A 144,179-nucleotide genomic window follows, 5' to 3' on the forward strand; every position below is an offset into this window, starting at 1 on the left:
CCTGTGCGTCGTGGATTGCCAGCCTCTAAACAGACGCTGTCCAGGTGGATTAGGTTGACTATAAGTCAGGCCTATGTCACCTCTTCACGGACTCCTCCTAGTTGCATTACAGCGCATTCAACCAGGTCGGTTGGGTCCTCTTGGGCGGCCGCCCGAGGGGTTTCTCTACAGCAGCTCTGCCGAGCGGCTACCTGGTCTGGCTGCAGAACCTTCGTTAGGTTCTACAGGTTTGATACCTTTGCGGCTCCTGCTTCAGTGTTTGGCCGCAGGGTGTTAAGGGGATCTCAGCGCTCACCCACCCAGGATTGAGGGCTCTGGGATGTCCCCAGTGTAACTCCAGTGACACCTAGTGGATGAAGGAGAAAGAGGGATTTTGTACTTACCGTAAATCCTTTTCTCCGAGTCCACAGGTGTCACTGGACGCCCACCGCAGCGCTGTTCTCTTTAAAGTTACCTCAGGGCTTATGTCCTGCAGGGTCCATTACCTTGGAGTTTCCCTGCTGGGTTACTATGGTTATATATTTTTATACTTATATACTAAGTTAATATGTTACATTGTCTGTTGACTGTGTATGTTTGAACTTGCAGTGTTTTCTCACTGTTCTTTCTTTCATCTTGTATTGAATGATTGTATGTGGTATTAACCTCCTCTTCGGAAGTGTGTTTTATCTTCCTGCTCCCTTCCGGGCACAACCTTTATGACTGACCTGGAGGGGAAGTAGAAGGGGAGGAGTTAGCCACTCTAATCTTTTATTTAAAGTGCCCATGCTCCCTGTGGTCGCCTTCTATTCCCCAGTGTAACTCCAGTGACACCTGTGGACTCGAAGAAAAGGATTTATGGTAAGTACAAAATCCCTCTTTCTGTTAAAATATTCCTTTAGATTTTTTTTTATTGATGCCAACTTTTTCCATCATCCAATCATTGTCATGACTGCTGTAGGGAAACTTATTAAAATTTCTACAGTTTAAATGCAATATTGAACTTTTTACCATTGGAATTTATGTATAGATGGTATTTATGTATATTCCACACAATTTATATTCTTGGTAATTTTGCCATTTCATATTTGTGTGAAAGTTGAACCCTACAGAACAAAGAAAGTAAGACTAACCAGTGTGAATCAGCAGACAGGGTATTTCTTCTTTTAGTAGTTTTCTTATTTGCAGATTTCAGATTTTAATATGGATTAAAATTATTTCAGCTGCTTGCGATGAAGACACATTGGAGGTTACTCCTATGGTTCGGGACCCAGATACAAACCGTGACGCAACTGTTGGTATGTTGCAAAAATATTTTGTTTTGTTTTTGGATTCATAGAAATGTACAATGTAGTAATCAATATAATTAATTTAGAAGTTACTAATGATCATACCAGAGGAGCTATAGTTTGCTCAACGAGCTAGTGTAGTCTATAGACATCCTAGTCAAAGCTTTTCCCTACCCCAGACAAAACTGTGTTCCTAGCTATATATGGGGAAGGCGGACAGCGATGGGGAGGCGGCGGGGACCAACGGGGAGCTCCGTCGGAAGGGGACATGTGTGCATCTTGTGTGCACGCGTCCCCTTCCCATGGGTGCTGGCAGTTGGTGATCCGACCGCTAGACCCCCACTAAAAGAGAGCGCCTCGATCTGTTGGGCACATTTACTAATCTGTCGTATTTACTGATTTGGCCTGTGGCGTAGGCAGGCTTATTCCACCAAATTCTTTTTAAAGCCTGTATATACGACCGCTAAATACAAATATGAGTCGGCAGCCTGCACAGATCAGTTTCAGTGTAAAAAAATAGAAGAAATAAATAAATACATTTTGAAAATGTAAATTTAGAAAAATATATTTATATATATATATATATATATATATATATATATATATATATAGTTTTTTAAAATAAATTGCACTGAATGCTGCACTGATCCATGCAAGCTAATGCCAAATACGCCTGGAAAATGAGGAGTATTTAAAAGCGTATTTTCAAGGCAATTACTGGTCATATCTTGCTTATTACCGGCTGTATATTGCATACGGCTGGTTAGTAAATTAGGAATCCTTATCGTATTCTTTCGATGGCATATGCATTCGTATTCGGAAAAAGGAATGTGCCATGAATACGAATTGATGTATTTTCTGCATATTTGCATACGACTGCTTATGAATAAGGTTAGACAGTTTGTTTTGTTGTTGCTGTATAGGAGTAGGAAGCGGATGGAGGGTCAGGGGAGCAGTGAGTAGAATATGGTCTTTGATCCACAAGAGTTTAGGAGCATACATGGGGCAATTATAGCCCTTTTTCGAAGCGATCTGTTTAGAAATTAAGCACAGAACGCTTCGTTGTACACCCCATAGTAGTGTAGATTCCTGGGAAACGCCAGATCAGATCTTGACTACGTGTAGTCAAGACCTAGTCAAATCGCCAGTGTTCTAACCAGAGAACACTGGTTAGCACAGATCGACCATACACACATCGCTATGTGTTGAATTAGTTTAGAACAGGGTGGGAATGACTATGGTGTATCATTTGGCTGAAGCTGCCAGGCTTTTTCTCCACATGAAAAATCAGCACTTTTCACTGTATTTAGGGTGAAGTAGACCCGTCCTATTCAATCCTCGAACCGATTGTTCACCTGGCCGAGAAATCCAGCCTTAACAAAACTGCATGAATAGTCGAATTTGCCGCAAATTCACGTGGTTATGGCAAAGTTTCAGCCATTTTCGGCCATTTTTGTGGCCGTTTTTCGCTCTTGCCGATTCATGCCGAGCATGACAAATTATACCAGTAGAACTCACATTTGTTTTACATTTCTTTTAAATTCAGTTTTCTGCTAATTTTGTGAAAGCAAAGGAATCAACAGTTAGGGATGATATTTTTATTTTTATTTCTTTCATTAGCAAGTGGGAAAAAGGCAACTTCCAAAAGACGACACATTCAAGCTGCTGATGGTGTTGATGGTGAGTGCTAGAAAAGCAAAAATCAGACCATAGTTTAGCAGGCATATACAATTCTGCAATATTGTCATGTAATAGTTCACATATAACTCTGTCACAATCTCTGGATTCCTTCTGTAAGATGTAGATAAGTTCAAACTGCACAGCGTAGCAGCACTACAGCACAATTCTGAATAATTGCACAAAAAGAATATTGAGACCATATAGCCCAAAGAGAATCATTGGCTGCTCCTATCACTTTCACTGCTATCAGCTAAACTACCACCCCACCAACGTCAGCTCTCAACACTCCCCTCATGGCCATTATTCTGTCAGGTGGTTGTTGACTGAAAATTATTATTATTTTTTTGTGTGAATATTACATTTTGTTCTGCAAATTGTATCTGCTTTCAATTTTTTAAGTAACCAACGAATGTGAGTGAATATATTTTTGTAGACATTTGGGATTATTAAAATATGGGTTTATATAAAAATATTGTTCTGAGTACTGGCATATTATCCTTTCACAAACTGGGTGCTGGCAGTTGGTGATCCGACCGCTAGACCCCCACTAAAAGAGAGCGCCTCGATCTGTTGGGCACATTTACTAATCTGTCGTATTTACTGATTTGGCCTGTGGCGTAGGCAGGCTTATTCCACCAAATTCTTTTTAAAGCCTGTATATACGACCGCTAAATACAAATATGAGTTGGCAGCCTGCACAGATCAGTTTCAGTGTAAAAAAATAGAAGAAATAAATAAATACATTTTGAAAATGTAAATTTTGAAAAATATATTTAAATAAATATATATATATATATATATATATCGTTTTTTAAAATAAATTGCACTGAATGCTGCACTGATCCATGCAAGCTAATGCCAAATACGCCTGGAAAATGAGGAGTATTTAAAAGCGTATTTTCAAGGCAATTACTGGTCATATCTTGCTTATTACCGGCTGTATATTGCATACGGCTGGTTAGTAAATTAGGAATCCTTATCGTATTCTTTCGATGGCATATGCATTCGTATTCGGAAAAAGGAATGTGCCATAAATACGAATTGATGTATTTTCTGCATAATTGCATACAACTGCTTATGAATAAGGTTAGACAGTTTGTTTTGTTGTTGCTGTATAGGAGTAGGAAGCGGATGGAGGGTCAGGGGAGCAGTGAGTAGAATATGGTCTTTGATCCACAAGAGTTTAGGAGCATACATGGGGCAATTATAGCCCTTTTTCGAAGCGATCTGTTTAGAAATTAAGCACAGACCGCTTCGTTGTACACCCCATAGTAGTGTAGATTCCTGGGAAACGCCAGATCAGATCTTGACTATGTGTAGTCAAGAACTAGTCAAATCGCCAGTGTTCTAACCAGAGAACACTGGTTAGCACAGATCGACCATACACACATCGCTATGTGTTGAATTAGTTTAGAACAGGGTGGGAATGACTATGGTGTATCATTTGGCTGAAGCTGCCAGGCTTTTTCTCCACATGAAAAATCAGCACTTTTCACTGTATTTAGGGTGAAGTAGACCCGTCCTATTCAATCCTCGAACCGATTGTTCACCTGGCCGAGAAATCCAGCCATGGCAAAACTGCATGAATAGTCGAATTTGCCGCAAATTCACGTGGTTATGGCAAAGTTTCAGCCATTTTCGGCCATTTTTGTGGCCGTTTTTCGCTCTTGCCGATTCATGCCGAGCATGACAAATTATACCAGTAGAACTCACATTTGTTTTACATTTCTTTTAAATTCAGTTTTCTGCTAATTTTGTGAAAGCAAAGGAATCAACAGTTAGGGATGATATTTTTATTTTTATTTCTTTCATTAGCAAGTGGGAAAAAGGCAACTTCCAAAAGACGACACATTCAAGCTGCTGATGGTGTTGATGGTGAGTGCTAGAAAAGCAAAAATCAGACCATAGTTTAGCAGGCATATACAATTCTGCAATATTGTCATGTAATAGTTCACATATAACTCTGTCACAATCTCTGGATTCCTTCTGTAAGATGTAGATAAGTTCAAACTGCACAGCGTAGCAGCACTACAGCACAATTCTGAATAATTGCACAAAAAGAATATTGGCCCTTATTCTGATCGGTGCGGATATTCCCGAATTCTTTCGGTGCGGGCCGCACGCATCGCTGTGTGGCAGCGTGCGGCCATCGTCCGTAGAAACGCCCACGTGTCCTCCGCATTCGGACGGAGTCACTCTTTAAGAACAGGGCGTGTGTACGGACGACATACAAACCGTGCGTGTGCGGGGGAAACGTACAGATTCTTGCACGGTCTTCCCGCACAAGCACGGTCTTCCCGCACAAGCACGGTCTTACCGCGTCAGAACGTACGGAAAGCTGTCCGTACGCCCCGATGCGGAGTATTGTTTAATAAATGTTATTTTGGCCCCACAAATGTCTGTATTAATTTATACATGCAGAAGTGGCATGTGTATTAGTATTAATATTATTAATTTGTGTGCATTATTTGCAGTGTAAAAGTGTGTGACAAGTGCAGCATGTAATGTTCCCTTTAAGCTGCAATGCTTCCAATTGTAGCAGTGAGAAGCGTGTAATTAACAAGTAATGGGTAAAGTATGTGATTGTATTGGGTTCAGGTGACATTGGTTGAGGTGCGTCCGTCCTGATTAGGCGTTCCGATTGCCTAGCGCATGACCGAGTGGTGTCCGCAAAGCAAGAGTAACCTTTTGGACACCGCACATTTCTTCCCTTTTTGTTCGCGTGCATTCGGCGTGCTGTCCGAATGCACGCCTACCAAAATATGTGTACTCCCCCGTGTCCGCCCATGTTTCCGCCCAGTTAAGCCCACTTTGAAACTACGCCCCTGTGTCATTCCGCATGACGCCCATAACACACCCCTATTGCCCGAATGTATGCGGTGCACATTTCTGTACGGGATTAGTGAGGACAAGTACGGAGACCATGCGTGGCACATGCGCCTAGCGATCGCCACGCATGCGCAGACGGCTAAAAAACGCCATCCGAAAGAATGCGGAAAAGTCCGCACCGATCAGAATAAGGGCCATTGAGACCATATAGCCCAAAGAGAATCATTGGCTGCTCCTATCACTTTCACTGCTATCAGCTAAACTACCACCCCACCAACGTCAGCTCTTAACACTCCCCTCATGGCCATTATTCTGTCAGGTGGTTGTTGACTGAAAATTATTATTATTTTTTTGTGTGAATATTACATTTTGTTCTGCAAATTGTATCTGCTTTCAATTTTTTAAGTAACCAACGAATGTGAGTGAATATATTTTTGTAGACATTTGGGATTATTAAAATATGGGTTTATATAAAAATATTGTTCTGAGTACTGGCATATTATCCTTTCACAAACTGGGTGCTGGCAGTTGGTGATCCGACCGCTAGACCCCCACTAAAAGAGAGCGCCTCGATCTGTTGGGCACATTTACTAATCTGTCGTATTTACTGATTTGGCCTGTGGCGTAGGCAGGCTTATTCCACCAAATTCTTTTTAAAGCCTGTATATACGACCGCTAAATACAAATATGAGTTGGCAGCCTGCACAGATCAGTTTCAGTGTAAAAAAATAGAAGAAATAAATAAATACATTTTGAAAATGTAAATTTTGAAAAATATATTTAAATATATATATATATATATATCGTTTTTTAAAATAAATTGCATTGAATGCTGCACTGATCCATGCAAGCTAATGCCAAATACGCCTGGAAAATGAGGAGTATTTAAAAGCGTATTTTCAAGGCAATTACTGGTCATATCTTGCTTATTACCGGCTGTATATTGCATACGGCTGGTTAGTAAATTAGGAATCCTTATCGTATTCTTTCGATGGCATATGCATTCGTATTCGGAAAAAGGAATGTGCCATAAATACGAATTGATGTATTTTCTGCATAATTGCATACGACTGCTTATGAATAAGGTTAGACAGTTTGTTTTGTTGTTGCTGTATAGGAGTAGGAAGCGGATGGAGGGTCAGGGGAGCAGTGAGTAGAATATGGTCTTTGATCCACAAGAGTTTAGGAGCATACATGGGGCAATTATAGCCCTTTTTCGAAGCGATCTGTTTAGAAATTAAGCACAGACCGCTTCGTTGTACACCCCATAGTAGTGTAGATTCCTGGGAAACGCCTAGTCAAATCGCCAGTGTTCTAACCAGAGAACACTGGTTAGCACAGATCGACCATACACACATCGCTATGTGTTGAATTAGTTTAGAACAGGGTGGGAATGACTATGGTGTATCATTTGGCTGAAGCTGCCAGGCTTTTTCTCCACATGAAAAATCAGCACTTTTCACTGTATTTAGGGTGAAGTAGACCCGTCCTATTCAATCCTCGAACCGATTGTTCACCTGGCCGAGAAATCCAGCCTTGGCAAAACTGCATGAATAGTCGAATTTGCCGCAAATTCACGTGGTTATGGCAAAGTTTCAGCCATTTTCGGCCATTTTTGTGGCCGTTTTTCGCTCTTGCCGATTCATGCCGAGCATGACAAATTATACCAGTAGAACTCACATTTGTTTTACATTTCTTTTAAATTCAGTTTTCTGCTAATTTTGTGAAAGCAAAGGAATCAACAGTTAGGGATGATATTTTTATTTTTATTTCTTTCATTAGCAAGTGGGAAAAAGGCAACTTCCAAAAGACGACACATTCAAGCTGCTGATGGTGTTGATGGTGAGTGCTAGAAAAGCAAAAATCAGACCATAGTTTAGCAGGCATATACAATTCTGCAATATTGTCATGTAATAGTTCACATATAACTCTGTCACAATCTCTGGATTCCTTCTGTAAGATGTAGATAAGTTCAAACTGCACAGCGTAGCAGCACTACAGCACAATTCTGAATAATTGCACAAAAAGAATATTGAGACCATATAGCCCAAAGAGAATCATTGGCTGCTCCTATCACTTTCACTGCTATCAGCTAAACTACCACCCCACCAACGTCAGCTCTCAACACTCCCCTCATGGCCATTATTCTGTCAGGTGGTTGTTGACTGAAAATGATTATTATTTTTTTGTGTGAATATTACATTTTGTTCTGCAAATTGTATCTGCTTTCAATTTTTTAAGTAACCAACGAATGTGAGTGAATATATTTTTGTAGACATTTGGGATTATTAAAATATGGGTTTATATAAAAATATTGTTCTGAGTACTGGCATATTATCCTTTCACAAACTGGGTGCTGGCAGTTGGTGATCCGACCGCTAGACCCCCACTAAAAGAGAGTGCCTCGATCTGTTGGGCACATTTACTAATCTGTCGTATTTACTGATTTGGCCTGTGGTGTAGGCAGGCTTATTCCACCAAATTATTTTTAAAGCCTGTATATACGACCGCTAAATACAAATAGGAGTTGGCAGCCTGCACAGATCAGTTTCAGTGTAAAAAAATAGAAGAAATAAATAAATACATTTTGAAAATGTAAATTTTGAAAAATATATTTAAATATATATATCGTGTTTTTAAATAAATTGCATTGAATGCTGCACTGATCCATGCAAGCTAATGCCAAATACGCCTGGAAAATGAGGAGTATTTAAAAGCGTATTTTCAAGGCAATTACTGGTCATATCTTGCTTATTACCGGCTGTATATTGCATACGGCTGGTTAGTAAATTAGGAATCCTTATCGTATTCTTTCGATGGCATATGCATTCGTATTCGGAAAAAGGAATGTGCCATAAATACGAATTGATGTATTTTCTGCATAATTGCATACGACTGCTTATGAATAAGGTTAGACAGTTTGTTTTGTTGTTGCTGTATAGGAGTAGGAAGCGGATGGAGGGTCAGGGGAGCAGTGAGTAGAATATGGTCTTTGATCCACAAGAGTTTAGGAGCATACATGGGGCAATTATAGCCCTTTTTCGAAGCGATCTGTTTAGAAATTAAGCACAGACCGCTTCGTTGTACACCCCATAGTAGTGTAGATTCCTGGGAAACGCCTAGTCAAATCGCCAGTGTTCTAACCAGAGAACACTGGTTAGCACAGATCGACCATACACACATCGCTATGTGTTGAATTAGTTTAGAACAGGGTGGGAATGACTATGGTGTATCATTTGGCTGAAGCTGCCAGGCTTTTTCTCCACATGAAAAATCAGCACTTTTCACTGTATTTAGGGTGAAGTAGACCCGTCCTATTCAATCCTCGAACCGATTGTTCACCTGGCCGAGAAATCCAGCCTTGGCAAAACTGCATGAATAGTCGAATTTGCCGCAAATTCACGTGGTTATGGCAAAGTTTCAGCCATTTTCGGCCATTTTTGTGGCCGTTTTTCGCTCTTGCCGATTCATGCCGAGCATGACAAATTATACCAGTAGAACTCACATTTGTTTTACATTTCTTTTAAATTCAGTTTTCTGCTAATTTTGTGAAAGCAAAGGAATCAACAGTTAGGGATGATATTTTTATTTTTATTTCTTTCATTAGCAAGTGGGAAAAAGGCAACTTCCAAAAGACGACACATTCAAGCTGCTGATGGTGTTGATGGTGAGTGCTAGAAAAGCAAAAATCAGACCATAGTTTAGCAGGCATATACAATTCTGCAATATTGTCATGTAATAGTTCACATATAACTCTGTCACAATCTCTGGATTCCTTCTGTAAGATGCAGATAAGTTCAAACTGCACAGCGTAGCAGCACTACAGCACAATTCTGAATAATTGCACAAAAAGAATATTGAGACCATATAGCCCAAAGAGAATCATTGGCTGCTCCTATCACTTTCACTGCTATCAGCTAAACTACCACCCCACCAACGTCAGCTCTCAACACTCCCCTCATGGCCATTATTCTGTCAGGTGGTTGTTGACTGAAAATTATTATTATTTTTTTGTGTGAATATTACATTTTGTTCTGCAAATTGTATCTGCTTTCAATTTTTTAAGTAACCAACGAATGTGAGTGAATATATTTTTGTAGACATTTGGGATTATTAAAATATGGGTTTATATAAAAATATTGTTCTGAGTACTGGCATATTATCCTTTCACAAACTGGGTGCTGGCAGTTGGTGATCCGACCGCTTGACCCCCACTAAAAGAGAGCTCCTCGATCTGTTGGGCACATTTACTAATCTGTCGTCTTTACTGATTTGGCCTGTGGCGTAGGCAGGCTTATTCCACCAAATTCTTTTTAAAGCCTGTATATACGACCGCTAAATACAAATATGAGTTGGCAGCCTGCACAGATCAGTTTCAGTGTAAAAAAATAGAAGAAATAAATAAATACATTTTGAAAATGTAAATTTTGAAAAAATATATTTAAATATATATATATATATATATATATCGTTTTTTAAAATAAATTGCACTGAATGCTGCACTGATCCATGCAAGCTAATGCCAAATACGCCTGGAAAATGAGGAGTATTTAAAAGCGTATTTTCAAGGCAATTACTGGTCATATCTTGCTTATTACCGGCTGTATATTGCATACGGCTGGTTAGTAAATTAGGAATCCTTATCGTATTCTTTCGATGGCATATGCATTCGTATTCGGAAAAAGGAATGTGCCATAAATACGAATTGATGTATTTTCTGCATAATTGCATACGACTGCTTATGAATAAGGTTAGACAGTTTGTTTTGTTGTTGCTGTATAGGAGTAGGAAGCGGATGGAGGGTCAGGGGAGCAGTGAGTAGAATATTGTCTTTGATCCACAAGAGTTTAGGAGCATACATGGGGCAATTATAGCCCTTTTTCGAAGCGATCTGTTTAGAAATTAAGCACAGACTGCTTCGTTGTACACCCCATAGTAGTGTAGATTCCGGGGAAACGCCAGATCAGATCTTGACTATGTGTAGTCAAGACCTAGTCAAATCGCCAGTGTTCTAACCAGAGAACACTGGTTAGCACAGATCGACCATACACACATCGCTATGTGTTGAATTAGTTTAGAACAGGGTGGGAATGACTATGGTGTATCATTTGGCTGAAGCTGCCAGGCTTTTTCTCCACATGAAAAATCAGCACTTTTCACTGTATTTAGGGTGAAGAAGACCCGTCCTATTCAATCCTCGAACCGATTGTTCACCTGGCCGAGAAATCCAGCCTTGGCAAAACTGCATGAATAGTCGAATTTGCCGCAAATTCACGTGGTTATGGCAAAGTTTCAGCCATTTTCGGCCATTTTTGTGGCCGTTTTTCGCTCTTGCCGATTCATGCCGAGCATGACAAATTATACCAGTAGAACTCACATTTGTTTTACATTTCTTTTAAATTCAGTTTTCTGCTAATTTTGTGAAAGCAAAGGAATCAACAGTTAGGGATGATATTTTTATTTTTATTTCTTTCATTAGCAAGTGGGAAAAAGGCAACTTCCAAAAGACGACACATTCAAGCTGCTGATGGTGTTGATGGTGAGTGCTAGAAAAGCAAAAATCAGACCATAGTTTAGCAGGCATATACAATTCTGCAATATTGTCATGTAATAGTTCACATATAACTCTGTCACAATCTCTGGATTCCTTCTGTAAGATGTAGATAAGTTCAAACTGCACAGCGTAGCAGCACTACAGCACAATTCTGAATAATTGCACAAAAAGAATATTGAGACCATATAGCCCAAAGAGAATCATTGGCTGCTCCTATCACTTTCACTGCTATCAGCTAAACTACCACCCCACCAACCACAGCTCTCAACACTCCCCTCATGGCCATTATTCTGTCAGGTGGTTGTTGACTGAAAATTATTATTATTTTTTTTTGTGAATATTACATTTTGTTCTGCAAATTGTATCTGCTTTCAATTTTTTAAGTAACCAACGAATGTGAGTGAATATATTTTTGTAGACATTTGGGATTATTAAAATATGGGTTTATATAAAAATATTGTTCTGAGTACTGGCATATTATCCTTTCACAAACTGGGTGCTGGCAGTTGGTGATCCGACCGCTAGACCCCCACTAAAAGAGAGCGCCTCGATCTGTTGGGCACATTTACTAATCTGTCGTATTTACTGATTTGGCCTGTGGCGTAGGCAGGCTTATTCCACCAAATTCTTTTTAAAGCCTGTATATACGACCGCTAAATACAAATATGAGTTGGCAGCCTGCACAGATCAGTTTCAGTGTAAAAAAATAGAAGAAATAAATAAATACATTTTGAAAATGTAAATTTTGAAAAATATATTTAAATATATATATATATATATATATATATATCGTTTTTTAAAATAAATTGCATTGAATGCTGCACTGATCCATGCAAGCTAATGCCAAATACGCCTGGAAAATGAGGAGTATTTAAAAGCGTATTTTCAAGGCAATTACTGGTCATATCTTGCTTATTACCGGCTGTATATTGCATACGGCTGGTTAGTAAATTAGGAATCCTTATCGTATTCTTTCGATGGCATATGCATTCGTATTCGGAAAAAGGAATGTGCCATAAATACGAATTGATGTATTTTCTGCATAATTGCATACGACTGCTTATGAATAAGGTTAGACAGTTTGTTTTGTTGTTGCTGTATAGGAGTAGGAAGCGGATGGAGGGTCAGGGGAGCAGTGAGTAGAATATGGTCTTTGATCCACAAGAGTTTAGGAGCATACATGGGGCAATTATAGCCCTTTTTCGAAGCGATCTGTTTAGAAATTAAGCACAGACCGCTTCGTTGTACACCCCATAGTAGTGTAGATTCCTGGGAAACGCCAGATCAGATCTTGACTACGTGTAGTCAAGACCTAGTCAAATCGCCAGTGTTCTAACCAGAGAACACTGGTTAGCACAGATCGACCATACACACATCGCTATGTGTTGAATTAGTTTAGAACAGGGTGGGAATGACTATGGTGTATCATTTGGCTGAAGCTGCCAGGCTTTTTCTCCACATGAAAAATCAGCACTTTTCACTGTATTTAGGGTGAAGTAGACCCGTCCTATTCAATCCTCGAACCGATTGTTCACCTGGCCGAGAAATCCAGCCTTGGCAAAACTGCATGAATAGTCGAATTTGCTGCAAATTCACGTGGTTATGGCAAAGTTTCAGCCATTTTCGGCCATTTTTGTGGCCGTTTTTCGCTCTTGCCGATTCATGCCGAGCATGACAAATTATACCAGTAGAACTCACATTTGTTTTACATTTCTTTTAAATTCAGTTTTCTGCTAATTTTGTGAAAGCAAAGGAATCAACAGTTAGGGATGATATTTTTATTTTTATTTCTTTCATTAGCAAGTGGGAAAAAGGCAACTTCCAAAAGACGACACATTCAAGCTGCTGATGGTGTTGATGGTGAGTGCTAGAAAAGCAAAAATCAGACCATAGTTTAGCAGGCATATACAATTCTGCAATATTGTCATGTAATAGTTCACATATAACTCTGTCACAATCTCTGGATTCCTTCTGTAAGATGTAGATAAGTTCAAACTGCACAGCGTAGCAGCACTACAGCACAATTCTGAATAATTGCACAAAAAGAATATTGAGACCATATAGCCCAAAGAGAATCATTGGCTGCTCCTATCACTTTCACTGCTATCAGCTAAACTACCACCCCACCAACGTCAGCTCTCAACACTCCCCTCATGGCCATTATTCTGTCAGGTGGTTGCTGACTGAAAATTATTATAATTTTTTTGTGTGAATATTACATTTTGTTCTGCAAATTGTATCTGCTTTCAATTTTTTAAGTAACCAACGAATGTGAGTGAATATATTTTTGTAGACATTTGGGATTATTAAAATATGGGTTTATATAAAAATATTGTTCTGAGTACTGGCATATTATCCTTTCACAAACTGGGTGCTGGCAGTTGGTGATCCGACCGCTAGACCCCCACTAAAAGAGAGTGCCTCGATCTGTTGGGCACATTTACTAATCTGTTGTATTTACTGATTTGGCCTGTGGCGTAGGCAGGCTTATTCCACCAAATTCTTTTTAAAGCCTGTATATACGACCGCTAAAAACAAATATGAGTCGGCAGCCTGCACAGATCAGTTTCAGTGTAAAAAAATAGAAGAAATAAATAAATACATTTTGAAAATGTAAATTTTGAAAAATATATTTAAATATATATATATATATATATATATATAGTTTTTTAAAATAAATTGCACTGAATGCTGCACTGATCCATGCAAGCTAATGCCAAATACGCCTGGAAAATGAGGAGTATTTAAAAGCGTATTTTCAAGGCAATTACTGGTCATATCTTGCTTATTACCGGCGGTATATTGCATACGGCTGGTTAGTAAATTAGGAATCCTTATCGTATTCTTTCGATGGCATATGCATTCGTATTCGGAAAAATGAATGTGCCATGAATACGAATTGATGTATTTTCTGCATATTTGCATACGACTGCTTATGAATAAGGTTAGACAGTTTGTTTTGTTGTTGCTGTATAGGAGTAGGAAGCGGATGGAGGGTCAGGGGAGAAGTGAGTAGAATATGGTCTTTGATCCACAAGAGTTTAGGAGCATACATGGGGCAATTATAGCCCTTTTTCGAAGCGATCTGTTTAGAAATTAAGCACAGACCGCTTCGTTGTACACCCCATAGTAGTGTAGATTCCTGGGAAACGCCAGCTCAGATCTTGACTACGTGTAGTCAAGACCTAGTCAAATCGCCAGTGTTCTAACCAGAGAACACTGGTTAGCACAGATCGACCATACACACATCGCTATGTGTTGAATTAGTTTAGAACAGGGTGGGAATGACTATGGTGTATCATTTGGCTGAAGCTGCCAGGCTTTTTCTCCACATGAAAAATCAGCACTTTTCACTGTATTTAGGGTGAAGTAGACCCGCCCTATTCAATCCTCGAACCGATTGTTCACCTGGCCGAGAAATCCAGCATTGGCAAAACTGCATGAATAGTCGAATTTGCCGCAAATTCACGTGGTTATGGCAAAGTTTCAGCCGTTTTCGGCCATTTTTGTGGCCGTTTTTCGCTCTTGCCGATTCATGCCGAGCATGACAAATTATACCAGTAGAACTCACATTTGCATATGTTTAACATTTCTTTCAAATTCAGTTTTCTGCTAATTTTGTGAAAGCAAAGGAATCAACAGTTAGGGATGATATTTTTATTTCTTTCATTAGCAAGTGGGAAAAAGGCAACTTCCAAAAGACGACACATTCAAGCTGCTGGTGGTGTTGATGGTGAGTGCTAGAAAAGCAAAAATCAGACCATAGTTTAGCAGGCATATACAATTCTGCAATATTGTCATGTAATAGTTCACATATAACTCTGTCACAATCTCTGGATTCCTTCTGTAAGATGTAGATAAGTTCAAACTGCACAGCGTAGCAGCACTACAGCACAATTCTGAATAATTGCACAAAAAGAATATTGAGACCATATAGCCCAAAGAGAATCATTGGCTGCTCCTATCACTTTCACTGCTATCAGCTAAACTACCACCCCACCAACCACAGCTCTCAACACTCCCCTCATGGCCATTATTCTGTCAGGTGGTTGTTGACTGAAAATTATTATTATTTTTTTTTGTGAATATTACATTTTGTTCTGCAAATTGTATCTGCTTTCAATTTTTGGTACTTGTTTCCTAGCACGGCCACAATCGCGGGCATCGGGTGTAATTTTTAGTGGTCTGCGACGCGACCGACGCAATGCCCCCGATTTTCCCATTGAAATGTATTGAAAAAAGTCAAAATCGCGTCGGTCGCGTTGTATGCGGCTAAAAAAGGCTTAAATGGTCCAGACGCGATGCCCCCGATTTCCCATAGGAAACAATGTTAAATGCCTCAAGTTACCCGCGATGCCCCTGATTTCCCATAGGAAACAATGTTAAATGCCTCAATTTCACCAAATCATCATAGGGAACAATGGTAAATGGGCCAGAAACCCCCCAAAACACCCCTGAACAGTGAAATGTCCCCACAAAAGTAGTTTACGCCACCCCACGATCAACGCGAACCCGAAGCGTGGCGAGCGCAGCGAGCCCGCGAGGGGCGGTGGTACGCGTCCTCCGACCTTTTCATACCCCCACTATCCACGTCGGCGTGGAGTTGAGAACAGAATAGTGTGGCGAGCGCAGCGAGCCACCGAGCCCGAAGCGTGGCGAGCGCAGCGAGCCCCGCGAGGGGATGCGGATACCTGTGAAGACCGCGAAGGGACGCGTGTATATATTTGTGAATATTACATTTTGTTCTGCAAATTGTATCTGCTTTCGATTTTTTAAGTAACCAACGAATGTGAGTGAATATATTTTTGTAGACATTTGGGATTATTAAAATATGGGTTTATATAAAAATATTGTTCTGAGTACTGGCATATTATCCTTTCACAAACTTCATAACCCCTTTGCGTATTCACGACATCCCGAGATGGTGATGTAAAATATGTGTCATTGCTGTATTCCTCTATGGCCCCAAGGTCCGAACTTTCTTGTCTAAGGGTGATGTTGTGTAGCATACAGTATACAGATAATTATGTCACCAACTTCCTCTGGGGTACATAGAAGAATTCCACTAATGTATCCAATATCCAGACAGCGGAACCTGCTCTTCAATAGCTGGAGCAGGTTAATGAACCTATGCTCTGGCAGTGTCTATCTGCGAGAGACTACCTTTTATAGGAAGCACAAGGAACTCTACTCTCACATGGGCCTCAATCAGTGAGAGCTGAGCATGTCTCACTCAGGTGCTGTAATCAATCAGCAATTCTCAGGTTAAGGGTCGCAAACACGGAACAATATGATCGCTGGCAATATAGTGCTAGCAATATATTGCGCAGCAATCATATTGCTCAGTGTCCTGTTTTCATCAGCGACCAGAGATGGTTTCTGGTCGCTGATGAAAAAACACACTGACGGTAGAAGAGGCAGGGGAAGTCGCTGGTCAGAGGAGCATGCTCCTCCGACCAGCGACCATTAGGGGGCTGAAAATGGGAACTCGCCCCCAGCGATTTATCGCCGGTGCACACTCCAATCGCTGGTAATATTGCCAGCGACCATATCGCCAGCGATAAATGACCGTGTGTACACAGCTTTACACATAACTGGCTGGCAGTATGGAGCAGAGTTGAACTTATGGGAGAGATCACAAATCTGACAATCAATCTGTAGATGTATGGCCACCTTTAGTATACCTGATCCATCTCCAAATCCTCAGACCATGAGAGAAACCGTGGATCATGTTTTTTTTACGAGCTGAATGTTCTGACTTATAGCTGGAGAGGTTCAGAGCTAACTGATGTATCGTGGTCTGGCTCATATTGAGGAGGTTCGGAGAGCAGTTTAAAAATATCATGGACTTGCTGAAGGCAACTAGGCAGAAACCCAGTTTATGCAGGAGACGGGATAATAAGCACATATTCAGTACAGTTTTTGAGGTGTGGCTTGTTCTGAACAGACTGTTCATTGTTTCAAAATGCTTGAGTGACTTACCACTATGGTAGTAAGAAGCATATCTGTTATATTAACATGTTAAAGGTATATTGCAAAATTGGAATTGATAGTTTCTATTTGATGCTTGCTGATAGATTAACCTGGTAGTGAATCACGACCTAACCAGCTCAGTGGTGGTATAGAGGGTCCATAATAGGAGTAATTGGAGTTGGTGCGGTTTTCCTTGAAAACATAGTTTAGATGGAATCCAGGCTGTACCTCTATGTGATGCACACTATTTTTTCCTCCGTGGATGTGCCACATATACCAGTGTAACAACCACTGGACCCTTCGCAGCTGTCTACAACTGCAGACACATTCACAGCATCAATGCCTATCAGGAAGACATTGAACTCCTGAGTATTAGCCTACAGTCACACAGAATAGTTACCACAACCAATCTGAGTTCTGTGTATGGGCTAGCAGTCAGTTGATAACGCACATCCCCAAAACAGTCACGAAACGACTCTTGTTTTTGCCTGCCACTCCATATTTCCTTGACTAAAGGGTATTGACAGATACTGCAACATTGATCCCAACAGTGGACATTCATCATCTCATTTGCCCTGCAATTTTCTATGGTCGTGTCATTTGTGATGAAGAAGGTACTGGCAATCTTCCACTTACTGATCTTTAGAAATGGCTTTATATAGTACTGGTTGAGGTGTTCAGCGATGCTCAGGTTTGGTTGTGCAATTAACATTACCTCAACTTTTTCCTCTTGTTTTAAGCTTAACAGCTCTTCTAACAGATCCAGGAGGTGGCTGCCTAGTGTAATTTTTGTTGATAGGGGTTTTGCTTGTAGTCATTATCCCCAGTCTTTGTCTGAGCAGCAATCTTTTTTTTAATGTTTTCTTTGGGTGCAATGCCCTTGCCTTTTTTCTGTATCTATAGCTTTCTGAATAAAATTCTTAAGCACTTACGTAGTTAGGCATTCTAAACCTTTTATCAGCAGTCTGTGACATTTGTGTTGAAACCTACTGTAGAAGGCCCAGAACATGCTCCCCAGGTCAAAGCTCTGCCCGGCGTACACCAACGTAACATCGTTCAGAGGTCCTGGTCACTCCAATAGACCATTTGCCATCCTTCTCTGATGTTCTCATCCAAATCCATCCAGCGGAACGCCCTGAATATGCTCCTCATGCCCATGGTGTGCCGCCTGGCATACACCTCTCGGTGGTCGGCTTTTTTCTCTTAAACCCCATTTTCTCTATTTTCTGCAACTTTGCCATCTATCTATCTATCTATCTATATATATATATATATATATATATATATATATATATATAGGTTGTGTTGCGGCTTGGCACTCCAACTCACAGATACAGCTCCCCAGGTGCCCTCCAGATGCAATAGATAACCAGATAGTATAAAAATATACTCAGACAGCGGCACTCAATGGGTGTTTCAAAATAGTGTATTCAAGCGGTCCAACGTTTCTGGGACTAGCCCCTTTGTCAAGGTGCAGGAAAACAAACCAGGTTTGTTTTCCTGCACCTTGACAAAGGGGCTAGTCCCCGAAACGTTGGACCGCTTGAATACACTATTTTGAAACACCCATTGAGTGCTGCTGTCTGAGTATATTTTTATACTATCTGGTTATATATATATATATATATATATATATATATATATATATATATATATATATAGCTGCATGTTCAGCCTGGCACTCCTGTAGATGGACAACTTCCGTGGGTGCCCCTTGGCATGTATGTATAGGGAAAGTTTGCAAAGGCAATCAGCGGCACTCCACAAGTTAAATAGTGATTAATTATAAGGTGTCCAACGTTTCGGGGATTGGATACCCCTTCTTCAAGGTGTACAAAAGAAAACTGTCATACAAAACAGCGTCCCAGCCTTGCTCAGTGCATCTTCCGTTTCGGGCAGGTATCCGTGGGCTGAGACGCACGTCACCGCCGGGACTCCTTCTCATAGTTGACATGTAACCATGGAGACCGTCCGGCTAGATCGCTCCCGGGCTGCTGATGTTTCTGCAAACATAAAGTGCAATTATTGCCATATATATATATATTAAAAACAAATTAACAGTGATAATAAGATGCTATGGATCTTAGTCCTTAAGGTGCCCATACACGTGCCGAATCCAGCATGCATTTTGTGCTAAAATAGCATTGCATCGCATGCGTTGTGCATGCCATGTGCATGCGATGCGATAAAAAGACAGTACAAAAAGTATGTGCATCACATACTTTTTGTACTGTGCAATGAGATACCGCGGGAGCGAGCATCTCAAAGCACACATCGCAATAAAGATGCCATTTATTGAAGAAACTTTCGGCTATATATAGTGAACAGGAAATGCAGTGGGCGACTCTGAAAACATTAAAAATAGTATATTACACATTTATATCGGTCTGTCTAGTATTGACCAAGTTCCATATTAATTTTATATCTGGCAGCATATTGTCATGGGACATTACTATGGAGTAAGCAAAATGGTACCGAAAAGTAAAACAATTACTGAATTCTGCGTGAATAATGCAAAATCATTGCCTTTGCGAACTTTCCATTTTCAGTTGTAAGTTGGCGCCCTTGTTGAACCTTCAGTGATTGGTTCTATAATAGCCTTTACTTGATTCCAAAGTAAATCAGAGTAAATCAAAGTAAAGTCCAAAATTTATAAACATTTATTAAAAAGTCTCTTATTCCACTTCGTATTGGTGGTTTTCCAGATGATAAAAAACTTCAATAGTGTATTTCAAATTAGCAAACAAACGTTCCCAACGCATTTCGTCCTATCAAGGACTTCTTTAGGGGTTTTCTACAAACATAAGAATATAAACTTTAAAATTACATATTCACAATTCATACATTTTTTCATTTTACCAATAATAAAACAATCCAAGGACTTTACAATTATGATTATAACACTGATTGGCTTAGTCATCTGGGTAAATCAACTTTTCAATTGGTAAAAAGTTTGAAATGGGGTGAGTCTCCAACTAGACGTTTAATAACAATAGATCCTTTATAAGCTCTGCTGCACCTGGTGGAGATAATGTACTGTTTTTAGGACATGGCAACTTAATGGACTCAACCTATTGGTCTAAATTTCTTGAGTAGTTAGTTGCTCATTGGGAGTCTAATCTCCCTTCTATTGAGGTACACAATTCTATTGATTCAGGTTTTCCAAATTAGGAACACTTACAGTCTTATTCTAGAAATTTCTGTTAATATCTGTACTGGTGCTAGGGTCTTCTCTTTTCTGCAGATTTTATCTGCATATAATCAAGGGGACAGGTGTGGACATATAGACACATTCGTATTACTATAGACCAATGCATGTAATGGACACCTCTTAAGTAGGCCTTATTTGATCTTACTGATGCGTAATTACCTTTGTGGGCTTGCGAGTTCTATTACAAAACTCCAGAACGATATATATAACTTTTCAGTATTGGAAAGGTGGAGGTATTCCAGTAATTTGACACCTGTCCACACAAGTAAGTATCTGATTTTAGCCGGGAGTACAGCTACCATAATCACATAACATCGATAAAAATTGGTACACCTACCATTAGATGGTTAAATATAGATATGCTCTATACATCATCATGGACTATTCATGGTGTGCCTCTCTCTGTCTGATGTACAGTCTCTTTATATGCCAACCTATTAAATGAGATAATGGTCTCCAACTGAATGTATTTTGGCTTGATGATAGATTATTTAGGTTACAATGTATATGTTACTCTTAACAAGGGTGTTCAAATATTGTAATCATTGGTATGATGTTATAGTGCTTTCAATCATATGGTTTTCCTTATTCAATAGAGTTCATTGACATTGATGCATCTTAAGGGAGTATCTCCCTTAATTATTCCCATCAATTAGGGAGGTCCGAGAGGGCATACATACCGATCTGCACTCAAGAACAGGTATAACTGGTACAAAGTTGAGTTTAGTTCCAAACAGGTTTTCACTGTCTGATGGAAAAATATATATATTCTTAGATTACTTGGTATGAATTATAAAATGCTACCAGCGAATTATCCACAAATATAGGCTCATTGATAGATATAAGTTCCTTACTTTAAACTTTTTATATATATATATATATATTTATATGTCTATATATAAAAATAAACATATCTCCCAATAGAATAAGTCACAAACAAATTACTCCTAAGAGCATTATCTAACAGAAGCAAAGTTTGATGCACCAAAAATGGACAATTTAGCAATGTAGCTGAAAGACTTACCCCTCTTGAGGTGTCTACTGGTATAAGTTTCAGTGGAAGTGAACTAGCCATTACCTGGCTCAGGTATATATAGGGCCATATCATGACATCATTTCCTGTAATGAATTTAATTGGTCTGGGTTAAAGGTAATTCAAATTATTAATGCCAATTCCCTATCTTAGTTCCTAACCAGACTTCTATTTGCTAGTCTTTTAATCTTTTTAAAAATCTTAGTGCTTGAACCATTAGTTTGTTGGGGGCCAGACTACCCAGCCTGCTTTGCGGCTGTCAGTCCGATTACTATGCTGATCCTGGCATTTACAGATGCTCCTGAATGTTGCTACTACGTTGGTGGTGTGTTGGAGGAGTGGGGGATCACTATTTGCTAGCTTGATCCCCCTCCTTAACTCACGGAAGCTGGGAACCTTTTTGTGAGTTCCTACTTCCTTTCTATACTACTACTTATACTTTCTAGTGTGCTATAACTTTCCAATTTAGCTTAGACTACTATTAATAATATCGTGCTCTTATCTATGTGGTAATTAATATTACTAAAGGGGAGGTGCAAATATATTTAATTTGCACCTCCACTTTAGTAATATTAAATACCACATAGATAAGAGCACAATATTATTAATAGTAGTCTAATCTAAATTGGAAAGTTATAGCACACTAGAAAGTATAAGGAGTAGTATAGAAAGGAAGTAGGAACTCAGAAAAAGGTTCCCAGACACTTTTCAGACGTCCATAGTAATTAGAAACACCGGTGTCACGTTTCGTGAAGCACCAGCTGGAGTGTAACGGAGGCTGGGTGCTTTGATGTAGGGCTGTTACATGAACGACAAGGGAGTGAAGCAACCTTTTTTTTTTTAACAATGTAGTTTTTATTGAGACATTTTCTGATTGCAAAACATACAGACAGTACTGGTTAAATGTATAAATATCAATACAGAGATTGTATATGTCTGTTTTCACAACATAAAATACGAACTTGAATGATAGCAACCATTTGAGTAACATAAAAACGGATAGGAGGGAGGGGGAGAAGAGGAGAAAAAATAAAGAAGAGGGGGGGGGGGGAAGCATGATACCATCATAGTAGGATAGTCATTCCAGTTACCAGTTCTAATTGAGGAATAAGAAACAGGGTTACTTGTAATAATCTACTCCAGTTAAGGAGGATGTAGCCTCGTCAGGGAGTCGTAGTGGTCAGACCATGGGAGCCAGTTCGTCATGGGTGAATTTGGAGACATGGAGTATTTAAAACCTACGGTTTCCATTTCATAGCTATGTTGTATGGCTGTTATGATCTTAGATAGTCTGGGAGGGTCTGGTCTCTTCCAATATTGTGCAATAGCCGCCCGGGCAGCTATGAGAATATGTCTCACTACATAGGTGAGATGTCTCGGGAGCTCCAGGGGGAATCTGTGCAAAAATACAATTTCTGGGGATCTTGGTAAGGGGATTTTAGTGACGTGTTTGATTAAGTCAAAGATCTCCGTCCACAATTGTTGGAGGACAGGGCAGGACCAGAAAATGTGTATCAGTGTACCCACCGATCCACATTGTCTCCAGCAGAATTTAGAGGATTCGGGCCAAATCTTGTGGACTCTCTCAGGGGTGAGATAGAGGCCGTGTATCAGTTTAAACATCATTTCAGAGTGATTTATACATTTAGACATTTTGAATATGTTGAGGAAGGTGTTGTTCCACTCCTCATCTGAGATAGAGATGTTTAAATCAGTTTCCCATCTGGTTTGGATTAGGAGTTTAGTGTCTTCTTGAGGGGAGAGGAGAGTAGAGTACCAATAGGTTATACCATGCTTGTGGTCTTTGGTATTTAATTTAGAGAGGATATATGGGGGAGGGGGCGGGGGTATAGATTGTGGGGTATGAGACTGCGCCTGTATCCAGTGTCTAATACGCAAATATTTGTAGAAATCTTTTGTGGGGATATTATACTTGGACTGTAACTGTTGGAAGGAGAGAAAGCCTGAGGAGTCGAATAGTTCACCAATGTGTAAAATTCCTGATTCTATCCAGTTATGTATGGGCAGATCCGGAATTATCTTCGAGACCGCCAAAAGGGACAGTTTAGAGGAGGGAAGAGAGAAATCGCCCAGTGTGTTAATCAGTTTATCCCAGACGCGAAGGGTATGAGCTATAGTGTTTGTAGATCTAGCTGAGTGGGGTCTGTTGGAGGGGTTAGTCCACATGAGATCCGCTAGGGGAAAGGCTGAGCATAATGATTGTTCTATGTCTACCCACGGTTTAATGGGTGCTGGCGACAGCCAATCCCTCAATTGATCCAGTAAGGAAGCGAACTGATATAGTTCAAGGCAGGGGAAGGCGAGCCCCCCTTTAGTTTTGGATCTATATAGTCTGGCTCTGGCTATTCGTGGTTTTTTTCCTTTCCAGATGAAGCGGGATATAACAGAGTAAAACTTGTTCAGTATATTAAGGGGGACTAGGAGTGGGATTGCTCGGAATAGGTATAGAATTTTGGGAAGGAGCATCATTTTGGTTGAAGCTAAGCGGCCCATCCAGGATATAGTATATGTCATCCATTGCTTAGTTAGGGTATGAAATTGGGCTAGTAGGGGGAGGTAATTGAGTGTGATCGCGTCTGAGAGGTTTAATGGGATTTTAACTCCTAAGTATTGGAGAGATGAGGTTTGCCAGGCATATTTGTATTTTAACTTTAAGGACAAGAGAAGGGAGTCTTCTATGTCGAAAGGGAGTGCCTCTGTTTTTGTGGTGTTCAATTTGTAAAATGAGACATTGGAGTATTCTTGGAGAATAGAGTGGACAGCTGGGAGAGAGGAGTTAGGGTTTGTTACAAATAGGAGAACGTCATCAGCAAAGAGGCAGATTTTATGCTGTAGGGCGCCGATATGGATGCCCTCAATGGTGGGGGATAGTCTAATTTTCTCTGCTAGCGGTTCTATTGCTAACGCGAAAATAAGGGGAGATAATGGGCATCCCTGGCGGGTACCATTAGTTATAGGAAAGGGTTTGGACAAAAATCCATTGCTAAAGACCCGGGCTGTGGGATTGGAGTATAGTCGAAGGATGTTTTGTAAGAAGATGCCTGAGAATCCGAACTTTACCAGGACCTCATGCATATATTGCCAGTGAATCCTGTCGAAGGCCTTTTCTGCGTCTAAGGATAACATCAGCAAAGGCCTTCGAGTTCTAGAGCGAGCCTCTAACAGGGAGAACACTCTTCTTGTGTTGTCTGGAGCTTGCCGGCCTAGTGTGAAGCCCACTTGGTCTTGGTCGACCAAGTTAGGTAGGAGGGGGTTCAATCTGGTTGCTATGAGTTTAGCGTATAGCTTTAGGTCGGTGTTCAGGAGTGCTATAGGCCTATAGTTTTGGGGAAGGGATGGGTCCTTGCCTGGCTTCTGTATTGTTACTATTTGTGCCTCCAGCATTTCTGCAGGGAAGGGATTTTCAGAGATAGCGTTATAGAGGTTAAGGAGTGTGGGAGAGAGATTCTCCCGGAAGACCACGTAGAACAAATTTATAAACCCATCGGGACCTGGGGCTTTATCTTTCTTTAGCGATGACAGGGCATTGTGGATTTCTTCAGTTGTCCATGGGGAGCAGAGGGTGGCAGAGTCAGTTGGGGTTATCGAGGGTAGTGTTATGGAGTCTAGAAAGGCTCGTATTAAAGGGACGGAGGGTTGGGGTGTGGATGGATCTTTTTTCAGGTTGTAGAGATTTTCATAGTAGGAGGCAAATAAGTTAGCAATGTCTTTAGGGTTAGTGGCCGCAGTGCCATCTGGGTTCGAGAGTTTTTTAATTCTGTTTATTACATTTTTGCCTCTCAATTTCCTTGCTAGTAATTTACTGGCTCTATTTCCCAAAGTATAGAATTTCTGATGTAGCTTTGAGAGTGCTCTCTGGGTTTTGGTAAGATATAAGTTGTTAAGTTTCTGTTTGGCTGCGTTTAAGGCGGCAGATATTACTGGGTCTTTAGGGGCCTGTTTATGTTGAGAGTCAAGTTTTGAGAGTTCTAGTTCATAGGCTAATTGAACCTCTCGATTCCTGCGTGAGATTCGAGCTGCAGCTTGGATGGCGGCACCTCTCATGACCGCCTTAAGAGCGCACCAGTGATTGGTGATAGATGTGTCAGCTGGGTCATTAATTTCCAAATAAGCAGATAGAGCCTCTCGCAGAATAGAGACCCCCTCTTCATCCTTCAAGATATAATCTTGCAATCTCCAAGGTCTAAGGGGGGAATTACTGGGGGTGTGCTGCCAAGACCATATAAGGGGGGCATGATCTGACCAGGTTATGGGCAATATTTGGGCCATGGGGATTGATTGTAAGGACCATTTATCAGTGAGTAGCAGGTCAATTCTCGAGTAGGACTTATGTACTGCCGAGAAATAGGTGTAGTCTCTGGAGCCAGGGTTTCTAACTCTCCAGGCATCGTATAGGTCGAACTCAGCAAGCAGTTGTGCGAACGAAGAGGCCAAAGAGCGGTAGAGGCTATTAGTGGATTTATCAGGTTTGGAGGATTTATCCATGGAGGGGTCAGGAGCGATGTTAAAGTCCCCCATGACGAAAACTGCACCTCTTTTCACCTCATGTAATTTCTGAAAGAAAGTTTTAAGAAAACGGGGTTGTCTGGAGTTTGGGGCATAGAGGGACACTAAGGTAATTGTGTGGGAACCCATTTTACCAACTAATATTAAGTATCTGCCATTATTATCTATCCATTTCCCTTCTAGTTTAAAAGGGCAGGATTTATGAAACAGTATAGCCACTCCGTTTCTTTTAAAAGGGCCGGAGGAGATATAGGACACAGGGTAATTCCGATCATGAAATTGTGGGGGAGAGTGTAAGGGGAAGTGGGTTTCCTGGACAGCAATTATTTCTGCTTTCTGATCTGCAAAGTATTTTAAAGCTAAACGTCTTTTCTGAGGTGAGTTCAGGCCTTTCACATTAAGACTCAAAAATTTAACCATGGAGAGAGGGGTTATAGTGGTTATTGAACAACTTAATCAAACAGTATATACAGTGTGACTTGTGACGCCAGCTGTAGACGTAACTCTGTTGTGATCGATATTTGTAGCTTAGTGCTGTAGAAGGTATCAGCAAACATGGGAAACAGGGGGAAAATAATAATGTGTACAAGGTTGAAACAAAAGTAGACTCCATATAGGAGCTAGAAATGCCGTCACTGTAGGGTTCGTGACGGAAGGGTACTTACAATAGGAGGGCGGGCTAAGCTATGTGCCCACCGCCACCTCCAGACCATCAATTAAAGACCAGAGAAGGGAAAACACAACTGCCGCCATAGGCAGTAAGAAGTATAACTATGACTTAACATATTCAACTGTATAACTAATGTTAACTCTAAACATTCCCATAATTGGGGCCTTAATAGCGTAAAATCTTTGAGGTTATTCTAACGCAGTTTTCTGGAATTAGAAACAAGTAGCGAAGATATTTGGCGGTCTTCATGTCGGTGCCAATGCCCACTCCCTGGGGATTCGCTTAGGTGAAGCCGCCGCGGATGAGGAAGTGTTGGTAAACGCAATCGACCATTTTTCCAGGAGGACAGGGCCTTCTTCGGGAGAGTTTATAGTCGTGGTGGTTCCGTTTCGGAGGACTATTAATTTAGTGGGGAAGCCCCATTTGTACTGGACGTTGGCTTTCCTCAAAGCTGAGGTGATATCGTGGAAGGATCTTCGTTTGGCAAGTGTTGTTGGAGATAGGTCTGCGAAGAGCTGGAGATTATCCAGGGAGTCCGCTGTGGCAGAGGATGGTAGTGTGGCTCGCAGAATTTTCTCCTTAATGTGGAAGAAATGGACCCTGAGGAGTGTGTCTCGGGGGGCCTGAGAAGGGGCTTGTTTTGATTTTGGGAGTCTGTGGATTCTGTCTATTAATAGGTCTGTCGGGGAAACATTCGGCAGAAGTTTCTGGAAGATTTCTGTGGCGTATTGGTATAATTCGGCATTTGTGACAGAATCAGGGATGCCTCTGATCTTTATGTTGTTTCTTCTGGAGCGGTCCTCCAGATCTGTGAGTTTATCACGGATAGATACTAATTCTTCCTGTAGGGAATCGTGGGTAGTTATCAAGTTGTTATGAGAGGTGACCAGCTCTTCCATTTTGCTTTCGAGATGATCGGTTCTGTCTCCGATCTCCGAGATGTCAGTTCTGAGAGCTTGGATATTGGATTTAAGGTCAGCTGATATATCAGATTTGAAAGCGGTTAGCATGGAATGGATGGAGCGGAGGGTAACTGGTCCATCTAGAGAGTCCATTTGTTCTTGAGAGTTAGATTCAGTGGAGTGATGAAACGGTGAGGCTGGAGGGGGTGTTGAGGTCGGATCGGTCCCTGGGGGGGAAGGTCGGGGTTTTTTCCCAGCCGAGGAGGACCCAAAGAAATGTACTTGTGAGGCGGGCTTAGGGTCTTTGGTCTTTTTCCCAGGCGCCATTATGGCGGGCACAGCGCGTGTAGATTAAGGTTAAGCAGGGCGGCAGTATTCAGCTGAGTATTATGGTGGAGGTGGCGGTCTTGGTAGGCTAGTCATAATAGGTCATATTGGAGAACATATCGGTCTCTTTGGGGGGAGAGAATATATGTAGCAGTTCAATGTAGGGATATCCCAATCAGGTGTTGATTGTAGTATATCGAGAGCTTGCAGGGGTCAGGTTTGGACACTAGATGGCAGATGAGCGCTGGGGATGGAGTTGCTCTAGAATAGATGCCTTAGGATGGCTTGAGTGGAGGTACAATAAGCCTTCACAGGGTGACTGGGGGGCGGCACCCCACAATGGTATCCAGGTTAAGTTTGTGAGGGGGGTTGAAGCTCTATGTCCCCGGTCCAGCCGACAGGACACAGTGGGTGGCCCAGGGGCGAGACACCCGTTCAGGGCTCTGGTTATGAGGTCCAAGTGGTGGATATCGGCTTGGGATTAGACAGGGCAGTGTACTGAGGTACTGGTGGTATGTTTAGAAGCAACCTTTTTTAATAAAGATACTGCGGTACAGGATATGAATGATGGCAAAATGATTAACTGTAGATTTTGATAAATAGGGAAAAGTCAACAACAGACAATACTTATTGAAGAGCTTTGAAGATGATTGGATGAAGGATTGGATGATTGGTTGAAGGATTGGATGAAGGATTTGATGATTGGTTGAAGGATTGGATAATTGGATGAAGGATTGGATGATTGGTTGAAGGATTGGATAATTGGATGAAGGATTGGATGATTGGTTGAAGGATTGGATAATTAAATGAAGGATTGGATGATGAGGAAGATGAAGTCCAGATGAATATGTACTGAGTAGGATCGTAGGTGCAGAACCAGGGATGCGACCACAGATAATAACCGTCAGGAATGAAGAAGAAGATGACACCCTTTGGGGTGTTAACCTTGTCCTATCCTTATAGGCGGCAGAGGGTTCCGTGATGATATGGTAAGCAGTAGACGATCAGCAGGAGATTGGAGTAGACTTCACCAAGAAGCGCAAAGGAACTGTAGTGGGAACTACAGATAGCCAGGAGAGATCAATGATGTTAGCGGGTGGACACCATTGTACTGACTGCCGGTCTGGCCCGGCTAGTCAGTATTTGAAGGGTGAGCTGTGCGGTGATTGGTTGTGCGTATGACCTCACCGAATGGAGCCACGCAGCATAGGCAGTAGGATCCAAGAAGATGGCCGCTGCCAGAGGCGGCGACAGAAACCAGCCGACAGTGAGTGTGCGCGGAGGCGCTGCAGCCGGCGTGTCCAGCCAGAGGCCTGACCTGACACAGACCCATCATGGCGGCTCATGCCACCCAGAGCCTGCATGGCATGAGACTGCACACCACTGCTGTCACCTGGCGGGGACAGAGCGACGGAATGCAGCATGGGAATCAGCAGTGGAGGTGAGCGCCAGGGCAGAGGGTAACCTGTCAGAGGTCTGTGGGCTTGGGACAGCACAGATGTCACACCAGGGGACTCAGTCGACAAGAATGAGACCTCTGGTGGGGACCTGGACCGGTACCTGAACCGGGGAGGTTGGAGAGGACCCTTGCGCATGGAGTGCGCGACAGTGCACCCAGAGCCAATAAGCAGTCAGAGGTAAAATACAACCGGAGTTTATTTGCAGATGGTTGTAGTATAACAGACAGTAAAGCATGCAGGATAAATGACAGAGTTCATGCAGATTGCAATACTTTACAGATGTGATGATATGTGGGATCGATGGTGGAACATCGGATGTGGAGACTGTGGGTCCGGAATGACGGACGGAAGACTTGAGCTTGACTGTGGGTCCGGAATGACGGACGGAAGCTTGGCTTGGAGATCCGGAATATCGGACTATCGATGATGATGTGGGAACATCGGATTCGGGTATCGGATATGGAAGGAGACTGTGGGTCCGGAATGACGGACGGGAGATGAGACTGTGGGTCCGGAATGACGGACGGAAGCAGGAGATCCGGAATATCGGACTAGCGATGAAACATCGATGGTGGATGATGCTGGAGCATCGGAAGGACCAGAGTCCCGGAGCTAGGCGTGGTCGCTGGGCTGAAGAGGCAGGATCACAGGCGATGGAATAACCTGGACTTCACAGGAGATGGAACAACCTGGAACACACTGCAGCATGGAAGACAACACCAGCATAGAAATACACTTGCACGGAGACAAGGACAGCTGACCATACACTGGAGACAACTGAAGCACTAGCAATGATTCTGAGAGCTCCCAGCATACTTATCCCCACTGGGTGGCCAGGATTGGCCGAGGAAGTATGACAGGGAGATCAGAACCAACAGGATTGGACAGCACAGACATGTGACTGGAAAGAACATGGCAGCCCCCATGTCTGCTATGGCGGGAAAGTGTGTTTGTGCACACCATGCTGGATACTGGGAGCAATGGCGGCGGACAGGTGGATTGCCGTGCACTGGGGACTGTCACTGGGAGACAGGACGCTGGCAGAGATGACGTCTGGACCGCAAGCTGAACCTGCGGAGGCACTTAGCCGGTAGGAAAGTCTGTCTGACAGCTCGGATCGTGACAACAGAGAGCCAGGGTAGCTGACGTGGTGGTCGTGACAGCACCCCCTCCTTTATGAGTGGCCCCATGATACTCTTTGGGTTTAGTTGGAAATCTTTGATGGAAGTCTCACATCATTTTAGAGGCATGTACCTCAGAAGCATTGGTCCAGGACCTCTCTTCAGGCCCATAGCCTTTCCAATCGATCAAGTACTGTAGGCGCTTGTACCTAATACGAGAGTCCAGAATTCGGGCCACATCATATTCAACGCCCCTGTGTGTAAAAACTTTGGGAGACTTAGGAAGAGCAGCATAAAATTTGTTTAGCACTAAAGGTTTAAGTAATGAGATATGAAATTTATCTGGTATCCTTAAGTAATGTGGTAATTTTAACTTATAGGCAACTGGATTGATGATTTGTATTATCGGGAACGGACCGATAAAACGGGGTGCAAATTTCATCGATGGTACACGAAGACAAATGTTACGAGTGGACAGCCATACCTTGTCACCCACTCTCAATGTGGGAATAGCTCTTCTCCTTCTATCAGCAAATTTCTTATATTTCTGTGAAGCTTTCAACAATGATTTCCTGACTTTCTTCCAATGCTGACGAAGCTGCTGGAGAGTAAACGCTACCGCTGGCACAGATTTTGAAGGTAGCCGCTGGAAGTCAGGAACCCTAGGATGGAAGCCATAATTAATAAAGAAAGGTGTAGAAGAAGAAGACCAAATTCGGCCCATGGCAACACCTCGACCCAGTCATCCTGGGAGGAGGAAACATGCAAACGTAAAAAAGATATAAGACACATCCCCCCTCTTTTTAACAAGAACATGAATAAACGTTAAGTTTTAAGAGGTTTTTTTCTCAAATTAGTTGAATGGATCACATGACATTTCCCAGTGTGCACCCAGAAAATCTCTAATCTTTCTTTCTTCTTCATTGCATATGTGTAATTACTTAGAGAAGGATAGCACCACATCAGCTTAAAAACTATATCAACAACAAATAAGAAATAGTGAGATAAATAAGTAATAGAACATACACAAGCGGAAAGGAAGAACATATGATCCAGACAAAAGGAGTACTCTGAGCGGAATAAACAAACACTTCCTCTCATAGGCCCTTATTCAGATCTGATCGCAGTACAAATTTGTTCTCAAAATGGGCAAAACCATACTCCACTGCAGGTGGGGCAGATGTAACATGTGCAGATAGTTACATTTGGGTGGGGTGTGTTGAAACTAAAATCTAAATTGCAGTGTAAAAACAATGCAGACAGTATTTACCCTGCACCGAAACAAAATAACTGACACAAATCTAACTCTCTCTATACATGTTACATCTGCCCCACCTGCAGTGCACATGGTTTTGCCCATTTTGAGAACAAATTTGTACTGTGATCAGATCTGAATAAGGGCCATAGTTTTAATCTGTGTCTGTTTTTTTTTTTAAATATATTAGTATTAAAAGGGGTTATGTTAAGAAACAATATTTAGCACTTTTGATGTGTTTCAGATGTCAAATGCTTTTTGAGTGAGTTGTGTTAAATTTTAAACATGTGTCCTGTTACATATTTGCAGCAAAACAAACAAAATTGAGTTATAATAAAAACATACAATAGTTCAAACACATACACTAGAAAGGTGTAAATATTGGTAGAACAGGTGTAAATAACAGTAAATATTTACCTAGTGTGGGTAGATGAGAAGCACAATCAGCAACCATTCCATTAAACTAAGGGTGCGTACACACGGGTGCAATTTCAGCACATATCGCTGGGAATATGGTCGCTGAGCGACCATATTGCCAGTGATTTGTGTGTGCTGTCGGCGATGAATCGCCGGGTGCGCGCTCCCGTGTGCAGCCCCTGATGGTCGCTGGTCGCAGGAGCATGCTCCTGCGACCAGCGACTTCCCCCGGCGCTGAGCAGGAGGTCAGCGGAGATCAGCGGCAGAAGGATTCCCTTCTGCTGCTGCTCCCTCCTCCGTTCGGGTCTCTCTCGCCCCCACTATTGATAGCAGCAGCGTCTGCTGCTGCTGCTCCCTCGCTCCCTCCTCCGTTCGGGTCTTCCCCCCCACTGCGTGCTAGCAGCAAGCAGACGCTGCTGCTCCCCCCCCCCCCCCGCCCCCTGACAGTAGCAGTGTCTCCTTTTCATCGCTGATGAAAAGGAGACACTGAGCAATATGATTGCTGGCAATATATTGCTAGCAATATATCGCTAGCAATCATATTGCACCATGTGTACACAGCATAAATGTGTCAGTTGTAATTGTAAGGCAAATTGATTATTGATTTCAATCAACTAAATTCATTGAGGACCATAATGACATTAATTAATGTTTGGGTAATGTGTGCTGCGAGCGTGTTGTTACTTGGTGAGTAGAGAATCAGGTCCACACTGATGTGTGTGCAAACTGTTTTCTGTGCGTGCACTTTCAGTCCACTCCCCTTTTATTGTGTTTTTGAGCGGATGAATTTGCATCCACAATAGGCGTGACTACGCCGGGTGCGTGCGTATGTTTTACTCTCGCATGGCTGCATTCGAATGTGCATGTGAGCGACTGAATCTGAATAAGGAGACAGAATCTATATCCGCTGGGGTTGAAATCCCCTCAGCTCCTCAGGAGGCGGCCCCTAGTATAGACATGGAGGCCTTGGTAAAAGCGGTCATGGAGACTTTAGACATGGAGGATGTGGTCAGAAAATTAGAGAATTTTCTGAAGGTGTTTTATACACACACGCAGGCGCAGTGACCAGACTGGCCTTGTCTTTAGTGTGGAATGCTAAAGCTCTGGCAGAGTGGTCTGACTCCCTAGTCAGAGGGTTGACTGAGGGCATGCCCTGTGAGGATCTACTACTATTGGCATCTCATGTCCAGCTGGCCACTTCTTATTTAGGTGAAGCCACTTTGGAGGCTGGGGTTCTGGCTTGTAAAGTTTCGGTCTCAGCCAGGTGGGCCTTGTGGCTCCATTCTTGGCAAGCGGACACAGAGGGCCAACAGGGCCGTAGAGGCGTTACCCTTTATCGGGATGTTCCTCTTTTATTAGGAACTAGACAAAATAGTAGCTACAGTGGCGGAATCCAAAACTGCATTTTTGCCTTCCACTGTGGGGCCTCGACCCTGTTCTACTCCATTTACTACAAATCTCTGTTTCTGTTCTGCAAACAAGATCTTATCCATTCAATCATCATAGAATTCAATCCCAAGCTTTCATGTTTATTTAACAGTCTGCGATGTGGGACAGTGTGAAAAGCCTTACTAAAGTCTAGATAAGCTACATCTACAGCCCCCCACCTTGATCACCCATTCAAAAAAAAATCAATAAGATTGGTTAGACATGATCTCTTCCCAGTAAACCAATGCTGTTTAGGATCCTGTAAGTTGCTGGTTTTGAGATATTCTACAACTCTTTCTGTTTTAAGAGCGTTTCCATCAATTTCCCTAATACTGATGTAAGGCTCACTGGTCGGTAGTTGCTTAGCTCTTCCTTGCTTCCACTTTTGTGCAGTGGGACTACATTCGCTATTTTCCAGTCCTCTGGGATTATTCCAGTAGCTAGTGACTGGTTGAATAATTCTGTTATTGGTTTTAACAATTCCCTTTTAGCTCTTTTAGTATCCTTGGATGTATCCCATCTGGCCCTATTGATTTATCCTCTTTCAGTTTTGAGAGTTCTCTTAGGACTTTCTCCTCTGTAAATGTGCTTGTTTCTCCCTCATTTTTCTGAATATACTTGCAACTTAACTGTGGTCCCTTCCCCTATCTTTCAGCAGTGGACAGAAATAATTATTAATATGATCTGCTATTACATTATCTCCCTCAAGAAGACTTCCACTCTGTCTTTTTAGTCTTTTTACTCTGCTTTTTTGGTTTTCTCCTTTAATTTATAAAACCTGGGATTCAAAAGCACAGGCTGAGGAGAAAAGTGGGTAAAGGGGTTTTAGGTAAAAACCCTTTACCCCTTTTCTCCTCAGCCTGTGCTTTTGAATCCCAGGTTTTCACCCATATTTGCATCTGATATTCTGTCTCCATTTGTAAGTATAAGTCTAATATTGTGTCCTTACGAGTGGATTCCCTCACCAAATGCTGGAGGGATGCTCCTTGCAAGGAATTCAGAATGTCCCTACTTCTGGTGGAACTTGCAACAGACACCACCCAGTTAACATCAGGTAGATAAAAATCTCCCATGTTTATTACCTCTCCTTTTAATGCCATCTTATTGATGTCCTGCAATAGGCTCATGTCAAGTTCCTCTTCCTGACCTGGGGGTCTGTAGATAAGCCCCATATAAAGGATCACCTTCTCCCATGTTTCTTTGGTCGCCCAAAGGGCCTCAGTTTTTTCTTAAATACCTTGTATTAAGGGTAGTTTTTATGCTTTTTTATACATACATTGCTACCCCCTCCAATTCTTTCCATTCTGTCCTTACTAAATAAAGTATATTCTGGTCCCAGTCATGATTTTCATTGCACCATGACTGTAATAGCCATAATATCCGTTCATCACTTGTCACTTTTCGCATTTTGGGTTCTCATTACCTTCAGGTTTTGGGTTCTAATGGGTCTTGCCAAAACACCCCCTAAACGTTTTGGGTTCTGATTTAAAAAAAAAAAAGAAGCATAAACACTGCTAAAATTGCAGATTTTTTTTTTTTTTTTTGCTCCTATGATATTATTAACCTACATTACATTAATTTCCACTCATTTCCAGTCTATTCTGAACACCTCACACCTCAGAATATTGTTTTAGGGCAAAAGGTTGCACCGAGGTAGCTGGATAACTATGCTAAGCCACACAAGTGTACGGCACAAACATGTGGCTCATGTAAGAGTGGCACTGCAGCAGCAGACAGGATGGCAGTTTAAAAAACTAGGCCCCAAAAAGACCCCCATCTGGCTTGATCGTGTTTACCATGTGCAGCCAAGGAGCAGTGGGCGTTTCATGCAGCACAGAGTTTGTCTGCAAGTGTGTAACTGTTTCAATCAGTTTAACAACAAGACCCCTATCTGGCTTGATTGTGTGATTATGATTATTATTAATTAATTTAAACTGATTGTTTAATTTTGTGATTATTATTCATTTTATTACCAGTCGTCTCTTAAATCATTGCCTAATGGGAGGAGGGGAGGGGGCTAATCAATTATTAGGTGGCAGATGGAAGAGTTCCTCCACCTCTCTAGGATCCCTGGGTTGGAGATGTATCGCTTTTCATCAACCGGTGGCTTACTACCCGACCCCTATCTGGGATGTGAGGGCTATCTGGCTGTGACTTCTGTCACCCAATTGATCGCTAGGGTGGATTCAGCTGATCTGGCTGGCTAGGCGGGTGTTCCCTTTCCTCCCTCACCACTTCACATGCGTCAGGTGCATCCCCGCTACTCTGCCTATGACATAGGTGGCCGTGTAGGCTTGAATGGCCTTTTGCTCCTCCTCCATCCTGTGATAGCATATAAAGGGTGGAGTTCCAGCACGTCACCACCTCTTGTTTAAGCTGATGGCAGGGCAGGTTGAGGAGTTTTTCCTGCTGCTCCAGCCTTCGGCAGGCAGTGGTAGAATGCCGAAAGTGTCCGCAAATTTTGCGGGCCACCGCAAGCATCTTCTTTGTTTGTCTATGTTTGTCTGCAAGTGTAGAACTGTTTTGATCAGTTTAATATCCAACAAGACCCCTATCCAGTGTTCCCTCTAAGCTGTGCGCGCGTGCGCGCGCACACAGCTCAACGAGCGTGCGCACAGACATTACAACAGAGCGCACAAAGCAGCACTGGTCCCTTTTTGCAGTTGTGGACTCAATTAATGTGTGTTTCACCCATTAACTAATTTGTGTGCTGTGTTTTGAATGTTTAAATGTTTAATATCATTTTGAAGTAAAGTTAACACAAATGCTGAACGTCATTTTCCAGTTATATATGTGACGCACGAAAATTTAAATTTCCTTCCAAAGTTGCACAGCCAAAATCTTTTGCCGCACACAGCCTTCGTAAAATTAGAGGGAACATTGCCCCTATCTGGCTTGATTATGTGATTATGATTATTATTAATTAATTTAATATGATTGATTAATTTTGTGATTATTATTAATTTATTACCAGTCGTCTCTTAAATCATTGCCTAATGGGTGGAGCGGAAGGGGCTAATCAATTCCTAGGTGGCAGATGGAAGAGTTCCTCCACCTCTCTAGAACCCCTGGGTTGGAGATGTATCGCTTTTTCAGCAACCGGTGGCTTACTACATGTACAGGTAAGCAGCCAACAAGACCCCTATCTGGGATGTGAGGGCTATCTGGCTGCGACATTAGTCACCCAATTGATCGCTAGGGTGGATTCAGCTGGTCTGGCTGGCTAGGCGGGTGTTCCCTTTCCTCCCTCACTGCTTCACATGTGTCCCTTTTGAAGCTGCGCGCTTGGTCGAATGGGATGGCCTAAAGACTGTCTGACGTGTATTTGGATGCTGTCACCAAAGTAATCCTCCACCATTTTTTCAATGTTGACAGCATCCAATGCACCGACAGTAGACATGTCAGTAATCGTTGCCAGGTCCTTGAGTCCGGACCAGATGTCAAAACTACCTCCTGCCTGCCCTGCATCTCCGCCAGCGGGTTGTGTGGGAAATCGCAGCTGTTTCCTCACAGGCACAGGTGTGGGAGAAAATGAAGGAGGAGCTGGGTCCCCTTCAGATGACAATCTCATCACCAGCAGGTCTTTGCACCTTTGTAGACTTGTGTCCGCCGGAAACAGAGACACAACATACGCTTTAAACCGAAGATCGAGCACGGTGGCCAGCACGTATTCCTCTGACTGATCCTCGTATCCTGGCAAAGCTTTTGGTGGGCTTCATCCACAAGAGCGACATGCTTTGCGGAATAACTACGCTTTAGCTCCTCCTTCACTTTCTCCAACTGCTTCTGCAACAGCCTGATCAGGGGAATCACCTGACTCAAGCTGGCAGTGTCGGAACTGACTTCACGTGTGGCTAGTTCAAATGGCTGGAGAACCTTGCACAACACGGAAATCAGCCTCCACTGCGCTTGAGTCAGGCAGTGGCAGAATGCCGAAAGTGTCCGCAAATTTTGCGGGCCAACACAAGCATCTCCTGCACGCTCCTGTCACTTATGATGAAATGCTGCACCACCAAATTTATTGTGTGTGGGCAAAACATGTCACGTCCTGGGAATTGCCCATGTTTAATTACCGCACAATGTTACTGGTGTTGTCCGACACCATAAATCCCCAGGAGGGGATAAGCCACTGGGAGATGATTTCCCTCAGTTTCTCTAAGAGGTTGTCGGGATTATGCCTCTTCCTGAAACTGGTGATACACAGCGTAGCCTGCCTTGGAAGGAGCTGGCGTGCAGGAGATTCTGCTGCTGCGGAAGGCGATACATCTACCCAGTGGGCTGTCCGTCATATAGTCCTTAGTTTGCCCTGATCCACTTGTCCACATGTCTGTAGTTAAGTGGATAGTGGGTAGAGCCGCATTTTTCAAGGCACTGAGGACACTTTTTCTGACGTCCCTGTACATCGCGGGTATCGCCTGCCTAGTGAAGTGGAATCTAGACGGGATTTGGTAGCGGGGACAAAATACCTCCATCAACCTTCTAAATCCCACTCCACTGATGGCGGACACCGGACGCACGTCTAACACCAATATAGCTGTCAAGGCCGCAGTTATCCGCTTTGCCATAGGATGACTGCTGTCGTATTTTGTCCTCATGGCAAAAGACTGTTGGACGGTCAATTGCTTAGTAAAAGACGTATTGGTCTTACGACTTCCCCTCTGGGATGATGACTGACTTCCAGGAGCAGCAACAGCAGCGGCGGCAGTATTAGTAGGCGTAGTGCTGCAGCATCCTACGGAGGAATCTATGGAGTCAGTCATTCAGGTGACATGGCCCACAGGACTCCCCCCGATCCGGATCGAGGAGGAATTTGATGAGGAGGAAGTTGGTGGTGTGCTTTTCAGGCGCTTTGCTCCAAAAGGTATCCCTGGACTGCTAGCCGCAGTTCCTGAACTAAACACTGATTTATGAAGGTTGTTTAGGTGACGTAGAAGGTAGGATGTCCCTAGGTGGGCAAGATCCTTACCCCTGCTTATTGGAGTTTTACATAAGCTACAAATGGCAATACATTTGTTGTCCGGTTTCGGATAAAAAAAAAATCCAGACTGTAGAGGTGCATTTATTGGTCCTCTGCCCAGGCATGATGATGGACTTTTTCATCCCATGGGTAACAACTCCCCCCCCCCCCCCCCCAGGTGCCTCATTCACCCCTGGTTCGTCATTTAAGCAAACCACCTCTCCATCCTCCTCGTCAACTACCTCCTCAGCACCAGCTACATCAATAACCTTCATTAATAAAATCTGGAACTAGACTGTGGGTGATCCTTCCAGCATATGCAGATGGCGTACTGCAAATGGTGGAAGGAGCCACCTCTTCACGTACAGTGATGGGAAGGTCCGGCATCACAACCACCGACACCCTAGGACTCTCCTTGGGGATTTGGGATATGTCTTTAGAAGGCAGAGTTGTTTTCTGAGTTTTTTTAGTCGGTGTCAGCCTCTCTTAAATTTACTATTGGGCGGGGGGAGAGGAGGAGGACTTTGATCGTAAAGTGAAGCTGCACCACTAGTCATGAACTTAGGCCATGGCCTTAGTCGTTCCTTGCCACTCCGTGTCGTAAATGGCACATTGCCAAGTTTAAGTTTCTCTTCCAGCAATTTACATTTACTTTTTGGAACTGCAGTATCTACCGTCTGGTGCCTAGTACTGCAGTATCTACTGTCTGGTGCCTAGTACTGCCGTATCTACCTGTCTGGTGCCTAGTACTGCTGTATCTACCTGTCTGGTGCCTAGTACCACCGTATCTACCTGTCTGGTGCCTAGTACTGCCGTATCCACCTGTCTGGTGTCTAGTACTGCCATATCTGTAATACCTGCCTGCTGGTGCATACCTACTGACGTATTCATTGCACTCCAAAGGTGCTGTCCTGTGACATAACTCCACTAGGCACAAGACAGGTAGATATGGCAGTGCTAGGCACCACGGCAGTACTAGGCACCAGACAGGTAGATACGGCGGTACTACGCACCAGTTAGGTAGATACAGCAGTACTAGGCACCAGACAGGTAGATACGGCAGTACTAGGCACCATACAGTAGATACGGCAGTACTAGGCACCATACAGTAGATACGGCAGTACTAGGCACCAGGCGGTAGATGCGGCAGTTCTAGGCACCAGACAGGTAGATACGGCAGTACTAGGCAGTGGGCACCAGACAGGTAGATATGGCAGTACTAGGCACCAGACGGTAGATATGGCAGTACTAGGCACAAGACAGGTAGATATGGCAGTGCTAGGCACCACGGCAGTACTAGGCAGTGGGCACCAGACAGGTAGGTATGGCACTACTATGGCAGTGCTAGGCACCACGGCAGTACTAGGCAGTGGGCACCAGACAGGTAGGTACGGCACTAAAAGGCAGTGGGCACCAGACCAGACAGGTAGATACAGCAGTACTAGGCAGTGGGCACAAGACAGGTAGATACGGCAGTACTAGGCAGTGGGCACAAGACAGGTAGATATGGCAGTACTAGGCACCAGACAGGTAGATACGGCAGTACTAGGCACAAGACAGGTAGATATGTCAGCAATACTAGTATATGTGCACCAGCAGAATTTGTAATATTTAATTATTAGGTACTGGTTGGCACATCAGTGCACCAGCAGTATGGAATTATTTATTACAGTTCCACGCAGCACTGCAGGACAGGTATTATTTTTTAATTAAATAATATATAGCAGCCTAGTAGGTAGGTAGTACTACTAGGTAGGTACTTAGGCAGTAGCACTGCCAGTGGCACCAGTGGACTGAGTAGGTACTGGCAGCCTCTATTTAGTGCAGGCAGCACCAGTGGACTATATATATATATATAATTATTAATAATATAATTTATAATATATATAATATTAGGTACAGCACAGCACCAGAGGTAGGCCCCAGCAGAGGAGACAGTAGTACTACAAGTACACAGTTAGAGCCGACTGTCCTCCTTGCTAGGGTGATCCCACCCTAAGCAGAGAGGAGAACAGTACACAGCAGCACTGAGGGAGACAGGCCCCAGCAGACAGCCCCAGCGGAAAAAATATTGCGTTCAAGGTCAAGCTCAAGTTTAAGCCCCAGCAGCAGCACCAACACACCAGCTCCTAGACTGGAGTGAAGAAGACGGGCGGGGGAGCCACTGTTTAAAGCCTTGTGAAATCCGGCGCCGGTCAATGACGTTTTGCCCGCGCGGCCGGACCCGAGTCAGGCGGGAATATCAGAGCACTGCTCAGAACCGTGCTCGGATTAATGACGTTCGTGGGGGCTCGGATCTCCACTAAATCTCTACTAACATCTCTACTAAAAATGTGAGTGATTGTACAGATGGGTCAGGTCCCATCCTTGCTGGCGGGTCGCCAGAACGTCCGCACTGGCGACCCGCCAGCAGCCACGCCAGCGAATACACTGAGACGCGCGTGCGTCTCATGAGCACGCACGTCTCAGTCTCCGTCGCCAGCGCGACGGAAACCCTGGAAGCGCCGTCGGAAGGGGACGCGCGCGCCTCTCGTGCGCGCGCGTCCCCTTCTCACCATCGCCATGGCGCTGGCGGGGGATGGCGGCTGGCGACGCCAGCGCCATCCCCTGCCAAGATGGGACCAGACCCATCTGTACATACTCATTCCCTTTTCAAAGGAACTCAGAGGGGAGTAGTCAGTCACTGCTTTTATGAGAATTGTGGATACAATGTAAGTTTGAAAATGAATGTAACAGATTATTTTTCACTTGTCTATAATTGTTGCCAATTCACTTAAGTTATTAGGATTGATCTGTACATAACTTAGTTTTCTCTGCAATTTCAGTCAGTTTTAATAAAAGGGTGTACAAAAAACATAGTATCTATTGGTATTGACTTGCACATAATTATGTATATATACTAAGTTTTTACTATTAAAAGTTAAGTTTTAAAAACTGAGATAAGCGTGCCCCAAAAAATGAGAGTACTTTCAGTCTTTTTTCTGTTTGCCTATAACTTTATACTCCCTGGGGAGCACCTCCACCCATCTAATATGTACACATTAGTACAAAATAATCAGTAAGGTGGATATCAATACAATAAAAAAATATATACCAAAAATAATTTTGTGCAGCAGTATATATCCACTGTCCACTTTTCCCTCTGTTCCAGACCACCCAGCAGGTCACAAGTTCCAGTACATCTAACAGGTGCACAGGGAGGGGTAAATTTACCAATGGGAGTTCTGTTGAAGATGGGATGTTGCTATGGGCAACATCCCATCTTCTATCCCATTTTTTTAAAAAATTTAATAGTTTTTATTTAAATATTTGGTACTTGTCTACTTTCACGGCTCCCACGGTGTGCATCGTATGCGGAAAAATCGCATCGCATGAGATCGCATGCGATCTGATGCGATGCAATGTCATTTTTCACTGAAATTATGGACATGAGTTGAAATCATATAAAATGCACCCAAAATGTCATTTTTCACACTATACCACCCCCACTATCAACGCCAACCCGAAGCGCGGCGAGCGCAGCGAGACCGCGAGGGGCGGCGGTACGCGTCCTGCAACCTTTTCATACCCCCACTATCCACGTCGGCGTGGAGTTGAGAATAGAATGTGTGGCGAGCGCAGCGAGCCACCGAGCCCGAAGCGTGGTGAGCGCAGCGAGCCCCGCGAGGGGACACGGATACCTGTGAAGCCCGCAAAGGGACACGGATACCTGTGAAGGTATCCGTGTCCCCTCGCGGGGCTCGCTGCGCTCGCCACACTTTCTATTCTCAACTCCACGCCGACGTGGATAGTGGGGGTATGAAAAGGTCGTAGGACGCGATCGCATGCGATTTTTCCAAAAAATGCATGAAAACACGGTAAAATCGCATCGCATGCCACTACATATGGCATGCGATGGGAGCCGTGAAAGTACACAAGTACCAAATATTTTTCTAAATGCATATAAAAATAAAGCAAAAACAAGTATTCAATGCTCCCGATACGACAATTTTTTCGGCGAATCGGGCTGTTTTCACTCCTTGCAGTGAATCTTCTTCACTGAAAATCTGATTCACCCTATTCAATGTTCACTGTTCGCCGAAAGCGAACAGTGAATGCCGGCCAGTTCTGCGTTTCGTGCTCGCTGCAATTCGCTGGTGTATTTCAATTGGGTTTTCACTGGGATTCGTCAAGAGTGTATTCAATGCTAGGATGGAGAACTGCTTTCTACCTGATTTTTGCCATGATTCACCGTTTTGCATTCTACATCTTTTTTTAGGTGAACTGGAAAGCGATCCTTAACCACTTAACTGACTAATTTTGTTGAAAATTTTAGTTTTTCATTATTTGAAAGTTTAAGATGTTTTTAAAAATATATAATTCAATATTTAATTTTAAAATGTTACATACTTAAGGGGTGTTTTGCACCGACCCCCATGTCCATAGGCCCCTACTGTAAAATAATCCCCTCCCCCAAGTAGAACTAGCCCTATATGTGCCTGTGTGTGTGTGTGTGCGTGCGTGTGATGATTGCTTGTATTTGGCAGTAGTTTGACCAGGAATGACAAGCACCAGTGCACGTTTAGGTAACGGAGTGCTAGCCTAAGCAATGTGATGTTGGCAATAAGAGTGGAAGAACAGCAAAGCTGCACTATATTACTGAATGTCATATGACCAAGCCCATACCTCCCAACATGACCCTCTCCAGGAGGGACACAATGCTCTGCTCCTGGACTTTCCTCTTAATGCATGATTACCTTCATCTGTGTTAAACAGGTTAATTGCTAAGAAAGGTGATGGCAATCATACATTAAGAGGGAAGTGCAGGAGCAGAGCAATGTGTCCCTCCTGGAGAGGGTCATGTTGGGAGGTATGCAAGCCCAGTAACCGATTCATTGCCTACCTGACCCTCCCCTTCAGGGAGAAAATGCTCTGTTCCTGGACTTCCCTGGTAATGTATGATTGCTATCACCTGTGGTGAAAATCCTTTCTTATCTAGTTTCCCACAGGTGATGGCAATCATACATTACCAGTAAAGGCCAGGAATAGAAAAAACAAAGGAATACAGCGCTTGGGTTTAGCCTGAAAAATGAACACCTACAATAGGCAGTATAAAAACATTTATTACATTCAAAACCATATATACAACATTTCTCTAAAAAAAGTGAAAAAGATGGGGGGGTATAATAAAAAATGAAAAAAGGAGTATAAAAGAGTATGTTTAAAAAATAGTAATTGTGTGCAAAATTGCTCCAGTGTGGGAATTAATAGTTCGTGGGTACCCATGTGGTTATTATAGTTACAAACGGTGAAGGTCCACTTGGTTATTATAGTTACCAACGGTACAGGTCAGCTAAACGTCTCTTGCTGGAGGGATATAGTTGATATGGTCCCGGTTACATGCCCAACATGTGGATCTAGATTGTCTTGACAGCGGCTGGTGGAGTGAAATGGAGATGGCTGCCTTTGATCGTTTGTTGGTGGAAGCTGAGATGTTTAAATCGCATGAACAGGAAAGGCTGGTCCGGAAAGGCTGGTACACCGTGGTGCAAAACTGGAGCAATGTGTTTATAAGAGCTCAACGCGTTTCGACGTGTCAACACGTCTATCAGGTGCAGCTCGACACGTCGAAACGCGTTGAGCTCTTATAAACACATTGCTCCAGTTTTGCACCACGGTGTACCAGCCTTTCCGGACCAGCCTTTCCTGTTCATGTGATTTAAACATCTCAGCTTCCACCAACAAACGATCAAAGGCAGCCATCTCCATTCCACTCCACCAGCCGCTGTCAATCCAATTTCACAGGTAAAAGCGTCCCTTCGCGGGCTTCACAGGTGTCCGCGTCGCCATGGACACCTGGGAAGCCCGCGAGGGGACGCGTATAACTGTGAAGGTATCCGCGTCCCCTCGCGGGGCTCGCTACGCTCGCCACGCTTCGGGCTCGGTGGCTCGCTGCGCTCGCCACACTATTCTATTCTCAACTCCACGCCGACGTAGATAGTGGGGGTATGAAAAGGTCGGAGGACGCGTACCGCTGCGCTCGCCACGCTTCGGGTTCACGTTGATTGCGGGGTGGCGTATAGTACTTTTGGGGGGACATTTTAATGTTATGGGGTGTTTTTGGGCCATTTACCATTGTTCCCTATGATAATTTGGGTAAATTGATCCATTTCACATTGTTTCCTATGGGAAATCGGGGTCATCGCGGGTAAATTGAGGCATTTAACATTGTTCTCTATGGGGAAATCGCGGGCATCACGTCTGGCCCATCGCACCCGATTTTTTAGCACATGCGATTCCCAGCGATGGCCCCGATTTTACCCCCATGACCGCGATTATGATCATTGTGGCCGTGCTAGGAAACAAGTACCAAATGTTTTTATACTGCCTATTGTAGGTGTTCATTTTTCAGGCTAAACCCAAGCGCTGTATTCCTTTGTTTTTTCTTGTCTTTATTCATATAAGGAGCCTTATACACTCCTTTATACAGCAGCTGTAGCTGTACCTGAGGTTCATAGCTTTCTATTTATCTTTTAAGGCCAGGAATAGAACATTTTCTCCCTGAAGGGGAGAGTCAGGTAGGCAACCCTGAGTTGTATCAAATATTACCACACCATGTAGGCTCTTAAATTAGGATAGTACAGATGTGTCCACGTACACCATGGCTCAAATTCGCAACAGACTTTATTTTTATTAACAGTTTCTTATATAGCGCATACATATTACGCAGCGCTTTACAGAGAATATTTGAACATTCACATCAGTCCCTGCCCCAGTGGAGCTTACAATCTATATTCCCTACCACATATACAAGCACACACAGACATTCTAGGGTTTATTTTTTTTTGTTGGAAGCCAATTAACCTATTTGTATATTTTTGGATTGTGGGAGGAAACCGGAGTACCCGGAGTAAACCCACGCAAGCACGGAGAGAATATACAAACTCCGCACAGTTAGAGCCATGGTGGGGATTGAACCCATGACCTCAGCGCTGTGAGGCAGTAATGCTAACCATTACACCATCCGTGCTGCCCCTTATTACTTTGTATTACTGTGTAATGAAATATCATGTACTCCAATAGATATAATGTGAGATTAACCATGCAGCTTTGGGTTAATTGAAACCTCTAATTCTGTTTGCCAGAATATATTAAATTAGTATCAGAAAATAAACCTTTATATTTATTAGATCTTGTGTAGTGTAAAATGATCGCAATAATTAAAAGATATTAAACTAAGTAAAGAAAGTACATACTGTAGTTAGTTCTGCCAATAGATAACATATTTATGCAAATAAGTAGTATGAGTAGAGAACTGGACAGTTTCTATATTATAATAAATAATATAGTTATTACTACATAAAATGCAAGATACTTGTGCACTTTCATGGCGCCGCGCATCTGTGTCCACTCGCTGTGCTCGCCCACGCTATGGGCTTGGTGGCTCGCTACACTCGCCACACTATCTAAAGTCAACTCCATGACAACGTGGATAGTGGGGGTACGAACTTTCCACGTTGCCATGGAGTTTTCAGCCCCGCAGCTGGACACAGATGTACGGCGCCATGCTTGCGCCGTGAAACTACTCAAGTACCAAATGCAATGTTTTAAAAATGCACCCCCCAAAAAAGGGGTACATTTAGGCCTTTTTTTGTATTTTTGATACATTGCATTTTATATAGTAACTGACATGTTTCTGTTAAGATATTCCTTTAGATTTTTTTTTATTGATGCCAATTTTTTCCATCATCCAATCATTGTCATGACTGCTGTAGGGAATTGCATACGGCTGGTTAGTAAATTAGGAATCCTTATCGTATTCTTTCGATGGCATATGCATTCGTATTCGGAAAAAGGAATGTGCCATGAATACGAATTGATGTATTTTCTGCATATTTGCATACGACTGCTTATGAATAAGCCTATTTCAAGTATATTCACCCTAGTAAATTTCTCTCTGTGTCTCTCTCTTTTACGGTATCTTGTGTAGTCAATGTAGTGGTCGCTGCAGTTCAGGTCCCATATTTTGTGCAACAAAATTAGGCCCACTGTAACATGACATGTTAGGAGTTTGACTGGTACTTTATTACTGTGTACACATCAGAAAGACAGTTCTTCTTCAGTCCAGTGTACTTCTTGCTCTTTTGCAACATTAGCCCTCCCCCTCATTAATCCCCTCTTCGTTGGTTGACCCAATGCATGTCAACCTTCCTATTCTCGACATAGTAACCCTAGATGGCATTCCCAGGTAGAGTTTTATGTGTCTGTGCTGACCAATTAGCATGAATTTTTACAAGAGGATTACATTTATAATTAGCATATTGTGTTGTCCCTCAATGTTTTAAAGTCACTTTTCCTGTTCCTAAATCAGTGGGTGTATCTGGTTTGAACAACTACCGCCTGATTGCCCTCATATCCTTAATTATGAAGTGTTTTGAGACAGTGGTCTTGGATCACCTTAAGGGTGTTATACCGGTGGGTTATCAATTTGCATATAGGTCAAATAGATCCACCGAGGATGCTGCTCTTACTGTTCTTCATAGAATTCTCTGTCATTTGGAGAACAAGGAATATATTAAATTAGTATCAGAAAATAAACCTGTATATTTATTAGATCTTGTGTAGTGTAAAATGATCGCAAGAATTAAAAGATATTAAACTAAGTAAAGAAAGTACATACTGTAGTTAGTTCTACCAATAGATAACATAATTATGCAAATAAGTAGTATGAGTAGAGAACTGGACAGTTTCTATATTATAATAAATAATATCGTTTTTACTACATAAAATGTAAGGTACTTGTGTACTTTCACGGCACCAGCATGGCGTCGTGCTTCTGTGTCCCCTTGCTGCGCTCGCCCACGCTATGGGCTCGGTGGCTCGCTACACTCGCCACGCTTTCTAAAGTGAACTACATGCCAACGTGGATAGTGGGGGTACGAACTATCCACGTTGCCATGGAGTTTTCAGTCCCGCAGCTGGATACAGACGCACGGCGCCATGCTTGCGCCGTGAAACTACACAAGTACCAAATGCAATGTATCAAAAATGCACCCCACAAAAAAGGGGTACATTTAGGCCTTTTTTGTATTTTTGATACATTGCATTTTATAAAGTAACTCCCATGTTTCTGTTAAAATATTCCTTTAGATTTTTTTTTATTGATGCCAACTTTTTCCATCATCCAATCATTGTCATGACTGCTGTAGGGAAACTTATTAAAATTTCTGCAGTTTAAATGCAATATTGAACTTTTTACCATTGGAATTTATGTATAGATGGTATTTATGTATATTCCACACAATTTATATTCTTGGTAATTTTGCCATTTCATATTTGTGTGAAAGTTGAACCCTACAGAACAAAGAAAGTAAGACTAACCAGTGTGAATCAGCAGACAGGGTATTTTGTCTTTTAGTAGTTTTCTTATTTGCAGATTTCAGATTTTAATATGGATTAAAATTATTTCAGCTGCTTGCGATGAAGACACATTGGAGGTTACTCCTATGGTTCGGGACCCAGATACAAACCGTGACGCAACTGTTGGTATGTTGCAAAAATATTTTGTTTTGTTTTTGGATTCATAGAAATGTACAATGTAGTAATCAATATAATTAATTTAGAAGTTACTAATGATCATACCAGAGGAGCTACAGTTTGCTCAACGAGCTAGTGTAGTCTATAGACATCCTAGTCAAAGCTTTTCCCTACCCCAGACAAAACTGTGTTCCTAGCTATATATGGGGATGGCGGACAGCGATGTGAAGGCGGCGGGGACCAACGGGGAGCTCCGTCGGAAGGGGACATGTGTGCATCTTGTGTGCATGCGTCCCCTTCCCATGGGTGCTGGCAGTTGGTGATCCAACCGCTAGACCCTCACTAAAAGAGAGCGCCTCGATCTGTTGGGCACATTTACTAATCTGTCGTATTTACTGATTTGGCCTGTGGCGTAGGCAGGCTTATTGCACCAAATTCTTTTTAAAGCCTGTATATACGACCGCTAAATACAAATATGAGTCGGCAGCCTGCATAGATCAGTTTCAGTGTAAAAAAATAGAAGAAATAAATAAATACATTTTGAAAATGTAAATTTTGAAAAATATATTTAAATATATATATATATATCGTTGTTTTTTTTAAATAAATTGCACTGAATGCTGCACTGATCCATGCAGGCTAATGCCAAATACGCCTGGAAAATGAGGAGTATTTAAAAGCGTATTTTCAAGGCAATTACTGGTCATATCTTGCTTATTACCGGCTGTATATTGCATACGGCTGGTTAGTAAATTAGGAATCCTTATCGTATTCTTTCGATGGCATATGCATTCGTATTCGGAAAAAGGAATGTGCCATGAATACGAATTGATGTATTTTCTGCATATTTGCATACGACTGCTTATGAATAAGCCTATTTCAAGTATATTCACCCTAGTAAATTTCTCTCTGTGTCTCTCTCTTTTACGGTATCTTGTGTAGTCAATGTAGTGGTCGCTGCAGTTCAGGTCCCATATTTTGTGCAACAAAATTAGGCCCACTGTAACATGACATGTTAGGAGTTTGACTGGTACTTTATTACTGTGTACACATCAGAAAGACAGTTCTTCTTCAGTCCAGTGTACTTCTTGCTCTTTTGCAACATTAGCCCTCCCCCTCATTAATCCCCTCTTCGTTGGTTGACCCAATGCATGTCAACCTTCCTATTCTCGACATAGTAACCCTAGATGGCATCCCAGGTAGAGTTTTATGTGTCTGTGCTGACCAATTAGCAGGAATTTTTACAAGAGTATTACATTTATAATTAGCATATTGTGTTGTCCCTCAATGTTTTAAAGTCACTGTTCCTGTTCCTAAATCAGTGGGTGTATCTGGTTTGAACAACTACCGCCTGATTGCCCTCATATCCTTAATTATGAAGTGTTTTGATACAGTGGTCTTGGATCACCTTAAGGGTGTTATACCGGTGGGTTATCAATTTGCATATAGGTCAAATAGATCCACCGAGGATGCTGCTCTTACTGTTCTTCATAGAATTCTCTGTCATTTGGAGAACAAGGAATATATTAAATTAGTATCAGAAAATAAACCTGTATATTTATTAGATCTTGTGTAGTGTAAAATGATCGCAAGAATTAAAAGATATTAAACTAAGTAAAGAAAGTACATACTGTAGTTAGTTCTACCAATAGATAACATAATTATGCAAATAAGTAGTATGAGTAGAGAACTGGACAGTTTCTATATTATAATAAATAATATCGTTTTTACTACATAAAATGTAAGGTACTTGTGTACTTTCACGGCACCAGCATGGCGTCGTGCTTCTGTGTCCCCTTGCTGCGCTCGCCCACGCTATGGGCTCGGTGGCTCGCTACACTCGCCACGCTTTCTAAAGTGAACTACATGCCAACGTGGATAGTGGGGGTACGAACTATCCACGTTGCCATGGAGTTTTCAGTCCCGCAGCTGGATACAGACGCACGGCGCCATGCTTGCGCCGTGAAACTACACAAGTACCAAATGCAATGTATCAAAAATGCACCCCACAAAAAAGGGGTACATTTAGGCCTTTTTTGTATTTTTGATACATTGCATTTTATATAGTAACTCCCATGTTTCTGTTAAAATATTCCTTTAGATTTTTTTTTATTGATGCCAACGTTTTCCATCATCCAATCATTGTCATGACTGCTGTAGGGAAACTTATTAAAATTTCTACAGTTTAAATGCAATATTGAACTTTTTACCATTGGAATTTATGTATAGATGGTATTTATGTATATTCCACACAATTTATATTCTTGGTAATTTTGCCATTTCATATTTGTGTGAAAGTTGAACCCTACAGAACAAAGAAAGTAAGACTAACCAGTGTGAATCAGCAGATAGGGTATTTCTTCTTTTAGTAGTTTTCTTATTTGCAGATTTCAGATTTTAATATGGATTAAAATTATTTCAGCTGCTTGCGATGAAGACACATTGGAGGTTACTCCTATGGTTCGGGACCCAGATACAAACCGTGACGCAACTGTTGGTATGTTGCAAAAATATTTTGTTTTGTTTTTGGATTCATAGAAATGTACAATGTAGTAATCAATATAATTAATTTAGAAGTTACTAATGATCATACCAGAGGAGCTATAGTTTGCTCAATGAGCTAGTGTAGTCTATAGACATCCTAGTCAAAGCTTTTCCCTACCCCAGACAAAACTGTGTTCCTAGCTATATATGGGGAAGGCGGACAGCGATGGGGAGGCGGCGGGGACCAACGGGGAGCTCCGTCGGAAGGGGACATGTGTGCATCTTGTGTGCACGCGTCCCCTTCCCATGGGTGCTGGCAGTTGGTGATCCGACCGCTAGACCCTCACTAAAAGAGAGCGCCTCGATCTGTTGGGCACATTTACTAATCTGTCGTATTTACTGATTTGGCCTGTGGCGTAGGCAGGCTTATTCCACCAAATTCTTTTTAAAGCCTGTATATACGACCGCTAAATACAAATATGAGTCGGCAGCCTGCACAGATCAGTTTCAGTGTAAAAAAATAGAAGAAATAAATAAATACATTTTGAAAATGTAAATTTTGAAAAATATATTTAAATATATATATATATATATATATATATCGTTTTTTTTAAATAAATTGCACTGAATGCTGCACTGATCCATGCAGGCTAATGCCAAATACGCCTGGAAAATGAGGAGTATTTAAAAGCGTATTTTCAAGGCAATTACTGGTCATATCTTGCTTATTACCGGCTGTATATTGCATACGGCGGGTTAGTAAATTAGGAATCCTTATCGTATTCTTTCGATGGCATATGCATTCGTATTCGGAAAAAGGAATGTGCCATGAATACGAATTGATGTATTTTCTGCATATTTGCATACGACTGCTTATGAATAAGCCTATTTCAAGTATATTCACCCTAGTAAATTTCTCTCTGTGTCTCTCTCTTTTACGGTATCTTGTGTAGTCAATGTAGTGGTCGCTGCAGTTCAGGTCCCATATTTTGTGCAACAAAATTAGGCCCACTGTAACATGACATGTTAGGAGTTTGACTGGTACTTTATTACTGTGTACACATCAGAAAGACAGTTCTTCTTCAGTCCAGTGTACTTCTTGCTCTTTTGCAACATTAGCCCTCCCCCTCATTAATCCCCTCTTCGTTGGTTGACCCAATGCATGTCAACCTTCCTATTCTCGACATAGTAACCCTAGATGGCATTCCCAGGTAGAGTTTTATGTGTCTGTGCTGACCAATTAGCAGGAATTTTTACAAGAGTATTACATTTAGAATTAGCATATTGTGTTGTCCCTCAATGTTTTAAAGTCACTGTTCCTGTTCCTAAATCAGTGGGTGTATCTGGTTTGAACAACTACCGCCTGATTGCCCTCATATCCTTAATTATGAAGTGTTTTGAGACAGTGGTCTTGGATCACCTTAAGGGTGTTATACCGGTGGGTTATCAATTTGCATATAGGTCAAATAGATCCACCGAGGATGCTGCTCTTACTGTTCTTCATAGAATTCTCTGTCATTTGGAGAACAAGGAATATATTAAATTAGTATCAGAAAATAAACCTGTATATTTATTAGATCTTGTGTAGTGTAAAATGATTGCAAGAATTAAAAGATATTAAACTAAGTAAAGAAAGTACATACTGTAGTTAGTTCTACCAATAGATAACATAATTATGCAAATAAGTAGTATGAGTAGAGAACTGGACAGTTTCTATATTATAATAAATAATATCGTTTTTACTACATAAAATGTAAGGTACTTGTGTACTTTCACGGTACCAGCATGGCGTCGTGCTTCTGTGTCCCCTTGCTGCACTCGCCCACACTATGGGCTCGGTGGCTCGCTACACTCGCCACGCTTTCTAAAGTGAACTACATGCCAACGTGGATAGTGGGGGTACGAACTATCCACGTTGCCATGGAGTTTTCAGTCCCGCAGCTGGATACAGACGCACGGCGCCATGCTTGCGCCGTGAAACTACACAAGTACCAAATGCAATGTATCAAAAATGCACCCCACAAAAAAGGGGTACATTTAGGCCTTTTTTGTATTTTTGATACATTGCATTTTATATAGTAACTCCCATGTTTCTGTTAAAATATTCCTTTAGATTTTTTTTTATTGATGCCAACTTTTCCCATCATCCAATCATTGTCATGACTGCTGTAGGGAAACTTATTAAAATTTCTACAGTTTAAATGCAATATTGAACTTTTTACCATTGGAATTTATGTATAGATGGTATTTATGTATATTTCACACAATTTATATTCTTGGTAATTTTGCCATTTCATATTTGTGTGAAAGTTGAACCCTACAGAACAAAGAAAGTAAGACTAACCAGTGTGAATCAGCAGACAGGGTATTTCTTCTTTTAGTAGTTTTCTTATTTGCAGATTTCAGATTTTAATATGGATTAAAATTATTTCAGCTGCTTGCGATGAAGACACATTGGAGGTTACTCCTATGGTTCGGGACCCAGATACAAACCGTGACGCAACTGTTGGTAAGTTGCAAAAATATTTTGTTTTGTTTTTGGATTCATAGAAATGTACAATGTAGTAATCAATATAATTAATTTAGAAGTTACTAATGATCATACCAGAGGAGCTATAGTTTGCTCAACGAGCTAGTGTAGTCTATAGACATCCTAGTCAAAGCTTTTCCCTACCCCAGACAAAACTGTGTTCCTAGCTATATATGGGGATGGCGGACAGCGATGGGGAGGCGGCGGGGACCAACGGGGAGCTCCGTCGGAAGGGGACATGTGTGCATCTTGTGTGCACGCGTCCCCTTCCCATGGGTGCTGGCAGTTGATGATCCGACCGCTAGACCCCCACTAAAAGAGAGCGCCTCGATCTGTTGGGCACATTTACTAATCTGTCGTATTTACTGATTTGGCCTGTGGCGTAGGCAGGCTTATTCCACCAAATTCTTTTTAAAGCCTGTATATACGACCGCTAAATACAAATATGAGTCGGCAGCCTGCACAGATCAGTTTCAGTGTAAAAAAATAGAAGAAATAAATAAATACATTTTGAAAATGTAAATTTTGAAAAATATATTTAAATATATATATATATAGTTTTTTAAAATAAATTGCACTGAATGCTGCACTGATCCATGCAAGCAAATGCCAAATACGCCTGGAAAATGAGGAGTATTTAAAAGCGTATTTTCAAGGCAATTACTGGTCATATCTTGCTTATTACCGGCTGTATATTGCATACGGAGGGTTAGTAAATTAGGAATCCTTATCATATTCTTTCGATGGCATATGCATTCGTATTCGGAAAAAGGAATGTGCCATGAATACGAATTGATGTATTTTCTGCATATTTGCATACGACTGCTTATGAATAAGCCTATTTCAAGTATATTCACCCTAGTAAATTTCTCTCTGTGTCTCTCTCTTTTACGGTATCTTGTGTAGTCAATGTAGTGGTTGCTGCAGTTAAGGTCCCATATTTTGTGCAACAAAATTAGGCCCACTGTAACATGACATGTTAGGAGTTTGACTGGTACTTTATTACTGTGTACACATCAGAAAGACAGTTCTTCTTCAGTCCAGTGTACTTCTTGCTCTTTTGCAACATTAGCCCTCCCCCTCATTAATCCCCTCTTCGTTGGTTGACCCAATGCATGTCAACCTTCCTATTCTCGACATAGTAACCCTAGATGGCATTCCCAGGTAGAGTTTTATGTGTCTGTGCTGACCAATTAGCAGGAATTTTTACAAGAGTATTACATTTATAATTAGCATATTGTGTTTTCCCTCAATGTTTTAAAGTCACTGTTCCTGTTCCTAAATCAGTGGGTGTATCTGGTATGAACAACTACCGCCTGATTGCCCTCATATCCTTAATTATGAAGTGTTTTGAGACAGTGGTCTTGGATCACCTTATGGGTGTCATCTCGGTGGGTTATCAATTTGCATATAGGTCAAATAGATCCACCGAGGATGCTGCTCTTACTGTTCTTCATAGAATTCTCTGTCATTTGGAGAACAAGGACTCCTATTTTAGATTATTAATTGTGGATTATAGCTCCGCTTTTAACACCCTTGTGCCTTCAGTGTTAATTGCAAAGCTTTGGGAGATAGGGTACAATGTTCCAATTTGTAATTGGCTGTTGGATTTCTTCATCCACAGTCATTTAGGATGGGTTCTACTTTCTCATCAGAACGTGTTCTAAACATAGGTATCTAGTGTTCCTTCTAGGAATTTGGGTGGGCAGGGCACCGCTGTACGGGGGCAGCGCAAGGTGGGCGGACCAGGCCTGCCGATGCGATGAAAAGGGGTGGGCCCGGCCGCCATCATCAGTAAAGGTGGTGGGCCCGGCTCTGCCGAAGATGCTGTGCTGCCGGGGAAGCGCTGGGCATCACCTTACACACCGTCGGGGCAGGCACCAGGCTCTTGTAGCCGGGTGCTGCTAGAGGGGCAGGGCGCATTTTGCCCTTTAAAAATCGGGCAGGGCATAGCACCCTGCTAAAACAGCATAGCAGGAACACTGAGTAACCCCCAAGGATCTGTCTTGAGTACTCATTGTACACTTCAGATTGTTTTTCAAATTTAGAGTCCAACCTCATTGTTAAATTTGCTGATGATACCAGGGTAGTGGGTTTGATCAGTGAGGGGGGGGGGGGGAGTTATAGAATGGAGGTGCAGCAACTGATTAATAACTTACTCCTAAATGGTAAAAAGACAAAGGAGGTTGTTATAGATTTTAGAAGATCCAGAAGATCAACCATCAGACCACTGGTTTTAAATGGCGAGGAGGTGGAGAGGGTTACTAATACTAAATTTTTGGGTATTACATTTACTGCGGAACTGTCTTGGTCCACACATACAGCTATAGCAGTTGGAAAGGCTCAGCAATGGCTTTGTTTTTCTGCGGAAACTGTGAGCAACAGGTTTATCTAGGCCAATACTTATGAATTTCTATTATTGTGTAATCAAGAGTCTTTTGACTTATGCCATTGTGGTATGGTATGGGAATTCTAAGTGCTCTGGTCGGAGATCCCTAGACAGGATAGTCAAGGCCGCGGAAAAAGTCATTGGCCAACCCTTGCCTAGTTTGGCAGACATTTTTTTTTTTAAAGGGGAAAAGTTAAGGCTGATAAAATTATTTTAGATCCTAGCCATCCCTGTTATTCTCTTTTCTCTCTGTTGCCCTCTCGGAAACATTATAGGTGCTTAGGTTGTGTACTTGTCGGTTGCGGAATAGTTTTTTCCCATCTGTTATTTTACGTTTGAATTTGTAGTATGTGAATTGTGAGTACTTCTTTCCCGCTCCTTTTTCTTCCTCGGGATTACACTTATGCATTTTTTTTTGATGATTTGATTTAACGTAGTAATTAAGGCTGAAAAAAGATGTTAGTACATCGAGTTCAACCTACAGTATCTAACTTGTAACTACTTATTTGAGTAAGTCATATGTGACAGTTTCCCTGTAATAGTGTGGTGCAAGATGGCGTACCTGGACTAGCCGGCTTCGGATCTTCACGGCCTCTTCTCTGGAAGAACCTGTGGCAGGGAATCGCACAACCCAAGGAGACCCACAAAAGACAACTCTACCACAGTTATGAATATTTATTAAAAGAAGACGTAGTGCAATTGCTGCGGTTTTATTTAAATATATGTGAAAACATCAAATAACGAAGTGACGTGTAAACATTCCTGAGAAAAATATATAGTCAATGACCACGTCAGTATGATTCAATAGCCAGGCTGCAGCAGTCATTACAAACTCTACTAAAAGACAATCAAAGACACCATTTGCATATAAAATGACATCACAATAATGACAACCAGAAAGACATAGAATGATAATGCTATTAAAGAGAATGACTTCAAAGAAAATAATATTAATACGAATAGGATTGTCACTTAAAAACTTCACTGCATCTGTAACACTATAACACAGAATGTCTGCCGGGTGGTGCTACACACCCTATATATAAATTCTAAACTGTAGTCCCAGATGCAAAGAAAGTTCCTGAGTTTGAATAAAGGTCCCACGACGGAAAATCCTCACAAGCAAAGAATTAGGCTCTAACTTAGTGTGCACACTAATGTAAAATGGTCCTCTGAACAGAGGGGCAGGCAGATTCCCTATTCCTTAGGGCAACCTTCTGTTTGGCACTTAGAACAAAATGCAGGGGTAAATAGGCACAGGGCGTCCAGGTGCAACCACAGCTAATACTGCCCTGATCAATAGTGCACTGCTCAGTCCCTTGAGCAGGGGATGGCAGCGGTGTCGCCAATAGAATAAAGGCTTGGGCAGTGAGAGCCTCCCAAGTTTTCTCCTTACTTGTAGTAGGGAGCCTCTAAAATCTGGGGGGTGTCCATGGGTGCTGCTGCTGGGGGATAATGGCCACCCACAAAGAAGGGCTGCCTTTAGTGCTGCTGAGTAGGGCAGGGTCCCTGGGCACTAGGTGTGCCTGAAAGACTATCTTGGTTAGGGCGGCAGGGTGTGGGCCAATCAATAGTGAACAGGGTACCTTTATAAGCAGGTAGGCTGGCATCTCCTTCCCCTGTCAATCACCGCCGGGTGAAGGGATGGCTGCCGGGTCCCGCTCTCTGCTGCTGTGGCTGACGTCTCCTCGCTTGTTGGGTTCTGCAGGCACTGGGGGTGAGTGTGCGCCTCCACTCTATCCTTTCCCCGGGCCCTGCTCGCCACGCTGCTGGCTTTCTGTAGGCGCCCGCTGTCCTCTCTTGCAAGCGGCGGCTCCTTTGATCTCCTCCTGTCGTCTGGGACGCAGTCGGTCAGTCACCGCCGGCGTCTGTGTCTCTCCCGCGGCTGGGCTCTCCACTCCTCTGCTCCGCACGTTTCCAGGCTGCGTGCTCTGCTTCTCTCTGGGCTGCACGGCTTCTTCCCTTCACGTGCCAGCCTCCAAACTTTCTTCTTCTCCCTCACACTGCTGCCGGGATCACCTCTGACCTCCCAGTTTCCTGTCACGCTCTGCTGCTCACTCCTTACTAGCGTGCTCTGCTGGGTTGATTTAACCCCTCCTGTCCTGGACAGCAGACAGGGGTCTTTTTAGGCAGCATAGGCTGCAACTGTTAAATCCCTTTGTGGACACAGGGGGTACCCTGTAGTGGGGTACCACTCATATCTATAGGATTCCCTTAGTGGCCAAAAATGCATCCAGTTTTGATTTAAATTAATTAACAGTAGTTGCTGTATACACCCCCACCGGCAATGAGTTCCAGAATTTTACTGCTCTAATGGTGAAGAATCCTCCTCTTAATTCAGTACGGAATTTATTTTCCTTGAGCCTCAGTACATGCCCATGTGTCCTAAGTATAGGCCTGTTAGTGAACAATCATCTCCCAGTTCCATGTGATTCTCAATCCTGTATTTTAGTGGTGTCAAACTGATGGCCCTCCAGCTGTTGTGAAACTACACGTCCCAGCATGCCCTGCCACAGATCTTATATAATGGATTGGTAAAACCGTGGCAGGGCATGCTGGGGCGTATAGTTCCACAACAGCTGAAGGGCCATGAGTTTGACACCACTACTATATTTAAACATACTAATCATGGGCCTTATTCTAGTTCATTCTTTCTGACTAAATCCTTCTTAGATGGACAAAACCATGTGCACTGCAGGGGGGCAGATGTAAAATGTGCAGAGAGAATTAGATTTGGTAGAGTTATTTTGTTTCTGTGCAGGGTAAATACTGCCTGCTTTATTTTTACACTGCAATATAGATCTCACTTTGAAGTAAAACCCCGCCCAAATCTATTTCTCTCTGCACAAGTAACATCTGCCCCCCTGCAGTGCACATGGTTTTGTCCATCTAAGAAGGATTTTGTCTGAAAGAATGAACTAGAATAACCCCCCATATCTCAATCTCCGTTTCTCCAGTGAAACCTATTCAGCCTGGTTAACCTATCTTTGTATTCTAGTGATTCAAGACCTTTTACTAGCTTAGTCGCCCTTCTCTGTTCCTGTTCCAGTTCATTTATGTCCTTTTTATGATGCGTTGCCCAGAACTGAACACTATGGGCCTTATTCTAGTTCACTCTTTCTGACAAATTCCTTATTAGATGGACAAAACCATGTGCACTGCAGGTGGGGCAGATGTAACATGTGCAGAGAGAGTTAGATTTGGGTGGGGTTTTACTTCAAAGTAAGATATATATTGCAGTGTAAAAATAAAGCAGTCAGTATTTACCCTGCACAGAAACAAAATATCTCATCCAAATCTAATTCTCTCTGCACATTTAACATCTGCCCCCCTGCAGTGCACATGGTTTTGTCCATCTAAGAAGGATTTTGTCAGAAAGAGTGAAATAGATAAAGGCCCTATATTCCAAGTGTGGTCTCACCAATGCCTTGTAAAGAGGCATCCTTACCACTTTTAATGCATAAGAGAAAAAAGATCAAATTCTTTTGAAGAAAAAGATATGGGCGCCTGTGATATGTGTTGGTCCTCAAAAAGCAGCTGCTAAAATATAGGGGTAGTCAATCCCTATGGGAAGAAACAAGGCAAAATATATACAGTTGTAGCAGCTCTTATCTACAAAGAAGTGGTACTACACAGCAGGTATAATAAAGATTTTATATTGACATTAAAAATACACATACATTACAATAAAAATTATAATATTAATCAAAATAAATTAATAAAATTGATTGACAAACTAACTCACAGGATTGGATATGTTACTCAATAAGTAAATAATTCAGGTAAGTGCACATTACCAAGAAGGGTGGGGGATCACTGTTCTTTAGGTGTTGAATTGTGGAGCAACACAGATCCTCTCTATGGTTACGGTGTTGTAAATATGCCGTTGGAGAATCTGAGTTGTTGCGGGACCCCAACTTAGCCCGGAATGGGCCTCACTCAGAGCAGCACATCTCCTGTCTCAGGTCCTCTCTATGATCTTAAATATGTGGGAAGAACAACTAGACCCCTCAAGACATGATTTCTGGAACACAGAAGGAATGTCCAGAGGGGATTCCTTTTACATAGTGTCTCCAAACATTACGCAGAATGCCATGAAAGTGATCCTAAATGTCTGCTGCTGACAGGTCTTGAAACAATACCCCCACTAAAAGTGGAGGAGATAGATTTCAGTGATGATTTTGCATTTTGAATACTATGAATATCCAGGAAATGTATAAATATATACAGTAATTTGCTATATAGTTTGCTACAGTATATAGATTAGTATTTTCTCCTTTCCCTTCCTCTCTCCCCTAAATACAAATATATATATATATATATATATATATATATATATATATATATGTATTTAGGGGAGAGAGGAAGGCAAAGGAGAAATGACCAATCTATATACTGTAGCAAACTATATATCAAATTGCTGCATATATTTATACATATATTCATAGTATTCAAAATGCAAAATCATCACTTGGTATACATATATTCTATCTATAGTTCAAACTTCAAGAAACAACCACACAAAAAGAGTATCCATCCTAATGAAGGTTATGGAAATCTATAGGACTATATTAAGCTCCATTGCCTCATTTAAACCCCTTGGAAACAGACAATCGATCTTAAAGGTCCAATAGATTTCCTGTTTGCAGAGGATACGAAAGAGGATATATATATATATATATATATATATATATATATATATACAGCCAAGGGGTTCAGCACTCACATCCAAGCATTTTGAAAATAGGGGTGCACAACAAGGGTTATCCAATCCAGATGGCCAAATAATAATTGCAGGTGCTTAATGAAAAGCGGAGGCACTCACCAATTGCAGAAAAGTCAGTCACTTTTATTCAGTGGTCATATTGCAAGTCGACGTTTCGACCCATATAGGGCCTTTGTCAAGACAAGAGAAGTAAGATCCATAGGTACACCAAGAGAGAGGCAGTATATATATATATATATATATATATATATATATATAGCAGGTAGTAGGTCCGGCACTCACGATTGTGAAGAGGAATGCTGCGGTGCCTTCCCAGGAAACAAAATAGACTTGCTCCAATATGGATGTGTGAAGGAGGCGGCACTCGTCAGTCTTCTTTCAGTGTAATAAAAAAGCCTTTATTATCCGACGGTGTTTCGGAACTTAATCCGTATTCATGGACATACCTTCTTTCAGTGTAATAAAAAAGCCTTTATTATCCGACGGCGTTTCGGAACTTAATCCGTATTCATGGACATACTGTCTGTATGTCCATGAATACGGATTAAGTTCCGAAACGCCATCGGATAATAAAGGCTTTTTTATTACACTGAAAGAAGACTGACGAGTGCCGCCACCTTCACACATCTATATATATATATATATATATATATATATATATATATATATATATATATATATGGTGATGATCCGGCACTCCTACAGATGGGAAGTAGTCGCCCTGGTGCCTTTTCTGTAGCCTGACCGGCTACTGTGTATCAGTATGATCCGATAAACGGGGATGGTGGAGCGGCACTCAATGGACTCAATAAGCATAGAATGTACAGCAACAGCGTGCGATCAACGTTTCGGTTTATTAACCTTTGTCAAGATCGTTGAAACAATATAAAAACATACCTTTTATGCCAAAACACTGTGTGTTACCTCACGCCTCCTACTTCCGGGTCCATCCACGTCACCAGCCGGCGACGCACGATGCGGGGTGCATGTGATGACACTCACTGCCATGCTAATGCACAGCCAGGGACTTCCGGGGTCTGGAGACGGGTTGCCTAGCAACCACACTACAACAAGTGAAAAAAATACATACATTTAAAAACGAGTAGAAATCCAGTAAACAATACATGGAAGATGCACTGAGGGACAGCAATATACATGAGTAATGGGCCAAGAAAATATTTTAGATGGCCAATATCAGTAGGAGGGCAGAGATACTATACTGTATAAAAATCAGTACGTTCCTTGCCAATGACATATTAATCGAAATAATAATAAACAGTACCTAATTGAATGGTACTGGAGCTGTCCTCTATACAGAAAAAATACTGGCAAAATAGTACCTTCCTAAAAAAGCATCTCCGTGTCCATGAAGCACGTGATGCGCCTAACTGGCAGTAAAAAAAAAAATCTAATGACTGTTCACAGAAAAACAAAGGCAGTCAATACAATAAATTTAAGTAAATGGAGGTACATAAGAAATGAAGACATAAGCAAAAACAGGACCTCAGCAGAGAGGAAGTTCAACAAGAGACAAGAAATAAGCATGTATACTGAACATGATCATAAAAAACACGATAAGGGTAAATTTTCATTTAAGCCCTCTGGAGCTACGGTTCTCAATTTAAAGATCCACCTTGATTCATGTTGTAAGAGGGTCTTTGACCTATTCCCTCCTCTGATTTTATTAGGGACCTGTTCTATAATTTTATACCATTACAGTTACCATATTTACCTGATAATTGTTGGTTATGCACCCTTGATGTGGTCAGCCTGTACACCAGCATCCCTCACGATGCTGGTGTGCAGGCGGCACGCAGGTTGTTGACCAATCATTCCCTGTACAAAGGCCCCAAAATTGAGTTTTTCATACAGTTACTAGAACTCACACTCAAAAGGAATTATTTCCTGTTTGATAGTAAATGGTATATTCAACTGCAGGGGTGTGCAATGGGATCTTGTGTGTCGCCAGCGTTCGCTAATACATTCATGTTTGATGTGCAGCATGAGATGTTTTTGTCAAACCCGGACGTCGCCACCAAGATCCCATTCTTCATCCGCTACATAGATGATCTGCTGCTCATTTGGTTGGGCAGTGAGACTGAATTCCGGGACCTCATGGAAAGGGTGAACCTATCTGACACCTCGATTAGGTTCACATACTGCATGAGTAGGACCAGTGTCAACTATCTGGATGTGTGTGTTTCCCTGATGGAGAATCACATACATACCAGTTTGTATAAAAAATAAACTGACCGCAACACGATTCTTCACTATCAGAGCTCTCACCCGGTGTCCACCAAAAAAGGTTTACCCTATTCCCAATTTTTAAGAATACACAGGATTTCAGATGATATCACAAATACCGAAAAAGAAATTGATCTTATGATTGACCAATTTCGTGTACGTGGATATCATCTGAATGATCTCCTTCTGGCCAAAAATAAAGCCTTATCTGTACCCAGGGAACAGGCCCGTAGACCCAAGGGTAGACAGGAGGGTACGTGTAAAAAACATCCCTTTGTCCAGAAATTCCACTTGAGTAGCCAGGACATCAACAACAAGATCAAATCCTTTTGGCCCATGGTAACCTCTGACAGGGACATCAGAGGCCTTAGAGATTACAGCATCATGCCCAGTTATGCACGCACTCACAACCTCAAAGATTGGCTTGTGCATAACGATATATCTGCCTTCAAAGCCCCCCAGCCGAGTAACTTCCTTACCAAGAAGCCGGGCTATTACAGGTGCACAGGTTGCACCTGTTGCAGCTTTATGGAAGTGGGTAAGACCTTCAATCACCCACATTCAGGCACAAAAATTTCCATCAGGCAGGTGGTGACCTGTACTTCGACGCACGTCGTCTATTTCCTGCGCTGTCCTTGTGGTCTTTACTACATTGGTAAGACCACAAGGCAGTTCAAGGAAAGGATGGCGATGCATCGCTCTTCGATTCGCCAATTGTTAAGTGGCAAAAAAATGGATGCTGAACAGCACTTTCGTGAGTGTGGCCAAGGCTTATCCACTCTACGGTATAAAATTATAGAACAGGTCCCCAATAAAATCAGAGGAGGGAATAGGTCAAAGACCCTCTTACAACATGAATCAAAGTGGATCTTTAAATTGAGAACCGTAGCTCCAGAGGGCTTAAATGAAAATTTACCCTTATCGTGTTTTTTATGATCATGTTCAGTATGCATGCTTATTTCTTGTCTCTTGTTGAACTTCCTCTCTGCTGAGGTCCTGTTTTTGCTTATGTCTTCATTTCTTATGTACCTCCATTTACTTAAATTTATTGTATTGACTGCCTTTGTTTTTCTGTGAACAGTCATTAGATTTATTTTTTTACTGCCAGTTAGGCGCATCACGTGCTTCATGGACACGGAGATGCTTTTTCAGTAGGCACTATTTTGCCAGTATTTTTTCTGTATAGAGGACAGCTCCAGTACCATTCAATTAGGTACTTACTGTTTATTATTATTTCGATTAATATGTCATTGGCAAGGAACGTACTGATTTTTATACAGTATAGTATCTCTGCCCTCCTACTGATATTGGCCATCTAAAATATTTTCTTGGCCCATTACTCATGTATGAAGGCTGAGAAGGCACTCTGAGATTTTTCAAAAAACTGCACGGCGGCAGTTTCACAGTAAATAACTGAGATGACACTGGATAGTGTAAATCAACGTTTCGGGCGGGTAGCCCTTTATCAAGACATATGTCTTAGGGTTAGGGCCAGCAGATTCTGCTGGCTACACCTGTGGGAGATAGAAGTCCTCTAGAGTGGCTCAATACATTTGTGTCTACCATCGATGAAAAAGTTTCCATCTTTTTATTGGTGAAACTCATACATTCCTAAAGGAATTGGCCAGATAAGCCATTTGGAAAGTTATTTTACGATTTGTCTTCTTTTTTAATAATTATCTAACACCATTCAAGGGTCTCCTACCAAGGAATAACATTTTTTTTGTAGGATTAACAATATGGACCGCACAGGACCTCTATTATGATAATAGGATATTATATATCAAACAGAAGATTGTACCTGTTATTCCCCTGATGAAGTCTTTTTAATGACGAAACGCGTTGTGGTGTTTCTCCGTTTTATGAAGGATCAAATAAAGCAATTGCTTGGATGAAATTTTTGTCATTATTTTAAAAGTGCTGGTTTCATAAGGACTGTACATCGACAAATTGGCGCCTCACCACTATTGGGGAGAAGATTGTGGTACTTGTTCCCTTTGCCCTCGGGGAGCATTGTGGTTGGGCAGCCTGTTTGTACAATTGTTTATATATATTTCTGTGTACAGCGCGTGGAGGAATATTGGGGTTTGATATATATATATAACAAAGAATGACCCCACGTGCGCCCTTTAATATGAGCAGCTACTCTATAAACCCCCCCTGTTAGTGGGAGGCAAAAATGGAAAATAGAAACAAGAAATATAGAGAGCGCTTTCACCACCTAGTACAATTCACACCGATAATGCTGGTACATAATACAGTGACCCAATACAATTAAAACCAGAATGCTTTATTAGAAGATCCACATCTGGACATTGTTTCCATTTCGGAATACGACATCAATAACCCAACGCTTTTTGTCTTGAAAAAGACTTCATCAGGGGTTTTACACTAAGTATAATATAGAAACGCTTCAAATGCATATGGGCTATCCAAAACCTTCTATTAAACACCTACGAGGTGTGATAGGTTAGTAGCTGTTGGCTGTTATGGCTTCCCCAACCAGTTTCTGGTGGTAGCAGAAAGTGCAAACTGCAGCCAGTTCAGTTTGCACTTTCTGCTACCACCAGAAACTGAGCTGTCTACAGCTTAAACCCACACGTATCTCATCCACTTCTCTACTGAGCATCTGATATCGTGGATCTGGTCATCAGTACTACTTAGATTTGGTCGTCAGTACTTCAGAAATGGAATGGTCCTGTATTAATTAAGACATCTTACACATGCACCAAAAATAGGTGTACCAAGAAGGCCGCGGACACCCCATATACTTGTGGACACTTCCCCCTTACATTCGAATTATCGGATTTCTGAGATCCAGAATTTACCCGACGGTTGGGGAAGCCATAACAGCCAACAGCTACTAACCTATCACACCTCGTAGGTGTTTAATAGAAGGTTTTGGATAGTCCATACGCATTTGAAGCGTTCCTATATTATACTTTGTGTAAAACCCCTGATGAAGTCTTTCAAGACGAAACGCGTCGGGTTATTGATGTTGTATTCCGAAATGGAAACAATGTCCAGATGTGGATCTTCTAATAAAGCATTCTGGTTTTAATTGTATTGGGTCACTGTATTATGTACCAGTATTATCGGTGTGAATTGTACAAGGTGGTGAAAGCGCTCTCTATATTTCTTGTTTATATATATATATATATATATATATATATATATATATATATATATATATATATACAGGATAGTGAAGAGACAACAGCGGCACTCTGGGGATTTTTTGAAAAAATATATTTTCAGCAAAAAAGCTTCCAACGTTTCGGGGTATATGACACCCGTTTGTCAAGGTTATACGTGCAATAATAGGTACATACATGTGCTTACCTTTATCATAACAAGTGAGAAGAGTGAGCAAATCACGTTACTGCAGCGTGCTGGCATCAAACAGGAAACGGACAGTGAAAGGAAGTGGCCGGGCAGTGGATATCCTGCTGCTGGAACGCAGAGTGGACAGCAAGCCTCAGGTCTCCTAGGAGACTGATGGTGATTGCAGCAAATGTGTCCGGTGTAACGAGATGCCAGCATCACCTGACGTGACTGGCTTACCCTAGGGTGAATATTAGCATAAAGAGTGTATATTAGATAATAAAAACAGTGTAGAATCAACATGAAGATGCATTTAAAATAACGCAATATAAAAGTGACAAGATTAACTATATAAAATAACGTGCTGTGACCAAATAGTGTTTAAATTATCTTAATAATACATGTAACATAGACAAAAAGGCACCTCTTTGCCCTGACTCCTGTATGTTAGCTATGAGAGGTATAAATTGAATGAAGCTGTCCCGTGCTGTTTAATACCAAAGTATTATTGTTGACGGGAGTCAACATGTTAGCGTGTCGACAACTCTGGGGGGTAAAATAAGCATATAAGGGGGACAAATCACTAAAAATAGAAAGGGAGAAGTATAGAGAGATAAGAATAAGGAGAAGAAAAAGCACACTGAGTTTATCTTAAGCCGTTATTGATTATAATGTGTCGATGACGAGAGTCGACATGCGGTTCTGACTCTGTATCACACGGGTAACTAAAAATACATAAGCTGGAACAAACTAATGTAATGGAACGGGAAAAGGATAGTAAGATCAGATTAAGAGGAAGAAAAAGCACACTACGATGTCCCATGTCGGGATTAGTTGGAGCACAATGTAAGTGAGTGTCAACACTCCATAAGTCGACTTCTCTAAGGGGAAACAAAATATTTCTAAGGAGGGACAACTTAATGTAATAGAAGGGGAACGGGATAGTAAGATAAGTATAAGAGGAAGAAAAAGCACACTGCGATGTAAATAGTAATACATGCTTACAATTATGGTATTAGCATGTGTCAATACCAAATGGTGTCGGTATATGGGGTAACTGAATATCTCTAAGGAGAGACAAAGAAATGAAATCGAATGGGAAAAGGATAGAATGTCTATGTTACATGTATTATTAAGATAATTTAAACACTATTTGGTCACAGCACGTTATTTTATATAGTTGATCTTGTCACTTTTATATTGTGTTATTTTAAATGCATCTTCATGTTGATTCTACACTGTTTTTATCATCTAATATACACTCTTTATGCTAATATTCACCCTAGGGTGAGCCAGTCACGTCAGGTGATGCTGGCATCTCGTTACACCGGACACATTTGCTGCAATCACCATCAGTCTCCTAGGAGACCTGAGGCTTGCTGTCCACTCTGCGTTCCAGCAGCAGGATATCCACTGCCCGGCCACTTCCTTTCACTGTCCGTTTCCTGTTTGATGCCAGCACGCTGCAGTAACGTGATTTGCTCACTCTTCTCACTTGTTATGATAAAGGTAAGCCCATGTATGTACCTATTATATTGCACGTATAACCTTGACAAATGGGTGTCATATACCCCGAAACGTTGGAAGCTTTTTTGCTGAAAATATATTTTTTCAAAAAATCCCCAGAGTGCCGCTGTTGTCTCTTCACTATCCTGTACTTCTGTTCCTGAAGGCACCTGGGTTTCCTGTACTGCTGGAGGAGTGCCAGGCCTACACCTATATATATATATATATATATATATATATATATATATATATATATAAAATAAAAAAGTATTTTCCTTTTCCAAAACACAGAATTTAATATATATGATAAAGGATAGATAAGAATGATATGAAGAACAAATAATGGTAATAATAAAAATAATAATAAAAAACGCAAATAAAAACACAGAGTATTAGATAATATGGACATTTATTCCATTGTCATATTATTTGCGGTATAAAGCCTTTACTGTTTATTGTTGTGTATATTCTGTGATATATATAGCTTTTGCTATTGCTATTTCTATTCTTATGCTAATTTATCATTTAGAAACAGATATGTTTTAAACCGATAGAGGGCGCTGCCAAAACATTAATACACTGTGTCTAATCATTACCCTTTGAAGTTAATCAGTACTGAGTGTGGGATTTTGTTCCCCAGAAAAATAATTCCCCGATCTCTGACATAATAAATAGTCTGGATGGGAACCTAAATAATGAGAATATCCATCAGGGACATTACTAACTGCCGCAAATCGGCACACTCCCGCTATGTAATTTCCGCCCAAACAGCTTCCGGCGGAGAGTGCTCTGTATGGTTCAGCCGGGACGCAAGGATAACACTTCCGGCGGAAGTAATGGTGGAGCGCATATGCGTTCCACCGGGTTATTAGCTAAATCCGACCTTATATATTCTTCTATTTGTTTCTCTTAGCGATCTGTTTTATTTGTTTATTAGCATATCTCATTTTATGGCAGCTAAAACATCACTCCTATCAAACAAGATATTTTAAACATTTTTAAAATACATAATTGGGCCAATCATCTATCGTGACACGGAAGTAATTTAACACTTATGTTTATCATTTATTTCTTTCATACTTTAAGCAACAATTATTAATAAACTATTAACTCAATATATTCCTTAACTATATGTTTGTCTCCTAAATGTGATTTATTTTGCTTTTTCATATTGAATTTGTTAATTAGAGTTTGATTGATTGTCCATCCCACAATGAAGTGCCTATTAACAGGGGTATACATATCACCAACCTACACATCCCCTGTCACCTTCGATAAAGCTACCATCAGTAGTGAAACGCGTCAGTGTCTCACTCCAGGATTAGGACTTGGACTTTTTGCAACCGTGATTTACCCCTCCAATTGGATCGCCATTCTGATTTTGGAATTTACATTGGACATATTGCCATCTTCTCCTTCTTTCGCCACTTGGATACCTCTTGGTGAGAACCCCTAGGTGAGCCATTCTACCTCCAAACCAGCATAAGAGAACTTGGTACCATATATTGACCCTCACCTTCACACCAACGGTGTGTACACCTTGCCATTGGTGAGACCCACAGTACAGTGCAGGTGCAGTACACCTTGCCATTGGTGAGACCCACAGAGTGCAAATTGACACCATTTCTGCACAGACTCCTCCAGCGGAATCAACTACTACTACCATGCCAATAGAGAGGACCTGTGCTGCTCTGAGTGAGGCCCATTCCGGGCTAAGTTGGGGTCCCGCAACAACTTCAGTCTCCACAGATTCCTCCAACAACATATTTGCAACACCGTAATCATAGAGAGGATCTGTGTTGCTCCACAATTCAACACCTAAAGAATAGTGATCCCCCATCCAGTCCCCCTTCTTGGTAATGTGCACTTACCTGAATTATTTACTCATTGAGTAACATATCCAATCCTGTGAGTGAGTTTGTCAATCAATTTTATTCATTTATTTTGATTAATATTATGATTTATGGTAATGTATGTGTATTTTTAATGTCAATATAAAATCTTGGTACTTGTGGAGTATCACGGCTCCCCTGATGGGCATCGCATGCTAAAAAATCGCATTGCATGCGATCATATTGCATGCGATGCGATCGCATGCGTTTTTGCACTGAAATGCATCCAAATGCATTGAAATGTGCAGCAAACATGTTAAATGCCCCCAAATGTCATTTTTTAGAGTCTACCACCCCCACTATCAACGCCAACCCGAAGCGTGGCGAGCGCAGCGGTACGCGTCCTACGACCTTTTCATACCCCCACTATCCACGTCGGCGTGGAGTTGAGAGTAGAATAGTGGCGAGCCCGAAGCGTGGCGAGCGCACGCGGATACCTTCACAGGTATACGCGTCCCCTCGCAGGCTTCACAGGTGTCCGCGGCCCCTCACGGGGCTCCCTGCGCTCGCCACGCTTCGGGCTCGGTGGCTCGCTGTGCTCGCCACACTATTCTATTCTCAACTCGACGCCGACGTGGATAGTGGGGGTATGAAAAGGTCGTAGGACGCGTACCGCTGCCCCTCGCGTACCGCCGCCCCTTGACGGCTCGCTGCGCTCGCCACGCTTCGGGTTCGCGTTGATAGTGGGGGTGGGACACTCTAAAAAATGACATTTGGGGGCATTTAACATGTTTGCTGCACATTTCTATGCATTTGGATGCATTTCAGTGCAAAAACGCATGCGATCGCATCGCATGCGATTTGATTGCATGCTATGCGATTGCATGCGGTTTTTGCTGAAAATAGCTTAAAAACGGTAAAAATCGCATCCCATCGCATGCCATCTCATGCCACTACATTTGGCATGCGATGGGAGCCGTGATACTCCACAAGTACCAAAATCTTTATTATACCTGCGGTGTAGTACCACTTCATTGTAGATAAGCACTGCTACAACTGTATATATTTTGCCCTTTTAATGCATGCCAGTGTCCGGTTTGCTTTTTCTACTGCACTATTACCCAATTTTTCATCTACGAGGACCCCCAAGTCCTTTTCTACAGCAGAATTCCATATAATAACTCCATTTAGCTTATAAGTAGCTTGTTTATTTTTGTTCCCATAATGAATTACTTTACATTTTTCAACGGTAAACTTTTCCACCTTTCCGCCCACCATTCCAGTTTATTTAAGTCACTTTGTAGTGTTTCCACATCCTCTACTAAATTAAATTCCTTACTTAATTTCGTGTTGTCTGCAAATATTGCAATTTTACTCACTATGTCACTTTCAGTATCATTAATAAATATATTAAACAAGGTGGGTCCCAATATTGATCCTTGCGGGACTCCACTTTGGACCTTACCCCAGCTGGAATGTATGCCATTTACCACCACTCTCTGTCCCGATTGTGCAACCAGTTTTTAATCCAATTACAAATTTTATCCCCTAACCATAAATTACCTAGTTTCATTCATAACCTTTTATGAGGCACCATGTCAAAAGCTTTAAGGAAATCAATCAGTATTACATCAATAGATTTCCCTAAGTCCAGCCCCTACTGACTTCTTCATAGAAGCTAATTAAATTAGTTTGACATGATCTATTTTTGACGAACCCATGCTGAGCCTTACTTATCTCTTTCTCCTGTTCTAAGAAATGTGAGATACTATCTCTTATGATTCCTTCTAATATTTTCCCCACAATGGATGTAAGGCTGACTGGTCTATAATTTTCAGGGTTAGTTTTGCTACCTTTCTTCCATATTGGTACTACGTTAGCTATGCGCCAGTCACTTGGTACCGTCCCTGAGTTTATTGATTCCCCGAATATCAGATATAATGGTAGTGCTATGACAGAACTCAATTCTCATTTCTAGGGTGTATTTCGTCCGGGCCAGGAACTATTTAGGTTCTGTAATCTATTTTTGACTATTTCCTAACTCAAACATACAGACTGGGAGCAATCAAAAGCCGAGCATTTAATCGGTGGGAGATCTTCTGAAGATTCTTCCCTTGTGATCACTGTTCCCCAATGTCTCCCTTATGGTTATGTTAGTAACAATGTCCCCGTTGTTGCTTATCAAGAGATCCAGGATTTTATTTGTGGTTGGACTTTCAATAAATTTATACAAATAGTGGTCATTTAGGACTGTGGTTCGTGCACAGTGCACGTTTTCCAGGTCTCCACACAGAATCACAGGTAAACGAATTAGCTCCATCTGTGATCTTTTAAAATGTGTCAGTGAATAATGAGTGCACCTGTGCAACTGCCAGGAGACCTGGAAAATGTGCACTATTGGGGGTCCTTGAGGACCGAGGTTGAGAACCACTGATTTAGGGCATCCAATAAAACATTTCCCTTAGCGGTACTAGTTGAACTATCCTTCCAATTTATTTCTGGGTAGTTAAAGTCACCCATAATAATAATTTCCCCTAAGCTGGCTGCTTTTCCCACCTGTAGCAAGAGGTCTTTTTCCTCCTCCTTATGTTGGGTGGGTTTATATGATTTTATTTCATTTTTATTTAAATGAAAGCCCATCTGGCAGCATTTGCATCCCATACACTTCCTGCCATATAAATCTTAGGTAGAGTGAGAACTGTTGGCAGGAAGAATGTGATTTGCTGTCATGAGTTTAAGTATTATGTCTTTGACCAAGATACACCTTTAGTGTCCAAACAGTTGTGGCTGAATTGAGTATGACAAATGACAGGGACTAAATCTTTAGGTTACCATGTACTACTGGTCATACGGAAGGTTATTAGATCTTATATAATTGGCCAGATCCAACCATTATGGTTGGCTCAAGAGTGGTGCTATAGTGTTCTCCACTAAAATGCTATATTGGGCATTTACTTGCTTCAGTGTTCTATTTTTCACTGTTGACTGATTCCAGTTTTTACCTTTTCATGCCTAAAAAACATTGAGTGCACAGTTTTGCATTAAGTTGTATTTGAGTAGACCTATACTCAATATTGAGCCTATCTGGGGGTTACACCCTTATGCTAATTGTTCTGTGTTGTTGAATTGTGTGTTTTGCTTGTGCTTCTTGCATTCCCGATTGGTTTGGGCTGTGCAAGGTATGAACTGGTGAGCCGTGGTTGGAGATGGGAGTAGCTAACCCTTTAGGTGCTCAACTTCTGCAACCTCTACAATAAGTTATGGTAGAAGTGTCCCCCAATAAAATTGTCAAAAAAGATTTAGTTTTTGATACCAAATGTTTTTTAACTTAGTTTAAAAACCAAGCAGTTGAAATTGGTATGTATGGATCTACTTGAAACCTTCAACATTTTGAATTTAGAGCACCCCCATTATTGTAAGAGCTAAATATATTTACTTGAAACTATGTATTTTATATCATAGATATACAATAGAAAGAAAAGAGTGAAAAAGGTTAGTACTTGTAGTGATGAGCATAAGTGGTGGTATACGTATTGTTTTTTGCATGTTACCTCCAATATATGCTCCAACTATCCTATTCTGTACATGTTTCTCATGGGTGTGGATTAAACGATTTACAATAAATAGGTCAACACCATAAGGTTGACAGCAGGTAGGGTAGACAGGGTTAAAACTTGAAAATATTTGAAACAAAATTAACCCCTTCCTGACACAGCCAGTTTTTGCGTTCCTGACAGAGCCATTTTTTTCAAATCTGACATGTTTCACTTAAGTGGGGATAACTTTTTTTTGCTTTTACTTATCCCAGTGATTTTGAGATTGTTTTCTCGTGACACATTGTACTTCAAATTAGTGGTAAATTTGGGTCGATACAGTCTGTGTTTTTTTGTGAAAAATACCAAAATGTCGTGAAAAAATGGAAAATTTTGCAATTTGCAAAATGTCACATTTTCTGCTTGTGAGACAAATAAACATACCACTCAAAATAGTTAATAACTAACAAAGACCATATGTCTACTTTATGTTGCAATCATTATTTCAACCTCCTTTTCATTTTTTTGGACACTAGGAGGCTTCAAATATGAATAGCAAATTCTCAAATTTTCAAGAAAATTTCAAACACTGATTTTTTTAGGGACCAGTTCAGTTCTGATGTCTATAGACGCGGTGACAGTTTAAATCCATGACGTACATTTATGCCATGTGTCGGGAAGTACTTCCCGACCATGACGTAAATGTACGTCAAATGTCGGGAAGGGGTTAAAGGTGTTGTTTTCGCTAGTATTTTGTATGTTTAACTATATGTCACCCAAATTATTGTAAAAAAGTGTACCCTCGCAGGCTCACTTGATGCTCCTCAATTCTGGTAGCTTACAATTCCCAATCCCCAGTCATGTGGGTAGTAAATAAAGCAGAGTCGAAAATACTTTAAAGAACCTAAAAAAAAACACATATATTTGTCAACCTTTTCTACTGCTTACCATTTACAAGTCAACCTTTTGTACCAGTAAACCTAATGCATATCGACCATATGGTGTCTAACTATTGAATGTATGTCTATCTGTCATCCATTCCATATCTACAATAAAGTGCTGCTTTATGGTAAAATTGTCATAATCTCTTTGTCACATGACTAATGGTATTATTTGGTTGTTCATTACAGACTGTATCCATCTTAGTAAAAGAAGTAAATTTGTTGGTGATGAAAACTTTAAAATTTGGACCACCTATCACCATAATTTGTTTACCACTGGGATACTGAAACTTGCTCCACTGAAGAAAAAAGTAAATACAGCCTCCATGTCTGACATAATTGTAAGTACATATAAAATTCCAATTTAGGTATAGATTTTACCTATGGAGATTATAATTATAGGGATTTCAATTTGCGGCAGTGATTACTGTGAGGCTGCAGTTTCCTTGTTTGATACCCAAAACTACAATATTCAATTGTCAACCTGTCACACATGTGCCCAGTTCTGACGGAGCTCCCCGCTGCTGTCCCCCTTTCCCGGTCGACAACCCCAGCCCACACCATCTCTCCACACCCCCCCATTAACCCTGCCCCTCTCCCTGAAGCGGAGACGGGCAGGGTTTCCGTCGCCCAGCGGCCAAGTGACTGGGACGCATGTGCGTGTGAGATGCTCACATGTCCCAGTCGGATGGAGTCCCTCTCAGCCAGCACTCGCCAGTGGGGACATTCTGGTGAGTGCTGGGGATAAATTAAATGGGCTCCATCTGTACAAATGAGGAGTGGAGATCATAGGCACACGACTATGGAAGGTAGGAGGCAGAGGCATTAATGGGGAGAGGAGCAGAGGTCAGGGGTACTTCATGGGATTGGGGGCAGAGTTACATATGGAGAGGGAATATATGTGCACATGAGGAGGCAGAGACACTTATGGGTTAGGGGGACAGAGGCATGCTTGATGAGGCAGGGGGTAGAGGTGCATATAGGGAGGGCAGATGAATTGTGCATATAGGGAGGCAGAGGCACTTACGAGGATGGGCAAACTTGGTGAGCCAGGGGAAAGAGGTGCTCATGAGGAGGTGGTGAGGGGTACACTTGAGAAGGGCATATGATACATGCACATGGGGATATTGGAGGCAGAGGCACTCATGAAGAAGGGGGTCAGAGGCACACTTGGAGAGGCAGGGGGCAGAAGCACTCATGGTAAGGGCTTGCTTATATTACTGATGACTCATGGAAGCAGGTGAAGGAGGAGCATTAATGAGAGCTGGGGACTGTACTGTATGTGAAGGTTGATATCTGATGATTTCCTGAAGTCTGAAACCTTTATTGAGAGCATAGCTACTGCAGTGCCACTTTCCCTTCGACCACACCAGGGCTGTGCGCTGAATCAGTGGTGTTGCTAGTAGCCTATGATTGTTCCGGTCCTAGACTGGTAGAGCTAAGGTTGTCCAGCAGATCTAGATTGGAGTGGACATCCTGCTTCATATACCGATCGTTCAACTTACCAGCTTATTTCCTATGCACGTCTGCTATAACTACACCGGTCAGGCTTAGAACAAGAACCAAATATCATCTGGTACCAATATTTGGAGATCCTGTAGTCCTCAATCAGATTTTCCATGAGTGACAATGTGCTTTTATAGTCAAGACTAAGCAAAAGCTACAAATTCTTAAAGTCACAATAGGTTGTGGCTCTTTATGCATTTGGCTTGGCTATGTTTATAGTTATTTTTTCATTAAAATGGTTTCCTGTTTGCACATAGTGATACAAGTTATATATATTAGGGCGGAGTGAAAAAGGTGAAATTGAGATATTCAAAATATATATTCTGTTCCGGCAAGATATCTAATGTTTCGCTTTTTTTAGATGAAAATAACGAAACATACAAAGAAGCTCTGATCTAGTTACAATTATGTCAGGATGTCATAAGGCACACTTGGTGACTTTGAGCTGAAGGTCACTCAAAACAGCAGGTTTGAGCGGCTTTCAGCTCAAAGCTGCCCAGTGTGTATAAATATTTTACAAGTTAGAACTAATTTTTCACAGCTGTAACAATTGTTGGTGCTGAAATTTTTCTCAGCACATTTATTTATTTTTTTGTAACAAATTTCATCTTTGACTGATGCCCATTTCCAGTATTTCCCATCTCTTGTCATGACGTTAACAGGATATTCCCATTTTCCTATATTTGTAACAATTCCTGGAAATAAATTCCCATCATATAGTACTTCCACCCAGTCAACAAGCTTTGGGGGGTTGTTGTGGTTTATTCAATCCGATACAAATTCGCATCCTTGCGAGTCAATCAAATCCCGCCATGTGACTGTTGGTACGCCATTGGCATGGCGCTTACGTTCACACTGTATGTGAATGGATGTTTTACATAAACATCCATTCACAGCCTGTGGGGGAACACCTACCAACCATCGAATGATGTGGAATGATGTGGAAGGCACACGCACATCTAAGGTTGCTCAGAACAACCTTAGATGTGCGTGTGCACTCTAAGGGAATTGGGTGGGCAGCTGACATCAACGCTCCTGTGTCATCGGCAAATTATCATGAGAATGCTCAGCATTCTCATGGGAATGCCTATGAAATGCTGGTCATTTCCATATGCTAATGGTCTGCCCCCTCACCTCCTGTCCGCAAGGATGGGTGCGTGCACCTAGCAAACAGTTTGTTCACCATGTGCGCACTCACCCTGCATCTGCACATGTGCAGAAATGACCCTGCGCATGTGCAGACACAAAACATCGGACCCCTTGCGAACGAAGGTGTCTGTACGAACGGACCTGCATAAGGTCCTTGGTGCAAATTCATCAGTTTCTATGAAGACAGGGGCATAGGGCTGAAGTGAACTTTCAGCTTTTTCAGTTGTTAGAAAGCCACTAATTTAATTGTCTTCCACTTTTAGGTAGTTGCTTTATTCCCTCTAATGGTTTGGCTTTTGTAGTAATGGATTCAAAATCAAGTTGGTTGTTGATGTCAGCATTCTCATCTTGGTTTTTTAATATAACTTTGACCTTTGAGGATTCATCGACAGCTTTAGTAAAGTCTGAAGCACATTGTGTTTCCTATTTTTCACATTTGCCCACACTTGTCTTTTTCCAAATGTTTCATAGCTTCCGCTATACTGTATAACTGTTTTTAAACTGAGAGCTCGGACAAGATATGTACATTTGTAACTGTTGAAGGCACTGCTTGCAACAAGGTGTACATGTATGGAACTACTGTTTCTTTGGTATGGACAAGGTAATCTGATACTATTACAGATGAATGCAATTATCCACAATGCCAAGCTGCTACTGAGAAAAGGCTCATTTAATATTATAATTTAGAAGTTAAGATGCTACAAAACAAAGATAGACAGATGGAAACCCACATTACAACATTATCATCAATTACAGAGTCCAGAGAATATAAAACATCATACACACCATTAAATCTGTTGACATCAACACACTGTAACGTGAGTTACCATAATGGTAACTCATGTTACATATAGGTTTTCTTCATTTATTTGGTAATGCTACTTCATTGAATAAATGTTAAGTGGTTTTGGACTATGTATGGTCTAATGTTAGGAAAATATGAAATCATTAATTTTTTTCCAACAATCTGGCAAGATAAAATGAAAATATAAACTTTTAGGTAACTCACGTTACACATTTGAGGTTATGCTCATGTTAGGAATGCCAGAACTCTTAAAGTATTTTGAATATGGATAGTATTGTTTACGAAAAATGATTTCCAGATTGTGATCTACAAATGAAGTGACCTATATGTTACTTTGAGTGTTATTAACATTAGAAAATTTAGTTTGAATTCTGGTGAAGTCTGAAGCATCTGAAGCAAGCCTAAAGCAAGATGGTTGCCATAGCAACAATAATGCTACTAGCTTAAAAAAAATTTGGAGTGAAAACTCACATTGTTGTACTATAATAATTTTCAAAAATAAGTGTTGCTGTGAAAAAAAAAAAATCCAAACAAATTTCCATAGTTACATGGAATGACCCACGGATTTTTTTCTTCCGCCAAAGTCAGTAACTTTGCACTAGGACAAGCTCATATGACAAGCTAGTACTCTTTTACTATGCTAAAGTATATTAATGAACGTCCTTAAGACGTCCTGACATAATTTTAACTAGATCGGAGCTTCTTCGTATTTTTCGTTATTTTCATCTAAAAAGCAAAACTTTAAGTGTCTTGCTGGAGCAGAAGAATTTGTGATTTTCTGGTCATTTGTCAGAGAATATGAATGATAACTCGCAAACTTTTCTTTTACTCATGGTTAGTGGTTGGGTGAAGCCATTTATTGTCAAACAACTGTGTTTACTCTTTTTTAAATCATAATGACAACAGAAATTACCCAAATGACCCTGATCAAAAGTTTACATGCCCCAGTTCTTAATACTAGGTATTGCCCCTTTAATATCAATGACAGCTTGAAGTCTTTTGTGGTAGTTGTGGATGAGGCTCTTTATTTTCTCAGATGGTAAAGCTGCCCATTCTTCTTGGCAAAAAGCCTCCAGTTCCTGTAAATTCGTGGGCTGTCTTTCGTGAACTGCACATTTGAGATCTCCCCAGAGTGACTCAATGATATTGAGGTCAGGAGACTGAGATGGCCACTGCAGAACCTTCACTTTATTCTGCTGTAGCCAATGTCAGGTCGACTTGGCCTTGTGTTTTGGATCATTGTCATGTCCAATTACGTCCCATGCGCAGCTTCCGGGCTGATGAGTGCAAATTTTCCTCCATCAGCCCGGAAGCTGCGCATGGGACGTGCCATCAACACGGAAGCTGCTAGGGTATGTAAACTTATGAGCACAATAGATATATATATATATATATATATATACATACATACACTGCTCAAAAAAATAAAGGGAACACTTAACCAACACAATGTAACTCCAAGTCAATCACACTTCTTTGAAATCAAACTGTCCACTTAGGAAGCTACACTGATTGACAATCAATTTCGCATGCTGTTGTGCAAATGGAATAGAGAGGTGGAAATTATAGGCAATTAGCAAGATACACCCAATAAAGCTGTTGGTGGTGACCACAGACCACTTCTCAGCTCCTATGCTTTCTGGCTGATGTTTTGGTCACTTTTGAAAGCTGGTGGTGCTTTCACTCTAGTGGTAGCATGAGACGGAGTCTAAAGTGGCTCGTGTAGTGCAGCTCATCCAGGATGGCACATCATTGCGAGCTATGGCAAGAAGGTTTGCTGTGTAGTGTCCAGAGCATGGAGGCGCTACCAGGAGACAGGCCAGTACATCAGGAGACGTGGAGGAGGCCGTAGGAGGGCAACAACCCAGCAGCAGGACCGCTACCTCCGCCTTTGTGCAAGGAGGAACAGGAGGAGCACTGCCAGAGCCCTGCAAAATGACCTCTAGCAGGCCACAAATTTGCATGTGTCTACTCAAACGGTCAGAAACAGACTCCATGAGGGTGGAATGAGGGCCCGACATGGTGGGGGTTGTGCTTACATCCCAACACCGTGCAGCACGTTTGGCATTTGCCAAAAAACACCAAGATTGTCAAATTCGCCACTGGCGCCCTGTGCTCTTCACAGATGAAAGCAGGTTCACACTGACCATGAGTCTGGACTCGCCAAGGAGAACATTTTGCTACCTGCAACATCCTCCAGCATGACCGGTTTGGCAGGGAATCTTTATTATTGGTTGTCTCTATCCACAACAGTTGGAACACAAAGAAGGCAGGCATTGATGCAAATGCTGTGGGATGTGGTAGCACTCATGAGTGATGCAGGTTGCTGTGTGTCTGCATTGATGGGGCTCCTCGAGCAATAATGTTTTTTTTTTTTTTTTAGATTCATAAATAAGTTTTATAATTGTTCCTTGTACTTAATAAATATGGGTACTTATGTATTATCTTGGCTCCCAATTTAAATGCACCCCATTTTTTCATGCCCCTACTATCCAATTACGCATGGAGTTGATTTTATATAGTGTGGCGAGCGCAGCGAGCCACCGTGCCCGAAGCGTGGCGAGCGCAGCGAGCCCCGCGAGGGGAGGCGGTCTCATAAGAAAAACGGGAGCCCAGATATTACATAAGTACCTAAATATGTTATAGTTTTAATCTGTGTCTGTTTTTTTTAAATATATTAGTATTAAAAGGGGTTATGTTAAGAAACAATATTTAGCACTTATGATGTGTTTCAGATGTCAAATGCTTTTTTTGAGTGAGTTGTGTTCAATTTTAAACATATGTGTCCTGTTACATATTTGCAGCGAAACAAACAAAATTGAGTTATAATAAAAACATACAATAGTTCAAAGTTTGAACTATTGTATGTTTTTATTATAACTCAATTTTGTTTGTTTCGCTGCAAATATGTAACAGGACACATATGTTTAAAATTGAACACAACTCACTCAAAAGAAAACACTATAAAGGTGTTAGAGGAATTTAACAAGGGTGTTTGACATGCCATAAATATTGGTAGGACAGGTGTAAATAACAGTAAAAATTAACCTAGTGTGGGTAGATGAGAAGCACAATCAGCAACCATTCCATTAAACTAAATGTGTCAGTTGTAATTGTAAGGCAAATTGATTATTGATTTAAATCAACTAAATTAATTAAGGACCATCATGCCATTAATTCATGGTAATGTGTGCTGCGAGAGTGTTGTTACTTGGTGAATAGAGAATCCGGTCCAGAGCATGCTCGCTCGCACACACTATTGCCTGTGTTTGTAAAAACACAGATGTGTGTGCGAACTGTTTTCTGTGCGTGCACTGTCAGTCCACTCCCCTTTTGTTATGTTGTGCATCATCAATAGGCGTAACTATGCCCGGTGTGTGCGTATGCATTACTCTCGCAAGGCTGCGTTCAAATGTGCATGCGAGCGACTGAACCTGAATAAGGCCCAGGAGGAGACAGAATCTATATCCGCTGAGGTTGAAATCCCCTCGGCTCTTCCAGAGGCGGCCCCTAGTATAGACATGGAGGCCTTGGTAAAAGCGGTCATGGAGACTTTAGACATGGATGATGTGGTCAGAAAATTAGTGAATTTTCTGAAGGTGATTTATACACACGCAGTTGCAGTGGCCAGACTGGCCTTGTCTTTAGCGTTAAATGCTATGGCGGAGTGGACTTGGGCTCTAGAGGCTTTACCCTATATCGGGATGGTCCTCTTCTATCAGGAACTAGACAAAATAGTAGCTACAGTAGCGGAATCCAATACCGCATTTTTGCCTTCCACTGTGGGGCCTCGACCCTGTTCTACTCCTTTTACTACAAATCTCTATTTTCTGTTCTGCAAACAAGATCTTATCCACTCAATCATCATAGAATCCAATCCCAAACTTTCAAGTTTAATTAACAGTCTGCGATGTGGGACAGTGTGAAAAGCCTTACTAAAGTCTAGATAAGCTACATCTAGAGCCCCCCCCCCCCCTTGATCACCCATTCAAGAAAAATCAATAAAATTGGTTTGACATGATCTCTTCCCAGTAAACCCATGCTGTTTAGGATCATGTAAGAGTTGCTGGTTTTGAGATATTCTACAACTCTTTCTGTTTTAAGAGTGTTTCCAACATATTCTCTAATACTGATGTAAGGCTCACTGGTCGGTAGTTGCATACCTCTTCCTTGCTTCCACTTTTGTGCAGTGGGACTACATTCGCTATTTTCCAGTCCTCTGGGCTTATTCCAGTAGCTAGTGACTGGTTGAATAATTATGTTTTTAGTATCCTTGGATGTATCCCATCTGGCCCTATTGATTTATCCACTTTCAGTTTTGAGAGTTCTCTTAGGACTTTCTCCTCTGTAAAAGTACTTGTTTCTCCTTCATTTTTCTGAATATACTTGCAACTTAACTGTGCTCCCTTCCCCTATCTTTCAGCAGTGGACAGAAATAATTATTAATATGATCTGCTATTACATTGTCTCCCTCAAGAAGACTTCCACTCTGTCTTTTTAGTCTTCTTACTCTGCTTTTTTGGTTTTCTCCTTTCATTTATATACCTAAAAAACCCTTTACTACTGACTGGTCCATTTTCTCCTCAGCCTGTGCTTTTGAATCCCGGGTTTTCACACATATCTACATATGATATTCTGTCTCCATTTGTAAGTATAAGTCTAATATTTTGTCCTTACGAATGGGCTCCCTCACCAATTGCTGGAGGGATTCTCCTTGCAAGGAATTCAGAATGTCCCTACTTCTGGTGGAACTTGCAACAGACACCACCCAGTTAACATCAGGTAGATAAAAATCTCCCATGATTATTACCTCTCCTTTTAATGCCATTTTATTGATGTCCTACAATAGGCTCATGTCAAGTTCCTCTTCCTGACCTGGGGGTCTGTAGTTAAGCCCTATATGAAGGATCACCTTCTCCCATGTTTCTATGGTTGCCCAAAGGGCCTCAGTTTTTTCTTCAATACCTTGTATTAAAGGTAGATGTTATGCTTTTTTTACATACATTGCTACCCCCCCTCCAATTCTTTCCATTCTGTCCTACCTAAATAAAGTATATTCTGGTCCCAGTCATGACTTTCATTGCACCGTAACTCTGTAATATCCATAATATCCGTTAATCCCTTGTCATTATTACAATTATTTCTGGGATTTTATTTCCTAAACTCCTAGCATTTGCATACATAGGCCCTTATTCTGCCTGGTGCGGGCGGACCGCGTACAGACAGAATGGAGATATTTTTCTTCTGTGCATGCGTACCATTTGCTGTGCGCATGTGCAGCGAAAGTACTCCTCTCACGAACGGACCTGCCCGAGCAAAAAAAACATGTCCGCAAGCACACGGTCTCAGTGGGCGTAATTTGGGCGGTTTTAGGGGAGAGGCAAGAAAAGTAGTCAAAACTGGGCGTATACCTGGGCGTACAGGGGGGTGTGTACTCAAACTGCATGGAGAGGCAACCGCCTCGCTCGGTGAGCACACTGTGCATATTTGGCCCAAAACAGTCGGACGCCAAAGAGTGCTCCATACCACTCTTAGACTTTCCGCCTGAGTGCGGATGCCCTGGGTCTGCTAATTAACACGAAATACCAATAAATTACATACACCTGACACCAATATTATCCTATGCTGCAAGCTATTTTGTGAAATAGCTCATTTCATTACCTGCAAGCCATACACAGCCCTGAAAGACATTGGAAGGTTCTCTTTCTACACTTGTCACCATTTCAAGGTAGGTTTATTTTTATGATGTCTTATTCAAAATACTCAAGTTTGAATATGTTGAATTACTGTAGTTATGTGATAACCATCTTCACCCTTAATGCAAGTGTGCTTTTCATGTTAGGAAAACAGGATACACATTTCATTGGAGTCGACATGTGTCAACTGTTTCACTGCAACACAAACATACACATCACATTATTTATTTACACACCTCTATCACGTTTAACTGCAACAATGTGTGTTTTTTTTCACCTTTTATACTTGCAATGTTTGTGAAATGTCTTCTGCTCATGGACACAATTGTGTCCCCAATCTTTCAAATAGTTACCTTGGACATTGATGTTTAAGTAGCCAATCTGCTCCTAACTTTCTTTCTCACACTGTGTATGTAAGATGCCAGGAACCACATTATTGAAAAAACATATCTCTAGCAAAGGTTAGCAACATCTGCCCATCAGTCTGTAACATCTTATTTGTAACTTCTTAGGTGATGGTTTCACACTATCCATTTTTGCATACTTCACCTCTACCACTCACTATCAACATCCATCACTGTTGTTTGGGATGGGAGGACACATACAGTATGTATTCCTCTCTTACAAATGTCTCATTAACCCCATGGTTGCCTACCTGACCCACTCCATGAGGGAGACAATGCTCTGTTCCTGGACTTAACTCGTAATGTATGAGTAACATCACCTGCGGTGAAACACCTTTCTCAGCTATTAAATAGGTCACCACAGGTGCTGCCAATCATAAATTACCTGGTAAATGGTGGAACTGAACATTTTCTTCCTCATGGAGAGGGTCAGCTAGGCAACCATGATCAAGCCATCACTTCATCCACCTCAACACCATACTCAGTTATGTGTATGTATACACAAATAATGTATTGATGTTACATAATTAACACAAAACATTGCACATCAAACCTGTTCATTTAATGTTGGAAAACAATATTTATTGCTGTTAAGCATCACAGCTATTTAAAAAAAAAAATTGAAACTGCAAATAATATTTACACACAAGCAACCAGACAGACAAAACATGCCATTACATGAAACATGTGAGACACAGCAGGTGCATGGTGAAATCAAAGGCCACACCAGCATCCGATCTGCATCATCCAGGAATAATGCTACCCAGGATCCACCATCAAATCAATACCCTGCATTTCAAGATAGAGAATAACAGATTTTGGTACTTGTTTCCTATCTGGGCGCCCAGGTTTTCTACGTACGGCACCGTAATGAAATCGGATCGCATCGCATCGTACACATACACGATATTGAACGATGCGATCCGATTCGATTTCCCATAGGAAACAATGTGAAATGGCTCAATTTAGCCAAATTCTCATAGGAACAATAGTAAATGGGCCAAAAACACCCCTGAACATTGAAATGTCCCCCCAAAAGTAGTTTACGCCACCCCGCCATCAACGTGAACCCGAAGCGTGGCGAGCGCCAGCGGTACGCGTCCTCCGACCTTTTCATGCCCTACTATCCACGTCGGCGTGGAGTGAGAATAGAATAGTGTGGCGAGCGCAGCGAGCCACCGAGCCCGAAGCGTGGCGAGGGGACGCGGATACCTTCACAGTTATACGCGTCCCCTCGCGGGCGACGCGGACACCTGGGAAGCCCGCGAAGGGACGCGTTTACCTGTGAAGGTATCCGCGTCCCCTCGCGGGGCGCGCTGCGCTCGCCACGCTTCGGGCTCGGTGGCTCGCTGCGCTCGCCACACTATTCTATTCTCACTCCACGCCGACGTGGATAGTAGGGCATGAAAAGGTCGGAGGACGCGTACCGCCGCCCCTCGCGGGCTCGCTGCGCTCGCCACGCTTCGGGTTCACGTTGATGGCGGGGTGGCGTCAACTACTTTTGGGGGGACATTTCAATGTTCAGGGGTGTTTTTGGCCCATTTACTATTGTTCCTATGATAATTTGGCTAAATTGAGCCATTTAACATTGTTTCCTATGGGAAATCGGATCGGATCGCATCGCATCGTTCAATATCGTGTATGTGTACGATGCGATGCGATCCGATTTCTCTACGGAGAATAGCATGGTGCGCAATTAACTTAGTGGGCGCCCAGATAGGAAACAAGTACCCAGATTTTAGTACCCTTTACATGGGAATGAATAAAGTTAGCACACGGAAGTGGCCCACCAGAGCAAAGGACAAGATTTGGGGCCAAACCACAGACAAAGACAATAAGGTGACACCACATAATTTCTTCCGCCCTCTTTTACCCTTGGATGCTGGGGACTTAGGACCAGCTGGTTTTCATCCTCTTCGGACGGTGGGCTCGGAGGCTGATGGTATTGTTGCCTAAGGAAGGGAGTGGTGCAGCTTGGGGTGGGGCAGCTGATGGTATTGCTGCCTCACCCACCACAAGTGTCCTGGCGGTGGTGGCAAGGTCTGCCAGAATGTAATTCTGGCGGCTGGTTTGCTGGGCCAGGTTGTTAATGGCAGCTGCCAGATTGTCATTCTGGCGGCTGGACTGCTGTGACAAATTTGTCAAGACAGCCACCACCTATTCCATCATTACCACCTGACACTCCTGACGGGCCACACTGTCCACCCCTTGCTGGAACATCGTATTCAGCAGCCGGCTTGCATTGGTCTCCTGAGCCTGTGGGAGAGGCTGCTGTAGTGGTGGGCATGAAAAGGAATCTTCGGGTGAATCTGGAGTCTCCACCTCAGCTATGGTAAAAAATGCATTTTCCACATGACATCTAAGGCAGAGGACTCCAGAGGGGTATTCTCCAGTTTGAAGGGCATAGGTCCACTCCCAGTGGTCATGCTGTGAATGTAACGATCACTCATCTTCCTCTTCATGCCCAATTTGAAATCCTGCCACCTGAAATCCTGTTCTCTGCTACTACACAGCATTAGTACTGATAATTTATCATTGTGGCTGGTATGGTATGTATCTGTATACGTTTGCAGGGCACATATTTCTGTAACCATTATAATGCATTATCCTATAACATACTTAACTCTATTGAAGGGTAATTGCAATAACCTATGTCAGTATGTTTTATTTAGAGGATTCTTATGACACATTTTTGACCCACAATTATGGATGACCCATCTCATACTCTACATGGCCTCAAATGAGGCCCTCTCCTCACCCCAATGGTGCAGGGGTCACCTATTTATGTTGCTTATTACACATGTTTAAATTTACTTAAATTATTAGTTGAACCATTCACCTCATGTTAAGCACTCCCCTCTATGATTGTGTTCACATGTGTCACTGACATATCAAACTAACTGCAAACACACCTTTATATTAAATGCTATAGACAAATTTGACAGATTGACACAAGTAAGTATATATCTGGATAAACAACACACTTGCCTTTTACTCACAGACTTCACATCCCTCTGCAATGGTGCCACCTTATTGACTTCATCTGTAATTTGTTCCCAAATCTTGTCCTTCACAGAGGGGGTCTATCCATTCCCGTGCTCGGGGGACCAAAATCTGAAATCCTCTCTCCTGAAAAACTGGGCATTTTTTTTTTTTTTTTGGTGGAATCCTGGGTAGCACGCTTCCTACATGATGCAGGCCGTTTCCTGGCGACCAGTCACCTCACCATGCACCTGATGGGTCTCACATGTTAATGGAGGTTTGAGACTCACTAAACCATCAATATTTGGTGAGAACACAGACTTCCAAAAAGATTGGGACAAACTTCTAGATGATTGTTCCACTGGATTACTGAAATTGGTCATTAAATACAGAGTCATGCGGACCAATCAACTAGAAAAAGAAATAGAAACAGTAAAAACCCGACTTGACACCTTTTCCAGTAAAAAAGAATTTAAAGAAAGAGACATTGCCATTAATGAACGTATAGAGAAGTTTGAGAGAGAGATCCTGGAGAATAAACAAAAGAAATTCAGGAGAGATTTAGAAGACTATCAAAATGACAGAGTAAGATCATATAAGGATAGGAATAAAAATAAGAAACCCAATCCCAGATCATATACAATGGAGACACCAAAACAATAGACAAGATAGGGAATCCGACTCTAGATATGAATCTTTCCTACAGAGACGCAATCCCTCAAAAAATAGAAGAGAAACATGTCCAAATAGTACCATAAATTCCCCATACAGTTCCCATACCCACTCCCCAAAAGAACAAGGTGCTAGACCCAAAGATAGGCAGAATTGGAACAGAGGTCACAATAGATCACCCCAACGGGATTTTCGGGAGGCCCGACCCCGCCCCAATCATTGGGAGACCAATTACCCCATGGTACAACAGGGGACACCAAAAAGACAAAGGGAAAGAAGCCTAGAGGAAACAGAGGAGGGATACAATCAAAGAAAAACCACCAGAAAAGATTAGCTAACCAAAACAAAACACCAGATACTGATAAATTGAAGTACAAAAATGTCTTCAATATCTCTTCCAAAGAACTTAGCGAGAATGAACTATCTTTGCTGGCGAAGGGTCTGAAATATGTTCCATCAAGCAATCCCAATATCTTCGAATTACATGTGGAGCTAAATAGATACATTCGAACCCTTTGCCGCAAAAGATACTTTGCAAATAAGGACATAGCCAAAGATATGGATGCATCATTCCCAATTGTACTGGACGCATCTGATGATCCTGCACTGGTGACCCTACAAGAACTGCTACGGGAGAACCAGTCGGGATCAGACGATAAATCACCAATTAAAATTTATGACACCAAATCCAAAACATTCAAACGGAAATCTGAATTTTTTCCTATTACAGCTAAAAGTGCCAATATAGAAACCTTTTACAAGGTAACATTGGAGGATTTTAAGAACCTCTGTAAACTTGGTTCGAAGAAGGAAAACACTCAGAATTCCAACCTAACTAGAGAGGAAAAAAGAGCCTTAAAATCACTCACCAAAGATACGTCAATCATTATAAATTAGGCGGACAAAGGAGGGGGTCTGGTTGTTCAAAATAGAGAAGACTATGTTCAGGAGGCGCTCACTCAACTTAATAACAAGGATTTCTATAAGACACTAAAAACAGACCCCACCGATACCTTTCAAACAGAACTTAAAAACACACTAGATGAGGCTTTAGCCCAAAATGTGATTTCAAAAAAAACATGGCAATTTTTGTTCACCACCCATCCCATCACACCCACATACTATCACCTCCCAAAAATTCACAAATCACTCACTTCACCTCCTGGCCGTCCTATAATTTCGGGTATTGGGTCCCTCACCACCAACTTGTCACACTATGTGGATTTGTTCTTACAACCTCTTGTTCCTGTGCTCAGGTCACATCTCAAGGATACAACTAATTTCCTCCAAAAAATCCAAACCATCACTTGAAAAGAGACCTACGCCTTCATGACCTTAGATGTCAAGGCTCTGTATACTAACATACCACATGATCTTGGTATTCTACACCTTACCAACAAGTTAGAGAGAGATAGTGACCTGACACAGGAGCAACAATCCTTTATCATTTCATCTATTTCATTTATCTTGACTCACAACTATTTTTTATTTTCCAACACACACTATCTACAGGTGATGGGGATGGCCATGGGCACCAGGTTTGCGCCGAGCTATGCCAACCTATACATGGGGGAGTTCGAGGATACCCATGTGTGGGGCGGCGAGTTCGGTGCGAATCTGGTGTTCTATGGCCGTTATATAGATGATCTCTTTATAATTTGGGACGGGGACTATCAGTCAGCACAACACTTCGTCACTTCACTTAACCACAATCAATTTAATTTATCTTTCACTTCACACTTTAATCCCATACACATTGAGTTTCTGGATATATCCCTGAGCATAGTCAACTCTATTATAACCACTTCAAATTACACTAAGACTGTAGATACGCATTCGTATCTGCATTATAAAAGTTCACATCATAGACCTTGGAAGGTGAATATCCCCAAGGGACAATTAATGCGGATCCGCCGCAATTGCTCTTCACTAGACCTGTTCAATGAACAGGCCATTGACATTATCGCCTCTTTTAAAGAAAGAGGATATCCAGACCCCCTCCTACAAGAAGCTCTCAACGAAGTCCGCAAAATGAGAAGAGAGGACCTTTTGGTCCCTAGACCCAAAAAACAACAAGATAAATCCTATGAAATGGCATTTATATGCAAATACAATACAGCACATTTCCAAATCAGACAGATAATCAACAAAACATTATGGTATATTGAAACATGACAGAATCCTGAAAAACCTACTACCCAATAAACCTACCATCATTTATAAAAAAAATAGATCTTTGAAAACCATGCTGGCCCCTAGCCATTTAAAAATGGCTGAGGCAAAAGCAGAAAATCTGAGTACCAGCACATGGCTGGTTTCTAGACCTGTGGGGTTCTATAAATGTGGCAAGAGTCGCTGTACTACATGCGACTATGCCACAAATAGAACCTTACAGATACAGACGGAAGACGAACTGATTCCAATGAGGAATTTTATTAATTGTGACACCAAATTTACCATATATCTGTTGATATGTCCATGCAATTTGAAATATGTAGGACGGACCACACGCCCACTAAAAATTCGCTTTATGGAACATCGGCGTAACATCATCAAGGGATTAACCAGCCACAGTCTCTCCAGACATTTCTCCCAGCTCCATAAAATTGACCCCAGAGGGCTGCAACTTATAGGACTTGAACATATCCCCCCTTCCATGGGGGTGGGGATAGGTACAAGACCCTCTGCCGTCAAGAAGTCTTTTGGACTTTTAAATTAAATAGCCTGCATCCGGATGGCCTCAATGAGGCATTAGAGCTAAATAGCATATTATGATTATATATTGATACTTCTCTCTTCTTCTCTTCTTTATGGCCCTCTCTCTTTCGTAACCCCTCCCCTTGACATATATTATTTGTACTACATACAACTTTGGTTCTATGGAATATGTAGAGTATTTACAACCTGAGGATCTCGCCACAGCTTAGTTTACTTATGTGTCTGGTACTTAAATGTACATGTCATACTGTATACTAAATGTATTATCACTGTGGGGGAACCCTCGGGAGAGATATGTATATAAATGTGCACCTAAATAAATATTTGGGAGCATATATAGGGATATATGAATATGTCTTAATATATAAATATAAATAAACTAAAATCCAAAAATTAAAAATTAAAAGTTAGAAATGAGATATACTGTAATATATGAAACTGCAATAATTTTGCCCCATTTAACATCTGCAGATAATGTTTAGACTTCATATTGTCTTTATATGTATTATGTTTAAATAAAGCTAACTCCCCTTACTATACTATTTATGATCCATTACACTCAATTATTATCGTTATTGATGCATATTTCATTATAAATTTTTCTTTTTATAATTTTTCTAATTTTCTTTATTTCGATATGTACAGTATACTTATATATAGACTTATCTTTTGCTATATACCTTTTGGGAAGATAGTTATGTTTTCATCTTGTGTTATTTTTTCCAACATATTGGAATGTAATGCTAAATGCCAACCAATACACAAAAACGGAACTAAACTTCCGCCCTCCAAAATCGTCACTTCCGGCGGAGGTGACCAAGCCAAGAGGCGGCATAGTGGCATCCGTTATAGCGCAGCATAACCAGGATGTCTGCGGCTCTGGTCCGAGTTCAGTTACTTCCGCCAACCATGTGAACTTCCGCCATCCAGAAGTATGACACCGGGATCCATACGGAGCACGCAACTCAGACTAATACATCTGCGATATTTAGTATAAAACACCAGGTACAAAGCAACCCTTAGGGATATATAGCGCTATAGATACTTGCCATAATAATAAATATAAATCTATTGGCTCCCTATCATTAGATCTCATTTGAGGCATATTACAAATGCTACTTCCGGGATCATGTGATCCGTCCCGATCATGTGACATGATCACATGAACACTATATTGTTTTTTAAACCTGTTTTTTATATGTATTGTGTATTATAATAGATCCTCGCACATCCCTCCTGTGCATACCTACCACATGCTTGTTTTTTATTGTATCTGATGTATGTTTTTATTAATATTTAATTTGATTACCACTGAAGTTCCCACACCTGCAATCATGGGAACCATTAACTCAGGGTATAAATACAGGGTCCTTTGGACAAGACCCCATACCCAAGCTCCTGATGAAGACGCAGGCTAGTGTCGAAACGCGTTGAGCAGCTTTTCAGCACCCCTCCACTGCACTTTATTGCCTATTTGCACTATACCAAGATCGCACAGCATCCTGCACTTTATTTCCGGACCAGTTCACCTCTGATTCCAGGATGTTCACCATTCCAGCAGCCATCAGCAATCACATGCCAGGTATACATATACCTTAAAGGACTGCCTATATTACACCTGGACCTACTGGGCACTTATCCGGACAAGGACATATCTATATACAGCTGTACCTTCAAGGAGAATTTGCATATCTTCCAGTCTCCTCTTGGTAAATATAATGTGCTAAGTGCAATACACTGTGGAGCTCCTTTGTACATCAGAGAGCCTTTGTTCATCCAATTGTTTTTAAAACTTCCTTTATTTTTGTATATTTTTATGAGAGCTCTTATTTACAATTATTTTGTATATTAATAAATGTTTTACTTATATATATACATGTGGTAGTGTATATTCTTTTCAGACAAACCTAGCGCTGTACACCCACCCATTCTGTATGTTCCAAGTAATGGCACATCTTGTTCTACCTGGTTGCTTGGCCCTGCTTGAGGCAGAGCACTTGGGCCTGGCTCTGCCTGTGAGCTTGACCCTTGCTCTGCCTGGCTCATTTGGGTGTGGCTCTCTCTCCTCCTCCTCCTCCGCTCGTCTGCCTTCTTCTCTATAGCCTCTGTCATGGATTACAGCTTTGCAAGAATGAGCTCACTGTCAGAGGTTGAGTCAGACCCAGAGTCCGCCATGTTAGCAGCAAATTTGCATTGAAGCTGGTGAGGTATATATAGGCAAGATTGCGCCCCCTTTTTTTCCCCCCATTTGATGTTTTAAAGGGGAAAATTTAATAAAATTCCCGCCGAAAGTACGGTGCAAGTACGGCGGTTTTCCCGCTTACATTACCATACCACACTTGTATATTTGACAACACAATCAGCCTTAGTTTTATGTAAACTCCATGTCCCACTGTGCTGAAGTTCCTAAATCCCACTGTAATGAAAGGTTTCTATGTGGTTTTGTGTATTACTGTTTGTTAGGCGATGTCGAAGCACTCTTTACAAAAATGGGCACCAAAACATTATGTGCACACTATATGGAAGGTGTGTTAGCATGTGTACGCCCGTGTAGGGTTTTTTGGGTTGCGTAAATTACAACGCACGCATATTAATACAGAATGGAATAATAAAATGTATACTAAATACAAGTGATTTTCAACCAATCAGTGACCAGCATAACTTATATATGTACCTGCAATTATTTGCTGCGCCATTGCCAATATGACTACCCATAGGGCCCTTCTCAATCCGAGAATTACTGGCGCTGGTGTCCGTAATGGACTGGGGCCCGCATGGGCGTCACGCGGACCATTGCCCAGCTGGAGCGGCGATGGTCCGACCTCAGGAGGCGTCAGCCGGACCTCCTGAGCAGGATTCGCCGTTATGTGAGCTGCTGTAAGTATATCTTGTTTTAATGTGCGTTGTTTTGCTAATGTTGAATTGCGTATGTGTATATGTGTGTGTATGTGTCCATTTGTACTTGGAATATATACAGTTAGAAAAAACAATCATGCTAGACTAATTATGTTATTTGCATTAATTCCCCCCCCTTTTCAAATTCCACCACCTTCAATGACACTTCAAACAACAATGACATTGCATCACGCGCCATGGCACGCATAAGGGAAAGAGAAGCGCATCAGCAGGAGGAGGAGGAAGTCATTGCAGACCTGCCAGCTGCACCTGCTGCTGCCAACCCCATCTCCACCTCCCCTACCCCCACCCCCTCCTCGACCCCCACCACCTCCACTACCCACTCCCCTGCCCCCACCCACTCCACTGCCCCATCTCACACTCCTACCCCCACCACCTCCACTACCCCATCCCACTCCCCTGCCCCATCTCACACCTCCATTACCCCATCCCACTCCCCTGCCCCATCTCACACTCCTATCCCCACCACCTCCACTACCCACTCCCCTGCCTCCACCCACTCCCCTTCCCCACCTACTCCATTTCCCCCCATCCCACTCCCCTGCCCCCACCTACTCCATTTCCCCCACCCACTCCCCTGCCCCATCTCACTCCCCTGCCCACACCTACTCCATATCCCCTACCCTCTCCCCTGCCCCATCCCACTCCCCTGCCCCCACCTACTCCATTTCCCCCACCCACTCCATTGCCTTATCCCACTCCACACACCCCCAACCCCATTTCCAACCTCCCTACTACTCCCCACCCCCAGCCTTTACCAATCCCCACCACAACCTTTATCCCTTTCCCATCCCTGCCTCCGCCCTCATTGGTCCCCCCTCCCCACTGAGCCAACCTCCTGGACCGCTAATGAGGAATGTCGAAGACAGACGTAAGCAAGCAAGATGCCTAATATTGACATACACATTTACGTTCACTACACCCACATATGTGAACTCAAAAACGTTTTTAGTTCCTCCACATCACTTTAGTCCCACCATGATCTGTGGGATGTCCTCCAGGAGCAATGGGTCTGTTGGTGTAGGTTTGAAGTGTGGGCATGCCTCACCCCTTCAGTGATTGACACACATTACATCCATTGCAAGAGGCTAGAGCTCTGGTGTCAAACTCATGGTCCTCCAGCTGTTGTGGAACTACACTTCCCAGCATGACCAGACACATACATTTAGATATTGGGTTGTTAATACTGTGGCAGGCCATGCTGGGGCATGCATTTCCACAACAGCTGGAGGAACATGACTTTGACACCACAGTCCTACAGTTTGAGAAGGTTACACTGGTAAAGCATCAACAATTTAATCATGTTACACTGCATACCTAAAGTCCAGAGGTTTGAGCTGTTTAACACTGCACAAACCTCACCAATGTAATACTGCATACAGTACATTCAGCTAAGAAGGCAAATGGCAGTTATTAGATGTAATGTCATATGTTTGTGTGTGTAGTTTTCACAGCATGTCCATCTTCAATGCTCTTTTAAAGTGTGTGTTGACTTTACATTTCAGTGACAGCTTATTATTCATTACAATGTGACCAATAATTTGTGCATAATTTATAAAATACTAAATTAATTTTTTTCCCTTCCAAACAGAAATGCCACAGCACCAGGAGGACTTGGCCCAGACACTAGCGGATCTGCAGTGGGCATTCTGCTATGTAACATATGTTCTTGCCCGCCTGCATGGCCTTCTTTAATTTTCATTATTATTTTGTCTATAAAAATAAGTTTGTTAAAAGTTAGAAGTTGTCTGTGGTTTTTCTAGTAACATGTTAGAGTGTTGGTGAGGGCAGGTAGGCATAGGTACGTGTAATGTAAGGTATATATGTAAATTAAGGGTAAGGAATGAATGTTTGCATGTGTGGGTTTTAGGGTTCAATAACACAAAATGTAAAAGCATGAATGTTAGTTGTTGGTGCAGTAAAACATAACACATATCATTAGGGTAGCAAGACATGTAAATAGGAACATATTAAGTATTCACATCATTTACAGCATGCAACCAACAATAGAAACACAAAAAAATTCAACATTGGGGGACACATAGATAGTGATTACAGTTGCACATTAATACACAATAAATACACATGTAATGAGGGTTGAATTGTAGATACATTAAGGGAGACTAATGAGGTAATAATAAGGAAATCAAACATCACACTTAGGATTATTGGAAAATTGCTAGAAGCCAACTTCAAAGGGAAATCCCTTTGAGGTTGCCTTCTAGCAATTTTCCAATTATCTGAATAATTGCTGGTCTATACAAGCGACGCGTACGCTCCCGTGCTTGGGCGTACGCCACCGCCTCTGATCGGAGCTGCGTTCAGTCTCTGATCGTTGAGGCTGTGAACCGTCCGTGCACGGGAGCGTACGCTCAAATGCACACCACTCCTCATTGTCAGCTGATGACTCGGGTGCTGTGGACGGAATCACGCTCGCAATAAAGAATGCGGGATTTGCATGGACGGACCGTATGCACGGCGGTCCGCCTGCACCACCCAGAATAGGGGCCATAGCTCTTAAAGTTTTGTTTGTGCTTCTGGTGCTAGCTATGTTCATCTTTCTGCCTATATCTATTCGTTTTGATCGGCATTATCTTCCTGTTTGATTTTTACCTGCAGAGACCTTTTAGGTTGGGGGAGCAGATTTCATTATTCTTATTTGGTTCACTGCCCCCTCTTCTAGTTTGAATAGTTGCTGATGAAGCATCCAAACTTGTGTTCACGAAGGTTATGGCAGCCATGTCAGGACATCTCCAATGACAGGGGATCAGGATCCTCCCTTATTTGGACCACCTACTTCTTTTGGCACAGTCTCAGGAGATGCTCTTCGACCACATCCAGCAAACAGTGACCCTCCTACAGCTGTGCGGCTGGATTATTAGTTTGTCCAAATCGGCTTCCATTCTATCTCAGTGGATGGTTCCCTCTTGGATTCCAGAGTTAGTAACATAGTAATTTAGGTTGAAAAAAAGATGTTAGTCCATCGAGTTTAACCTATCTAATTTTATATCAGACTAGCAAATATCTATAATATTCCCTTTGTGTCCATAAATGCATCCAGTTTTTTTTTTAAACTCATTTACTGTGTTTGCTGTTACCACATTTCCTGGGAAAGCGTTCCAGAACTTAACCGCTCTCACGGAGCAGAATCCTCTTGATTCTGTATGAAATTTTGTATCTTTAATTCTTAGTGCATGCCCACGCGTCCTAAGTACCGCCCTGTTACTAGATAAGTCATCTCCAAGCTCCTTATGAATTCCCTTCCTGTACTTGAACATACTAATCATATCACCTCTCAGTGTACGTTTTTCAAGTGAATACATATTCAGCCTGGTTAGCCTATCTTTATATTCTGTCGACTTTAAACGCCTTATTAATTTAGTTGCCCTTCTCTCAAAGTTCAAAGAGTGTTCCTACCAAAGGACAGACTTCAGACCCTCCAGTCCAGAATCTGGGATCTTCTCAGACCCAAGAGTGTATCGATTATTGTATGTATGCGGGTACTGGGCCCGATGGTTTCCACCTTCAAGATGGTGGTATGTTATATTCCACTCCTGTCCACTTCAGCAGGAACTCCTGTTCAGAGTCGCAGAGGATTATTCTCTCACAGGAGATTCTCCTGTCCCTGACTTAGTGGCTCCTCTCTCGGAACGTGCAGGTGGGCCATCCCTTCTGGATCCAGGATTGGGTCCTTCTGAAAACAGACTATCGGTCTGGTTGCACAGCTGGGGGTGGTCACCTGTCAGAGGACCTTTCAGGGTTTGTGGTCTGCAATGGATAGCTGTTTATCGATCAATCTCTTGAAGTTGAGGACTGTGTACAGAGCCCTTTGTCTGGTCTTCCTGTTGCTTTGGGGTCGCCTTGTTCAGGTACATTTGAACAATGCTACAACAGTAGCATACAGCAATCACCAAGTGGGCACTCACAGTCGGTGTGCCACGGAAGAGACCAAGTGCATCTTGCGTGGGCGTACAAGCCAAGATGTGCTAAACTGGGAGGCAGACTTTCTCATCCACAGACCCTTCACGCCAGGGAGTGGTGTCTACATCAAGACTTTTTCAACTCGTAGACAGGTGGGGAGCTCTGGAGGTGGACTTGTTGGCATCTTGCCACAAAAGTCCAGAGGTACAGCTCTTGCACAAGAGATCCAGGGGCCTGTCTCATAGACGTTCTGTCTGCCCCTTGGCCATTTCATTGAATGTACGGAGTTTTTCTAATATCACTCCGCCCCAGGGTTCTACGCAAATTCAAAGCGGAAGAGGAAACCTTGATTCTGGCGGCACTGGATTGGCCCAGATGTGTCTGGTACGCAGATCTGCTGGGTATGTCAGCAGCGCCTCCATTCCATCTTCCTCAAAAACTGGAAGTCAAGGTCCATGCCTACACCCTGCCCTGTCTCCATTTAAAGGGGTGGCTCTTGAAACATTCCTATTTAGAGTAAAAGGTTTTTCCTTGATTGGGGAGCATCGAAATTCCTCAGCGGGGGCTTACTACAGAATCTGGAGAGCCTTCTTTTCTTGGTGTATGGTTAGGGGTCTTAACCCCAGGATCTATAGAATGTCTATATTGTCCTTTATCTAGACTGGCTTGGATGCCGGGTTGCACCTTTCCTCACTAAAGGTGCTGATTTCGGCCTTGTCGGTTCTATTCCAGAGGAGGCTGGCATTTCTGCCAGATGTACGTACCTTCATACAGGGGAGGTATATGGATCCAACCTCTGTTTGTCCCTCTGGTGGCCCTGTAGGACCTCACTCTGGTCCTTCGGGCTCTGCAATTACCTCTGAACCCTTGTGGTCCGTTGACCTTAATTCTAGGACAAAGAGAAAAAAAGGGACTGTTTGGTGGGGAACGCACTAATAATTGGAAATACTAAAATATAACTTTTAATAGTTTTATCATTAATATTCCCAATATTTACTATGTGGGAATCACAGTTATAGTGAAAAATAGAGGTAAAAACATAGACATACAAACATATACACTTAATATGCTCAAAAGAAAGGAAATGGTGTGTTAAAATTACACGAAAATCCAGTTTAAAAGATGCTTGTTGGATTGTAGCTAATGGTATTATGATCTGACGAGATAATCCCCTAACAAATAACATGTGTATCTGATTAGGTATTAATAATACAGGGATCTAATATGCTGTATGATCCCAAAAATACTATCCCTCTATTTTATGCGATAGCACTTATTCCACAGTCCTCTATTACCATCTGCTGGTTCAGTGTGTTATGTACCACATTATATCATATATACAACAGTCAGAGGGATTGCTTATACAGCAGTCGTAGAGATTGCTTATATAGCAATAGGAGGGGATATCACGGTAGCACTCTTGTATTTATCTAGGAGGGTATATTGTACATATTTATACACAGGATTTTATATGTCTTTTCCTGTCTTTTCCTAAGGGTGTGATCAATCCCACACAACTTTCTACCTCTTCCTATATTCCCTCAAAGCATAATTATTTTGCCTAATGCTTTGGGAATCCTGTAATACAGTGCTATATCAGTCAATCTCTATCATATTCAGTATATTTAAGCTAACAAGCATTTTAAACTGGATTTCATGCCAACGCTAATATTTCACTGTCTGATACAGTTTTGTCAAGGGCTTGACAAAGCTGTATCAGACAGTGAAACGTTAGCGTTGGCATGAAATCCAGTTTAAAATGCTTGTTAGCTTAAATAAACTGAATGCCTGTAACTGCGGAATCCTTGTGGCCCCATATAAATAAAGTATAATAATACACACACACTGATTACAAGCAAATAGATCACAGGCAAGGATGGTTACCTTTAGTAGCTATTCAAACCCGTTTGTAACAACTTGTGTGCATGTTAACTGGCCAAAATCTCCAGGGTATGTAAGAGACGGAGACTACAACTCGCACAAGTGGCTCAGGTAAAGCAGCTCATCCAGGATGGCACATCAATGCGAGCTGTGGCAAGAAGGTTTGCTGTGTCTGTCAGCATAGTGTCCAGAGCATGGAGGCGCTACTAGGAGACAGGCCAGTACATCAGGAGACGTGGAGGAGGCCGTAGGTGGGCAACATCCCAGCAGTAGGACCGCTACATCTGCCTTTGTGCAAGGAGGAACAATAGTCTCCCCGCATCCCGGTTCACAATGCGCCGCCTGCCCGACCTCCCACCAACCCCCCTTCCCCCAGCAATTAGCCATTTGCGGACCCTCCCCCTCCACTCTTTAATGCCAGGCCTCTCTCTGCTGTCCTTATCTCGCTCTCTGCTGTCCTTATCTCTCTCTCTGCTGTCCTTATCTCTCTCTGCTGTCCTTATATCTCTCTCTGCTGTCCTTATCTCTCTCTGCTGTCCTTATCTCTCTCTCTGCTGTCCTTATCTCTCTCTCTGCTGTCCTTATCTCTCTCTCTGCTGTCCTTATCTCTATCTCTCTCTGCTGTCTTTATCTCTCTCTCTGCTGTCTTTATCTCTCGCTCTCTGCTGTCTTTATCTCTATCTCTGCTGTCCTTATCTCTCTCTGCTGTCCTTATCTCTCTCTGCTGTCCTTATCTCTCTCTCTGCTGTCCTCTCTGCCTCTCCTCTCTGCTGTCCTTATCTCTCTCTCTCTGCTGTCCTTATCTCTCTCTCTCTCTGCTGTCTTTATCTCTCTCTGCTGTCTTTATCTCTCTCTGCTGTCTTTATCTCTCTCTCTCTGCTGTCTTTATCTCTCTCTGCTGTCTTTATCTCTCTCTCTCTGCTGTCTTGACCGCAATGCCCCCACAGTGACTGCAATGCCCCCACAGTTACTGCAATGCCCCACAGTGCCCGCAATGCCCCCACAGTGACCGCAATGCCCCCACAGTGACCGCAATGCCCCACAGTGCCCAAAATTCCCCCACAGTGAGTGCAATGCCCCCACAGTGACCGCAATGCCCCCACAGTGCCCACAATTCCCCCACAGTGAGTGCAATGCCCCCACAGTTACTGCAATGCCCCCACAGTACCCCCACAAAGCTCTCTTGTGAAAGGATATGGAGCAAAGCTGCACTACCTACCTCTAGGTTGCTAGACACTGCTCTGCGTGGTGTAGTGCTGGCATTGGGGCAGCTTCATAAAGAATCATACTCGTGGGTCTTCTGCACGTGGTGCCCGGGGATGTGATGCTGAGTTGCAGGGTGACTAGGGGCCTCTGTTGGTGGTTCAGCAAGTGGTTGGCTTCTGTGGGACTCCAGGCTCCAGGGGAGCGATGCTTTTGTGCGCTGAGCGCACTTTTTAAGATAAAAACTTTCTTTGAGAGGTGGGTGGGCGGAGGCTCCAGGCGTACAGCAATCCCTGCAATGCCTGCGGTCCTCTGCCCATTCCCACTACACTGAGCTTTCACTAACACTGACTTGAGTGCAGTGTGCGCGCAGCAGCCAGGAGTCTAGTAATAGCGGCGACCGTGGCACTGTGCAGTGAGCACTCCCGTGCCCTGAAGGAGTGCACCCTTGAGCTGAGCTGGCCCGGCCCTAAGCATTGAATGTACGCCCCCTAGGCATTCCAATAGGCTAGTCCACACGCTGCCGCGCTACCAGCTTACACTGTCAGCGGGACAGCGGCTATTAACTATGCAGGGCGGGCAGAAACGGGCAGGGCGGAAATCGGCAGCTATTAAAGGGGCAGGGCGCAGCGCCTCGTGAAATAAGCCTAGCGGGAACTACGTGTGTACGCTGCTGTCCCCCCCCCCACAGTGCCCCCGTGCTGTTTTCTGCTGCCCCCCCCACAGTGCCCCCGTGTGTATGCTGCTGTCCCCCCACAGTGCCCCCGTGAGTACGCTGCTGTGCGCCAGTGTGTACGCTGTGCCCCCCATGTGTACGCTGTAGTGCCCCCGTGTGTACGCTGTGCCCCCCCATTTGTGTATGCTGTCCCCACCCCCCTGCCCCCGTGTGTACGCTGTTCCCCTCCGTGCCCCCGTGAGTACGCTGCCCCCCCAGTGCCCTCCAAGTGTACGCTGTTCCCCCCGTGTGTACAATGTCCCCCCAGTGCCCCCCGTGTGTACGTTGTCTCCCCATGTGTACGCTGTGCCCCCCAGTGCCCCTCGTGTGTAAGCTGTGTTCCCCCTATGTGTACCCCGTGTGTACATTGTCCTCCTTCAATGCCCTACAGTAAAGCTTCTACACGCTGGATGTCATGCTCATTGCCAGGGGTTTTATGGGATGGATGTCTTGCCTGTTTACAGAGGTTTCATGCACTGGGATGGATGTCATACTCAATGCCAGGGGTTGGTAATGCTTGAGGCCACGGGTAATGCTCATTGCCAGGGATGTGTTATCATTAAACATTTAAAAAAATCTAATTTTATTCTTACACTGAAATTTTAAATAAATAAAAATAAATTGAAAAAAGCTATGAAATTCCATTGACAAAAAACCTTACGGTTTCACATGTCCCATTAAGGCTTCTTACACATGATCTGGCATTTCTGAAACCTGTTGTAACTCTTCCACTCAAACGCCAAAAAGCAATGAAATTCCGATCATTAAGGCTGACGCCTTAATGGACGTGTTCCTTGCGCAATACAGATATGGTACGCCATCACAGCGTGTGGGTAAGTGCAGATTCAGCACTCTCACAGAGTGAGATTGCTGTCACTCACACAATGGTGGAGCTGCTAATTCACAGATTTGTGTGCTCATTGGAATACACACATGCAGTCTATGCAACTGAAGGTCTGAGCAGTTATGTGGCGCACTCATCCTAATAAGTACCTGCAATCATCTAAAACGGTCTATACCTCTAAATTGCTATAGTGTTCATTCTAGCACCCGCCATCTTTGAAAACCCATGCAATTCCTCATCCCTGCCTGGGGTGTAGCTGTCTGTTGTAGTGCTTCTAGCACAGTGTATTTATTACAGTTATTAATACATAAAAACTTTCAGTTCAATAATCAGTAGATCCAACAAAATGATCCAACAGCAGAATGGAGCTTGTACAGATACGACCCTACGCGTTTCGTCCGTTAGGACTTCCTCAGGGGTGATCTGGATCAAATTAGGTCTTATAAATCGAAAAGCCGAGATTTTTCAGCATAAAAACAATTGGGAATGCCGTTTATGAACGGACTGATAGTATTAGAACATTGGTCTTTTGCCGATGTATCAAATAGGCTCCATAGCAACCAGGAATTACACTCAATGTTGGACGGAGACGCAGACACTCTTTGGTGAATGTGAACAATCGATACAGAGTGGATTATTTCCAGGTCAATTCTCAATGATATAATTTTGCTTGTCTTTCCTGGATGGGAGCCTATAGCTGTCCATTCATTGTTTCTTGGACTATGACTGCGTAATCTCTTCCCCTAACTCCAAAGCTAACCATTGGGCAACATTTATGTTAAGCCGTATTATTGAACTGAAAGTTTTTATGTATTAATAACTGTAATAAATACAGATTTTTAACAGTGTGCAATTTCTGTGATAAAAAAACTGTATTTGGGCGCACTCCTATTCCTTTTATTGCTTCTATCTGTATCTGTTGTGCCTTTATTAACAGCGAGGCACTATAGAAGTGCTGCCCCCACACTAGTGCAGAAAAAAGGCCACAAAACCCCCCTTTGTTATTTATTTTTATATATATATATATATATATATAAAATGTATAGATATATATACTTTATTACTATTGAGCACCTTTCCATCTATAGTACTTTAGTGTTACTCTATTCGCACATTTTTTTAGTGGGATTGACACATCAACAAAGGGAGTTGGAATTACTAATGCCTTCACCTGGGGTAATATATTTTCCATTACTGTATTATAGTATCACATACTGTATCTATTTTCTGGACTCCAGAAATAATATTAATCTTCCAAATTGTACTCTACAACAAGTTCACACACTGGCTTGGATGATCTGGTGGAGCCCAGGATATTTGACATTGTCTCTCTGCCAGTGGTTCTCTTTGGTAGCTGTAGAATCTACCATATTTACAGTACATCTCCTTCCTGTGGCCCAAAACCAGTAAGATTGTGGGGGAAATTTACCAATATGAAAAACCTAGTTTTTCGTATTGGTATTTTCCCTACGGTTGCATACGACTGTTTAAGTCGTATGCAAACTCGTGTTCCGGAGGGGAAATTACAAAGCAGTCAGATACGACTGCTTTGTAACCCTCCGATGGTGTAACAATTCGTATTAGCGGCCGTATATACGGCTGCTAATACGAATTATTTCTAGCAGTCTGCACGGATCAGTCAGATCCGTGCAGGCTGCAAGGTGTAAAAAAAAATAGAAAAATAAATAAATAAAAAAAACGGCGTGGGGTCCCCCCACAGCCGAAACCAGCACCAGGCTGACAGAGCCTGGAGCCGGTAATTAAAAATCAGGGAACCCGACAAATAGGGGTTCCCCGATTTTTAACAACCAGCCCCAGGCTCCAGGTCCGGGGCTGGTTCCCAAAGTATGGGGGACAAAATGACTAGGGGTCCCCCGTATTTCAAGAACCAGTCCCAGGCACAACCAGCCAGCAGGGTAATGCCACAGCCGGGGGGAGACTTTTTATGCAAGTCCCCCTGGCCAAAGCATTAACCCTACCGACCAGTCAGCCTGGCCAGGGGCCCTGGGGGAGTGGGGACCCCCCAATGAAGGGGTCCCCCCCCTCCAGGACTTACCTGACCAGGCTGAAGCCTGGTACTGTCCCCGATGCCCCTGGGCGGTGGGCATCGGGCTGATTATCGTGTAAAAAAAAAGATGAAACTATTGTTTTTTACTGTGGCACTACAAGTGCCAGCAAGCCTCCCCAGCAAGCTGGGACTTGGAGAACCACAAGTCCCAGCCTGCTGGGCATTAAAGGGCCCGCTGGCACTTGTAGTTCCACAGTTAAAAAAATAGTACAATAAACACACTGACACAAAGAAAATAAAAGTTTAATGCACACATTACATACATACTGATACTTACCTTTCTTGATCCCGTAGGTAGCCCTGGTCCTGATGTCCGGTGTCGTCCTCCAGGTCCATGTCGGCTGTCTGCGTCGTCCTCCAGGTCCATGTCGATGGTCCGTGTCGTCCTCCAGGTCCATGGCGGTGTCCGGGTCCGAAGAAATCCATGTTGGAGCTGTGGAAGGAAATCCTACTCACCTGGTCCTGCGCTGAAGAAGTCTTCTCTTGATCCGACGTAATCCAGGTAATCTTCACAGCTGTCGGCGCTCCCCGCTGTCTCCGCTGTCTCTGCATCGCGCTGAGGAGAGATGCTGAGATGTTTCATATTCGGCGCCTCTCCTCAGACTGAATTCTATTGGGCGCTAGGCGGCCAATCAGGAGCCGAGAAAGTCGGCTCCTGAATGGCCGCCTAGCGGCCAATAGAATTCAGTCTGAGGAGAGGCGCCGAATATGAAACATCTCAGCATCTCTCCTCAGCGCGATGCAGAGACAGCGGGTAGCACCGACAGCTGTGAAGATTACCTGGATTACGTCGGATCAAGAGAAGACTTCTTCAGCGCAGGACCAGGTGAGTAGGATTTCCTTCCACAGCTCCAACATGGATATCTTCGGACCCGGTCACCGCCATGGACCTGGAGGACGACACGGACCGTCGACATGGACCTGGAGGACGACGCAGACAGCCGACATGGACCTGGAGGACGACACCGGACATCAGGACCAGGGCTACCTACGGGATCAAGAAAGGTAAGTATCAGTATGTATGTAATGTGTGTATTAAACTTTTATTTTCTTTGTGTCTGTGTGTTTATTGTACTATTTTTTTAACTGTGGAACTACAAGTGCCAGCGGGCCCTTTAATGCCCAGCAGGCTGGGACTTGTGGTTCTCCAAGTCCCAGCTTGCTGGCACTTGTAGTGCCACAGTAAAAAACAATAGTTTCATCTTCTTTTTTTACACGATAATCAGCCCGATGCCCACCGCCCAGGGGCATCGGGGACAGTACCAGGCTTCAGCCTGGTCAGGTAAGTCCTGGAGGGGGGGACCCCTTCATTGGGGGGGTCCCCACTCCCCCAGGGCCCCTGGCCAGGCTGACTGGTCGGTAGGGTTAATGCTTTGGCCGGGGGGACTTGCATAAAAAGTCTCCCCCCGGCTGTGGCATTACCCTGCTGGCTGGTTGTGCCTGGGACTGGTTCTTGAAATACGGGGGACCCCTAGTCATTTTGTCCCCCGTACTTTGGGAACCAGCCCCGGACCTGGGGCTGGTTGTTAAAAATCGGGGAGCCCCTATTTGTCGGGTTCCCTGATTTTTAATTACCGGCCCGGCTCCTTCAGCCTGGTGCTGGTTATGGCTGTGGGGGGGACCCCACGCCATTTTTTTTATTTATTTATTTTTCTATTTTTTTACACTGTAGCCTGCACGGATCTGACTGATCCGTGCAGGCTAAAACGCAAATAGAACAGGAAAATGGTGTTCTATTTTCCTGTCGTATTTGCGTGGGTGTTTCACACCACTTAGCAGCCGTATTGTCAGTACGGCTGCTTAGTAAATCAGGAATCACCATTCTTTTGAATGGTGATTTCTGTCGTATCCTATCGATGGTGTAGGACATTCGTATTTGTAAATACAAATACGAATGTTCCATCTTTAGGACTACGAATTGTTGTATTTTTGGGATTGTAAATCCCAAAAATACAAATTCGTAAAAAAAAGGTGTATTTCTGCCTACGAATACACCTTTTTTCTACGAATCCATTTTGGTAAATTTCCCCCTGTAATTCAATATGGCAGTGCGGATGGTGTAATGGTTAGCATTACTGCCTCACAGCACTGAGGTCATGGGTTTGATTCCCACCATGCCCCTAACTGTGCGAAGTTTGTATATTCTCCCCTTACTTGCGTGGGTTTCCTCCCACAATCCAAAAATATACTGGTAGGCTAATTGGCTCCCAACAAATTAACTTTAGAATGTCTGTGTGCTGTACATGTTGTAGGGAATATAGATTGTAAGCTCCATTGGGGCAGGGACTGATGTGAATGTTCAAATATTCTCTGTAAAGCACTGCAGAATATGTATGCGATACATAAGAAACTGTTAATAAATAATAAATAAATATGGGAACAAAAATTAACAAGCTACTTATGGGCTAAATGTAGTTATTATAGGGAATTCTGCTGTAGAGGACTTGGACTTATAGATGAAATATTGGGTAATAATGTACACTGCTGAAGTGCAGCAGCAAAAGCAAACCAGACACTGGCATGCATTAAAAGGGGAAGGGATGCCAATGTGATAGTGCATCTTTACAAAGCATTGGTGAGACCACACTTGGAATATTGTGTTCAGTTCAGTTCAGCGCACCTTAAAAAATACATCAATTAATTGGAAAAGGTACAGAGAAGGGCGATTAAGCTAGTAAAAGGACTCGAATCACTAGAATAAGATAGGTTAACCAGGCTGAATATGTTTTACTGGAGAAACAGAGGTTGAGAGGTGATATTAGTATGTTCAAATACAGGATTGGGAATCATATGGAACTGGGACATGATTTGTTCACTAACAGGCCAATGCTTAGGACACGCTGGCATGTACTGAGGCTCGAGGAAAATAAATTCCTTACTGAATTAAAAAGAGGATTCTTCACCATTAGAGCAGTAAAATTCTGGAACTCATTGCCGATGGGGGTGATTACAGCAACTACTGTTAATGAATTTAAATCAAAACTGGATGCATTTTTGGCCACAAAGGGAATCCTATAGATTTGACTTACTTTACTCAAGTCAGTAGTTACAAGTTAGATAGGTTGAACTCGAGGTTGAAATCTGACTAACCTCTATTTTCAGCCTTCATTATTATGTTACTATGTTATATTATAGGGCCTAACTATGTAGAGTTTAGAGACTAAGGGCCCTTTTCTGGTTGGTGCGGATATGTCTGCGTGCGTTCGTTCCGCCGATGTTTTGTGTTTGCGCATGTGCAGAGGCATATCTGCGCATGTGCGAAAGGGACATACGTCCAAATTCCGCATGAATTGTTTACACTACGAACAGGGGGAGGAGAGGGGCGTGAAGGGCTGTTTGGGCTCATTACCATATGTGTACACCCCCCGTTTCATGGGCGTTCCCATGAAACCGCTGGGCGTACGTATGGTAATGCGGCCGTGACGCACGTGTAGGGGCGGACATATGACATTGCCGGATGTCAGCTGCCCGCCCAGATCCCTGCTTTTGTACGGAGAAATGCCTGAGTGGTCTGAGCACGCGGGTGCTGCCTGACCACTGCGACCATCGAATGATGGGGGAGGTTCCCAGAGATGGAGGAGGTGCATACCTGAGAAATCCACTCGTGCTCCATGCAGTCAGCAATCCGTACGAAAGGCGGGGTTTAGGACGCTCGGTCCTGGCCGCATATTCGGATCGGGCCGCACCAACCAGAATAAGGCCCTAAGTGACAGGGAAGTAAGGGCCTTATTCTAGTTTACTCTTTCTGACAAAATCCTTCTTAGATGGACAAAACCATGTGCACTGCAGGGGGGCAGAGGTAAAATGTGCAGAGAGAATTCGACACATCAACAAAGGGAGTTGGAATTACTAATGCCTTCACCTGGGGTAATATAGTGAAGGCATAAGTAATGAGTTATTTTATTTTTGTGCAGGAAAATTACTGGCTGCTTTATTTTTACACTGCAATATAGATCTCTTTGAAATAAAACCCCACCCAAATCGAATTCTCTCTGCACAAGTTACATCTGCCTCACCTGCAGTGCACATGGTTTTGTCCATCTAAGAAGGATTTTGTCAGAGTGAACTAGAATAAGGCCCTAAGTGAGCAGTGGACAGAGAATAGATTAAGTGAAAGCAAAGAGTTAAGAGCGTGGCAAGAGCAAATGAGCTTTAATGAAGGGATGAATTTTCAGGACATTTTTGAAACATTGCAGGCTATATATTGCAAGGGAATGAATTATTTAGTAGCAGCACAGGACACAATTTGGATGCAAAGGGAGATTTACTACCCATTCCAGAGGCATCATTAAAGATGAATAATAAAGAGAAAAATGAAGAAGGTGTGATGAGGTTAGGAGTGTAGTAAATTGTTGTGTAATTAAGTACTGTGTTCTGAATTTTAAAGTGAGGAGCATAGTCTTTCTGTAGGGGAACAGGGCCAGTGAAGGAGTAAACTGGGAAGAGATTGCAGACTATCGACATGATAGGAAGACTAGCTATACTGCAGTACTGAGGAAAAATGTAAGAGATCATTATATAGTCATGAGCGAGGAAGGAACACTATTTCTGTATTACATGTAGTATATAACAAGTGCATGAATAAGATATTTAGGAAGATTAACTCAGGGGAAAAAAGGTTATATTCTAAAGATATTGTGGAAATTACATAGTTGTAAATGAGTATGTATTAGAGCAGGGTTCGCCAACCCGTCGCTCGCGAGCGACGGGTAGCTCGCCGGGACTTTTACAGTAGCTCGGGGCTGTTTCAGTGACCTCCTGCCGCATAGCGGTACCTTGCTTGACGGCAGGAGGTCAGAAAGTGTTTTAATGCTGCTTTTGTGGTCCTGACGTGACGGAAGTGACCTCCTGCCGCGTAGCGTTTCCATCCTCACTTGGCGGCAGGAGGTCTGAAAGTGACTTCATGCCGCGTCCTCCTGACGTCCCCAGCGCACTTTCTCATCGACGCCACAGCCTCTGCTCAGCGTGATTGATGTTGCAGCCTCTGCTCAGGTCCTGCGCCACAGCCTCTGCTCAGACTTACATTAGGTAAAAAAAAAATGAAAACTGTGTGCGCACAGTGTGTGGGACATATGTATTATGGAGCATCACAGTGGGGCACATGTATAATGGAGCATCACAGTGGGGAATATGTATAATGGGCATCACGGTGTGTGGCAGATGTATAATGGAGCATCACGATGTGGGGCATATGTATAATGGAGCATCACATTGTGTGGCATATGTATAATGGAGCATCACAGTGGGGCATATGTATAATGGAGCATCATGCTGTGGGGCATTTGTATAATGGAGCATCACAGTGGGGCATATGTATAATGGAGCATCACAGTGGGGCATATGTATTATGGAGCATCACAGTGGGGCATATGTATAATGGAGCATCACAGTGGGGCATATGTATTATGGAGCATCACAGTGGGGCATATGTATAATGGAGCATCACAGTGGGGCATATGTATAATGGAGCATCACAGTGGGGCATATGTATAATGGAGCATCACAGTGGGGCATATGTATTATGGAGCATCACGCTGTGGGGCATTTGTAAATAAATAATGGAGCATCACAGTGGGGCATATGTATAATGGAGCATCACATTGTGTGGCATATGTATAATGGAGCATCACAGTGGGGCATATGTATTATGGAGCATCACGCTGTGGGGCATTTGTAAATAAATAATGGAGCATCACAGTGGGGCATATGTATAATGGAGCATCACAGTGAGGCATATGTATTATGGAGCATCACAGTGGGGCATATGTATAATGGAGCATCACATTGTGTGGCATATGTATAATGGAGCATCACAGTGGGGCATATGTATTATGGAGCATCACGCTGTGGGGCATTTGTATAATGGAGCATCACATTGTGTGGCATATGTATAATGGTGCATCTCTGTGTGTGGCATATGTATAATGGAGCCTCACGGTGTGTGGGGCATATGTATTATGGTGCATCTCTGTGTGTGGCATATGTATAATGGAGCCTCACGGTGTGTGGGGCATATGTATTATGGAGCTTAATGTGGGGCATATGTATAATGGAGCATCACGATGTGGGGTATATGTATAATGGGTAAAAATTAATGAATTTATTAAATAAAAATGAAGTCGCAGTGGGAGAATGTGTGGAGTCCTGGTGATGCAGGAATAGGCCAGCGGGGTATCACTCCACTAGGCCTATTGTTTAGGTGTAAGAGTGACCTAGGTAGGACTCTTTAACCATAGGTCCCTTAATAGGAACCTATGTACCTATGTGGGTGACCGCAGCGGTGTGTATGGGCAAGGGGATGGGGGATAACGTGGATACAATGTCCAAGTGCACAGTATTGCGGGGTGCAATTGTCCTGTGGTACTGTGTCAAAGTCTCGTATTAGCGGTGTTACTGCAGGATAGGAACGAATAAGGATGTTGTCCAAAACTGTGTGCCAGGAAAAATGACCGGGGTGGAGGACAGTGAGCGGCGTCCCGCTTTGTACTCTTACCGGATCCTTGTAGGAGAAGTTCTGCCGCCTCTAGGGAGCTGTTGTCGATGGCGTGGGTGGATGCACAGCCATGCGCCGGCACCCGGCTCCACAGTGTCTGTCGCTCGTGACTTCCGGGTTCCGCTCTCGCGAGAGCGCGCTTCCCTTGGAAACGATAGACAGCGTACTGCTGACTCGTACTCCCGGCTGTGGTAGAAGGGGGTGGATTACGTAGATTTTATGTTTGCTGAAGTCTGTGGGTGATCCCAACGCGTTTCAACCACTAGGGCCTTTGTCAAAGGCCCTAGTGGTTGAAACGCGTTGGAACAGCCTCAGAATTCAGCAAACATCAAATCTACGTAATCCACCCCCTTCTACCACAGCCTCCTCCCAGCCGGGAGTACGAGCCAGCAGTACGCTGTCTATCATTTCCAAGGGAACGGTGCTCTCGCGAGAGCGGAACCCGGAAGTCACGAGCGACAGACACTGTGGAGCCGGGTGCCGGCGCATGGCTGTGCATCCACCCACGCCATCGACAACAGCTCCCTAGAGGCGGCAGAACTTCTCCTACAAGGATCCGGTAAGAGTACAAAGCGGGACGCCGCTCACTGTCCTCCACCCCGGTCATTTTTCCTGGCACACAGTTTTGGACAACATCCTTATTCGTTCCTATCCTGCAGTAACACCTCTAATACGAGACTTTGACACAGTACCACAGGACAATTGCACCCCACAATACTGTGCACTTGGACATTGTATCCACGTTATCCCCCATCCCCTTGCCCATACAGACCGCTGCGGTCACCCACATAGGTACATAGGTTCCTATTAAGGGACCTATGGTTAAAGAGTCCTACCTAGGTCACTCTTACACCTAAACAATAGGCCTAGTGGAGTGATACCCCGCTGGCCTATTCCTGCATCACCAGGACTCCACACATTCTCCCACTGCGACTTCATTTTTATTTAATAAATTCATTAATTTTTACCCACTTACCATCTTACTCTCTTCTTTTGCTTACATCTACACACTATATTTGTATATTCATCATAAGCGCATCACAGGTGGGCGCAGTCTATCCATTTCTTTCTCATAGTACCTCACAGGGTGTCCAGGACACACCTGATAGACTGCAGCCCCTTTAAGACCATACACATACCTCTCCATACCTATAGGACCTACGCTAATGATAAACTTGAGCGCATATTACCTAATATTCATTACATATGTATAATGGGCATCACGATGTGGGGCATATGTATAATGGAGCATCACGATGTGGGGCATATGTATAATGGGCATCACGGTGTGCGGCATATGTATAATGGGCATCACAGTATGCTGCATAGATATAATGGGCATCACAGACTGCACTATTGGGGTCATGTGTATCTGGCACTGTACTATTGGGGACATATGTGTATCACATCTCCATTTTCCATGGCCGCACCACATGTGGCTACAGCTCTTAGAGAGCTGACCATGCCCTCATATTGGAAAAAATGGGGGATGTAGCCTCGCAGGAGTTCCACGGTAGTAGGTGAACCCTCTAATTTTGGTCGCGTGTCTCCTCTGCCTCGTGTTGGGAGGTATGTTTGTGACATATTGGACATTGCAGTGTGTGGCATAAGGTGTCAGGGGCATTACGTTGTGTGGCATAATGTGTAAAGGGCATTTTTTTGGATATTATGCAGATTTTAAATTTTTTTTAAATTTAGTAGCTCTTCGGGCGGTTTATTTTGTCGCGAGTAGCTCCCGCCCCGAAAAAGGTTGGAGACCACTGTATTAGAGGATAAAGGAGTGGGAGGAATCAAGGGTGACAAGCAGCCAACTTGATGGCCGTGGTGTTGGCAAAGTAAAATATAAGTGGTAAAGAGAAGGTGTGCTGCAAGAGAGTAGGAGGGGATGGGGGTTGATAGTTGCAGTTTTAGACATCTTAGGTTTTTATGAAAGCACTGAGACATCCAAGAAGAAATAGAGTTCAAAATGTTGGAGATAAAAGAGATGGTAGAGGGGGGAAACTGCCAGGGTGGAATGAAGTTTTGAGTACCATCAACACAACATTGGTGTCGAGAACAAATGAGTTATGGTTGGATGTGTTGGAAAAAAAAGGTGATCAAAGACAGATTCTCGGTGGAAGGCCAACAGGAAGAGGGAATGATAGAGTGAAGGAGCTGTTAGAAGGTTGCATTGATAACTGTGAGAAGACAATGGGGCAGATGAATGAAGCAGTGATAAGAGAGAAGTGGCACACGGCAACCAATTAGCACCTAAGTAACAGCTATAATTTGCATAATATAAAATGATACAGAGCAGCTGATTGGTTGCCATGGGCAACTTCTCCACTGGCTCACTTCTACCTTATCACAAAGCTCAACGGAGAAAAGGATTTGAAGGAGTTGTGGGTATTTAAATGTTAATGGTAACTGACATATCAAGGAGGAGAAGCATGTGAAAGTAACCATCAGATTTAGCAGTGAGAAGATCACTTTAAAAAGGGCAGTTTCATTGGAAAGACAAATTGAAGTAGGTCAAGGAGGGAGTGGGAGAAAAAGTGTACAAATCAATAGATAATAACTTTGTATTATAGCGCTTTTAACAGAAAATATGCAACAATATTTATTGTAAACAAATTGTTAGCAGTGTCTCCATTAGTACACACAAAATCAGATAATGCCATCATTCCAACATAGGCCCTTATTCTGATTGACGCGTACTTTACCGCATACTTTCGGATCGCGTCTTTACGGCGTCTGCGAACGCAACGCGCATGTGCCACGCCTTGACTCCGTACCTGTTCGGCCAAATCCCGTACAAAACTGTTCCCCGCAATCAGTCGGGAAATATGGGCGTATTATGGGCGTCATGCAGAATGACACATGGGCGTAGTTTCAAAGTGGGCAAAACGGGGCGGAAACATGGGCGGACACGGGGGAGTACACTTATGTTGGGGGGCGTACATTCGGATAGCACTCCGAATGCACGCGATCAAAAAGGGAAGAAATGTGCGGTGTCCACAAGTGTACTATTGCTTTGCGGACACCACTCGTTCATGCGGTAGGCGAACGTACGCCTAATGACTACAAGCATTAACACCTGAACCCAATAGAATCGACTCCTTTACTCATTACTCACTAATAGGACGCTTGTCAGTGCTTTAATTGAAACCATTGCACTTCAATTGCTGTAAGGGTTAATGTGTGCAATGCATGTGTTAGGCATGCTTGTAAGGATATATTGGCATCTAATTGATTCCAATTCCAAATAAGAAGTTTTTTAGGAGGATAGGTAATTGAATAAGTGGGTCATGTGATGTATTGCAGAAGATACATAATAGTGGGTTGTTTGGCGTAAATACTCCGCTTACGTGCGGTAGCACCGCTTGGCTCCCGTTCGGATGCGGTATTCCCGAGCATACTCTGTAATACTCTGTAATACCGTGCAGAATCTGAGTGTTTCGCCCGCACACGCATGGTTTGTATGTCGTCCGTAAACACGCCCTGTTCTTAAAGAGTGAGTCCGTCCGAATGCGGAGGACCCGTGGGCGTTTCTACGGACGATGGCCGCACGCGGCAGAACACCGTGGCGTGCGGACCGCACCGTAAGAATGCGGGAATATCCGCACCGATCAGAATAAGGGCCCTAGCCAGGAACATAATTTCAGTGCAATATATTCAACACAAAATCATTTACACTTCAAAATCAAACTGGTTTTACAGTGTAAATGATTGCCCCTTTAAAAAAACCTGGAGATTTCTCACCAAATCTCTCACTTTCTGAATCTCTCATCCTATTAAATCTCACCCCAAGTGTTGAGAGGAAATTTCTACAACACACCAACCAGCTTTGCCTTAAATGGTGAGGTCAAATGTACAATTAGTCCATGGCGTGCACACAACGCATTTTGGATGTGAATAGAAATATACAGCGCTTGGGTTTGACTAAAAAATAAAAATATGATTTATTGTACAATAAATGATCATATATTTTTATTTATGCGCTAGTTTATTTTTTAGTATTCCTAACCCAAGTGCTGTTTATTTCTTTTCTTTTTGTTTATATATATGGTTGGGATCTTTACAGCCCTTATACAGCAGCAGTAGCTGAACCTGTGGTTCTACTTTCTTCTTTTTATTTACATTTGTTGGATAATATACTAGTAAAGGATGTTATCCTTTTTGTATGGTGCAGCGGTTCTCAAACTGTGGGTCCTCGCCCCAAAGTGGGTCCCGACCTTCTCAGTATGGGGTTGCGACTCCATGTTGCTGACCATCAGGCTGATGACTTTTCTAATCTCAGTCAGTGATTCAAGGAGTCTAGGAAAAGCTGTTGAATTGCCTGATAGTTTAGACTTTTCACATCATTTTGTGCCTCCACAATGCTGCCATGCATGTGCTGTCTGCTGACTACACGTGTGATGTGATAACCTCCTGCAGTAACTTGCTGGGGTTCTGTAATTATTTGTATTGTCTAATGGGGTTTCAGAGCTAAATAGTTTGAGTATACATGGTATAGTATATAGAGATTTTCGCTGTTCAGTGTTTCATGGTGAATTATCCCCAATATGTAAAGCATAAAAGGTTGTTTTTGGCAGGATAAAGTATGAACTAAACTGTATTTTATTTCTTGAACACCTGATCTTGAAGCCAGAAACATTATTGCAACCCGTGTTTGTTTAATGATCACAGTATTTAGTGTGTTGAATTGACTCCAAATCTACAACTGCCTCTATGCTGCATGGTTATGTAGTGTCCCCAATAAAACATACTTTTTTATATTGTTGTTTGTTTTCACGTACCATCTTTACAATTGCATACTGTAGCTTATTTAATACTGTCTTTATTTAATACCAATAGTTTATTGTGCTTTTTTTCAATAGATTCTGCTCTTGCCTTGAATAGTTAAAATATTTTGTCCTAATTTATAAAACAAATTCCATTAAAAATAATTATCTAATTTTTTTAGACTTACTGTATTGCCAATGGCCTGGTGAAACTAACTCTTCACAAGTCAGATTACACCTTGAAAACGGGAGATTTATTTTTTGTTCCTCGAGGTAGGTACATTTATTTTGAGTCCTCAAATTAAAAAGAAAATTGATGTGGTCAATATAATAGTTTGTATATGTGTACATATATGTACACCAGTCTCTAGGCCTAGGTGCAATCTAAATCAGCTGGGTTGGAGACAAATATGTGAAGGTCATCTGTAATTCCATCAGTTTTTACATCCTTGTTAGGTCGCAGCCATCCTGGGGTTTTTCCAATTATTTCTATTGTACTTAGTTTTCGTTCGTTCTTGTACCCTGCACATTTTAAAGCCTTGAATTTCTGCATTTCTTGCCTGCGATGTCGCTCTCTGTTATGGTGATTCTAGTACTGTCTACTCTGTGTCAGTGTTTAGATACATACCAGACTATGCTAGAAGTACCATATCAGAAAGCAAACACACCTGTCACATAGAGTAGATAGTGCTGTTCAAATCGAATATATTAAGGTATTTTTTTAGGTGCCACTTACTTTGTAAAGGCCCCCATCCATTAGTGGGATATGGGCACTTTTCATGTGATGTGAGTTGCTCATCATAAATGCAGATCTCACTGGGCTGCCACAAGTATCGGATTGTGCTGTCATAATGATGTATCATATGCGGTCCAGCCATCTGTGAGCTGGCGGGGTACCGGATTCAATGTACCAAATGTGATACCTTGCTCTAATGGATGGGGGACTTAAATGTCAAATCCTTGCTTGTTTGGACCTTAAAAGCAGTCTTCTCTCCCTGCTGCCATACAGTTTAGCATAGTGAACTTTGCTTGCCTTGGACCTATCTTATTAATAAAAAATAAAAAAAAAGATTTTAGAAGTTATACCTTAATAGTGCAATTGTTTGCATTAGCACTATATTTTGTGAATTGATCCCTTTTTGTCTCTATTTATTGGTATTTTGATTAACTGTGTCATATTACACCAGAACCTACCCTCATTTTGGGGTTTGTAGCAGAGCTGGCTCTACCTGGGCTGCAAATCTGTGGCCAGCGTGGTACCGGTCTCTGCTTCTCTTCTGACCAGCATCTGTGTGGCTGGCAAATGCTCCCTCTCCCTGGCAGTTTTGCAGGCATCTGTGACTCCTTTCCCTGGTAGCTGCAGCCGTTCCCATTTTCCCGTTTTGTTTAGAATTTCATGGTATAATTGTGCCAAACATTATGTCATATGAAGTATCTAGGCACTATTCAGGTCCAGAGTATTGGCCTCAAATCTTCATTTTCTTGTTCCAAATATGTCTTTCCCTTGAACTGATAGCAAATTGCCGTTCCTGGCGACTATGCTTCCATACACCACATGTTGATTAGTCTTACGGTCTGCCTGTGAACTCTCCAGTCTTCAGCAACACAAGTAGGGAATATATTAGAGGTCTGCAACCTGTGTATTGGGCGCAGGTTGAAGACTACCAATACGTTAGACTGCCCACCTTTGCTCTTGGTCTATGCCAATCCTGTTAGTATGCTGAGCATTCGTACCATTGAGAGTTGTGAAGACTGTCAGTCATGAAATGTATTATTGTTTAGCTGGGGGTGGGGCAGGGAGGAGTTTATATGCAGAATAGAACAATTCAACAAATTGTGTGGGAGTCTGCTTTAATTGAAAGCTACAGTAGCATTTTATATTTAAGCTAAAGATCATTGCAAGGTACAAGTCTTGTACAGCAGTGTAAACTTTCTTTTTTACCTCCAGGTAATGCGCACAGTATAACGAACCTAGAGAACAATGAAGCTCTGCTTTCTTTCACCATCATCTCTCTGCCTGTCGAGACACCATGAAAAAGAACATATGTAATTCCTTTATACACAGATTTGACCAATTTTGTTCAAAAAAAGTTCAGTTTATTGTTAATACTAAACAATGTATGTTGTGTAAAATTTAAGTTTTGGAATTTATATGTTACATCATGCTCATCATACAATCATGCTCCTTTGCATGATTTTATTTAGTTGCTCGGTATTAACGTAATGTTACTTTAAAAAAAATAGTTGTTTTTATACCTTAAGTAAAAAAAGGGTATACCATAAGGATCGTACATGTTATATACCATACCTAAAATTCAGTTGTGGCACATTATAACACATTTTTGCAACATACAGATGGAGCCATAGTTGTTCATCCCATTGGAGCTCCAGAGCCTTCCATTTCATCATGCCGAACTGTGAGAATGGGACGTACGTGCATGTGAGCCGCTCACGTGCCCCATTCACAAACGGAGCTTGATAACATGGACCCCAATTTAGTGTACCAATTTGCTAGACATGCTTCAAGCAATAATTTACCATTGCTAATCAAAGTCCACATGGATGGTAAAGTTCAAAAAAAAAATCCCAAAAACCCTCATATTAAACTGTTCATGTGTTGACCATTACCATATATTGTCCTTTTGTTTTTTGATCACCTATGAACTTTCAACCTAACATCTGTATTCTGTAGGAGAGGCCTTGCGGGATTGATCTGGCAGGTTCCATGCGACTTTGCTAGTGTTTTGTATTATTTTTTGGCCTAATACATCGCATTGCAAGTTATAGAGTAGCATTGGTTGAGATATTAATTATTCCTATGAGTTTTGCACAGTTTGTTATTGATTCAGAAATGGAGAGTTTCAGGTTACACTAAATTGCATGCAATAACTCAATACCTTTTATTCCTCACACACAAAGCTGCTCAGATTACCACCCATTTTTGAAACCTGGGTATTAAGGTATTAAGTCGTAATCTTCTGCATGTTTTTCCCAGGAAGGTGGTATTTATTCTCAGTTCAAAAAAATTGGATTTTTGACTTACCTGTTAAATCTGTTTATCTGAAGCCATGAGGGAACACTGGAACATTGGGATATTCTCCGGTGCAGACCGGGCACCAAGGAGTTAACTTCTTGAGTGCAGAAAGAGTGCTTCCCTATATCCAGCATGCCCCAGGCCAGTTCAAACCAGTTACTTAAGCCAAACACATGAAAGGAAAAAGCAGAGAACACATCCACAACAAAAACTGGACAGGCAGAAAGGGAGAATAAAATCCAGTGACTGAAGGAAATTTAGTTAACCTTCCAGCGGACTGGAGCAGTAGTGGTAAGCGCCCAGTGTTTTATCATGGCTTCAGAAAAAGGGATTTAACAGGCGAGACAAAAATCCAGTTTTTTCCTTCAGCCAAGGCTGGAACATTGGGATGTCCTAAAGCAGTCCCCTTACAGGCGGAGACACTGCCCAGCTGCACTAAGAACACTACACCCAAAAGCCATATCGGCAAACTCTAAAGTGTCAAACTGTAAAATTTTACAAAAGTATGACAGCACATCGCCCAAGAAGGACCAATGGACCAAGTGGAGTAAGTCCTGATTGATTCAGAAACCAGCTTCTCCGAGAGCATAATAGCTGTCCTAATCTGGACATACGAAACTAGGTTTTTCATATTGGTAAATTTCCCCCATAATGTCAGATAGGGGCGGCTGTGCTGCACCAATTAGGATTGTAAAAGTAATGGCAGCAGGAACAGGAGGGATGGGGTTAGTGAAATCCCAGCAGAGTCTATAGGCTTCTCTCCTACAGGCAGCTCTACCTGTTAAGAGTTAATTGGTGAGCTGCAGTCTCTCTGCCAGCCGTGCAGTGAGGGGAGGAGGGGACAAGTGGGCCATTAACAGCCAGCACTCAGAGCCTGGAGGAGGTGACAGTGACACACAAGAGAGCAGCACCGCGAGGTAGGAGAGGAGGAGGGAAGTCTGCAGCCCGAGTCCTGCTAGCAATAAATCCCCTTACATGACACAGCAAAGCAGCCTGCTAAATGGACCACGCACCCCTCTTACCTCTACTTCCTGCCCGGGCCTGCTCCGTCCTCACTGTCACACCTCCCTGATTCTGGCCCCCAATGCTGGTTTCAGTTCTTCGTGCTCCGTCCTCACACCAGCCGCAACGCTGTCCCCCTGCTGAGCAGCTGCTTCTGGTGTTGGCTCCAGCCATCTGTTGTTGAGGCAAAGTGCAGGAAGCAGCTTACGCTCCACGGTCGCATCACAACTGAGGGTGAAACCGATCCCTCCACCCTTGTCACACATATTAACACGGTGTGCACGCCGGGGACCCAGCCATTCATAAAAAATGAGTCCCTGGTGCTCAAAAGTGGGTAATATACTCGCTATAACGAGTATTTGCGAAGCCTGACTTAAGGAAAGTAGTCCTTTCTAGTACGCAATTCAAGTACGCAAAACCGCCTGATCTTGGTGAAAAATCAAAAAAGGAACTTTGTGGGAAAGTGCACACAAGTCCAAAACACGACGTGCAGAAGCCATAGCCAACAAAAACACTGTTTTCCACGTAAGCCAATTTATGGCCACTTATGCTAATGGCTCAAACGGAGCCTTCTGAAAAATTTGAAGAACTAAAGATAAATCCCCAAGGATGAACCGGTGGGATAAAGGAGGGCTGATGGTGCAGAACCCCCTGTAAAAAGGTCTGAAGAGTGAGCCACCTGCCTCTGGAACAAAACAGATATGGCCGAGATATGCACCTTTAGAGAAGCAAAATGGAGGCCCTGATTGAAGGAATGCTAGCACCCTTGACAATCGATAGGTAAGCGGTTAAAACAAAGCTAAACATTGAAGGTCCAGGTGAAGACAAGGTCCATGGGTTAACAGATCGGGCTTCAGAGGAAGATGCTACAGGGGGGGGGGGGGGCACTAAAAGTCTGAGTAGATTGGCATACCAGGCCCTTATGGGCCAGTCTGGAGTGATAAGAATTGTGACCACCCCTTTCAGCCGCAACTTGCAAAGAACCCTCTGTAGTAGTAGTACCACTGTCGGGAAGAGATACACTATTTGAAACGCCATGGCACCGAGATAGCATACACCAGAAACGCTGCAGGATCCCTGGTTTGTGCTCTTTAGTAAAGAAGCTTGCAATTGTGGTGGGATGCAAATAGGTCGATCTAAGGCCAAACCTAGCGGTGGGTCAAGAGAGATAAAAAATCTTGTGGTGGAGAAAACACTCCCCCGAGTGGACATCCTGCCTGCTGAGGAAGTCTGTTTTCCAATCTAACAGTACATAGGGGGAGGGGCCCTAAACTGCACACCCTGGACATTCGAGGTGCTACCTGCTGAGACTTGTAGTGCAGCAAGCAGGAGGAGGAGTTTGCAGGTGCACACTAAATATATATGCTAGACCTTTTAATATCTTGCTATATTGCATTTGAGGTTATTAGCATAGTAATGGCCATTAGTATGGGCTTGTCCACCGCATCCAGGTTACCTCAATAGGACAAGTCCCTAACACTACTCTGGGACAGGTCCAGGGCACAGGGCCCCCCAGGCCAGCCCAGCAGAACCACCCCATGGCATCACATTAGTGTGAAATTAAAGTGATAGTAAAAGGGATAGGGGAAATTATATGTGATAGGACTTACCTAGGTAAGAAGTATTAATAAATGTGAAGGGTGCTACATATATATTAAACAAACTAAAGGGGTGATGGAAAGTGTACGATATGATGCCATGGAGCAGCCCAGCAACAGCAGCCCAAAGAGCCCTGCGCCCCAAACACAGTCCCACAGACCAACACTCAGCATATATGTACAGTAGGACTTACCCTCATAGTGCCAAGCTGAGGTGTGCAGTCTTGAATGTTGGGACTCCCAACCTAATTAAAATCAATCTGGGACAGGTGGGTGGGGTGCTAGTTAAGGAGGAAGGCGTCTCTAGTTCCTTCCAGTGTGTATGAATACACAATATATAGTACATAGGGGGAGGGGCCCTAAACTGCACACCCTGGACATTCGAGGTGCTACCTGCTGAGACTTGTAGTGCAGCAAGCAGGAGGGGGAGTTTGCAGGTGCACACTAAATATATATGCTAGACCTTTTAATATCTTGCTATATTGCATTTGAGGTTATTAGCATAGTAATGGCCATTAGTATGGGCTTGTCCACCGCATCCAGGTTACCTCAATAGGACAAGTCCCTAACACTACTCTGGGACAGGTCCAGGGCACAGGGCCCCCCAGGCCAGCCCAGCAGAACCACCCCATGGCATCACATTAGTGTGAAATTAAAGTGATAGTAAAAGGGATAGGGGAAATTATATGTGATAGGACTTACCTAGGTAAGAAGTAATAATAAATGTGAAGGGTGCTACATATATATTAAACAAACTAAAGGGGTGATGGAAAGTGTACGATATGATGCCATGGAGCAGCCCAGCAACAGCAGCCCAAAGAGCCCTGCGCCCCAAACACAGTCCCACAGACCAACACTCAGCATATATGTACAGTAGGACTTACCCTCATAGTGCCAAGCTGAGGTGTGCAGTCTTGAATGTTGGGACTCCCAACCTAATTAAAATCAATCTGGGACAGGTGGGTGGGGTGCTAGTTAAGGAGGAAGGTGTCTCTAGTTCCTTCCAGTGTGTATGAATACACAATATATAGTACATAGGGGGAGGGGCCCTAAACTGCACACCCTGGACATTCGAGGTGCTACCTGCTGAGACTTGTAGTGCAGCAAGCAGGAGGAGGAGTTTGCAGGTGCACACTAAATATATATGCTAGACCTTTTAATATCTTGCTATATTGCATTTGAGGTTATTAGCATAGTAATGGCCATTAGTATGGGCTTGTCCACCGCATCCAGGTTACCTCAATAGGACAAGTCCCTAACACTACTCTGGGACAGGTCCAGGGCACAGGGCCCCCCAGGCCAGCCCAGCAGAACCACCTATCACATATAATTTCCCCTATCCCTTTTACTATCACTTTAATTTCACACTAATGTGATGCCATGGGGTGGTTCTGCATAATATTAGTGGGTGCAATCACAATATTTAACTATTTGAGTCATCACCATCCACACATAAACAAATCTTCCAAAGGGTACTTCAACCCAGATGTTTAAATAACACAAACAGTATATAGCTCAGTGAGAGAGAGCTATACTGCACCAAAACCTGCATATAGGAAAATATCATATGATTAAAAGTGAATTTCTGTGTGACCAATGTAATTATATGGTACTAATCTGCACATTTGAAGTCAGAGATAAATCTCTCTAGAAAATCTCTCTAGAAACTTAAAAGTATACAAAGTGATACACAGCCAGATGGTAGTCAATCACCTGAATACATAAAGGAAAAGGAGGCCAAGAATACAGCAATAATATAACTGTCTGGTAAATTACAATTAATCCATTTAAAATAAGGTGATACTAAATCTACAACAAGATATACATCAAAAATCACTCTTAGTATTTACAAAACCCTGTGAGAGAGGGCTAGTAAATCTAGAAGGAACTAATCCTATAAAAAGGGTGGTATCAAAACATCTGAGCCTCTCAAAAAGGGAACCTAACTCAGACACAATGGGTGACATTCTATGGGATGCGATTATCGTTTTTTTGCAGTAATTAGACCACAAAATGGCGATATCGCATTTTCCCATTAAATCGTTTATTTAATGGGATGCGCTCAGGGACTGAAATCGCATATTATGTGCGTTAAGGTATGCTGAATAAAAATGCGAGATTAATTCGCATTTTTATCGCATCCAGATGTTTTCCAATACAAAAGTATACAAGTCGCTTATTTAATGCTATGCGCATTTGCACATCGCATTTTTTAGGTGGCTAATTATCGCACTAATTTCAGACCAGGGTCTGTTAGGCGAATTAGCCAGAACCCTGCACAGATCGCAATGTTCTGTGCAGGGTTCTGCAGTAAAAAATAAAAGAAAGGGTTAAAAAAAAAAAAAAACGAGCGCGGGATCCCCCGCCCGAGTATAACCAGCCCCGGGCTCACTGAGCCGGTGCTGGTGACATAAAATCAGGGTCCCTGACAAATAGGGGTCCCCTTGATTTTATGAAACCAGCACCAGACTCAAGGTCCGGCGCTGGTTCCCAAAATACGGGGGACAAAGTGACTAGGGGTCCCCCGTATTTTAAGAACCAGCACCGGACACAACCAGCCAGCAGGGTAATGCCACAGCCGGGGGAAACTTATTATATAAGCTCCCGCGGCCAAAGCATTAACCCCTGGCTGGTCAGCATGGGCAGGGGTCCTGGGGAAGTGGGGACCCCCCCAATGAAGGGGTCCCCCCCCCTCCAGGACTTACCAGCCCATGCTGATAGTCCGGGGCTGTCCCCGATGCCCCTGGGCGGTGGGCATCGGGCTGATGATTTGTGTAAAAAAAAAGAATTAAAACTATTGTTTTATACTGGCGAACTATGAGTCCCAGCAAGCCGTCCCAGCAAGCCTACCCCGCATGCTGGGACTTGGGGAACCACAAGTCCCAGCATGCGGGGCATTAAAGGGCCCACTGTCACTTGTAGTTCTGCAGTGCAAAAAATAGTGCACAAAATCACACTGACACACTGTGAAATAAAACTTTCATACACACAAAACACACACACACACTGATACTTATGTAGAGAAGAAAAAGCAAATCAGTTTCAATGTGACGCACTCCTTATTCACAAAAAATTTCAAAATTGACTAAAATTCAAATATATCTTTATTCAATAATTCAAAATTTTTTTGCTATTTTTAATAGTTAGTATCACTTACAGGTCATCATTATTTGTAGTAGTAGTCTCAAATTTTTATTATTTATTAAATAATGCTTGACCCGATAACATATTTCCCTGTATCCGGGATTGTAATGGCGAAAATGTTAAAATAAGAAAGATGATAGATATAGAGAAAAAGAGATTTATAGAAAGATTAAAATTATTCTCTGTTAGCCGTTAGTATAGGATATTTGTGAAACAATTCCTGTTAATAATTCAGGTAAGTACGGTACATTATATTGGTTGAAATGTAATTAATAAATGGGTTTTATTCCCAACTCTGCAGCTAATGTCGTCTTATATTGCGTGCTTTATTAAATGATCTCCCAGTATATATAGAGTCTGTAGTTAATAAAGATAACACATTCACTGTATTGCTATAGCCATAGAGTATATGCTATATTTCTGCGGATTTGATCAAGTTGTTACTGTGTATCACGTAAGTATGCTGTTTTAATCGCACGTGTGCAGTGCCTTAGCACTCAAATGGGCTCGTTATAGTCAAATGACATGTGTGTCTCGAGGTTAATATTTATCCTTCCTTCTCAGAGAGTGATTTCCACTGTTCACATGTATTTCTTATATTCGAGGATGCCCATGGAATATGTGAATATCAGATAGGAGAATGGGTGGTGACCTGCTGTACAGCCTAGTGAACCACCTCTATCTTCAAATCCTATCAGTTGAATCTAGAATCACATACATATAAATAGGTGCATTTATTCACTGTGTGTATATATCATATCTCTCATATATATAGCATATATGACTTGATTAGTTGAGCAAATAACACTTGTGTCAGTGCTTTTTTGGGCATGTGTTGATACAATTAGTAGCTGCGCTCCTCATTCCGCGTCTACCTGTGCCTGCATCTGACAAGTATTAAGTAAGATACACTGTACACATATGTTGCTATAGTGCTCATATGATAACGCGTTATCATATGTGTGTTTGAAACACATTTATGGTGTTTAGCGCTTACAATTATATCAGTGCGTTGGACTAGTGCTTTAGCAGTTGGATCAGAGCAAATTGCCCAGTCTGTGCTGTATGTGTTACAACTAATCGTTCATAAAATTGCTGTTCAGATATATTCATGCAGACTGATTAGTTAATGCCAGTTCTGCAGGAGGTGATTTATATATCAATTATATTCTGAGATTGATACAGTTAAATGCTACTCCGTTATTCTGGCTGCTGGCCGGATATTTGCAAAACATCTATGTTGCTTAACATGAATTAATGTCACTTCACTTAGCGGTTGGTGTTACCAAATATTGAGTGAACAATTCTTAACTTATACATGTGCTCATCAGTTATAGCGCTTCTGAAGTATAATTATAATCCGTGTGTTAAAGCCACTTCTGAGGTATACAGGCGCCGGAGCGCTCTCAGAGATGTGAGCGGCCAGCAGCCCACGCTGTCTGGGATCGGGTCACTGAACTCTGCCTGCGTCGCAGCGTCTCGAGTGCACCCCGCTATCCCGACATATACACACACTGCGGTGAGTGCTAATACACGCTATGTATAGGTACAGAGTTATAAATACATTATTACATTTAGATACATTTAACCAATAAGTTAACGGCTAAAACAGACACTTAGGTCAGCCTTGAAAAAGCCGACACAGGCGAAATGCGCATCGGCAGTTCGCTCTGTTTTAGCCGTTAACTTATTGGTTAAATGTATCTAAATGTAATAATGTATTTATAACTCTGTACCTATACATAGCGTGTATTAGCACTCACCGCAGTGTGTGTATATGTCGGGATAGCGGGGTGCACTCGAGACGCTGCGACGCAGGCAGAGTTCAGTGACCCGATCCCAGACAGCGTGGGCTGCTGGCCGCTCACATCTCTGAGAGCGCTCCGGCGCCTGTATACCTCAGAAGTGGCTTTAACACACGGATTATAATTATACTTCAGAAGCGCTATAACTGATGAGCACATGTATAAGTTAAGAATTGTTCACTCAATATTTGGTAACACCAACCGCTAAGTGAAGTGACATTAATTCATGTTAAGCAACATAGATGTTTTGCAAATATCCGGCCAGCAGCCAGAATAACGGAGTAGCATTTAACTGTATCAATCTCAGAATATAATTGATATATAAATCACCTCCTGCAGAACTGGCATTAACTAATCAGTCTGCATGAATATATCTGAACAGCAATTTTATGAACGATTAGTTGTAACACATACAGCACAGACTGGGCAATTTGCTCTGATCCAACTGCTGAGGCACTAGTCCAACGCACTGATATAATTGTAAGCGCTAAACACCATAAATGTGTTTCAAACACACATATGATAACGCGTTATCATATGAGCACTATAGCAACAAATGTGTACAGTGTATCTTACTTAATACTTGTCAGATGCAGGCACAGGTAGACGCGGAATGAGGAGCGCAGCTACTAATTGTATCAACACATGCCCAAAAAAGCACTGACACAAGTGTTATTTGCTCAACTAATCAAGTCATATATGCTATATATATGAGAGATATAATATATACACACAGTGAATAAATGCACCTATTTATATGTATGTGATTCTAGATTCAACTGATAGGATTTGAAGATAGAGGTGGTTCACTAGGCTGTACGGCAGGTCACCACCCATTCTCCTATCTGATATTCACATATTCCATGGGCATCCTCGAATATAAGAAATACATGTGAACAGTGGAAATCACTCTCTGAGAAGGAAGGATAAATATTAACCTCGAGACACACATGTCATTTGACTATAACGAGCCCATTTGAGTGCTCAGGCACTGCACACGTGCGATTAAAACAGCATACTTACGTGATACACAGTAACAACTTGATCAAATCCGCAGAAATATAGCATATACTCTATGGCTGTAGCAATACAGTGAATGTGTTATCTTTATTAACTACAGACTCCATATATACTGGGAGATCATTTAATAAAGCACGCAATATAAGACGACATTAGCTGCAGAGTTGGGAATAAAACCGATTTATTAATTACATTTCAACCAATATAATGTACCGTACTTACCTGAATTATTAACAGGAATTGTTTCACAAATATCCTATACTAACGGCTAACAGAATAATTTTAATCTTTCTATAAATCTCTTTTTCTCTATATCTATCATCTTTCTTATTTTAACATTTTCGCCATTACAATCCCTGATACAGGGAAATATATTATCGGGTCAAGCATTATTTAATAAATAATAAAAATTTGAGACTACTACTACAAATAATGATGACCTGTAAGTGATACTAACTATTAAAAATAGCAAAAAAATTTTGAATTATTGAATAAAGATATATTTGAATTTTAGTCAATTTTGAAATTTTTTGTGAATAAAGAGTGCGTCACATTGAAACTGATTTGCTTTTTCTTCTCTACATAAGTTCACATTTATTAATCAGTCGACAGCACCCTCAACCTAGGAGGAAAGTGTGTATATATAATAAACTTCCCATAGGTGGGCACATTGCCATTCACATATATAAAAAACCTACATAAATATCTCACGTACCACATATGGGACCTTATTCTAGTTCACTCTTTCTGACAAAATCCTTCTTAGATTGACAAAACCATGTGCACTGCAGGGGGGCAGATGTAAAATGTGCAGAGAGAATTAGATTTGGGTGAGTTATTTGGTTTCTGTGCAGGGTAAATACCGACTGCTTTATTTTTACACTGCAATATAGATCTCACTTTGAAGTAAAACCCCACCCAAATCTAATTCTCTCTGCACATGTTACATCTGCCCCCCTGCAGTGCACATGGTTTTGTCCATCTAAGAAGGATTTTGTCAGAAAGAGAGAACTAGAATAACCCCCATGGTGCGGGTCGCTCACTCTCTCTTCACACACTGATACTTACCTACCTTGAGCCCCTAGGTCGGTTCCTGGGTCCGTCCTCCGGGTCTCCAGGGCAGAAGAGTCCGGTTCCGGGGCCTTGATCCTGGTTCCGGGGCTGGTCCTGGGGCTCCTGGGCTGCAGAATCCGGGATCCGAGGTAGTCCCCAGGGGTACCTAAGGAAGCAAATCCAACTCACCTGGTCCCCGGCGGCGACCTCGGACTTCTCACCGGTGACTGCGCTGCTCCCATCTGGTACCCGGCTTGCAGGACTTTGACCGGCGCTGAGATGTTTCCTCCTCGGCGTCTCTGCACAGAATGATTTCTTGGCCAATCAGGAGCCGAGAAAGTCGGCTCCTGATTGGCCAGAAATCATTCTAACTAGAGACGCCGAGGAGGAAACATCTCTGCTCTAGATGCGCTGAGATGTTACTTCCTCGGCGTCTGTATTCAGAATGATTTCTGGCCAATGAGGAGCCGACTTTCTCGGCTCCTGATTGGCCAAGAAATCATTCTGTGTAGAGACGCCGAGGAGGAAACATCTCAGCGCCGGTCAAAGTCCTGCAAGCCGGGTACCAGATGGGAGCAGCGCTGTCGCCGCCGGGGAGCAGGTGAGTTGGATTTGCTTCCTTAGGTACCCCTGGGGACTACCACGGATCCCGGACCCCGGATTCTGCAGCCCAGGAGCCCCGGAACCCCAGGACCAAGGCCCCGGAACCGGACTCTTCTGCCCTGGAGCCCCGGAGGACGGATCCAGGGACCGACCTACGGGCTCAAGGTAGGTAAGTATCAGTGTGTGTGTGTTTTGTGTGTATTAAAGTTTTATTTTACAGGGTGTCAGTGTGATTTTGTTAACTATTTTTTGCACTGCAGAACTACAAGTGCCAGCGGGCCCTTTAATGCCCCGCATGCTGGGACTTGTGGTTCCCCAAGTCCCAGCATGCGGGGTAGGCTTGCTGGGACTCATAGTTCGCCAGTGTAAAACAATAGTTTAAATTCTTTTTTTTACAGAAGTCATCAGCCCGATGCCCACCGCCCAGGGGCATCGGGGACAGCCCCGGACTATCAGCATGGGCTGGTAAGTCCTGGAGGGGGGGGACCCCTTCATTGGGGGGGTCCCCACTTCCCCAGGACCCCTGCCCATGCTGACCAGCCAGGGGGTTAATGCTTTGGCCGCGGGAGCTTATATAATAAGTTTCCCCCGGCTGTGGCATTACCCTGCTGGCTGGTTGTGTCCGGTGCTGGTTCTTAAAATACGGGGGACCCCTAGTCACTTTGTCCCCCGTATTTTGGGAACCAGCGCCGGACCTTGAGTCTGGTGCTGGTTTCATAAAATCAAGGGGACCCCTATTTGTCGGGGACCCTGATTTTATGTCACCAGCACCGGCTCAGTGAGCCCGGGGCTGGTTATACTCGGGCGGGAGACCCCGCGCTCGTTTTTTTTTTAACAACTTTGCGCTGTCCTGCAAATGTGCGATTTTCAGACATGAAAATCGCACATTTTTAGGACTAAATACAGCGCACCACTTCGCTGCAAATCGCCCCTCTTCACACTTTTCAGCCTCCAATGCGCATCACATTAAATATGCGCATTTTGACTGAAAAATGCGATTTCTAAAAGTGCGATTTGCGGCGATGTGGTGCGCATATAAAACATGCGCATTTAGCGCATAGCATAGAATGTCACCCTGTGTCTTTTTTAAGCCAGCATAAGGGAAACTCTTTTAAATCCCTATATTCACTATTTCTTTCTTTTCGTGCAATGGCACGTTACACTATATGTTGTATGTATGTATGTTAATTTTAATCTCTTCTGAAATCTCACAACCAACAAAGGGAGACCACCATACGGATTCTATATGTTAAAAAATCCAGACAGGTTGTCTATCTCCCTTTTTTATATTGAATTAAACTAATAAAGTATAAAGTTTTAAATTCAAACAGAATATTTCTACCCTTTTGAAATATTCCTCTCTCTAGGTGTGCATCCACAGTGCAATTATTTTCTTCTTTTGAACCTGCATTCTATTAAATAATAGAATTGCCGGTCCTGGAATAGGCAGGGTTGGTAGGGGAGTACCTGTATTTCTCTTTCGTCCAGTCCGGTGACACAGCTCATGATGGGTTGTAGGAGGGTCCGCCAAGAGCCAGGCACCTATGCTTCTAATTCTTTGGGAGCAGGCTCCTCCCTATTGCATCCCATAATGTTTCAGTTAGTTTTAGGTGCCCACAGGAGTGGGTGCTATGCTTTGCAGCTGCGTTTTTTCTTTGGATTTTTTCAGAATAGTTAGGTTTTTATTATTTTATTAATGCACTAGCTTAGAGCAGGTTTGCCAGTGTGTCGCTTCTCACAGAAGTGCATACACACTTAGAGCGCAGCAGAGGCTGACAGAAGCGCGTCCTGTCAGCTCTCTGTGGGCAGACGGACACCTTTTTATTCCCTCTGCACAGCGCTTAGTCTCTCTAGGTAAGAGACTTTCTTGGGCCCCGGGGGTGTCCTAACCGGCTCCTTGCAGAAGGGGATCTTGGGGGACGGACCCACCGCGATGGCGCCCGCCATCTTGAAGGGTTTAGGGACCGAAATCCCGCCAGGGAAGTGAAGTCCCTTACAGGAGTCCGGCGCTGCTGGACAACTCCATTGTGGTCCCATTGAGGGAGGTACAAGGAGGTGAGAGAGATAACTGCGGGAGCTGCTGATGGGGGAGTAAGCACCAGATGGGCTGGTCTCCCCGCTGATGCAGAGACCTGGTCTCTTCCTGCACTGTGTTTGGCGCCTTTTCACCGTGCTGCGGAGCTGACAGGGTGATTTTTACACAGTCTCCAGTCTCTTCACAAAAGCGCTTCCCTTGCTGATCGCTGACAGGATTACCAGCTCAGATAAGTACACTGATACATTGCTCTGTGCTGTGCCTGTTCATTTTGCATTGTGTTTAAATACATGGCTGAGGGGTTTACTTCTGCTGCTGTGGAGGAGGGAGCGCTGGACATGTTTATTTACTGCAAGAAGTGTGAGGCTCAGGGGGATTTATGCCCGTCCTGTGAGGCTGTTCCCTGTGGGTCACGCACCTCCAGAACGGAGATAGCTGAACCTGCTTGGGCTTTGGCGCTGGGCAGGTCTATGATGCTCTTACTGAGGCTTTGAATAGGCAGAAGGATTCCTTGATAGGGTCTCCTGGCCACTTTACATTGTCTCAGGTGTCTGGGGGGGTCACTTACCCCGGCTCAGGAGGACCCCATTTTGCCGCAGGCTATGCAGGATACTGCTCAGGGGGTTCATAAAATGACTGCCCTGATGGAGCAATTTACAAAATCCTCTGATGAGAGTGTGCTTAGGCACCCTGTTTCTACACCACCCATTGTACAGGATTTGGATGATGATGGTGTGTGTGAGGAGAACTGGAGTTGGGACATGAGTTATGAAGCTGAGGCTTTAACTTCAGGCATTGAGGATTTGATTGTGGCTGTTAAGCAGACTTTGAATCTTACAGAGGTGGAAAAGACTCCTGTCTCTTGTGTGTTTAAAAAGATTCGCAGGGACCCTGTGTGTTTTCCCTCTGATGAGGGAATGTCATCTCTTTTAAATGAAGCAGGAAAGACTCCTGATAAAAGATTGTTGATGGCAAAAAAAGTATGCTAATATGTACCCTATGCCAGAGGAACATACCAAATTATGGGAAAAAGCCCCATTAGTGGATGCATCAGTTGCTAGACTGTCTAAAGCCACTACCTTGCCTGTCCAGGGGTGTGCTGCCTTTAAGGACCCGGTGGACAAGAAAGTGGAAGGCTGCTTAAAGGCTATTTTTGAAGGCATGGGTTATAACCTTGAGGCCTATTATTGCGTCTGCTTGGGTTACAAAAGCTATGATCAAGTGGGCGGAGGAGCTTGGTGGGCTACTCCACCAAAAGTCAGAGGCCTTTATTCTGGCAGAGAAATTGAGATCTGCCTCAGAGTATGTTTGTGAGGCCGGTGAGGAAGGAGCTAAAATGGCATCCAGAGTGTCTGTAACCTCAGTGTCTGCTAGAAGGGCTCTTTGGCTCAAAGCTTGGGAAGCTGATAGTGAGTCCAAGAAGTCCCTTGAGAACTTGCCATTTAAGGGAGAGTTATTGTCTGGCTCGGAGCTGGAAGCCATCATTAAGCAGGCTACTGGGGGCAAGAGTACTTTCCTCCCCACTACTTCCAAGAGTTCAGGCTCCAAGTTTGGAGTTTTCAAGCCGTCCTTTCGGCCGCCATTTCGGGGCGGGTCGTCCAACAGAGGACAGTCTGGCCGTGGCAGATTTCAGGCCGGCAGAGGAAAGGCTCCCAAAGGCCGATTTGGTGCCTTTATAAAAAAGCATGCAGTAAAGAGTGATGAGAAGTCCTCTGTATGACGGGGCGGAGGCTCCCCGTTCTGGGCTCAGAGTGGGGGGTCGCCTCCTGCACTTTCGGAACAGGTGGAAGGAATCCATAGTGGATCCTTGGGTCCTCTCCATCATTTCCGAGGGTTACCGGATAAATCTCAGGGGCATGCCACCCAAGAGATTTCTTCTTACACCCTTGCCGCGGACCGCGTCACTGAGGTCCGCTCTGTTGGGGGCAGCTGTGTCTCTCAAAGAGAAGGGAGTAGTTATTCCGGTACCTCAGGAGGATAGAAAACAAGGGTTTTATTCAATCCTGTTCCTAGTCCCCAAGCCAGACGGGTCTTTCAGGCCTATTCTAAATTTAAAATATTTAAATCTTCATTTGTGGGTAGATCATTTTCGCATGGAGTCTCTGCGCTCCTGAGCATAGAGCCGGGGGAGTTTCTGGCATCGGTCGATATTTATGATGCATATCTCCATGTGCCCATTTTCAAGGATCACCAATCTCTCCTCAGGTTTGCAATTGGAGAAAACCATTGGCAGTTTCAGCCACCTCGTTTGGTTTGGCAACGGCTCCGAGAGTGTTCACGAAAGTGATGGCGGTCATGGCTGCAGCTCTCCATCGAAAGGGAATAGTAAGAGTCGCAGAGTCGGCGGGAAAACTTCAGGAGCACCTGAATGTTGCGACACAGTTCTTGCAAGAACAGGGTTGGGTGCTAAACCTTCCCAAGTCCCAATTAACACCTACTCAGAGTCTGCAGTTCCTCGGGGTAATTCTGGACACACACCTCCACAGGGTGTTCTTAACACACCCCAAAGCTGTGGAGATTCGGCAGATGGTGCTGACAATTCTCCGGGCCCCTACACCGACGGTGTGGCAGGGAGTAAGGCTGCTGGGCAAAATGGTAGCGACTTTCGAGACGCTGCAGTTTGCCAGATTCCATTCAAGGTCCTTCCAGTGGAACATCCTAGCATGCTGGTCCGGCAATGCCAAGACAATGAAACAGGAACGGCTGGTCTTGTCTCATGAAGCAAGAATATCCCTGGAATGGTGGATGGATATAGAGACTCTGCAGATGGGGCGGTCCCTTTGCTCCTGGGACTGGTTGGTCATCGCGACGGATGCCAGTCTCGGGTTGGGGGGCAGTTGTGCTTCACCTAAGATTACAGGGCCTTTGGTCCGAGGAGGAATCCAGTCTTCCCATAAACATACTGGAACTGAGAGCGGTATGGAATGCCTTGTGCCAAGCAGAGGAATTTCTGAAAGGTTTTCCAGTACGAGTTCAATCCGACAATGCCACTACAGTGGCATACTTAAACCACCAGGGCGGAACTCGAAGCAAGATGGCGATGGGAGAGATTGTGAGAATCTTCACCTGGGTGGAAGTACAGGTTCCAGCACTATCAGCCGTATTCATTCCGGGGATCCGGAATGTGGAGGCGGACTATCTCAGCAGGGCGATTCTGCTGGAAGGGAGGTGTTTCGGAAGATTGTAGACAGATGGGGACTGCCAGACATAGATCTTATGGCGTCCAATTGTCAAGTGCCGAGGTTTTGCTCTCGGTCGAGGGATCCGTCGCCTTGGGCAGTGGATGCCATGACAATTCCTGGGTCTTTCAGTCTGGTCTACATTTTTCCCCCGTTTCCAATGATCTCGAGGGTGTTGAAGAGGATAAAGAACCAGAGAGTACCGGCCATTCTGGTGGCACCAGATTGGCCCCGGAGGTCATGGTACTTAGACATACTGAGATTATTGATGGAATCCTGGTGTCTTCCTCTTCAGCCGGTCTTGCTAAGCCAAGGACTGTTCCTGCACCTGGACCTACCTCGTCTAAATTTGACGGCGTGGCGTATGAATCCTCCTTGACAAAAAAGGGGTTTTTCAGAAGAGGTTATACAGTCCATGCTAAGGGCCCAAAAGCCGGTGTCTGCAGCTAATTACCACAGGGTGTGGAGGATATACATCAGGTGGTGTGAACGGCAGAGAGTTCATATCTCCATGTTTAAGGTAGCGAGTCTACTGGAGTTCCTACAGGACAGCGTCCGGGTTAAGTTTGCAGTCTTTGAAAGTGCAGATTTCGGCGCTTTCCATTTTCTTTAAAAAAAAAACGGAGGCTCTGTTGCCGGAGGTACAAACTTTTTTTGCAGGGTGTGGCAAGGATTAAGCCTCCTTACAGGCAACCGGTTGCACAGTGGGACTTGTCTCTTGTTCTGTCCATGCTGCAGAAACCTCCATTTGAGCCACTGAGATCGGCTGATCTCAAGTATCTTACCTGGAAGCTTACATTTTTATTGCCCATTGCTTTGGCTAGGTGTGTGTCAGAATTGGGTGCCTTGTCCTGCAAGTCACCATTTTTGATTTTCCATGATGACAGGGCTGTACTCAGGACAGTACCAAAATTTTTACCTAAAGTGGTTTCCTCATTTCATTTGAATCAGGACATTGTGCTCCCAGTTTTTTCCCCGCCTGAGGGAACGAGGAATAGGGACAGTTTAAAGAAGTTGGATGTGGTTCGCGCATTGCGAATCTATATCAGTAGAGTAAAGGATGTTCGCAAATCGGATTTGCTGTTGGTTTTGTATGATGTACATAAGATTGGGTGGACTGCTTCAAAGCAGACTATAGCCAGCTGGTTGAGATCAACTATTGCGTTTGCCTACTGTAAGGCAGGTAGGCCTGTGCCATCTCACATAAATGCCCATACTACAAGGTCAGTTGCTTCTTCTTGGGCGGTGAGACATGGGGCCACAGAGAAGCAGCTGTGCAGGGCAGCCACCTGGTCCTCTGTTCACACCTTTACAAAATTCTACAGGCGGGACTTCCGGTGGGCGGGGCATCAAGTATGGCCGCTTTTTAGTTGAGCTCCTGAGGGGACCTGAAGAATCTATAGTCATCCGCATCTTCTAAACTTATTTTGATCTTACAAGTAACACCATTTGAAAGATTACTCACTGCGGATTTTATTGATACCATAAAGACCTCAGGAGACTGTATTTCCACCGGAGTCCAGCCACATAAGAGGGTGGCCTGCATGACCGCCGGGATTTCTGGCGCGAAAAATGGCGTGGGAGTGAGCCCCTGTTACTGTACTTGAGGACTCTCTGACAACTATAGCTGGGGTTCCTGTTGGTAACAGTATACCGGTAGCCTACCCCCCCAAAAGCAGAAGAGGTGCAGAACCTTATTGAACTCCTCCTGTGAGAGGACAGCATGACACGGCAGACGCAGACTCCTTATCACGCGGTAAGCCAAAGTCTCTCTACATTACCACTGTGCCGCGGAGCAGGTTACAGAGATAACCGTGTGAGCGTTCCATGAGCTATTGATGCCTGTATGGAAAGGTGCAGGAAGCTCTCCTAGGACACACTTGGGGTGATTATTATCCTCCCTTGGACAGTGCCGCGATTGGGACCCCCCCAACCACCACCCCCACCCCAGGAAAGGAATCAACGGCTCCCTGTATAACAGACTGTGGGACTTCTATACAGCTGTATAATTAAACCAGCGTAACCCTCCACACTGTTCCTTCGCAAGCTGATCAAAGCATAATCATTCATTTGCACACAACGGCCCCAGACTTCAACCATCTGATGTTGGTCCGCACACCCAGAGAGGAGGACTGGTGGGGAGTTTGCTGAATACAGTAGGTGGCAGACAGCGTGGGAACACTTGGATTTGGCAGCGGAGCTAAGATACAGAGTATTTCTGAGTGCTACCCTCTTCTCCCATCCCCTGGATATGTTATCTGACACAGCATATACCATTTAAGTAGTGGTGAAGCAAGGCTCCGCATATCCACCCTGATTAACAACAGTAAAAGCAGTGGTAGGACTGGGACTAGTAACGGTTTTACTATATACTGCTTCTGTTCAGTGAACTGTGTCTTGCCCTTGGGCAGATTATCATTACCCTGTTCCTATTTTGTTGGGATAACATTGGACTTAAACGGGGAAAATTTCCCTCACAAAAGTTTGTATTGTGAATAAACTGCCATATATTCATTAATCACTGATAACCTTTCTATCCCTCCTTTTATACAATCCCGAATGGCAAGTCCTAAATCCTCTCCATTCTATAGTACTGAGACATATGAGCTAATGGTAATGTTCTTGTGCTGTTAAGATAAATGTTAGGAATTTTTATGGCCTCTCTAAAGGTGCATACACACTGTACAATTTTTTTGACCAATTTGGTTGAAAGACATTTCCATTGAACCCAGTGTCCTGGATGAAAGATGTTGACAAAAGATATTGTCAACAAACAAACGATGAATGAGGATGCGTATACCCGCCAGTTGTTCGTCAAGATTGTTCGTCAACTGTGCATGCAGCTCAATTTGAATATCTTTCAAAAAGAGCCTATAAACTGTATCTAGATCTTTCTTCTTTCGTCTGTCGTCAATATTTTTCGTCAACATCTTTAGTCCAGGACTCTGGGTTCAATGGAAATGTCTTTCAACCAAATTGGTTAAAAAAAAATTGTACAGTGTGTATGCACCCTAACAGCCGTCTGATATCAGTGTTTCTTTTTGGACCTCTCCGTAGGGCTTGACTGATTGCTACTGACAAGATAAGCCAAATTTATGAGCTAATTAACTCTCTCATACGTTTTGTTCTAAAACTCCTGTTAAACTATAATTTCATTGTTGGGTATACAATAGGCAAAGAAAATATGTCCAGACACGTGAATATTGATTCTACTAAGTTTTTAGCCCAAGTGGTGGCTGAATTATCTCAGATTTTACTACCCTATTTTGACAAGAAAATTAACCAGATTACTGAACTTGTTAATGGAGTATTGGCTCCTCCAACAGATTGTAATACTGGTAAAGACACACTTGGTATAGTTCAAACTGACAACTTCTATGACGCTGGCCCTGCATATGCCATTGATGATAATGCTCGACTTACTCATGTAGATGTTATTCACAACATGGCTCAGAGAGATGCATCAGCAGCACAGATGGTGCAGGACAAGTCGGAGAGTTCTTTAGAAATGACCCCTTCTTGTATCCCCCAGACAATACTGACCACAGACGATGTACACAACTCTGCTTTGTACAGTCCTGAGTCCTGCACAACTAGAGAGACACCAGCAACACAGATAATGCAGAACAAGTGGGGGTGTATTTAGGATTGACCCCCTATTATGTTCCCCAAACAACACTGGTCATCAATGGTGTACACAAATCTGCTTTTTACAATCCTCAGTCTTTACACCCTCTCATGTGTATATTGCACCTACTCCCTACCTTTATAGCAGCGGTTACATGAGTGAATTCTTAGTTTACACCATTATGACTTCTTATCATCAGACCCACTTTTGAGACTTGACTATGCCACGGACTCACCATTTGAAAGATAGAAATATTGTGTTCTCCTGTTTTCGTTTATTCTGTTTGTGACGTAAATTCCACATGGCTCTATGATAAAATATTTCATATAATGGACCCTATAACTTGATTGCAATAGACGAAAGCCCACTAAAAAAAAAAAAAAAATTCTACAGGTTTCATGAGTTCGCGTCGGAGGACGCTTCATTTGGACGGGCAGTGATGAGAACTGGCAGTCTGAGTGTTCCCTCCCAAAGGACCGGCTCGTGAACGTCCCATCGTGAGCTGTGTCACCGGACTGGACGAAAGAGAAAAGGGGATTTTTGTAAGAACTTACCGTTGGAACCCCTTTCTCTGAGTCCAGTCCGGTGACACGGCGATCCCTCCCTAACACTCAGTAAGTTGTACAGTTCATGGTTGCCATGTTATGTGTTGTAAGTTGCATATATGATGTTCAGGCATTGTACTGAGTTGTGTATCCTAGTGTGCTGTTGAAACATAGAAACATAGAATTTGACGGCAGATAAGAACCACTTGGCCAGGGCCGGTGCTAGGGTGTTCGGCGCCCTCCTGCAAACTATAAATTTGCGCCCTCCCATACTACACCACACCGGTAGCACAATCTTATTTACATTAGACACCACAGTTCCCCTTCACTACACAATAGTGCCCTTTACACATATGCCTACAGTAGTAGTGTCCCTTATACACAAAAAAAATTCCCAGTCGTAGTGTCGCTTATATACATAATGCCTCAATAGTAGCACAAATTATACACATTATAATGCCTGCAATAGCAGCGTCCCTTACACACATAATGACCACAGTAGTAGCGCCCCATATAACCATAATGATGCCTGCAGTAGTAGCACCTAATACCCCTACTAGTAGCTCCTGTTATGCACATAAAGCTTGCAGCAGTAGCTCCTCTTACACATAATGCCCACAGTTGCAGCGCCACTTAGAAACATCAGCACCACTTACATCTCTTATATATTTAGCCAGATCTGTCACTCAACCCCTGTGTAGAATGTTCCTGTGTAGAACATTTTCATGTGTATAACATTCCACCCCCTTGACATCACCTCCCCTCCCCCAGCCAGGGCTACAGTACACGCCCACTATATACCATTACTCCACATCCACCATCCACCATTACTCCTGCACATCCCTACCCTCTGCCAGGACCCCCCTCCCGCGATTCGTGGGAACCCCCGCGACCCCCCTCCCGCGATTTGCGGGCCCCCCGTGACTCCCCCTCCCGCAATTTGCGGGACCCCCGCAACCTCCCGCGAAACGCGGGACCCCCGCGACCCTCCCGCGAATCATGGGACCCCAGCGAACCCCCCTCCCGCGATTTGCGGGACCCCCGCAACCCCCCTCCCGCGATTCGCGGGACCCCCGCAAACCCCCCTCCCGCGATTCGCGGGACCCCCGTGTCCCTCCCGCGAATTGCGGGACCCCCGCGACCCCCCCTCCCGTGATTCGTGGGACCCCCACGAGCACCCCCTCCCGCGATACGCGGGACCCCCGCGACCCTCCCGCGAATCGCGGGACCCCAGCGAAATCCGGCCCTGGCTGCTGCACTGCATGTTTCCCCACTGCCCTCTGCACCAGCGCCACAACTTTTATCAATGTCTTGCCCACATACCACTATTATACAGCCTCCTGCTCTTATGCACGCTCACTCCCTCCCAGTGGGAGGAGACGCTCACCCACTGCCGGGAGCTGCATACTGTCCCCCACCCTCCTCCAGTTTTAGGGATGCCCATCGACCATCAATGATTTCAAATAATCGATGGTTTATGGCCGATGTTGAATACTTTTGCCATCAATGTGGGAGGACAAGATGGTTTCCCTACAACCATGGCAAAGGAGAGCCGATCAAGTTTCAAATTTTTTTAGGCCACCAAGTTCTGATTGACCCACGGCCTATTCAGTCAGATATAATAGATGACCATCGATAGCTACAACAATCGATGGTTATCCAAGTAATATGTTACTACTATCGATGGCAGGGTGCAAAATTGCCATCAATGCCAACCATCGATGGTGTCTGCACCAATGCCTATCCCTACTCCGCGACAGCCAAAAACCTTTATTACCCCTCATGCCCACACACCTCTATCACTGCCCTGCCTCCTGTTCTCCTGCCCCGTAACTTCCGCCAGTGGGGACCCGCTCACCCTGTGTTGCCCACACTCCCCTATCATGCTTTACCGCCCAGCCTCCTGCTCTCATGCACCCTAACTCCCACCCCGTAACTTCCGCCAGTGGGGACCCGCTCACCCTGTGTTGCCCACACTCCCCTATCATGCTTTACCGCCCAGCCTCCTGCTCTCATGCACCCTAACTCCCACCCAGGCGGAGGAGACACTGACTCAGGGCCACCGTCCTGTACTTCTGTGCTGCCACGCTGGACCCTCACCCACTGGCAGAAGCTGCACAGTGTCCCCCACCCTCTTTAGTCCCCCGTATGCCCACACACCCCTATCACTACCCAGCTTCCAGCTCTCCTGAACCATAACTTCCACCACTGGGTAATCGCTGACGCTGTGTTGCCCACATACCCCTATTATGCCTCATATCCCAGCCTCCTGCTCTCATGCACCCTAACTCCCACCCAGTAGGAGGAGACACTGACTCAGGGCCACCGTCCTGTGCTGCCACGCTGGACCCTCACCCACTGGCAGAAGCTGCAATACAGGGCATCTTTCATACAATTCTAACCATATTTCTCACAATACAAACGTTCACAAATTAAGGGGCGTAGCCCCTTACGCCGGTGTGAAGAGCGCCCGTAGGGCACGATGAATCACCTAGTATATATATATATTGCCCACAGTAGTAGCACCACTTATACACAGAATGCCAGCAGTAGCAGCAGTGACGCATACACATATACTGCCCCCAGTAGCAGTGCAGCTTACACTCATAATGGCTGCATAAGTTGAGTCCCTTAAACATAATGCTCTCAGTAGTAGCACCCATTATACACATAATGGGCCTGATTCTGGTTCATTAGCAAAAGAAAATTCTCTCTACAATGGACAATACCATGGGGGTCATTCTGGTTGATTCGCAAGACTGCAAATTCGGCGAATGCTGGGCCGCCCGCAACCCCTCACAGTGTGTGTTCCCATGCACAGGCTGCGAATGGGTGTTTAACATAACATCCATTTGCATGCAGCAGGGACCACCCACATCTTTCGATGGTCGCCAACCTCCGAAAGATGTGGAATGTGCACGCTTATAAAAGTGACTTTGAAGTCACTTACATATGCGTGGGATGGAAATGGGCTGGCAGCTGACATCCGGTGATATCAGCTGCCCGCGCCCTCGCACCTGTGTCACGGCCTCATTAGCCTGAAGCCCATTAATTGCCCCTGAAACATATGCTAATGGGGCTGCCCGATGCCAATAACTCACCCAAATCTAACTCTATCTGCACATGTAACATCTGCCCCACCTGCAGTGCAGCATGGTTTTGTCCATTAAATAGAGAATTTGCTTTTGCAAATGAACCAGAATCAGACCCAATATCCACAGGAGAAGCACTGCTTACCCACAATGCCCCCAGTAGCAGCAGTGCCACTAACACACATAATGCCCACAGTAGCAGCACCATTTAAACACATAGGGGGAAATTTACTAATATGAAAAACCTAGTTTTTCGTATTGGTATTTTCCCTACGACTGCATACGACTGTTTCAGTCGTATGCAAAGTCGTGTTCCGGAGGGGGATTTACAAAGCAGTCATATACGACTGCTTTGTAACCCTCCGATGTCGGAGGAATTCGTATTAGCAGCCGTATATACGGCTGCTAATACGAATTATTTGTAGGCAGTCTGCACGGATCAGTCAGATCCGTGCAGGCTGCAAGGTGTAAAAAAAATTGTAATAAATAATAAAAAAAAAAAAAACGGCGTGGGGTCCCCCCCACAGCCGAAACCAGCACCAGGCTGACAGCCTGGAGCCGGTAATTAAAAATCAGGGAACCCGACAAATAGGGGTTCCCTGATTTTTAACAACCAGTCCCAGGCTCCTGCTCTGGGGCTGGTTCCCAAAATACGGGGGACAAAATGACTAGGGGTCCCCCGTATTTTAAGAACCAGCCCCAGGCAAAACCAGCCAGCAGGGTAATGCCACAGCCGGGGGGAGACTTTTTATGCAAGTCCCCCCGGCCAAAGCATTAACCCTACCGACCAGTCAGCCTGGCCAGGGGCCCTGGGGGAGTGGGGACCCCCCCAATAAAGACCTTTCCTGATTGGCCGCTAGGCGGCTCCTGATTGGCCAGAATTCATTCTGAGCCCAGACACCGAAGAGGAAGGTTCTCTCCGGCTCTGAAAGCCGGGGAGCGTCGCGGAAGATGCCGACAGCTGCTGGAAGTCGCCAGCAGCTGTCAGAAGACCTGGATGTCGACAGATGAAGAAAGAAGACCATCCATGCAGGACCTGGGTGAGTAGGATTTACTTCCACAGGTCCAACATGGATTATCCTCGGACAGGACGCCGTCCCCGGAGCCGCCGACACGGAGCCGCCGACACGGAGCCGCCGACACCGGAGCCAGCGACCTACCAACGGGATCAAGATAGGTAAGTATCAGTATGTGTGTAATGTGTGTATTAAACTTTTATTTAAAATGGGTGTCAGTGTGTTTTATTTAACTATTTTTTTTACTGTGGCACTACAAGACCCAGCGGGCCCTTTAATGCCCAGCAGGCTGGGACTTGTGGTTCTCCAAGTCCCACCTTGCTGGGGAGGCTTGCTGGCACTTGTAGTGCCACAGTAAAAAACAATCGTTTTTTCTATTTTTTACACCGCTATCAGCTCGATGCCCACCGCCCAGGGGCATCGAGGACAGCACCAGGCTTCAGCCTGGTCAGGTAAGTCCTGGAGGGGGGGGACCCCTTTATTGGGGGGGTCCCCACTCCCCCAGGGCCCCTGGCCAGGCTGACTGGTCGGTTGGGTTAATGCTTTGGCCGGGGGGACTTGCATAAAAAGTCTCCCCCCGGCTGTGGCATTACCCTGCTGGCTGGTTTTGCCTGGGGCTGGTTCTTAAAATACGGGGGACCCCTAGTCATTTTGTCCCCCGTATTTTGGGAACCAGCCCCAGAGCAGGAGCCTGGGGCTGGTTGTTAAAAATCAGGGAACCCCTATTTGTCGGGTTCCCTGATTTTTAATTACCGGCTCCAGGCTCTGTCAGCCTGGTGCTGGTTTCGGCTGTGGGGGGGACCCCACGCCGTTTTTTTTTTTTATTTATTTAATTTTTCTATTTTTTTACACTGCAGCCTGCACGGATCTGACTGATCCGTGCAGGCTAAAACGCAAATAGAACAGGAAAATGGTGTTCTATTTTCCTGTCGTATTTGCGTGGGTGTTTTACACCACTAAGCAGCCGTATTATCAGTACGGCTGCTTAGTAAATCAGAAACCACCATTCTTTTGAATGGTGATTTCTGTCGTATCCTATCGATGGTGTAGACATTCGTATTTGTAAATACAAATGTTCCATCTTTAGGACTACGAATTGTTGTATTTTTGGGATTGTAAATCCCGAAAATACAAATTCGTAAAAAAAAGGTGTATTTCTCCCTACGAATACACCTTTTTTCTACGAATCCATTTTGGTAAATGTCCCCCATAATGCCTGCCATAGCGGCAGTGTTTAAACGCATAATGCCCATAGTAGCAGCACCGCTTACACACATAATGCCATAATAGCAGCACCATAATGTCTGTAGTAGCAGCGCCGCGTACACAAATAATGCCCTCAGTAGCAACACCGTTTACACGCATAATGCCCTCAGTAGCAGCTCCGTTTACGTGCATAATGCCCTAAGTAGCAGCTCCCTTTTCACACATTATGCCCATAGTAGCCACTCCGTTTACACACATTATGCCCATAGTGGCCACTCCGTTTACACACATTATGCCCATAATAGCCCCTCCGTTTACACACATTATGCCCATAGTAACCACTCCGTTTACACACATAATGCCCATAGTAACCACTCCGTTTACACGCATAATGCCCATAGTAGCCACTCTGTTTACACGCATTATGCCCATAGTAACCACTCCGTTTACACACATTATGCCCATAGAAACCACTCCGTTTACACACATTATGCCCATAGTAACCACTCCGTTTACACACATTATGCCCATAGTAACCACTCCATTTACACACATTATGCCCATAGTAGCCACTCCATTTTTACACACATTATGCCCATAGTAGCCCCTCCGTTTACACACCTAATGCCCATAGTAACAACTCCGTTTACACACATAATGCCCATAGTAACCACTCCATTTACACACATAATGCCCATAGCAGCAGCGCCATTTACTCACATAATGTTTGTAGTAGTTCGCCGCGTACACGCATAATGGGGGTGATTCTATACACGCAGGGGAGCGATTTTTAAAGACTGTGCATAAGTAATTATGCGCGAGTGAAGCCCCAGTGTGCGAGCGGGCACGGCAAACCGATTATTTGCCGGCCACTCACACACGGCAGTGCGGGCGGGAGCCGTGGGCCATCGTCGTTCCCATAGAAATTCAAACATGACACGGGTGCAGGGGGCGGGCAGAAGATGTCAGTCAATGTCAGCTGCCCGCTCACGGTGCTCGCAGATGTAAGACACCAGAGAGGTGTCTTACAGCTTTGAGCACTTGCAAATTCAATCGATGGTCGTCGACCATTGAATGATTTTGACTGCGCACACAAGGCTGTGAATGGATGTTTATGCTAAACATCCATTCGCATGCATGCGTGGAAATCAGCGAGGGTGGGCAGATGTTCGTGCGGCTGCCGGACGGCATTTAGAGAGCCCGCAAAGCTGCAAATTTCGCAGCTTTGCGGGTCAAACCAGAATCAGGCCCAATGTTCCCAGTAGCTACACCACTGTCCCACATCACAACATACACACACAACACACACTCATTCTCTAGCTGATTGTCTCCACTTACTTAATGAAGCTTTGCTGCCACTGTAGTCTGTGACACACAGGAAGCACTCTCCCGTGTAGCTCCGCCCATTTTCCACGTGGCTCCGCCCCTTTTTCGGGAGCCGCGGCGCTGACTTTCACTTTCTATTGCGTTGGAAATAACTGGTGGAAGGGTTTCCTAGCTGCCCGCGCTGCTGCCCTGCCTGTCCTATGCTTTGACAGGCAGCAGCAGCCAGCAAGAACAACTGAAGCAGAGCAGAAATCAGCGGGGATGCAGGCAGGGAAAGAGCGCCTCTTTAGCCTGGCGCCTCCCTGCTTTGCATCCTTCGCTGAGCGGGTAGCGCCGGCCCTGCACTTGGCCCATCTAATCTGCCCCTTTTATTAAACATGTTACCTCAAACCATATTTGATCCTTATTTTTTTGTAAGGATGTCGATATGCTTATCCCAAGCATGTTTAAATTGTACTACTGTATTTGCGTCTACCACCTCTGATGGTAGGCTATTCCACTTATCTACTACTCTTTTTGT

The 144,179-nt window shown here is 43.2% G+C and overlaps 1 protein-coding gene across 1 annotated transcript; it reads left to right on the top strand.

Moving 5' to 3' along the window:
- Positions 1 to 50,555: 50,555 nt before the first annotated feature.
- Positions 50,556 to 117,034, top strand: LOC146052770 (centromere protein C-like). The gene is made up of 5 exons (XM_083167950.1): positions 50,556 to 50,625; positions 53,047 to 53,121; positions 73,827 to 73,978; positions 114,556 to 114,646; positions 116,322 to 117,034. The coding sequence occupies exons 1-5, from the start codon at positions 50,586 to 50,588 to the stop codon at positions 116,405 to 116,407; spliced, it is 444 nt and encodes a 147-aa protein (XP_083024076.1). The 5' UTR covers positions 50,556 to 50,585; the 3' UTR covers positions 116,408 to 117,034.
- Positions 117,035 to 144,179: the final 27,145 nt, after the last annotated feature.

This window comes from Crinia signifera, unplaced genomic scaffold (assembly GCF_055691185.1).
Source record: "Crinia signifera unplaced genomic scaffold, ASM5569118v1 HAP2_SCAFFOLD_123, whole genome shotgun sequence".
In the NCBI taxonomy this organism is placed as follows: domain Eukaryota; kingdom Metazoa; phylum Chordata; class Amphibia; order Anura; family Myobatrachidae; genus Crinia; species Crinia signifera.

Excerpts from the sequence above, each read along its gene's own strand:
- LOC146052770 (XM_083167950.1), top strand. The coding sequence starts at position 50,586 with ATGGTTCGGGACCCAGATACAAACCGTGACGCAACTGTTG. Across the intron at positions 50,626-53,046 it reads AAACCGTGACGCAACTGTTG|CTGCTTGCGATGAAGACACA; the intron begins GTATGTTGCAAA and ends AAATTATTTCAG. Across the intron at positions 73,979-114,555 it reads CCTCCATGTCTGACATAATT|ACTTACTGTATTGCCAATGG; the intron begins GTAAGTACATAT and ends TAATTTTTTTAG.